General features: G+C 32.5%; 1 protein-coding gene across 2 annotated transcripts; it reads left to right on the plus strand.

Annotated features, from left to right (window-relative positions):
* The first annotated feature begins 8,520 nt into the window (after positions 1 to 8,520).
* On the plus strand, positions 8,521 to 107,595 carry LOC118193581 (uncharacterized). Of its 2 annotated transcripts, XM_085813091.1 has the most exons (19): positions 8,521 to 8,679; positions 22,245 to 22,445; positions 31,099 to 31,287; positions 34,216 to 34,410; positions 39,618 to 39,800; positions 47,249 to 47,467; positions 57,487 to 57,606; positions 60,562 to 60,717; positions 64,137 to 64,259; positions 68,029 to 68,154; positions 68,813 to 68,935; positions 85,398 to 85,637; positions 88,443 to 88,637; positions 90,638 to 90,886; positions 93,302 to 93,438; positions 97,262 to 97,364; positions 100,485 to 100,670; positions 103,140 to 103,220; positions 107,040 to 107,595. In XM_085813091.1, exons 1-19 carry the CDS (start codon positions 8,616 to 8,618, stop codon positions 107,138 to 107,140), a joined length of 2,991 nt encoding a protein of 996 aa, XP_085669217.1. In that variant the 5' UTR covers positions 8,521 to 8,615; the 3' UTR covers positions 107,141 to 107,595. The 2 variants fall into 2 exon arrangements, with proteins under 2 accessions (XP_085669217.1, XP_085669218.1); XM_085813092.1 differs by lacking the exon at positions 34,216 to 34,410.
* The last annotated feature ends 1,086 nt before the right edge of the window (positions 107,596 to 108,681 follow it).

Raw genomic sequence — 108,681 nt, forward strand, 5'->3', positions numbered from 1 at the left:
CGGCCCGTGGATCAGCTTTTGCCTTTCCCTGGTATAGAAAGAGGCATATAAATATACGTTTTGTGTCTAAGATAAAATTTTAACCTTAATTTGTCACAGCTACTAAAGCCTTTTTTGGATCTGGTTGTTTCCATCTTCAGGCCAAAAAAATAGTAAAATATTTGCATTTTATTTTTCTAAAGTTCGTCATTTCAAAATGAATGACTCTCGGGATTTTCCTATGCAATAGTGACTCAAATACGAAAGTGAAAGTAGAAGTTGAAATCCTACACCCAGAAATGTATACGAAACCTTTCACCAATCAGTTAAGTGATAATTAAGTTAGAATTTTTGAAGTACTGAGAAATAAAAGAAGTTTCTCTATTTTAAATCTATTCCCGAGTAACGTAATATCTCCCGTTTTCATTTTTCTGTTTACATGTATGTAGAACTTTTGATTCCAAATGCTTCTAAATAACCAATATGTCCGAAATGTGTCATTCTAAACTTAATGGCTGTCATATGTTTCTCCTGGAACTTAAGTGACTAAAATAGAACTTTAGTAACAGTAAAAGTGAAAGTAAAATCTTTCATGTCATAAGATTCATACAAAATGTTTAATAATCAGTAATAATTAAGCAATGTTATCATCTATATCGAAATCTATTTTAAATATATCATCTATTTTAAATATATCTCAGCAACATAAATATTTCCCTTTCTACATTCTTTTGATTACTTTGATAAACATTTACACCTATACACTTTTGGGCTCCAAAACGTTTTTGGTAGATATGGGGTTTATCATTCGTCATCTGTCTTTTTCTGCTTGTTTTACCATCGTGTTTAGAATTGGCAACATTATATATATACGTTTTCAGATACATATGAATAAAACACATGTATATGCAAAGCTTGTTAGGTTAAATTTTCTTGTTTCGCAGAGTCTTTTTTCGTTTTAGGAAAGCATAAATTAGAAGATTTAATTTTTTTGATTATTTAATTTGTGCTGTGTGTGTTGTGTTGTGACTTATCTCACTTATCTGATAGTAACATCAGAACAAGCCCGAGAAATTCATCTTGGCAAGGAGAACAATATTGCGCCTGTCGTTGGCAAGAGCTTTGAACACCATACAGGTGACAGTACTATTTTGCTGAGTTCCACTCCAATTTTGATGGAAAACAGCCCGGTGGACGGGTCTGAGGATGCCCCACTCCTCTCTCACCCCTACCACGAACTTCTCGAGAGGACTTTTTACAAACATCCATGCCTTCTCCGTGATTCGAACCCGGTCCCTTCGGTATTGCATTCACTAACCACTATACACACCGTCTGGGCGGTGATTATTGAATTTTTTTCTCACCTTGATAAACAGGCCAGATTCGTAAGCACAAAAATAAAAATTTATTGAGCGGTTAGTTACAAATTCATTGTTCCATGTTTTTGCAAGAAGATTACATTGTAAGCTGGATCTGTAATAAAAAAAATCATCAAGTTACGCTGTGAAAATTTGGCTCTTTACAGCAAGTGAGAACCTAATCATATACTTACCGGGGTTCGAAATACGGATCTGCCATTTTCTAACTGGGTATACTGTCTATGGATATATCAGGAAGCACGATACTTCCTTAGCAGAGGGAGCATCAGTACCGTTAATTTGATTGGTTTTGAAGAAAAAACGATTATTGGATGGAGAAAATTGTTTTTCCTTTTACCGATGTGTAAGCTTGTGCTTAGAGAACTACATAAAAATGATAAATTCAGAAATACTGTACTTTAGAAAGCTTAATTCTAAAATTGTTTCTGTGTTTAAAATTGGAAGAGGAATTTAATAAATTAATTTTTAAATATTACTTCTGGTAGTTAGTGAGGTTTAAAATGCTCTCTTACATATAGTGTTTTATGTTACATGTACACTTCCTAACCTATTGATCATTTAGTCCTCTCATTGGCAAGAACATTTTCTGTTCAACGCAAGGAGCGACTGATAACACGGCTGCGAAGACTAAAAAAGGAAAGCGACAAAAAAAATGCGGCCCCAACTAGTACTAAAATGGTTAATATTGCTGAATGCTGGGAGTAGTCCTGGATTAGCTCCCGGGCAAAATGCTTGGCTGCATGGCTGTTTTTGTTTTTTTCCTATGTGCTACCTAAATACGAGCCAAGGTTTCCTTAAAAAGTCTTCCACGAAGGCATCCTTTACCCCCAGACAGATAGCGCTTTTCCATATCGGAGTAACATAACCTATCCAACAGAAAAATAACTAAGCCTCAAGGCTGGCGTTGAGCATCATTTCTCATTCCGGATTTGTAATCCACCTTCGCTAAACAGTGTAAAGTTCAAAAAAGTGTTTAATCATGTGATTTATCTTTATCCAGAGTTAATTGACAGATCGTAAAAATGCGTAGACATAAAAATAACAAAAGAAGCAATGTGTAAACATAAGATTATAAAGTAAAATAGAAAGTAAAATATGGAACATTTAGAAATAAATAATAAGAAAACTTCTGATATGTGAAAATTGAAGTAAAAATAAATACCACTCAAGAATAAAGCAACAAATTTCACATTTCTTCCTAAATTAAAGTCCCAGTGATACAGTAATGTAAATAAAATTTTAAAAAAATCAATGAAATAATTAAATTATATATATATATATATATATATATATATATATATATATATCGTATATCATTCATATTAATCGATTATTGTGTTGGTGCTCAGAATTAATTCATATAAAACCAAAAAAATTATTTCATAAACAACATACAATGTTAAGGCATTTTCTGATTTTGCTGAAAATGCAATCCATGCAGAAGCAACAGCAATTCAAGCTGTTATGGTATGTTCATACGTTTCAAAATAGAAAGAAATTATTGCACTGGTACTTAATATGACTGCTGAAGATGAATTAGATATATGTAATAATATATTAGAAAAACACAAGGAATACATTAAAATTAATAATAATGCACATTCTATATCATGTTGTCTTTTGTATAGTATGCAGAAAAGGTTAATGATTTTAAAGTGTATGAAATGTATGATCGAAAAAATAGTGTTAAGGAAACATTAGCATTATTATGAAATATTATAATTTATAATTATGTTATATTTAATTGTGTAATATTAAAAAACACTAAATATTTTTATTGATTACAAAGTTTTATTACTTTTCGTTTGGTATCTATTCTTCCAAACTTTTTTTTAAATATTGCCGTTGTGTAGGTTAATTAGATTATCTCAATAAATGAATGTTGGAAATTAGGTTTTATTCTTTATTAAATTTAAGAATATTCTATTTTCTTCGCTTATTTTTATGTGCTTGTGTTAACAAAGAAATTCATAATAAAAGAAACAAAAAGTTTCATCGTGTGCTATTTAACGAAGAGCTCACTTTAACGTACTTAGATTACTATCGTATATTGTTTAAATTATTTCTATTCAGTAACAAAAGGAAACGTTATTGATTATATAAAGTGCATGAAATAATCATTGTAATCTACCACTATTCTAAAATGTAGAAACTAAAAGTAAGTAAATACATTACCATATGATCGAAAGAAATGGTGTTAAAAACATCAGCATTATTAGTAAATACTGCAATCCATAATTATTGCACTTTTAATTGCTTACTATTTAAAAAACACAAATAATTTTTTATTAATTGGAAATTTTAATTCTGTTACCTGCCTTCTGCTTATACTTTCAAACACTGCTAGTTCATGTTTTTTCTTAAATAGTGCTGTCATGCATGTTGTTTGTTAGGATATTATTTCATTTTAGATATGAATATGGGAAGTTTTTTTTTTGGTTATTAGATTTAGATATATTTTTGTATGAAATACTTTTGATCACATTTATTAACTACTTTATACAGTGTTTCATTTGGATATCTTGGAGATATAGAAGTTAATGGTTATATTTTTTAGTATAAAACGCGAATAAATTTATACTTGAATTCAGGTAAAATACTGTTTATGCTACCTTAAGAACCGTTTCCTAATTTATCATGACGGGGGCAATTTTCAATGTCTCTGAGGAATGCTTTTATAATCAGAAACGCTCTTTTTATTACCCACATATATATCTTTATTTTTATTTATATCTGATTGAGTTTTATTTACTTAAAACTTACTATTAATGTTATACATTTATAATGATCACTTTCATAATAATTATTTTCACTTACATTAAAGGATTAAGGGGAAAAAAATGATGAAATCTTAAATAATCGTGACTTGGAATTTAAGTTATTTAAAAATATATTTTAAAGTGCTGAAAATAATTAAAGCTACTATTAATTATGCATATTTATTTTAAAGAGAAAAATTGTATTATCTTCTGGTTTTCAGGAAATGATAAAATATTTAAGCTTTAGATAAATAGAAGGAATGCAAAATTTCAAAAAAGAAGAAAAATATATTAATTATTAAGCTTATTTTTCTGTATAAATCAATATGTAACACAAGTACATAATAACGACATTTTTATAACTGTTGCAAAAAGGTGGAATTTGGTGAACATCTAGGCGTCTTTAAGACGTCGTGATGCGATGCTTTCACAAAATATCAACTGCAAAAGACGTAATAATGACGTCTATGCGACAAAAACCTCATCTACAAAGACGTAATAAAGACGCCTTTGCAACGGTTGCAAAACAATGGATGTTCGCAGACATCTGGGCGTCTTAAAGACAACATATTGCAACGTTTTTGTAATGACATCCGCGACGAGTTTGCAACGTCGTTACGACGTTGCTGTGCTACTTGGGATGACTCTTTAAGGAGTACATATCTATAACGTTGTTAGTTATGCTTTCGATTTTGGCAGAACCACTCGCAAATATTGGGCCATATAAAAAGTCTCCGCGGTTTTTTTATACATTTTTGAACAAAAATGTTCTTTATTGAAAATTAGTTTTAATTTAATATATTGACCATTATTATCTGCGACCTTTTGCCATTTTTTGGGTAGCTTCACAATTCCATCGGTGTAGAACTTCTGTGGTTCATCGTCGAAAACCTTGGCCAAGTGATTTTCAGCGGAGTTTCGGTTGGCAATTTTTCACCATCCAGAGAGTTTTGCAAAGACAAAAACAAATGGTAGTCAGATGGTGCAAGATCCGAGCTATACGGTGGATTCATCAAAACTTCCCAACCAAGTACCGTCAATTTGGTCCGAATCATCAAAGATGTGTGTGACCCTGCATTGTCCTGATGGAACACCCTTTCTGTTGGTCGATTCTAGTCGCTCTGTCTAGATTGCTTCGTTAAAAACGGTCTAGTTGTGCCCAGTACAGGGTCGAATTGATAGTTTGACCAGTTTGAAGCAGCTCATAATGGACAGTTCCTCATGTGGCACCCAAACATCGAGCTTCGTTTTTGTAGCCTGCTCTTTTCAAATGATTCCAAACTGTCATGTGGTTGATGTTGAGTGCCTCCGCTATTTTCTGACAGCTTGAGTGCCGGTCTTGCTCCACCAGTTGTAAAATTTCATCGACGTTTTCAGTGACTGGCCGACCAGAGCGAAGTGCATCTTTGACATCGAAATTTGCGAAACGGAATTGAGCAAACCACTCCTGGCTCCTTCTTTCACTCACAGCATTCTCACCGTACACTTCACAAATTTTTCGGCATGTTTTTGCAGCGTTTTTACATTTTTTATAGTAAAAAAGCATCACATAGCGTATTTCTTCAGATATTTTACTCATTTTCAAATCAATATAACGTTTTACACGAGCAACGAATTAGAATACTATATTCACAAACAATGGAATCTGAATGTCACCTTTAAAGCACATGTTCGTTTGAGACAATCGGGTGAGTGTTTCCAGATATATAGGCATCAATAACATCTAGTGGCAAAAAACCGCGGAGACTTTTATATGACACAATAAAATAAGACATAATTTTTAATATAACTGGCTTAAATACGTAGCAAAATTACATATTACAAACAAGTTATAAAATGCAGAAGCACATGTTGGTTCCTTTATGCTGTACTCATAATATACAAAATCCAGGTAACAGCTCTGAGGACACAATACATTCCATACTACTCGTATTTTTGATTGATTTAATGCTAAAATCTCATTGTTGCACACATTTTGCTATGTTAAACTAAGCCTAGAAGTACACAATTTAATTTAAAATTAAGTTGACTCAGAAATTTTCATCGGCATGACAATTAAATGTTGGCAGTAATAACGCAAAGCTGAATAATTACAATCTTATCAGAGCTGATGAAACATAGTAACTTCGTCTCGAGAGGACGAAAAATGCTCTATCTTGCAATCTGAAACACTCGGCTTAAATATTCTCTACTAATTTACATTTCTGGTGAGGAAACGAAGAAAGAGACGGGAAAAGGCTAAAATTATAAAAAATGCAAAATTGTAGTAACCATACAATATCAACTAAGATATCACTAACGCGACTATTATTTACGGCTAGTAAAAGAGGCAATTTTTTAAGAACATTACATTTTAGTGGAAAATTAAGTTTTTGTGTTGTTAGCCAAAATTAGCCTCGTTAAAATAATTCTTAATTAAAGTGAGGAAGTAAAAGAAAGTTTACTACATTTGTTTTTATCTATAGGTACCTCTTTCATCTCTTATGGTTTTAGGATGACATACAGGTTTTGGGTAACTACACTTAAACATTGGTCTTCAGAGTGCAATGGTTTATTAATATGTCACATGCCTCCTTTTGGAAGCCAATACTGTAGCGATTATTCTTGAAAATGACCGATACGAGACTTTTTTAATCTTTAAAGAACATGTTTAGGCATTCCTCTTTTAAACCATAAGCGATTTCGTTCCATGATTTCAGAGGAAGAAAACATTTTGCAATTCAGTTTTCTGTCATACACGAAAGGAATGCCATGTTATTAATATTATGATATTGAGCAGAATGAGGAAGATAGTCAAGCTCTCATGTTCGTTTTCTTCAGATAATTTTGTCATCAATTTTTCGGTTGTGAGTATCTGCATTGACATCTTCACGCATAGTATGTCTTTCGGATGAAGTTTTCAAAAATTGGGTGAACTTATTACAGCGATAGTCCAAAAATAATGTGCCTATCAAGAATAAAAAAGTTTCCAGAGCATATACGGCAGGCACTATGGCCTCGAATATCAAGAAAACGTATCATGCCTACAGATGCAGCATTCTCAAAGCATCAATAATTTGTCTTTTTTCTAAGCTTCGATATAGTTACCGTTTTTGGAAATTAGATGTCTGAAATCAGTACCTTTAATACAGCTGAAAAATTCTAAATTCACACTATGCCGCTCTTGGTAAAATTCAAAATCATTTAAAGGAAGTGCATACAATGGTTAAAATTTGGAATGTTATATTCATCATATCTTTATTTTTATTACTGAGTCCTTGTAAATGCAGCGTACCATTTCTAAGACTTCCATATTAGTTTTAAATAACTTTGGCTTTGACGATGATTGTCTGAGAGAAATGGTGTCAAAAATTGATTTTTTAATTTTTCAGAAATACTGTTCACCTTTAGAAGTGGTAGAGTACAGTAGGTAATCACTAGACAGAGTTTGCTGCATATATATTAATGGATAAGTAAAATCGAATTTAGCCATAATTGCGCTAGAAACTGCAATATAATTTAGTTGAAATTTCGTATTTTAAAATTGTTTCAATATCACTTTCCAAGTTTCTCGTTTTTGCGCCATTTCATTTGTTCCATTCTCACATTTGCATCCAAATTTTAGCAGCATATCGATTTATAACGTAATCAAACATTCTTTTCATTTTTTTTCACACATCTGCATACATATGCATAAATATTCTACGACACATAATATTTATCATTTAAGGGAGAAGAATATCTTTTCGACTTTTATGAGTTTGCAGAGCGGAATTATTCCATATTTGCTTCTGAAATAACTAATCATTGTATAAATATGGTGTATTAAAGAATAAATTTCCTATTCACAAGGAAGAATTTCCCAATTGAATTCTAATTAGAATAAATCACATCAAGTACTTATCAAAATATAATCTTTTAAAAGAATAATAATTACCTGTTAGTCACCTAAAATTATTAACAATAATTAATTATCATTATTTAAAAATCTAACTGTTATTAATAAAACTCATAATCATACTTAATGAATATTATTAATCTTTAATTATTAATAATAAAAATTTATGATTATTAACTATTAAAATTAATAATTAACAAAAAGTTTTAATTACTTAAAAAATAATTCATTCCAATACATGATCACGAATTTATACTAAAAGTTTTTAAATGCATTTATCAAATGATAAAAATTAAGGCAGCCTAATAACCTAAAATATTTGTTTTTCCTTTACTCCCTTTTGCCAACTAAAATGAATATGCTTTTTTAAACCACTTGACAAAAAGGAAATTTCAGGGTTTCAAAATTTCGTAACGTAAGAGTTCCTGGTAAATCCGTGGTCATCGGGAAAGTGCATGTCAAAGGTGAGGGTTAACCCGATAATATTTAGCCAATCAGAACATTCTGGCAAGAAGGAAGAACTCCGGCCTTTCTGTGACTGTTAACGAACCTTTCCAAACCGGCTGAAATAAAAATTTTGGAAGAGGCAAATTTATGAACTGCTGATGGAAAGCCATTAAAATGCTTTTCGAAACAATACCAACTTGGTTCATTATTACTGCTTTCCTAGCAATCATAATTGGGGGTAAGTAAATTAAATAGCTTATCAATTGATAATATTTTTTGTATCTTATCAGTGTATAATATCCTGACGCAGAAAAATCATAATGTTTTGAAAGAGAATGTGTAATTTTATAATTGTAAAAGGAGTTCTTATAATTGATTTTCCTTAAATTTACATCCGCTCGTCTGTCTGAAGTTTCCCTTCAGACAGACGAGCGGATGTAAATAGGACAGGACGACCTCAGTTAACCTTTGTTTATACATTGTTTCTACTGATTTGTCTCTTTTGTCCTACGGTTAAGTGTAGAGAGGTGTAAATCAGACTGTAAGAAGGGAATACGAAACATGCTATTGTAATAAAAATATTATTTAAAAAGCAGAATATTTTTTCGAAAACTATAACCAGAAAAAATTATTTAGCAGTTACAAACTTTAGTGTGATATTTATTAAGCGGTTATAAGGCGTTATTAAGTGTTATTTAGCGTTATTAATCAGATCTAAATTTCAATTATAATTGAAATTTCAGTCTTAATGACCAAGTACCTAATCACCAGTTCACAATGAGATCATTAAAAACGTATGCATTTATTTTCCTTTTTGTTTTGCTGCTATAATAGCATTTAGAAATGTTTTGAGAAATGAAACGTATATTTTAACTTGATTCTTACTTTCTAAGATATTTCTGCATAAAAAGAATATAATAACAAATGAGCTTTGAAATTTAATATTATTATTATTGTGTGTGATCCCTATCTGTACGAAAAAATTTAGAAATCAATTATAATGTTGGAGCAGGAAGATTTGAATTTGAAATTGTGCTGTCACTCATTTGAACTTGAAATATAGATAAATATGTTACTTTTGAATATGTGTTTAGTAATTTATATGTACGTAATATATACACAGTGAACTCCAACGTGGTAATTGATTACCTTCTGTGCCTTGCCATTTCAACATAACTGATATGATTTCATACTTATGAAATTGTCTGCAAATTTTCTTTTCAAGCCTGTAGCTTAATTTAAAAAAAACCGGTGTTCATTGTGCTTCTATATGAATTTCATGTCTAGATATTGAAATAATTAATCAATTAACTTAATTATTTCATTTTATTATTATTTTGGGTCGGAAGGCTTCGCTTACATACTTATGAAAGAGATTGTTACACACGTACAGGTTCCTAATAGACTGAATGCACAACGATGATAGCTTGGTAAAATTTATTTTACCAAAAGAAACCCTTCAGGTCTGGAACGTTACCCGAAAATAGTCGTACAACTCTTCACAGTATCACAGGGTACAATCAGTAATTACACTTCAACCTAGAAATAACGTTAAACACAACGCAATGCAAAAATTATCTAAAGAGCGAAGCTATCCAGGACATACCTCAGTAGCCGAGCTCACACTGAACGAACAACTACAACTGAGAAACTGAGGTTCTTCTCGGTCTTATATAGTTTCCTTCAGGCCGCCGAGAAATTTCTAGTACTTTCTGCTTCTCGAAATAACTGGAAGGCATATAAGGGCCGAGGATGATTACATTTGCTTATATAGAGTAATTACAGTTATTTAATTGCAGTACCCTCTATAGTTATACAGAGACCGGACAACTGGCGACTCTTGGCAATTTGGCAAAAATTAGTCGCCAAAACCATCTCCAGCTTTGCAGTATCTCGCCAATTTAGCGAGATAGCCTAGGTTTTGTAAAATTGACTTGCCTCTGTAATCTTATTTCTCTGGCAGAGCATCGTCTCTTTTGATCTTCATGTTACGTTACACAGATTAAATACAACAATTTCACATATAATTTCACTAAAATTATTTATACATATACAAAATTCGTAACAATATGTGTAAATACAAAAAGTTTAAAATGCAAAAGCTTAATGAGTAAGATCTTTAAACGCAGTTTATATATGAAATCAAATTTTATTTTGCTTTCTCTATTGAAATTCTCTTAGATGGATATTGTACGAGGAAGGAGTTACAATCTTTTTTATACGTGATAACTGAGAGATACTATGTGCATATTGTAATAAGTAATTTCTAGTGCTAATAAACTCATTATTAGCTGGCTATATTCAGTTAAAATTACTTTTGACAAAAAATGTATTGCTAAAGTAAACATCTTGCAGGATTTATGTTTACTAATCCATTACCTTATTATTTTGCCTGTATTATCACTTTTACTTTTGTCGACTTCCAACAGGATGTAGATTAGTAATTTATATAGGAACAGGGTGTTTAGAGAGTACAGAGCTCTAGCAAGGACTTGAAAAGGCTTTAGTCTTTATTAACCGTGTTTACTAGCCTGAGTCAATGGCCTAAACCAGAATTAATAGGCACAGTTTGGCTTGAGAATTTTCACATTTTAAAAATACTTAAGTTGGAGTTTTTGTTCTGTTAATCCAAGTAGAGCCGGCCCTTTTGACATTACACGAGCAGTGTAAGCTCCTAAGCCGAAGATCAGATAAGAATGCTTCTTTTAACTCTTCTCTTAGCGTTATGTTACTTTTCTGAAGCAGCAATAAAGTGACTGGCTATCGAACATCATGGAGCCTAAATTCAGCTTCCTACATAATTAGGTTCCGTACAGTCTTAGAAGCGAAAGAGGACTTTGTTTTATCGTTTATTCAGTTTTAAAACAAGACTTGTAATTCCAGACTGGTTTACAAATTTCTTTCAGAAAGGAGATGGATATCTCCTAAAACTATTACTCTTCTTCGTAAGACATCTTTTCGTCAAAATATTTTTTTTTCTGGTATTCACTTAGAAAACATGTATTCAAGATGTAAGTAAATTTCAACATAGCAATTCTACAGTAAATTAGTAATATTCACCTTATTTTGTTGTCATAATTAAACAGAAATCCTACTGAATTAAAATTAAACATTTCCGGAACTGAGGCAAATGATGACGTTCTTGTTCTGCCATTTAGTACTGTAGGATTAAGATCACATTATTGTGAGCAGATTATTATCTGCTCACAATAATGTGATCTTAATTCTTAAACCAGGCATTTAATTTTTGATCTAGAGAAGATGGAACTAGTTCGAGATAAGCAGAATCTTCTCGTAAGTATGCGCTAAGCTAAGCGCTTATGGTCTTCAAGACGAGCCTGCTATTGGCTAAATGATGAGACCTTTGAAACTGGTAACTCGATATTGAGTATAATCGGTTAGAATAAGTGCATAGAGTTACCAATTCTCGCCCAAGATAAAACTTTGAAAAGATTTTGACTTCCATATTATCGACAAATGAATTTCCTATTTCCGATGAATTTCCTATTTCAGATAGAGAGACAATTGCTCTGTATTCTTTCTGTCAAATTACCATGGAACCGAGACACGTACTCTTCAAAGAACCCAAAAGGACGGTTTCAAATTCATTGTTGTAGCCCGTGCTAGTGAGAGACTATAACAGTCACATGGGTGGTGTTGGACAAGAGTGATATGTTGAAATCTTTGTAAAATAGAAATCAAAGGAAAAATGGTGTCACCGCATTTTTTTTTTTTTCTAAATTTTGGAAATCACCCTTCGTATACAGTGTATTGCGAATTGGTAGAGAAATTTCCATTGCTTCAGTACAAAAGAAAAGTGACACAAGGACTCTTTACAATGTTATCTTCTGTTACCAAGAAACAAGGAAGACCAAGTTCCTTCACCGAATCCTCTAAGATAGTATATCTACACCAAAACGCAGGAGTAGCAAGTTAAAGTCAAGTAATTAAAGTACGTTTAAAAATTATTTAAAGAGCAAATGAACCATTATAATGCAGTACTTTAACTTCGCAATGTAGCATTTACAATGTGAACAGTTTGGTAGCTATATAAGTAATCTTGTAATTTTGGGTTCATAGTTTTTTTTTTTAAATTCCATTTAATTTCATTTCGAATGGTTTTACTTAACTGATGTATCTCATGAAAGCCAAGTTTATTTTTTAATTAGAATTAATTACCTGACATTCGTAATTAATCATTCGTCCTTGCTTGTTTTTACTTCAATCGAATGCGCAAAGCACAAAAAGATTATCTTTGTAAAAGAGAGAATGCTTTTGTCTAGGACTTTCTAAAAGAATTGGCTAGTATTCATAAGAAAAAAATCTGATGTGTACACATAAGAAAACAATCTGGTGTGTGAGAAGTCGCCAGGCTCCTTAGAAAGATCAGTTTACTTTATGATAGTGCAGAGAATTAGATCTTACAGGGCTTGCTGTAAAAACTGTGATTTATCACTCTAGGTACCAGAATTCCAGCACTCAAAGAAAATTAAGCTTACTAGTTACGTTTATTTCAAAAGAACAGACGGCAGTATTTCCAGCAGCATCTCTTGCTCTGTATGTTACAATATGAACTCCGGGCGTCAAAGTTGCATCAGGTTCCTGAAAATGAAGATAAAACAAATACATTCTGTTTCTACGTAACAAAAATGCATATAATTTCGGATTCTATAAGTTAATTTTTTTAATTACTCCCTCTTAATAGCAAATGAAAACTTTAAATCATAAACGATTGTACGTTTATTTATTTTGTCGACAGCTGTAATAAAACTATAATAAAAATATTTCCATCAGCCTTTTATACGAAAATAATATTAAAAAAATCTGATGTGTACACCACATGACTTCCTTGTACGGAATATTAAATTATACGCATTTTTTCTTGCATTTCATTTAAACTTATTGGATTGAATTAAATCTACTTCGCCGACAGCGCATGAACCACAATATAATAAATGCATTCTTTAAAATTCACTCTAGTATTTGTTTACCATAGCGACACTCTGGCGTTAGATTCACTTAACAGTATTAATAATTATATAACAGTTAACTTATATAATAATTATATAACGGAAACTAAGTTAACTGTTATATAATCCAATAATTATATAACAGTTAATTTATATATTTCGTTCATATTATAACTCATAATGCACAAAATTTATATCATTTAAAGAATAGAATTTTCTAATCGTTGCCACATGTTCTATTCAAATACTATAATAAAGATAGAATGATGTATAAAAGAAATTAAGCAAACAAAACAAAAAAGAAACAGTTTTTCACAGACGATTGAGTATTTCTCATTTAATTAATTCAGTTCTCACTTCACGAGAAGGCAAAAATACATAAAAACTCAAAATATCTATATTAAAAATTACGAAGTAAATCTTAAACACTTATTTCCTCGAAAAAATTCCAGAAAGAATTAAGCATGATTTAATTGTCAATAATAAATGAATGCGTTATCTTTGTTGCTGCAAAGCTATGTTTCTCTAGAGTGGCAACAAATCCACTAGTCTCCTGTTTCAAATGTAAACATCAAAGGCCGCCATTAAAAACAGTTTTAGCGGCAATTAAACAACTTTAAAATTGCTGATAATTCTATAAATATTGCACACAGATTTACTAAAGGCATTAAATCCTTAGCCGGAAGATTAAAACAGCATAATTCAATCATTTTTAAAGCAAAAAAAAGTACAATTTACAAACATATAACAGTAAAGAAACTGAGATCACTGAGCCGGGTAACAGAGTGGATATATATATAAATATATTTATATACGTTTGGTGCGGCCGATTGCAACCAAAATACGAGGTGCACATCTACATGTTATAGCAGTCCTATATACAACATTTCAACGTTCTGATGCTACTCGTTTTTGAGTTATGCGAGATACGTACGTACGCGCGTACGTACATACGTTCGTACAGATGTCACGAAAAATTCTCTTCAGAATTAATTTTAAAGCAGTTTTATAATTTTTTTGAAGGAAAAGAATATTTTATTCTGTCCTTACGTACAGATATCACGCAAAAATATCGTTAAATTGCATTCGATAGCGGTCAAAATGGATATTTTCGTTGAAATATGCTGCCTGAAACTTTTCGCGATTACAATACTTCCTTTTTACTTCGTACAAGGAAGTAAAAACGCTAATCATTTTTTTCATTTTCTTTAAATATTATAATTATAATGTAAGGATTATGGTAATTGTATTAACAGTTAAATTTTGATTTCAACTTGCCATTTCCGGCCAGAACGTAGTTTTAGAATCACGTTTGGATGCAAGTCGAGGAAGAGCGGTATTTAACCACGAAATTCTACTACCTTAGAGAGAACCAGAAATTCTGGTTAGCACGCGTCCGCCTTTTTAGGCTATTCTCTCTTTAAGCAATTATTACACTCGGCCGTACTTTAGGCCCTTGATAGCTTCGCAGTCAATTAGCGTTAAGAGGCTAATTCAGTTAGAATCTTCATAGCTTCGGCTATATCTTTTTAGTTAAGTTTTAATTCTTAGTTTCCTAAGTTCAAGCCCGAGTGTCGGCTTTATTATAAAACTCCAAAGTCGGAGTTCTGTTAAATTTTAGTTGAAACGATAAAGGGTTATTTCACCCTTCTCACTTGTTGTGTTCTACCCCACGAACTTAAGCAATTATTCGCTTACTAGTTCTTAAGATTCTTCACATTCAACTGTAACTTAAAGTAAACAGTACAAAATCTTTATAATACTTTGAGTGTTTACAAAGTATAATTATAATATTAACATTCAAATTTTGAAACCAGAGCATATGAATAAGTGTTCGAGCAGATAATGTTTATCATTAGAGAAAGGTGACGATTAATATTTTTAATAAACTATATAATTTTCTATTTGTTTTTATGTTTTAATTTCTCATTTATATTGTTGTAACTTTGTGTTTAAAATAATTCATATTTATGATTAGACATCTACATTAATTGAAATCTGCATGCACTATCATAATCATTTTAGAAGAGATTTATTTTATACGATATATTTCAAGACAGCGCTCAGAATCGTATCAGAGGCGTCAAAGACTGATAATCATTGCAGTGAACTGTAGGATCATGGTACCTTTCAACTTGCTATTTTTTTATTTCCCATTTCTGAGAAGGTTTTGTAAGTTGTCAGTTATTTAATCAGTAAATATCAAAGGCTAGAGTGTGAGGATTTTCTCGAAGTGATAACTTGCGAAAACAGTTTTTTTTTAATTCATTCATGTCTTAAAGTATTTCGGATAAAAAGTAGGTGAAATAGTGACTTTCATAAAATTAATACCTGATTCATCATCTATAATGCTAAAGCTACTAACATCTTAAAACTAAACAAGTGACTGATATCTTACAATAAAAACGGAGCAAACACGTGATTTAAATTTATTAGAAAAAACATAGTACATCTTTTGTGCATCATTTCTTTCGTCTTCCTCATTTTTGTGTATACATTGTTTTGTAAGAGACGTCTCAAACGTTTTTTCAACCCGTCTCAAGACTTACCTAAGGCTTTCTTGAAATGTTTACTTCCAGCGATTCAAAAATTTCAGACATTGTAATTTCGAAGTTGTTTTCCAGAAATTTTCCAGAATCTCCAAATTTAGAAGTAAACTGTTTAATTCAGAAATATCTGCTTTAATAATGAAAAAACCCAAAAGAGGTAGAAAAATGGAAACGAAAAACATTTGTTTATATTTATATATGTTTTTTGATATTAATTCTTTTAATTATGTTCAAGAATATAAGCTTTGTCTACAGCTATTGAATAATATTGATTAAAATGGCTTTACAATACACAAAAATTGACTTATTCTTTGTTTGATAAATATTCGTTTTGTATTTGAAATTATTCAAAAATACTTTATTCCTTCAATTACAAATTCAGGTAATCCTTGATAATTTTAAATACTGGTCTTTAGCATCGAAATTTGGTATTTCTTCTCTTCATCATCAAAATATTCTCCCATCATTCGGTCCAAATTGTTCAATATCTTTCTAATACTTCAAAAGATCGAGAATTATTCTCATGTTACGAGTTTAGAGGACATATGCACATACTTTGGTAGGAATGGTAATATTCAAGCTTGTGAAAGATAAGAGTTTTTGATATTACAAATGTCTTCAGGCGAGTCTCTTTAAAGATTCTAGAATTTTTAATTACGCTATACTACCATTTCATTACACTAGACTGCAAAACAATTGCGGTGCTCTACATTGATCAATGGTCTCGGCATTCACCGTTGACCTTCTTTCATAGCCAACAGTATCCTTTAGCTTAATTTAATTTTAAGAGTTTGCCTAAATTTACTGCCCTGTTTCACACCAGTAACCTATTGTTTGAGCACCAGAACCCACAGGTCATCTTTGATCAGTCTTTAGATCTCCAGTGGCAAAACTGCTTTGATGAGCACAGGCTAACTTATTTATAATTTTCTTTAAAATGCTTATCTAAATTTACTGCCCTACTCAACGCCAGTTCAGGGTCGATTATTTGATCACGAATAAGTAGGTCACCTCTGACCAACAGCATTGAGGACGTTGCATCATTTAGTTTAATTTTATTTTATAATTAACTAAATTGAATTTTGAGCGCTACACCAGCGATTTATTAATTGAATGCCGTTGGAGGTCAATCTATAGATTGTTATTATAATTATTTTTAGTCTTGTCATTTTTTGCCATATGTAATATCACTTATTTTTTCTTAGTTTATTCGTATGTCTGTCCGGAGCGCTGCGACGTGTGTAAAATTATTGTTTTGCCTGTGTGCCAGGGCTAGCTTTGAACACAGATTATAACAAGCTACGTGATTAGCGTAGTGATTAATGTTGCTGACTGCCACATCGTTGATCTTTCAGAAGGAGAACTTTCATCTGATTGGTTGATCTCTACCCGGGACACAGCTGCAGCTGAAACATTTTTGGCGAGGTTTAAAAAACTCCCGTGTAGCCGGTACATCGTTTCCGTAACTAGGCGGAGTTTTTTTCTAGAAATCCTTCCGTTTAAACTAAGGCTACCAGATTCTCATTTCTCAGAAAAGTCTCGTCTAGCAGGGACCGTCGCTAGATGTGATAACCCCTTTATACTGCTTCTGATTCGCCTGCCGATGATCCTAGCATTGCCCTGCTCATGATTATCTTCTTTCCGATCAGCAGATTGAGCTACATGTGCCACCCGCTTCCAATTCTCGCCGATGTTTTCTGCTTTATGGAGGATTAAATGTCCTCACTTTATTAATTATTTCTGTGTCTTCTTTGGGAAATTCAGTTAAGGAACTTAGCTTTCGTCATGCCCTTTGGGGACTCTCTAAGGAGCTGGTAAGTGTTATTTTATAGCTATATGCTAGCATAACAACTAGTTCCAAGTTCCACCCGTCATGTTTTCGCCTACCTAACCGCTCTTCTGCAGTTTTTCGTCTATTGTCCTAAAAGTATAATTTCGTTTTTGTAAAATTATGGGGTTCAGATTGTAGCCATTGTGCCACGTGATTTCTGCATAATATGATTCCAAGGCATTGTTTACGTCTGAAAAATTAAATGCTGTTTTAACCATCAAATTAGCTGGAATCTTCCCTCCAGTCATCTACTACACAACAGTTTCCACCTGTCTTCTGATGTGTGAGAGTTTGCCCACTCTGGCCGAGAGTGGAAGATAACTGATGAATTTTCGATTAAATTCTTTCATCGTATGATTCCCAAAGTATTACATCTATATTAAAACCTAATTAATACATCAAAATCAAAACACTAGCAAATTCTAATATAATATTCAATTTGGAATAATGAATTAGCGTAAGAAAAATTCCTAATGCAGGTAACCTTTACAAAAAACAAACCATATTAGAGCTGTAAGAAAATCCCAGTAAAGCAGTGGAAAACAAATTTGTACACAAATTACCTCAAGAAGTATTAAAAAAAAAGCAAAAGAATTTTGCATCTCCTGGCACAAGAAAATTTAAAATTTAGCAATATACAATAAATGTGTATCCATCAGTCAAACCTCAAACGGCTGGAAACGAAATGGCACATTGCCCAAATTTAATTTTCTTATGTTAAAGTGATCAAATTGTTTTGAAACCAGAGCCGAATAAGATGCTTCTGTGACTGCATTTAAAAACGAGAAAGTAAGGAAAAATTACTTTGATTAAATTATAATTTTATCCTTTCTAACAGTTAATTCTCTCAGCCTTTTTTGGGTGTTTTCCTTGGAAAACACCCAAATAATTTAGGTTAGGAATAATTTAGGTTTGGGAAATTAGCTTATATCCATGTTACGCATAGGAAAAATTACTCAAACGTCCAACCCGTTCGTCAGGATTCGAACCCGCTTTAAACTACCAGTATTCAGCGACTTTACTGCTCGGCCTCTGGAAGTTCACCACATAAGCAGACTACCAAAGTTCCAAATGATTTCCATACTCCGTTGAGAAACGTGGTCTTAGAGAATATTGTTATCGGTGATTTGCATTGCCAATTTTTGTTTATATTGTTTATTTAAGTTTTCAGATGTGCTGTAGAATCATCTATCAATAAATTGATGAGATTTGCAGTGAATTGGCAGAGTTTCGAACTACTGACCTCCCGAATACACGTCGAGCGTGCTTCCAGTTACGCAACGAAGGCATGCGGAAAAAAGGGAGAAAATACCTTATATACTGTCCCTTTTAAAGGGCAACTGCAGATTTGGGGACCCAGTGCCAAATCCTAGTGGTGGCGTATTATCGTTCACTACCTTTTAGTTAGGGCGCCACTTGTAGAACCCTTTTAGAATTTTTCGAAGCTAGATTCTAAAAGGAAATCGAAGAAATCTGCAATGCCGTTCCAGGGATTCGAACTCCGAATACGCTTCGGGCATTCTTCCAGTTACACGGCGAAGGCATGCAGAAAGGGGGAAGAAAATTCCTTATACTACTATTCACATTTAGACGTGATCGCAATTGGAAAGGTCAATCAGTAGAGATATTATCGAAATAATGCCTTGTTTTTGCAAATCTTTCTTTAAAGTAGAATTCAGTTAACAATATTACAGATTTGAACGAAACATCGCTCTTGATGGAAAAATATCTCACTACATTTCGCTCAAATTTAATATCATACTCGAACAACTGTTTAAATCTTCGTATTGTATCATATTTTTTAAGTACGGTATTCCATTGAATAATTCGTTATTAGTAAATCGTTCTTCGTCAAAATACTTTCTTTCGGAAGTTACATTTCTACATCTCACAGTATTTTAAAAATGAGGTGATTTGTTTTAAATTCTTCAGATAATTTAATTCCACTCTCAATTTTCCAAAGCACTATCCGGGATACTTTTGAAAATCAGGAACATAGCTTAAAGGCGAGACAGTTTATTGAAATGAGGCTCTTACCACACAATTTGAGACGTCTGATCATTCTATGCTAAAAGGAATTTTTTTCTGAAAACATGCGAATCTATAACATACGCTTTTCTGTGTTTTAACCGCAAAGTATGCACTTTAAATATAATATTGTTTAACTGTTTAAGTTATTACTCTTCGTTGCGTAATTCTCTTAAAATGATCTGGCCCACCAGCGGCTAAGCAGTAATCGCTGAAAACTGTTCCAACCTGAGCTTAATTCCTGGCGAATGGGCTAACTGCATGGCGATTTCTTTACCCTATGTGTATCTATGTACTCTATGTGTTACTAGAAGACGTACTTACAGCTACCTTCCGAAAGTCAGCACCGAACACAACATTGCAATGGCTACTCTCACGCCTTATATTACGGGACACGGCCCATTCCCGACCTACTTCAATAGACATGGCATAACAATCACGGACAAATGCGTCTGCGGAGCCGATGGCTCTCCAGATCATTATGTTTTTGAATGCCATCTGACAGCAGGATATCACCTCCCTCTTCCCATCAACAACAGAGAAGCTTATCACCGTTTCCTTATAAAGCACAAAGCGGCAGTAAATACAATCTGTAAAGTTGTCAACAAGCTCAAGGGAATGGGCCAAGATTTATGCTCTCCTCATTAACCAAAATTCGCAAGGCATGATACACTAACTAAATCAGCACCTAGTTCCACATTCGTAGACACATAAGTCTACTCATAAAATTTACATAAATCCCTATTACAGACACTTATCAAATAATGTACAGTCAAATGTTTCCAGCATGTATTTAACGTTTCCTCTTCTGCATATGCATAATGTTTTTTAACCTATGAGCCTGTATTTTAATTCGATTATTTTGTAACTGTATTTTTCTATTTTTGTTTTAATTTGTATTTTTATTTGAATTTTATTATGAATATGCATAATTACCATAGCAAATAACAACAACAAATGTCAAAAGCGTAAAACAAATGCAATCCGCCCTTGTATGGCCATGTAAATGCTCTTGTTAACATCTAAAAAGCTTCCGAGGCGGCCTCTTGAGGCCTCAGGGAGTTGTTTCTGGTTAGTGGAGGGCGCGAGACACATGCCTGTCAACCCTACATGTATCGTGTATACGAACCACTTTCCCTTAGAAAATCCTCCACAAAGACATCGCTCCTCTTAGGGAGATAACCTTCGAGTGCTTTGCCGTAATCAAATAAACGAAATGAATCTTAAACTGATCTTATTGCACTAAAATTGTAATAATCGTAATCTGAGTATCATAAAGCTATTCCGAGACACTCAAAAATTTACATAAACAAAATAATGTACCTTATTACTAGAAATTAGATGAATCCTAAGTTTTCTCGAATCCATATCCTAAAAAGCTTCTAAATCTCTCGAATATTTCGTATCTCAAGCTCTTTGGATGCTTCATATAAAACTAATAATATCAAAAAGAATAAAAGTTTACTTAACATTAAAAGATTCTAATTAAATGAAAAATTTGAAATTTACATTACTGATGAACAAATTCAACAGATTGTTTTTAATATATGATTTGCATCAAGAAGATAAAATCAAATTTAACAACTGAAGTATTTCGCTAAAACCTTTCATCTAGAGTTCATTTTCTTATTTTTTAACTACAAAATGTATTTGAACAGCGGCCTAAATTTTTTTATCATTTTCTGTATTTTTTTCTAAATTAAAGTAAGTGTAGAGGGGAAGGATTATTTAAAGAGTTAACATAAATAAATAATAAATGTAAAATGCGATAGTCTGTTTAGACAAGGCCTACCATTGGCCCGTGGTGGCGAAGTCGCTAAACACTGATAGTGTGCTCCGAGTTCGAGTTTCGGTGACGGGTCGGCTGCATAGAAATTTTTATGGTTTTCCCCCATGAACGTGATACGAGCCAGTTTCCTTTAAAAAGTCTTCCACGAAGTCATTCCTCCTCGTAAGTAGGTAGTCCTCGAGTTGCTTTGCCTTAAGCAGTGAACCAAAATTTTAAAAACTCAAGTTTTTGTTTTCAGAATTCATTAATGCACATATGCAATGTGGCACGCAAAGCCACTACCCGTTTTATATTATGACGCAGATAACGCGATAGTAACATCAGTTGCGGTTATTTTTAAATATCGCTTCTTTTGTACTTCATGATTTTTAGATTTAAAATGTCCAACAATGTGTTTTATTAAGATTTGAAAGATTTGAACGACAACAAAACTGCGATGGCACGAGTTTTCAGGTGTGGAATCTTTTTCAAGATTTCAGAGATATGAAAATTGAAATTTCCCATCCATGCTTATTGAGAATATAGTACCATTTATTTTTATCTGTTTTCTTACGTCAATTGATATCTTCATTGTGATAAACTATAATCGCGTTTGTAGCAACAGTAACATGTCAAAATTTTTCTGTTTCTTTTCAGACAGCAATGCTGATCTTTCGACCGAATGTCCTGCTGTTGATCCTCCTGAAAATGGAAAACTACAATATGGTACATTTGAAGGCAGTGATATTTATATAGTAATTTGTAATGCCGGTTTCATTGTGAACGGTAGTTCTGTTGTAAAATGCGTTGAAGGAGAATGGGAAAATACGCCACCGAAATGTGAAGAGATTAAAGAATGTAAGTCAAATTCTTAAAATAGTTTCGTTTGAAAATATAGATTTAAGTCATTAGATTCGTATTGTTAAATATAAATATGAAGTTTTGGTATATATATAAATATATATAGAAGTTTATACAGATAATAATATTAATATTATTTCCTTACATTAAATCAAACAGGTAACGCTTGTAAATATTTAAATAGCTTTTGACAGGTTATGCAAACTCATGAATTAAATTTATGAAATAAATCAAATAAAATAGACTTTTAGGTTACATAGTTTTGATTATACGATAACCACTTTTAAAAATATATAAAATGTTCTACGAGAATCTTTACCAGGAAGGAAAGGAAACCGCACATTTAATTTACTGTATATATAAAGTATACTGGGAGGAAGAAGTTATTAAATTTGCAAGTGGTTTGCAGTACACAGGTGCTAAATTCAATATACAGAGCTGCCACTTCTATCAGCAACAACGGCTGGGCATCGGATTGAACTGAGCTTCGATGACAGAGCGAGTGGTGACGTGGCACTCTCTCGGCAACACATGAGCAGATGTTCTCCATGGATGAGAGATGTGAAAAACGTGCTGAGTAGGACAACAGACGAACATATATTGAGGAAAGTCAGGAGAACGCGGGCAAAAAAGGCTTGTGCATTGTTTTGTTGAAAATGGCGTCTCTCAGGCTTCGAGGATAAGGCATAGGCACGAGTCAAAAATGTAACGCCGACTATCCACATTACCGGCTATGATAATTAGTAACCAGAATGTATACCCAAAGGCATCCCACACCAGCACGCCTCATGCGGGCTCGTAATACGATGACGAATGCAAACCGGCGAAGATCGTTCATCTCGATGCCTTCCACGTACGGGTATGTCCTTCATGATGCTGTAAGCAGAACAGGGATTCATCTCAAAAACCAACGGGATACCACTCCTGCGTGCTGTCTTCCGTTGCACTGCTGTAAGCGCCTGTCTCTGCTGGCCCTCCTTGACTCATCGATGTCATAATCGCTTAACACTCATGAGAGCCCGATCAATACGAGCAGTAATGTCTCGGAACGATAAAACGTAACCCCGATAAGCCATTATTGTGCGACGGTCGAATTCCAAAACATGTTGGTAAGAGTTGAAGCATAACATGCCCTCTACCCATACAGCCAAAGTTAAAATGCGATCTCTAAATCCTCCAAGTTCCTCTTATTGCCGCGATTAGCATGTAATTTTTTACATACTGTGTTCCGGCAGTCATGAAATGGGGTGGCTACTAAGAGCGCTGGAGTTGTTGTAATGCTTCAACTGGGCGGTGAATGAAAGTTGAAGTGAAGAAGGGGGTATGACCAAGACACGTGAGCAACAAGATGATAATTTCTAAATCCTGTTGTTCAGTCTTCCCATTTATACCTAATGTAGACAGCGTTACTCGCACCTCCATCTGACGTTTTTTGCATGTTGCCTTCATGATATAGTAATTTTAAATGGGGAGTAGGGTGTATTTTGCATGAGGGAAGTTTCCGTTAAAGGAAAGCTCTCTTAATATAAAACTGTTGTCAGAATGACATGATTTATATTGTTTCTATCGAAATAGAAGATATTTATTTAAAAGTCGTGTAAGAACTAAGAAAACCATACTTTTGATTTATTTTTTATGGAACTTTAACCAGGTATTAAAAAGATACTCGTATTTAGCTGTATTGCCCCTTATAAAATCTCTTTACGTACGTATAGCAGTTTATCTGTCTACCTTTCCTTCTCTCTCTCTCTCTCCCTCCCGCTCTCTCTTTCTGTCTCACTATATTTATATATAATGAATATAAATTAAAATTAAATGTTCAATTTAAAGTGTAAAATTTTGTAGAAATTCCAAAAATGTTTGTTAAATTAATTATGCATTAAAGCAACAATAATCAAAATTTAAGTAATAAATATAAATTACGACTTTAAAAAAAGAAAATAAGCATAATAAATGTAGATTATGATATGGCAACATGTAAAACTGAAAGCTCTGACCTAAAATAAAAAAATATGATACTTTAAAAATGAAATTTAATAAAAATTATATTTAAGATGAAATTCAATTTAAATAAATATTTAAAAAATTTGTGGCGTTCCTCCCTTTTATCTAACAACTAAATGTGGAGGAACCTAGTGAACAGCTAAGAGAATAATTGCTTAAGTTCAGTAACAGAAACATAAAGCTCGAGAAGGGTTAATTAAGAAGGGCCCGTGATACGGCCGAGCTTAGAGAGATGTGGCCAAAACGCAAACGCGCGCTAGTCAGAAATTCTGATTCTCTCTCTCCCGAAGTCAGTGGAACGTCGACTGAAATATTACTCCTACTCATTTGCATTAAACGCGATTCTTCCGTGTATTTTGAATTCCCCCTTACTGCGCAGATACTATATACTTACAAACATCCGTGCCTTCTCCGGCATAAGAATACGGGCCCATCGGTCCGACAATCAATGTCACTTACCACTACACCGGGTTGAAGGCATGACGAACACCACAGCAATTTTTAGATATCATTCTGAGATTTCTGTGTATCGTTTGATTAGTTTGCAGCACACCATCACTTATTTTCGAGGATAATGGCTTTCCTTGCTGATCAGCATCATTCAAACCTAAGCAATAATGTGCCAATTGCTAGCACGGTATCCGCCGAAAAGTTCGCGAACAAAAACGTCGAGGAGAAAACAACGCAAGGCGAAAATGTCGGGGTACAAAACATCGTGGAAGAAAATAAAGCAAAGAGAAAACATCCCAGTTCTAAAACATCATGGTACAAAATATCGTCGTCGAAAATAAAGCACTTAAAAAAATTCGTAGTTTGAAAACATCGCTGTTGAAAATATTCAGGTAAAAAATAAAATATCTGTAAATCATCGTATAACGATAACATCGCAGGCAAGCGTTTTTAAGACATGCTTTAATAATTGTAAAAGGATACTCGCATAAGGATTTGTGAGCGCAAGATGGAAAGAAGGATAATTTTTACTTTGTTATTTTTTATTAACTAATAAATATTTGCTGAAAATGTAATATGGAAACGTAAGCATGGAAAATTAATGCAACTTATAGCACTTAACAGAATTTTAAACTCACATAGTTAACTAACAAAGCTCATTAATAATTTTTTATATGAAGTTTTACTGGTAATTTTTATGAAAAGTATAATCTAAAAAAGAATAGAAAAAGAAAGATAACTGCATGACCTTATCTAATGATAAGCTGCATAAGTTAATTATGAAATTATTTTCTTCACTTTTGTTAATCTGATACTCATATGGTGAAAATTATCTTTTTTTTTCTTTAATTTATTACTTAATATAAAATATAAAAGTAAAAATTATCCTTCTTTCCATCTTGCGCTCACAAATCATTATTCGAATATCCGTTTATTATTCAAATATCCGTTATTAAAGCATTAAAAACGCATGTCTGCGATGTTATCGTCATGCGATGATTTGTATGCACTTTATTTTTTACCACGATATTTTGGACGATGATGTTTTTAAACTGCTAAGTTTTTGAATCGCGTTATTTTCGACGACGATATTTTGTACCAAGATGTTTTAGAACTGCGATGTCTTCTCTTGCTTTCTTTTTTCCCACGACGTTTTCGCCGTGCGTTGTTTTCTTCGCGACGTTTTCGTCCGTGATATTTTTGCCGCGAACTTTTCGACTGTAACCGCTAGCACTGTATGATTTTGGATGGACGTTATAATGAATATGCTTCAGTTTCATTTGAACAGAATTAAAACGTGTTATCCACAAAAATCTCATATTCCTTATGTTTCAACCTCAAAAGAATTTCCAGCTAAAAAGCATGTTGCTTTTTTCAAAGAATGTCTTTCTTATATCTACTACAATTGCTTCCATAAGAAAACTGAAATAAGTTTTATTCTGAGCTTTCGCTGCTCTTGTTGCACAGTTCTTGATATAACTTACACTTTGAGCTACACTCGTGTTTATGTTTAGACCTAAATTTTATGCACACCTGCGCAAAATTTAGCCTACCTGCCGGTTTACTGGGTAGTGACGCTGATTGCTGTACCAATGGCTCAGGTTCGAATTGTAAGTGTAGTGTGTCTGTTCGACAAGGGGGTACTGAAAGTACACGGCGAACTTAAAGTCCTCTCTGGAGTTTGGTGCTAGAGGAAAAGGGGTGGGAGGCTTTCGGACTGCTTCCCTGAGTATTCTCCCAAGGAAGAACTGCAGTATTAGTGCGGCGGAATTACACCTGAACAACAACAGTGAATGTCTAGTGTCGCACTCTCTTGTACCTGTGCGTGTCCAAAATTAAAGATAAAGCGATAAAATTGAGTAGAAAGAAGAGTATTTATCGGAATTCATTAAAACTTTCAGAATTTATGGGGTGTAATAAAAAATACGCGTGTTAGGAAATGCAAAAGAAAAAAAAAACAATGAATAATTTAGCAATGAAAAATAGGCAAAAATCTAGGACTTTTGGTATCAAAAAAGATCACTGCTGGAGATAAGGAATGGGATTACTGCTGCTGGAAAAACGTACCCTACATCGTCAACTGAAACAAACATAAAATCGTCTATCATTTGGGATATTTACGTTGATTCCAGAAGACATGCTCTTGTAAAAATTCTGGTGAGAGTCATGGAGAAAAATTAAATGCTTTCCAAGTACGTTCCATGCATGCTCAAATGATCGCGTTGACCATTCTGTAAGAGGAAATATCTCCAATTCTATCTGCTTGATAAACTGGTTGAACATCTCACTTTTTATTGTCATAAAAGTGGCATTCAAACTTACTTCCTTACTTTACTTTACCCTCAACAGCGAAGCAACTGATCCACTGGGTCAATTAATATATCGGCCAAGTAGCTCCACTGATGGAACTAACCACAAAATTTCTTGCATTTCAAGTATCTAAGACTATTTCTTGTGAAGAGATTAATTAACTGATATGTTCTCAAATTTAAAAGCTTGTGAGAGCTCGTAGAGCATGCTAACTGCTGGGCGAGTAAGTAGCTCAAGTTTAATAAATGGCACAGCACGGATGAACCGTGAAGAAATCGGTTGCACTTTCATCATTTCACTTGGCTATACTAGCTATAGTGCATGATGATGTAAATGTCAGGATCAATTTGGCTATTATGTCCTGGAGAAAGGTAAAACTTTCTTTATGTGGGTTGCAGCTGTTTATTTGCCGGGCGGAATTCCCACAATGCAAAATAAACACGGTGCGATAACCCTCACCGCAAAGACCTAAGGCAGAAAAAGATGCGTGAACGTGTTGAATAAGAGGATATGATTCTTACACTGCACTGCATTTGCGTGGCACCATATGGAGTATAGTGAGGCCACCAATAGCAATGCCTGTTCAGTCTACTAAGCCCATGATACTACTAAGCCCATGTACAGACAGTTCAGTCTACTAAGCCCATGTACCTATATATCACACTGTTTATCAAAGGTGGCTCTCCATAAGGTGCACAGTACTCCATTGTATAGTTGAAGTGATTTCGATGCTAGTATAGATAGCCTCAAAGTTATCAATGGAAGACATTGATAACTTTATCTTCCATTGATAACTTTTTTGCAAAATTATCAATGGAAGACAAACCACTGTCTTCTATATACAACTTATTCTGTGTGTAGCCGTCGATAAGCGACTGGCAAAGATGCAGCTGTTTTTACACTGTCTGAATGACCAGAAGCAATTTGATGTACTGTGATTAATCTGCAGTATTGTGCTTGCAGACATAAAAAAGGGTCATCTTTAGCTGCTATGACTCCAAGCACTGGACTTCTACATATTCGTCTTAATGACACATTATTTCCATTTGCCACCAATTCTACATCGGGAAATCAACAAATTTAAGGTGCTGGAAACTTCTGAATATCTCTGGCTCCTTTTAAAATGCCGTGTTATATCTCATCACTTGATGTTATTCCTTTGTTTCATTCACTTTTAAAATTTGGCTATTTGGAATTTTTTTCAAAAGTGCACAACGCACAGGCATTGGCTGTGCATAAAACAGCCAGTTTTTTTTCCTAACAAGTTTCTTTATAAAAATTATTCATATACCAAAGTTTTTCTACAGATTAAGCATTTATTCGCCACATGCATTCGTCTAAGCATAGAATTTTTAAAACTATATGCAGTTTCTTTCTTTAAATATGATCATAATTTGTTTGCGCTTATTTCTGGACATTAACAAATTTTAAATCGATATCGTAAAAACTTCCTTTGGGGCAATAATTTAGAGAAGTTTTATTTTCAATTTTTTAATTTGTTTGCAGAAGTGTATGAAGCAATGGTTCCTGTAAGACAGAAGTTTACAGAAAAAAACGAACCATGTTATCTGAAGAATTTTTGAAAGCATCAAAATTTATTTTTGAAGAATGTTTCTCGTTTGCCTCAAAATATTTTGAACATTTTCATTAGAAATCAACACAAAGATGGTTAAATCTTATACAAATTATTAAAAATCAAGCTCATCTTTATTTCTTGAATTCATAATACTTTTACATTCATGTTTGGAGAAGATACAAAGTAAATCAAGTAATTCAATTGCCTTACTAAGGCTACTTTACAGCGATAGCGACCCCATAATTATTTAGACACTTATCAGGTTCTGTGTTGCTCCTTACTTGCTTAGGGAACATTAACTGTCCTGACTCGGAACAGGGAGCTTACTAAAGCTATGTTCAATAATTTTGGGAAGTAGACAATACACACAGGAAGGGTATACGAAACCCTTTATTTTTCTCTCTTTACAATGATTTCCGGACTTCGGAAAACAGAGACCAACCACTTGTGGTCTGAACGTAAGAATAGAAAAATATTAACTAAACTCTAACTAAACTAACTTTGGATTAATCAAACAAGTGCCTAACTCCAAGATTGGCCGTATATTAACAAAAAGCCGTATGTAGTACAGAGAACTGCTAACACTACGATAAGTTTGAAATTATCAAGAGGATTAAACCTCTGGCCTTGAAGGCAACCAGCAACCGAGTAAAACTACTATGGCAAGCGGCCTGCTTCTAGTAACTCCTTCCTCTCTCTTGCTTGGCAAAAAGCCACAACTTAAGTACTTGGCGTTCGCAAGACAAATTTGCATAAATAAATTAAAAGTTTTTAATTCTGGCCGGAAGTAGAAAATAAGAGGTGATAGTAAAGATTTAAAATAAAATAAACGTTAGTAAAACTTAGGATCCTTACACACTTAGGTCTTCCATTTGAAAAAACTCTATGCGCATAAAATTTATAATGTTCCTCGAAACTTCGTCTCGATATAAAGTCGAAGAACCTAGTGAACTAAGTAGCGAATTATCGCTGAGTTTCAGTAGTTACTACAGAAACGTTAGAAGAGTTAAAATACCCATTTATTCACTCAAAGAAATAATAACAGATGGCCCCTTCTCGGGCTTACAGGAAAGCCTCCACTTGGGCTTTTAAATCAAGAAAATAAGAAACTAATCTAATACTAAACTAAGTAGACTTAGCCAAAGCTAGACACAAATACCTAGCGTAGTTGGTATTTGTGTCTAGCATTGGCTTAAGTCAACCTAGCCGGCGATTATTAACAGGCACGTACAATACGGCCGAGGGTTATACATTCAAGAACGAAGTACCCAGAAGGCAAACATGCGCCACTAAGGACTCCAAAGCAATGTAAGTTGAACTTCCTTTAAATATAGGGTGGCCCAGAAGTCACTTTACATTTTGAAAATTCAATAACTTTTTCTTAAATAACTGTATTTAATGAATTCTTTTTTATTACAAAGCTTAGAGTGTGTAAGTTAGTTCTGACTTAGTGACGAAAGATAATGTCTCTTAAATAGCCTCCATTCTCGTCTTCACAAAGTCGAGCTCTTTCTAAACTATTCTCCATGACACTTCTTAACATCTGAGGTTGTTTGCCTTAAGTTCTTGAATAGTTCGAAGCTTATTTGCATACACTTTGTCTTTAAGATATCCCCAAAGCCAAAGTTCCGGAGCTGTCAAATCAGGAGAACGTGGAGGCCATTCAAAATCGGATTTAAGAGAGATTATCCGATCCTGAAACATTGCAGTTAACAACTGCATTGTGGCTCTAGCAGTATCTGCAGTTGCTCCATCTTGTTGCCACCAATACCCTGCCATGTTTACTAACTGAGGTTGAACAAAATTCGCTAGCATGTCTCGATATTTCTCAGCAGTAAAATTCAATTATTAAAAGTAAAATTCAATTATCTTCACTCGTTGTTCTGTTGTAAACTTATCCATGCCAAAAATTTCCAGGGATTATATTTAATTCTGAAAAGAGAAAAAGAAATGTATTAATAGAAAAAAAGTTATTTAATTTTCAAAATGTAAAGTGACTTCTGGGCCACCCTATACTTCTTCTAACTTATTTGCATTTAACGCGATTCTAAAAACTTATTCTGGTAGGGAGATTTAAGCGGGAAACAAGAATTGAAAGGAAATGGTATAAGGTATTTCTCTCAACTTCTTGGCGAGCCTTCGTGATGTAGTGGTTTGCACACTGGGCCGGTATTCCAGAGGCCCGCGGTTGTTACTTTTAATTAAAATAAGCCATACAAATTCTTATATATAGCATTTACCAATTTAATAGTTTTGAATGATAAAGAATGTTTTAATTTCTGCCTTTTATACCTCATTTTCTATTTATAGCACAGTATTGTGAAGAACCTCCTATTCCTACACATGGATCAAGGATATGCGGTGAAGCGATTTATCCTGTGGGCAAGAAATGCAAGTTTAAATGCAAAAAAACGCATTTTCTGAGAGGACCTAAAATAAGGACATGTCAAAAAAATCTTCTGTGGTCTGGTCGAAAACCTATTTGCGTTCTTAAACCAGGTACTTAATTATTTATTTTGTTAAAAATGTACTTATCGTTTAATTTTGTTCTAAATACTTTTGCACTCTGTTTAACATAAATGCACACCAGAAATATAACTCTTTAAAGAAAACTAAGAGGAAATGAAGCACTAATGTATATCAGTTCATTATTATTAGACATGTTGCACTTGTAAGACATATAACAGCTTAAACTACAAAAAGGCAGATTTCAACAAGATGTATCTATCCCTATTTCTTCAGACATATAGCGAGGTATGAAAGTTTAAGACAACAAATATTCATCTGTCTTCTCGTGATATTTTCGATTCTTCCTGTAGAGAGGTATATCGCTATTATGTGTGATTAAAAATAATTGACTTGATATTACTAACCCTCAGATTCAAAAGCATGTTCACAGAAGTCACGTATCACTTATACTCAAGAACAAGCTACACTATTCATATTTCAAGGTATATTATTTTAAACCAAACAAACCTTTTAGCAATTGAATAAAACGATATAACATTGATTTAACCATAAATCTCTAACATTTATCACCTAAATATTTTTCATTAATTATAAAAGTCAAGATTGCATGTGAATCTGCCACAGACTGGCCGTTATGTTTAGTAGTTAACATTTTCAAAAAGAAAACTAATTTGTATTTCCACAGATGAGTCATAATTATATTTAGTTTTACAGATCACTTCGCTTCTGCAATGCTTGTTATGCATTGCATCAGTAGTAAAACTCTTTACAGTAAAATTTTTAGTGTTTTGTTTTAGATAGAAACTACTAAATTTATTGTAATATCTCCCCATAATACCCAAAAGTAAATAGTCTAATGCAGGGGTAGGAAAAGCCCGCTCGCGTACCGAATGCGGTCCTTATAATTGCTTAATATGGCCGGTTATGAAATCCTGTGCAAAGATATTGTCATTTCTTTCGTATCTGATTTTATATGCAAACTACCAAAATGAACAGCACGAGTGCGTATCTGTTATTACAGTGTTATCACAGTATATATATATATATATATATGTAAGATAGAAAATACGTAAATCAAAATTATAATTTGAACGAGGGGTAACCCCGTAATTCTCCCTCTCTGTTCTAAAAATCGTAATAACTTTTCTGGACTACGTCGTTTCTAGATGAATTCCTCTTGCATGGCTTGCGTAACGCTGATGAAATAGCTAACTCAGAACCTGAACTCAAAATTTTAAGAACTGAAACCTTTTACGTCTAAAACAAAATCTTCTCTTGATCAGCCTCTGTATTGGATAACTGCCCGCTTTTAGCTTCAGCTCTCCTTCATTCAAGACGCTACTTCACTCAGTTTGTTTTGTCGTGCCACTATATCATCTAAAATGTGATACTCTATATAAAATTGTGGGGTGCGTATTGCGTCCATGATCCTGTGCAACGAAAAATATCTTTCCGATAATTAGTATCGAGCAATAAAAATTATGTTCAATTCGGTCACGTCTGTCTACCTGTCTCTCCTTCTAGTGTCATCTTTCTAAATATGCAGGAAGGTTTTCCTAGGATTATTAATGCAGAGAACCATCGTCAATCCTTTGCAGCTTTCTCCAAGTCATTTTATTATATATACAAGCATGACTATACAAGCAATCAAAATAATCTAAGAATATTGGATATGACAGAAAACATGTGCATCGGCAAAAGAATATAGTCCTATCATTTTTAGCAGCTTTAATTTAGAAATTTGTAGGGTTTATATTTGTTTTAACTAACATTTATTTTAAGTTTAAGCTATCTTTCCTTTCAAGCCTTTACTTTCCCCTAGAATTGCCAATGCCAGAGTATGTAAATCGTAGTAGAATGCATAGAGTATTCAAATTTTTAGCAGAAGTAAATTAAGCTTAAATAGAAGGGAAACGAGATTTTAAGTGTGCTTCTTGAATCGCGAGCGTGAAGGTTGCTAGGTAGAAATTTAAGAACCGCGCGTTTCGGCCTGTGTGCCTATTTCGGCAGTTCGTTGAATCTTTCAACTTCTTAATCAGTAAGTTTGCTGAATCTCAACTGTATCTGTTGGGGCCACGCAAGATTATAAATTAAACGATGAAATATGAATATTGTAGAGATAAAAAGAATGATCAGAAAAGGGACCTTAGAGAAAAAGCTTTTCATCCCTAAATATTTACTTGAAAATGAAACAGTATACATGTCTATTATTCGATGACCAGTAGGAATAATTCCCGTCTTCGGCTTACGTGTAATATTTTAAATATAATTTTTTACCTGTAATTACATTTTTTTACATAATTTCTATCAGACAGGGATGATTTAGTCCACCCTCCATCGAATTCTGCAAATAATAGAGACGCTGCAAAAGGTCGTCACGACCCTGCCCGCATGATGCTCTAGGCTCCGATAATTCGATTCTTCGAGACCTCATACTAAGGATGCTACCTTGCTTTATCTAATCAGTTATAGATTTCATCCTTAAACTTAAGACAGATATTGTACTTAAATTATTATTTCCTTCAATAAAGTGAACATCAAAATAAAATTAAACCAAATTTATAATAACATGCTTGATTACTGGAATCTAATAAAAGATTTTCCGAAATGAACATGATTCTTCGGCATGAAGATCACTATCCCTATAACTGGCAGCTATTTACATGTATTTCTGATTACTAAATTGGCAATGGTTTTCTATAGAATTTATTTAACGGCGAAATGTACGCAATGGCTTCTTTTTTTGAATGATACAGTCTAATGATTCTTCGTGGAAGCAGGAAATACGAAATTTTCGAAACATACTCTGTTTAATACGCGTGCATTCCTTGTAGCTTAGAATATCATTTTTGTCGCACTAGTATTAGTTACAGGATGAGAACCTTTTATCACATACTTTAACTGTAATTTCCATTTACCACATTAATTGAAATGTGAATCTTGGTTTCCTTCTTCCAGTGTGCCTCTCACTACATCCCCTAATCAATGGCACAGTAATTAACTGCTCACCAACAGATCCACCAAGAAGTGGGGATACGTGTTCATTTCGTTGCAATCCAGGTTTTGTACTAGAAGGTCCACAGTCACTTTTTTGCAAACCTAACGGAAGACTAGAGGATGAACTATTTCGAGAAACATATCCCATTTGCGTAGGTGAGATATATAATCTACTATTGATGCTGCCATTATTTACTCACTTAGAAAATAATAAAGAGCACGTTTTTACAATACAAGCAATAAAATTATTTCGAAGATATCCCGTGTTTTTTTAATTAAACTTATTTATATATTAATCCCAGTTTTCTATTCTTTACAACAGTCTGACAAAGAAGTGCTTTCCAATATTAAATAAGCTAAAATTAACTATCACGTATTCGAAAAGTAAATAAATAGATTCTATCTACATAATGAATGTAACCTTGTTCCTCTATATGTATATCATCATTAAAATAAAATAAGTAGTCTAGAACTGAATTGCTTCTATATGATAAATATCATGTAGAAGCATTTTATTACAACTAAGAAAAAACCCCAAGTAAGTCAGCAGCTTCTCTTAGATTATCAATCAACTTCCATATAGACTGAACGATTTTATGAAATTTTATGGAGGTATCTCCCCTGAATAGAATAATGTTTCGTTTATAACAAGTTGAGGCAGATTTTGCATTAGCTATTAAAGATTGCTGAAAGAGCTCCAAATCATGCTTGTTGCAACATTATTTAATTTTATTTAATGTTTGGTTTGTAGATATAAATCTTCGCTCAATAGTCTCATTGAATAATCCAGTAGGGAATAAATCCTAGAGGCATAGAATGCCTGGGTGTTATTAAATTCTAATGACTTTCCTTAGCACAGGTAGCACTGACATGCACAGGTAGACTGGCGTAAATGTATTTCTCGCTTAAATAAAGCTACTAGTACGTCGACAATTAAAGTGTGAAAATTAGATGCCTTGATTTTTTTTTAATGATGTCGATTTTTACCACGGATTTAATAATTTCTGAAAACATGAATGCATGATTCCTACATTGTCAGTTTTCTGGAATTTTGAAAATACTGAAATCACATTTTTTCTAACCACTTAGAGATAAACAAATCTTCCTTATCAATATATTCTTCTCCTTTAACATCCTTTGCTGGACCAGCGTACCGAATATAATTTCGAATGGTTGTTTTTGTAACAAGTTACGAAGATTTTTCTAGTTCTAGCATTCCATCAATAAATAAGTAATATTTTATAGTCTACAGGTTATTCCTGCTTGTCCAAAATGCTTAAAGTGAGCTTCTTTCTGTAATGGCACTTCAAAATTCTAATGAATCTTTGCTCCATAAGTTGCACGATTGAAGTTGTATTCGGAGAAATGAAAACGATCTTAGTTCTTCTCAGTTTTTCACGCCTCTGTGTACAAAACAGTTGTCAATTAAGATCTTTCGCTTTTGGACGGGAAGTTTTTCATTCCATTTTCGTAGTTCTTCTTCAAACAGTTTCTATGCATTCCCATTAGCAATAAGAAATCTGATGTGTACACCACATGACTTCCTTGTATTGGAATATTAAATTATACGCATTTTTTCTTGCATTTCATTTAAACTTTTGGATTGAATTAAATCTACTTCGCCGACAGCGCATAAACCACAATAGAATAAATGCATTCTTTAAAATTCACTCTAGTATTTGTTTACCATAGCGACACTCTGGCGTTAGATTCACTTAACAATATTAATAATTATATAACAACTAACTTATATAATAATTATATAACAACTAACTTATATAATAATTATATAACGGAAACTAAGTTAACTGTTATATAATCCAATAATTATACAACAGTTAACGTATATATTTCGTTCATATTATAACTCATAATGCACAACATTTATATCATTTAAAGTATAGAATTATCTAATCGTTGCCACATGTTCTATTCAAATACTATAATAAAGCTAGAATGATGTATAAAAGAAATTAAGCAAACAAAACAAAAAAGAAACTTTTCACAGACGATTGAGTAGTTCTCATTTAATTAATTCAGTTCTCACTTCGCGAGAAGGCAAAAGAAATAAAAACACAAAATATCTATATTAAAAATTACGAAGTAAATCTCAAACACTTATTTCCTCGAAAAAATTCCAGAAAGAATTAAGCATGATTTAATTGGCAATAATAAATGAATGAGTTATCTTTGTTGTTGCGAAGCTAAGTTTCTCTAGATTGGCAAAAAATCCACTAGTCTCCTGTTTCAAATGTAAGCATCAATGGCCGCCATTAAAAACAGGCTTAGCGGCAATTAAACAACTTTAAAATTGCTGATAATTCTAAAAATATTGCCCACAGGTTTACTAAAGGCATAAAATCCTTAACCGGAAGATAAAAACAACATAATTCAATCATTTTTAAAGCAAAAAATGTACAATTTACAAACATATAGGAGTATAAAGAAACTGAGATCACTGAGCCAGGTAACAGAGTGGATATATATATAAATATATTTATATACGTTTGGTACGGCCGATTGCAACCAAAATACGAGGTGCACATCTACATGTTATAGCAGTCCTATATACAAAATTTCAACGTACTGATGCTACTCGTTTTTGAGTTATGCAAGATACGTACGTACGCACGTACGTACATACGTTCGTACAGACGCCACGAAAAATTCTCTTCAGAATTAATTTTAAAGCAGTTTTATAATTTTTTTGAAGGAAAAGAGTATTTTATTCTGTCCTTACGTACAGATATCACGCAAAAACGTCGTTAAATTGCATTCGATAGCGGTCAAAATGGATATTTTCGTTTAAATATGCTGCCTGAAACTTTTCGCGATTACAATACTTCCTTTTTACTTCGTACAAGGAAGTAAAAACAGACACATTTTTAGATTTTTTAAGTATCTTGATTTTTGAGATCATCTGTTCACTGAAAACCCTACTATGCTTTATCGATAGGATATTAATTTTTTAAACTATCTTTGATTTTCCGAAAATATTTCCTGACAAAATGTTCCCGTTTTTGAACCTTTCCAACTAGGTATTCAAGAACAGAAAGACTGTTTCTCCAAAGTATTAGGCAAATTCATTATTGTCAGACTGTGGTTTCTAATAAATGGACAGCCATTTCAGCCTTGCTTCTTCAACATCGTAATGCTCAGTCTTTCTCAACTTGTTTTTTATACTCATGTTTTTTCTATGATCAGAGGCTCTGAGTTTGGATTTTTGCTCATGATAATGGGTATAGATATAGATAAATAATATTCCCGGCAGAAATCGATTTGGCTATATCCATGAATAATGCTCACCTTATCTTCGATGCAAAAAAGCATTACAACGCGCTATAAGGGTAAACGTTTGACCCAGAAGGTTTTTACCAACATTGAGTTCTCTCATCAAAGATAATGTGACGCTTTTTCCATCCTTAAAAGTTGGAAAAGAAAGATAATTTCGTCATTAGTCTCTTCTATGCAGTTGTAATACCTACTTATTTATCTTCTGATGGGACATTTGAAGTACGTGTAGAAATCACACAGGAGATGGGAAAAAGAAACCCTAAAAATTCACAATGCGTCGACATGACGCTAACACACTAAGCCTTACTTGGGCGGTAACTCAAAAGAGCCAAAATAAAAATTCGCAGACATTTAACAAGCAGTAGAATTACTCTTCAGGGGTCAGATAACCCTGTTACCTAAATCCACGTCGAAATCTAGTGGCAGCAATGTAATAGCTGTTACGCCACGTTAACTAGCAATAAATACAGAAACAGAAGCTCACGCTACAAAAGAACATCGCTTGCCCAAACTCTCTCACTTTCCCTTCTAAAACTCGGTACTTAAACCTTTTTTCCTCAAGGTAGAATTTGCATTACTTCACGCGCGCTACTAAGTTTAAATATCCTGGCAATGATAATTAGGAGAATGAAGGCTTTTAGGAAAGAATATATAACTTGAACTTTAACTAGTTAGAAAATAAATATAAATTCCTACACAGTGTCCAGTGAGAATACATTCATTTTCTTCCAAGCTATGTATGGCTGCAAAACAAAGGCGTAATAACCCTTATAATAAAGAATATCCTAAATCGTATAAAATAGTTAAGGAATATAAGACTCCATTAAGGACACATAACTTGGAAAGAGATTTAAATACTCTAAACTAAAACGGTAAGGGTAAAGAATTTCCATTTCCTAAAAGATGACTAACCTGTACAGCCCTAAGTTGACAGTAATTTTTCGCTCCTTTATTTTTTCCTGATCACCAAAAATTTTTTAATTTCCATCATAACAGCAGCTTTGAATAAATGTTTGCAGTTCAGTCAAAGAATTTCAGAGAATCCATTCACATTTCTTGACTCAGTGATCAACGCAAGGCACCGTATGGTCTACTATAATATGCTTACTCTACGTCCCATTTTTCCATGAATTGGGTGTCACGCTTGCCTTGCTCGGTCTTATAAAGAAGTTGGGGATGAAAATAAAGGAACAGATAGTAAAGATGTTTTTTCACTATCTTGGAAACCTAAGTATGAATAGTTTAAAAAATTAGTTCATTTTCAGTTGAAATTTGCTGAAATTCTGGGGAAAAGATATGGAAAATAGAAAGAAAAAAGTTTCATTCGAAAATATTTAAAGTTATAGATTTCTTTATATCCGATTTTCATACACTTGTAATAACCTTATAAAATAAGACTAGTGTGTACGGGAAATTGCATGGAACTAAAGATTTCGTTCTTTATACCCTGGGATTCATTATAAATCACATTCGCTATAACGAGGTGGGAATGTGATAAGATTTTCAAAACTTTTAGAAATGCATATTTAAAATATCTGATATACAAAGGAACTTTCTTTTTTTTTGAGAGAATAAGCAATCACCATGGTAAATATGGACATAAAATATTTTGGTGAACACATATTTTGATGCTGTTTGTGAAATTTTCATTTTCAGTCGAAACAATTAAAAATTGACTTTTGTTTTATAATAGCGCGAATTACTCAGATTATAGAGAAACAAAACATATGAAGCACATGATCTGTACTGGAGGTGAACGAGTACAGTCTCATGTCCATTTGTACCATTAACTATTATAGTATTTACAACAAGTTGGTATAATTTGCCTCATTACATCGAATTATTTTGGCATCATTTGGCATCGAATTTCTACAGTTTCCACACATAAAATTCACTAAGAAATAATTTATATTTCTGTACTACTAAATTTCTCTGATTGTGTACTGTAATATTTATTAAGTAATAATGATTTCTTTAGCATTCTTATTGTATTCTGTATGCATCACCAATGCAGATAAAATTTTTCTAGTCAGTCTGTATTTTAAACATTTGATGTATATATGTTTCAGCTGGAAGACCCATTTCTTCAATCGCTGACGCAGGGAAAAACCGCAACTTAAATTCTCTATTAAACCTATGCCGTAGTAAAGGCTGCAGTCATAAGTGTAACATCATAAATGGTATTGCAAAATGCCTTTGTCCCCCAGGGTATCAGCTTTTTGAAGACGGAAAAACTTGCCAAGATAAATCATGTAAGTACATAGTTTTGCGTTACTGGGCAGTTTCTGGAATGAAACATGTTCCTAGTTTATTATTAGTTTCTAATCTAACATTTAAAAAAATCTGCAGGCTTTCATATTTTATATTACACTCAAAGGGGCGCTTTTTTCATTTATACATACATACATGTTTCGAAAGCATTTTTGGGGTGAAAATATTTTAAAACAATATATCTTAAGAATTTTTGATAGCCAGTCATAGAAAACAGGAAATAGATGAGAAAACAAATTCGAAATTCAAGATTCGGGCTTCCAAGTACCCATATTCGGTTGAGCACTACGTTATTCAAAATTTGATGCCTCTGTATAGGTACCGTTGTTTTTTTACAATGCGAGAAACAGACATACATTCATGCAGAATCTTCATTATTTAATTTCTTTAACTATAATACAGGTTGATAATATTTGGTAGCAACAATTTGAAAAGTGATACAGCCATTTATAGTGATTCGATGCAAAATTCCGTTTCGAGACTAATAGCCCTTCTGTGGTAATGCATTTTGGGCTAAAAAATCTGATGTTTCCAACTCATGCCCTACCTTCAGTTGCTTGTCTTAACATGGTACTGGCGGAAGAGCAACCAGATTTGAGTAAACTGTGACTTCCGGTTCATCGTTTTTTAAATAAAATCTTATCCATGTATGAACTTTATAGCTGAATGTTAATTATAAAGACTACTCATTTGTTATTTTTTTATTCTTCTGTACAATGGACAAAGATAAAAATACGTGCTCATGTACACATGCATTCTTCTCCTTTGGTTTTAAAACATCGCATCGATCGTAGTATATCCTCTGGCCATATAGTGTTTCGGATTCACAAATCAATGACTTAACAATTATGAAATTTTTAAAGCCAGCATATTTTTAAATTCTTGATAGAGTATTAAGGTTGCCCAATTTTACTTAAAATCTTATCCGCTCTTTATATGGATGTAAGAACCTTAAATGCAGAAAATGTAAACTTGTGGAATTTCATATAAGAATTATCATAAATAAAAAATCTTCACACATATATACGCAGATAGAAAGGCATTATTCTAAAAATAGGAACACTTGCTGCGGGGACATTAATCAGTGCTTTTTCACTGACACCTCACTATCGAATTTTGGGACCGAAAACTTTACTTTCTTTGCCTATGTAAACAGGTTGGCGAGAGGTAAAAGAAGAAAAGAAAACTTTGAATTTGTAGAATTTATGCAAAATAATTTGCAAGCTCAGAAACCATCTTTATCTAAAATCTTTAAAAATAAACTAAATTACTATAATTCTAAATTACGGAATATATATTAATTTCTTTATACATTCCTAACGTTAGAAGGAAAAACAGCATGTCGATTTGGAGTTAAATTAGGGTAAAACGTCATATTAAATCTCACTTTTTTTTGCATGATGATGCTTATTTTAAAATTTTTCATTCCATGTAATACTAACCCACCTCCTCGAGAGATGGAAGTACTAGTTGCTAGAAGCACCTGGTAGACGTTTGGAACGCCATCTTGGATCCCGTGACAAAGGAAGTGGCGTAAACATGACAACCATTTTATTTTGTGCTGGTGAGAATATTCTTTCAAGGTTTGTTTTTATTTTTCCGGAATAAAGTGTTTTTTTTTTTTTTTTTTTTTTTTTCGTTTTTCTGGAAACGACGTCTTCAACTGTGTATCTGAAATGGCAATATTTGTTTAATTAATTCTCTTTTTTTATTTTAATTATTTAACCTGTAATTATTTTTAATTGATAGAAATATTTTTAACTGAGCCTTTCATCATTTATTCATCATTAATTGATTTCGCTTCTCATTTCAATAACAATATCTTTTTAAAGAATTTAAAGCTGGGATCGAGCCTGCAATCTTAAAATTGCCAAGAATGTATTTTAACCACAAATACATCAGTTTTTACGATGAAAATAGCTTATCGCGTTAAGCAGAAAAACACATGGACCTTATAAGAGACCATTTCTTATAAGCTCCATAGAAAAACAACGATGACATCACTGCTTGGGAAAACTTCAACCGTGCAACTTCGTATCTTTGTGGATATACGTTTTTTGAAGTAGTATGGGACATAGATTCTTAAATCATTACTTTAAATTTATTCTTCGCAATTCTGATTGTAAAATTGTCCCACATTTTTAATTTTTCTTTTTATTTTACAAGCATATTTTGTTCATTGTTTTCTTTTTTCTTCCCACTTCTTAGTAAATTTAATTGATTATTTTTTCATTCGATATTTCTTTATTTTGTAAACATTTGGAAATTTATTTTTTACATTTCTTTTCTTTTTGAATGAGACAAATCTGGACTTTACTTTAACCAGGTTTCATAAACTCTGCATGAAAAACAATGAAGTATTTTTAACCTTAATTTTGTCTATAACATATTACTTTTTTTTACATTTTTTTTTTCTTTTTCACTTTTTTATTTTATAAAAGATTTTTTTACTTTTTTATTTTTACAAAAGTAACGTTTAGTTTTATAAGCTTAATTTTTCCCTTACACTTTTTATTTTTAAAAAGTCGTTTATACATTTTTCTCTTTATTTACTTTATAAAAGCAATATTTATTTTCATAAATTTAATTTTTATTTTCACTTTTCTGTTTTCATAAATGAAAATTTTTATTTTTGCTTTTACTTTCTTATTATTTTTCCTTCTATATTTTACTTCGAAAATAAATTAAATTTTTTTCTTGTTTACTTTTTCGTTTTTACATATGTAAATTGTTTCTTGTCACATTCTTATTTTATACTTAACTTTCTTCTCTTATGTTAAGTACTTAATTGTGTTACATTTTTACATTTCCATTTTTCTCCAAAAATAAACTTAAATGTATTTCTTTATCTACTAAATTTAAATTAGAATTTACATGCATATCATTTCACTATGCAGACTTTCATGCATAATATTTCCTTTAAATTTAAACCAATACGCGTTCATTCCAGGCAATTTAATTGGAATATTCTATCTCTTATCTTTTTATGTTGCTAGCAATTAATAGGAGATGCATAGAACTCTCTCTTCTATATTGTACTAACTACTAATAATTCTAATGTATTATACAAACTACAAAATTTTTGAAAAATTGTGCAAAACAACCAGAATTATCTTTTTCTTATCTTATTTTGATTCAGAGGTTTTTAACTATGCTTATGCAAAACATAACAACTTCTGTTTTACACATCATTTTTTTATTCAAAAGATTGACTAAACTATGTTTATCAAACGTAATGTTTTACACTTTTAATTTTCTATTTACACATCTGCTTATATGTAACATTTATCCTGCTTTTTAAAACATATTCATGTTACATTTCTAATTCCTCTTCTTCAAACGTAAATGCAGCCTTACCACATGTTTCTTTATTGTAAGGTATTAAAACAAATCTTATAATTCAGAAATGATAACTTTTCCTTGCATAAAATCTACTTAAACCATTGCACGTGCACGTGAAATGCGCTACAGGCATATATGCGAATATACTCAAAGTGCTGTCTTTTATTCAACAGAAGGATTAATTTACATTACTAACACATATATTGTTAACTAACTTTACAAAAATGTCTTGGATTTTCTTGTACACATTCTATCCTAAATCACTAATTATACGCTGAAACTTTGTTTTCATCATGTGAAGACATCACACAGATTCTTAATACGATGCTAACCTCAGAGCCTCATTACCACTACTATATTCGAACATAAACAAAGCTTTGGCCTTCTTTGACGAGAAACATGGATATCGAATTACTTTTAACTACAGAGAAGAATATTCACACTGTAACGTATTAAATTCGAATTATAGCCAAATCCATGAGGAAGTACTTAAAAATAAGTTTAAAATATGCTGTAGAGAATATGCCTTTAACTAAAGGCAACTTGTGGCAAATCCTCATTAGACTGTAAGCGACTTATTGCTATGTCTAAGATGAAATAGAAACTTAAAAAGGGTGTAAAAGACCCTTTTATTTAAAACCAAGTAAGATGAACAGCAGGCACTCCTGATGTTTGCAAATCAGCTATAGAATTTTAAAATTAAACTAAATCTAAGCCTCTATTACCCTACGCAGAAAAATTTAAACGCGGAAATTGTTTCTTAAGCTTACACCGGCAACAGAGCTTTATCGGCAAGAATAACACAGTGCCGAAGAAAGAAACACTTATCTTAGAATAGCAACTAGTAATGTGGTCTTCAGCAAGCAGAACACGCTTTGTCTAAACAATCTCAAATGCTCATTGAAATTAGCAATTTAATTTGCATTCTGGAAGGAAAACGAAAGGAGAGAAGGGACAGTTCAGATTCAGAACATAAATTAATTGATTAATTAACATAAATAAGCCCTACAATACATAGAAATAATATTTAACCATGGAAATGAAGGTTTGTCTCTTTTCTTTAATTAATATTCAGCCATAGAAATGAAAGTTGACCTCTTTCCTTTAACTTGCAATATGAATTTTTAACCAATAGTATCATTATTTTTATAAGTCTCAAAGCCTTTTAACACATTCGTTCTACTTTAACCTAAAAATGCATTTCAGATTTTGAAAATAAACAACAGCAATTTTTTCCTGTATGAGAATAAGTGATATTCAATCTATCACAATTAGCAAATAAAATCCTGTATAAACGCCATAGGTAACAGGAAATATTTACATGAATTGTAAATAATGATCCAAAATAATAGTTAACTTAAAAGTTTCAATACATTCATTCTAGCTTAAGATATGCATTTCAAATTGACATTACTTCATTTAACACTGAAATTTTACAGCTCTTTGGGAATATCTGACTTTTAAAATCTCATGGCTAGCAAATAAGATCAAGCATAAACGTTATACAAAATAGCATAACACTAACATGAATGCTATTTATTGATCCAACATAGTAGGTAATTTAAAAACATTTTAGAGTGACTTCATAAAGAAAATCTGAAAGCTTTCATATTTTACATTACGCCCAAAGGGACTTTTTTAAGTCTTTTGTGTATTACCTTTATTTATTAAATATCATGTTTTTGTACTTAAACCATAAAATTCAATTCAACAGCAATATCTCAAAATAATTTTAAAATGAGCATATCTTTAGAATTCCAAATATATCTTATATATTTCCGATATATCTTATATTCCTCTTTAGAATTTTTCGAGTCTCAGCGCTGGAGATAAAAATCTTTTTTCTTCCGTACAGTGTTGCCATTGCTCGCTTTGAAATCGTTGAGTTCGTTAATAAAAAATTCGTTGAAGTGTTACAAAATATGAAATCGATCATAAAATAAATTTCAAATTCCAAATTAGGGCTTCCAGATGCCCATATTCGGTGGAAGATTATGTTATTCAAAATTTGACGGCTCTAGGTACCGTTGTTTTATCACAATGCGAGAAACTTGCATATATTTATGCAGATCTTTCACTATTTAATTTCTTTAAATGTAACACAGGGCGATAATATTTGGTGGCAACAATTTGAAAAGTGAATCGACATTTAAAGTTTTCAACGCAAAATGCCAAAACAAAATAAATAGACCTTCTGAGCTAACCCCCTTTGGGCTAAAAATATTTTAGACATTCAAACATTCAAAACATTCATTTCAAACGGGCATTTCAAAGAAGCATTATTTATTTCAACACTGGATCCATGCAATTTTTTGAACATGTATGACATTTAATTTCTCAGAACCACCATACACAATAAGTAAAAAATGCATTTCTCATAGTATGAAACACATTTTTCTCTTTTAACCGGCTGCATTCTTACTTCTTAAGAAAAACGGATGAAGAAGAGAATCGGTATGAGTGGCCCCCTGGAACAACTACTTGACGTTTATGTTTCTCATTTTCCACATATTGGTCAAAAGACACATGCAATTTAATTTTAGATAAATAAATTCAAATGCGGTTATTTAAACAAAACTACTTCAGAAATTTGAGAAAATACTAATTACTAATTAAGGCAAAGTATGTAAAGTACTAAGAAAAAATGCTTTCGTGGAAGAATTTTTTTAAGATAAACTTGCACATGGGCAGCATCCTTCATTTTAATTGCAGAAAACATTGAAAATAATTCATATCTATATAGATAGGGATTTTACACATATTAGTTTTTAGTTTAAATTATTAGAAGAGTTTTAGACGCATAGCAGAAGTATGTAATATATATCGAAAACACTTTTCCTCAAACTAAACAACGACAGTGAAATATAAAATGGAACAGGAAAATATCAAAATTTCGAACAAAATATAATCATACCCACGAAATTTACATATTTACATGTCGTGTTTTCACAAAAAAAACCTTTTGAGAATACGCTCTCAGTAACCTTTTAGATATTTATAAAATATCTTCTCTTTGTCATTGGTATTATCAGTGAATTTACATGACTTTTTTGTGAATATTCAGCTTACGATGTCTTAAAATACTTTAAAAATATATTTGCAGATCGTTTACCCTGATTATCTGGATAGATCTTTTGAGATTTTGGAAGAATAAGTATTTGTTTATGAGAATGAAATTGATGTTTTATTTAAATTTTCGTATTCTTATTGGTCAATTTATTACAAAATACCAGACTTTTTATCGATATTTAACATGCATTTGAACTTCAGTATTCGAAATCTTTCACGTAGTTGCAATTTTTCCTAATTAAAAAACGTGGGTGATATTTACAAGTATGTGAAAAAATATTTTGAAACTTTTTGGAATAACATATCATTTAAAATTTAAATTTACAAGTACAAAATAGTGAAGACAGCTATTCTAGAAAATCTCTACGATAATTACCCCAAATTGATTATATAGGAAATTAATTCCCAAAGAGAGGTTCTAACAGAGGAAATATGCCAGTAGTCTCCTTGAAACTATATATATATATATATATATATAAGTTACTAGTATAAATATTGAATAAAGAGATGCTCAATTAAAATCAGTTCTATCAATGAAAAATAACTGCAGATTAAACAATTATAAGTAATAAAAAACTAATTAAAAAGGTCTCATCTCAAACACATGTTTGAAGAGGTCTTTCTAAGAAAAATAATCGCTGTTGATACAATATAAAAACGAAGTTTTGAAACAAGATTGCCGTTGATACAAAAAGCTATCATTTCCGCCTGTCCCAGATGGCGTAGTGATACCAACTTCTGCCAACCAGGTGCCTTTGACTGCTACTATATCCTTCTCCCAGAGACGGTGGGTTATTACTCATTGTTTATTGCTAATATTTTCCTTATCTTATTTCATGTTAGCCTTCTTAAATGTTTATTCTGAAATTAAACATAAAGCTAGATAAATACCACAAAATTTCTTATTATTTATGTGTATGTCACGTGTACTATGTTTGTGTCACGTCTATCATTTGAAGTTTTCTCTAGAGGATTAATGCATATTATTCCTTTTAAAAAGATTCTTAACTATTTTTAGCATTGCCTAAACATAAGCATGAGAATCCTCCTACCAGAAAGCCTCAAGATAATTCTGATGAAACAAACAGCACAGAAAGCGCAATTCAAACATCGGCAGTCGATGCTTGCCAAATTAATAATGGCAACTGCAGTCATTTCTGTTCATTTGTATTTGGCTCTGCAAAATGTTCTTGTCCTGCTGGATACAGCTTACAAGAAGACAGAAAAACTTGTGAAGGTAAATATGAATTAATAAAATTTTCAGCGATTTCAGAAACTGAAACTTTCTTTCAATAATTTTGTTTTGATTTATTCGGCATGTTTGCCACGTTTAGAGGTAAAATAATTGTGATCTGTTTCAGTGTTTTAGAGCTTCAAAATGATAAAAACAAACCTTCATTTTCTGCAGGTAAAAAAAGGTTATAATGAATGGTCACAATAGCGAAAATACATTCGGAATATTGTTATCAGTTGGAAATATTTTATACCTCAACTAGAATGGAAGCATCATTCCTACGGAATAACCACTGACTATTAGATAATTATTTACACAAGATTTATTTTATTATGAAATTAATAGCTTTAAGCTTCTGTAATTTTTCATCTTCATCAACTAAAAAACAAGAAACAAGATTAAAGTGACAAAAATTACAGAAAATATTTATATAGGGGTATTCAAAAGAGCTTAGATGCATGAAAAGGTAAGTAAATCTAGTTTCGCGAACGCAACTGCGGCACATGTAGCGCTACAGTTGTCATATATTCGCATTTTGCTGTCTGCCCTTGCTGTAGAACAAGCGTTGTCAATTCTCTATGTTTTGCTTCAGCGGCTCGCATAGAATTATCTGTTAGGTCTATCAGTGCTAGCTGACAATCAACGCCCTATGATATTTTGTTCTTTTCATTTTACTTTCTGCATTATAAACCGTTGCCATGTTATTCTGAAGATCAGAGAAGAGAAAACTTTGAATGTTTGGATTTTAAAGCAGAATGGGGTGTTAATTATTTTATCATGGAATTAAATGACAAAGCATTACGTTTATTACACGACGACACCAAATTAAGTACTGGACACAATATTCAAAGTTCACTGAAAACGAACAATCGCTAAATTTGGAAAGTTTAAAACGGAATGCTTTATCATAGTGCAATTTATTCGTAAAAGTTAAAAATGATAATGAAGAAAGAAATAAAATCAGCTTGCGAAAAACTCATTTATTAGCTACTTAAGGGAAGCCATTTACAGATAGTGAATTAATTAAATCATGTTTACCTGTGACAGCCGAAGAAATGTGTCCAGAGAAATTGGATTTGTTCCTATCTGTCAGTCTTTCAGCCAGAACACATAATAGAAACTTTGAGGACATCAAGAGCGACATCAAAAGTCAATTAAAAAACGAGGCAAAAAATTTCGGTTGATCTTTACATTATGGTAACTTGGCGTTTTTTTGGCGACCAACTCTCCTACAGCAACCCTCTATTTTTTTTTCCCGCCGCCATTTTGTCTTCACGAAGTAAAGACATGTTTCTTTTCTTTTTATCTACTGAACACTTCTTCCAACAATCTACTAGCCGAATTACACTTATGCTAGAAATTTTATCTAACAAAACTGCTTAATCATGACAAATATTCACTGCAAAATTGGGAAAAAGTGCACAATACCATACTCCTTACGCGTTTTTCAAAATAACACATACACATAAACCATGTACACGCCGACTTATTTTTACTTAAAAAAACATCCCAGAATTGCACAAAAAGGGCATTGCGCACACTCTTCACTATATCCATGTACACTGCTTTTTTCTCATAAATTAGAAAAATTTCACGAAAATACATGACAATTTTCTCAATCTTTAAACCCGGTAAAAAGAACATATATGAAATTACCTGATCGCGAAAAAGTAATGAACATTTCCACATATAAAATAAATAAAATATCCAAAACTTTTACCTCTAAATCATCTATTACATTATACACGTCACCAACGAATTCATACCGCAACCATTACAAATACTTAGTGTCAGGTATTTAAATTATTTCCATGCACGTTTACTTCAACTAAAACGTATACCAAATTCCTACAAACATAAAATTCACAAAATAACTATATTTAATTAAAATATAATTAAATTCAAAAACACTACTTAAAATATAAATGAGCACATACATTAAATTAATACATACATAAATACCCATTTCGAATTCACTTTAGTTACGGCCATGGGATCCAAAAACTCACGAACACTGTTTCACACAACACAGAATAAAGCCAAATACAAAATTTCCAGATTTTTTCCCGATTTCCCCCTTTTCCGATTAAAGAACCGTAATTCGTCCATTAATATCACATGACATATCCCATGATCTCTCATTTCCCTCACACAAAATAATGCGTAATCGGAACTGAGTACTGCTCACATTATTACCAAAGTCCCAGGTAGTAACCTTTATCGCCTCCAAAATGTCGCCAAACTACCAGTTACCATATTGTAAAGATCAACCAAAATTTCATTCGATTTTCTTTCGCTGTTTATAAATCAACAGACAGTATTGATGCTGCCCAACTGCTGCTATTTATTCGAGTGATCAATATTGAGTTTGAGGTGACTGAAGAATTAGTAGTCTGTTGAACAGTCTGCGTGGAACAAGTAAAGGCGAAAATATCTTTACGAAAGTTGAGCAAACGCTAACATAGTGTCATTTTCAGTGGCATCCTTTAAAACGCGTCAGAACTGATGATGGTAAAAATATGTACAGAACATGATATGATTAGATGGACAAATTTATACGGCTTATGAAAGAAGGCTATGTGCTCAACAAAATAATAATTCACTGTATTATTCATTAATAATACAGAACCCTGCAAAAAGCGCTTCAATCTGCTATATGTTATTGAATCAGTAGTGTCAGCGATATTCGCTCTGCTGGGGCTTAACCATTGTCAGTTTCGTAATTTTTTACTAGAGTTTGAAGCCAAAGATTCTGACTTGTTCCTGACATGCAGCAGTTTGATTGTATCAGCAACAGAAAACTTTATTCCGATTCTTGATCTCAAATATAATAGAAATTTTTCTAAATGAGAAAAACTACCCTTACTTATATCATCGAACATTTTATAGCAATGGAAGTTAGTATTTGCTACATACATCGTAGGATATATCAACAAATTCAACTTAAAGTTACAGAAACGAAACTGTGCTTATGTGTAAAACAAAGTCTACTGTAAAGTCTTATCCCTGAAATTTTGCATTGTTTGAAACACAAATCATGTTACGATACAGCACATTTGCAAACTGACAAGATACTTAGGTAAGATTATATCGAAAACATTGGAACAATAACTACGATTCAAATAAACTACCAAGTTTTGTATAATTCGCACGAGTAGTTTTTAAAAAAATTAGCTCTCAAAATTTTAGCTCCTTAGTGTTAATTGTGTTTGGTATATATTTATTAATCTCCCCTTTTTTTACTAAACTTATTTGATTCTTCCTTTCACATTTCGAAATTCAGGTTCATTCCAAATAAAACTCACTGATTTTTTATGATTTATTTTAAAAATTTGTATTTTAAAATAATTTTTATAAATTTTTCAAAATGTTTTTGAATTATAATCTATAAAATTTTACAATCATCTTAAAGTATGTGTATTTCTAAGCATACCTACAAAAATTTACAGTTTTTTATTCAAAATTTCTGAAGGTATACTTGAATTTATATATTGGCGCGTTTAAAAATTTAGCATATTTGTTGAAAGCGATAAAACATCTAATGTGATTTAGACACTTTGCTAAATTTATTTGAAAGTAGGAACTACATGACTTTTTTCCGCACTTGCAAACCAATGTAAAAAGATAGGAATGATGTGCATTTTTCTCCGCTCCGTCATAATGGAAGGGAAAGGAAAATTGGTTGCCATATATTAAAAAGTTCGTTAAGTGAATTATTCATGGCGCAAACTGAAAAAATTACGCCAAGATAAATTTTTTAATTTCTCCGTAAATTTCGCACCACATTTTACAAAATTTAGTGTCTAGGCATAATTTGAGTCGTAGAATCAAAATATGGGAAAAAAAGGTATGTTTTTTCAGAAAAGTCCGATTTTGTGTCAAAATACCTATGTTAGAACAATGCTATTAATATATATCCTAAGTCGCTCTTTTGAGACATGAAAAACGCAATTTGAATTTTGTCAATCGGCCCAGTAGAACGGGTGATATAAGAACTGTCCCATTTTTTTTCACTCAGTGTACTTCGTAATCGAATGAAATTAATGGATCAGAATTTGAGCTCCGGTGTCGAATTTGTGATATACTCTGACATTTTAAACGAAAACAGATTACTATATACATACGGAGAACAACAGTGCAAGAGAAAAATTACGTAAGGATTTCTTCAGAAAAATAAGAGTTTTATTATGGATGTTTCTTGCATTTTAATTTTATTGAGTCATCGGTTTTTTACGAAATTCTTATTGCATCAACTGTTTCAAAATGTCTATTTCTTTTCGCGTATTAGCTTGGAAAACAATTAGTGGCCAACGAGTTGGCATGTTTTCGAAGGTAGGTGAGGATAATCAGAAATGTACCCTGAAGTCTAACTTGCTTGTTTTAAGCTTCAGTCAAAAAAAGTATATTTTTTTCCTTTATTCCTCTTCAAGCTAAAAAGAACTCTTTCTGTTTAAGAGAGTTTAATTCTATTACTTTCGTTATAAACGAAACTTATTGAAATATCCCTATATACTGTACTTAATTATTGTATAATATTTGTCTATTAATTGAAATTTATGTAAATTTGACTCAAAGAAATTGAAGTCTCATTCAGTTCCCATATTCTGTCTTGTAATAACAAACTGATGAGCTCATATAGTAGCATTTTTAAGATTTGAAAGATGAAACATAAGCTAGTTCTTTCATGAGCTACTAATTGATTTTTCTTCTTTGTTATCAAAATTTCTCCATATTATATATAATGCGGCTTTTGCATTTTTAATTTTTCAAATTCTCATTCTAGTTAACGCTTTGTTACACTTCTTAAAAACACATTATAGCTGTAGATATGGATTTTACTTCAAAGTGTACCGAGGAAATAATGTGATATGTAAAATCTTTCGTCGTGTTAAAAAGTGTTAATAAATCCTGCGTAAAATGAAAAACTATGTAATTGCTTTTAATTTTGCTCTAAGTAAGTATTGTGTGTAAATGAGTAAACGAAATACGCTACTGTAAAGTTTAAAATTAAGTGAAAATATATTTTTAGAGTGTCTAAGATTTTGAGTGTAAATTCGAGGGCGTTATCACTTTGAATCGCGTAATTTTTTCCACATGTATCTGTCGCTTTTTCCACTTTTACAAAAACATTTTGCTCGTAAAAATGAGGACACTTGTTGTTTCCTTTGGAGTATATAGATTTGTTCAAAGTCTATATGAATAGTCTAAAGTTACTTTTCGAAACCTAATTTTAAATTAGTGTTGTGCATTATTTAAAATTTCAAAATTCAGTTGGTGGAATATATTAGCGATTAAAGTTGACTAATCTAGGAATAACTCTTTATTAGCTTGAAGAGCAACAAAACTGTTGTAAAGAAAATCACTTATGTGACTAACCTCTATTCTTTTATGAAAAAAAAGTTCAGCATAAGTCATGTAATAAGCTGCTATTTTAGTGTAAGGACATTTCAAAATTGGAGCTTATTTCGGAAAGGGATATTTCAATAACTGGTTGATATTTCATCGAATATGTGTTCCTCAAAGAGATTTTCATCTGATAAAATTTAATGGCTGAGCGATGTAATTCTGTCTAGATTTACAGTGATATGATGAGGTTGAACTCTAAAGAAAAGTGATTAGTTGATGATCATTACTGATTAAGCGTCTGTGACTGCGATAGTTGACATTAGCTTCTACAATGAATGAGCAGGGAAAATCCATCCAGTAGCTGAAAATAAAGGCTCATTTAACTTGAATTTCAGGAAAGAAGCAATATTCTTACCTCTACATTTTGATATATAATCTTTTTAAGTCTGCAGAACGATTGGCACCTTTGTATAGATGCTTGAGTTTTTTTTAGAACTCATATTTTGAAACACCTTTTAAGTCTTATACGAGATCTGTTTACTATTCTTAGATTGCTGTTTACTTATTCTCTGCAATGTTGTTAAAGTTACGCTTCTTGAGAAGAAACTTCATTTTAGATAAGATAACGTAATCTGCAGGCAAAAATCTGGAGATTAAGGGGTTTGGTGCAAAACTGAGAAATTTTTCTTTGCTAAAAATTGCTCGTGGACAGTGAAAGCGAGTGAATGCGCAATATGATGTAACAGAAACTAATTATTTGGTCGAACGTTTGAGCCTTAATGTGCTGCATTCATTTCAGAAGACTGTTTATTTCATATTTTTAAAATGTGAAGTTCACCATTTATCTCTAATAAATGCAGACGACTGTTATAAGCATAACACCAGATTTCATCTCCAGTTACAATTTATTTGAAACACTTCTCAATTTTTCGGCTTTTAAAAGCAGTACTTTATTATTGTTCTTAAGATCTCGTATCTGTGACATCGAATATTAATTAGATCGTAGAATTAATTAACTGCATTGAAAATACTGTCCAGAAAGCAGACGATATTATGAGAAAAGTATATTGAGATGTCGCAGTAATAAATGTTGTTGATTATCATTTGGCAGGTTTTCTGGAACTTGTTAAAAACATTTAGTCCTAAAACTTTGTAGATGCACTATTTATTTACGATGTAAATCTCTTAATTCATAAAATTTAAAATATGTTGTATGGAAACACACCATATTCCAAAAATAGCAAATAATTAGTTGCTATTGATAGAAACTTGATTTTATTAAAATTAAATTCAAATTTTAAAAATATATTAAAGTCCTGAGTATGGCAAAATGTCTTTTTTTATATTTGTATTTTTTAAATAACTTCAGTAGTGAAATTTTTCCTGTTTTAGTAAACTGGAAAGAAAACGTAATGTATTCTAATTATAATTCTTCACAACAGGTTACAATTTTAATGCAGTATATTACACTCATGTCCAAAATTATCTTTATATGTATGAAATCACGTATTTATCAGAAACTGTGAACTATAACTTTGTGGAATTTTGGGAATAATACATAGCATTATAGCACATACATAATATTATAAATACATAACATTGGAAATAAGAAAAATAATAAAATAAAATAAATAAAAAATTTTTAAAATCTGAAATCTGAATCTTTTAAATTACGTTCAAACGAGCTTTTTTAACATTTTGTGTGCTACCTTTACGTATTAAATATCCTGTCCTTCACACTTAAACCATAAAATTCAGTTCAAGAGCAATATCGCAAAATAATTTTAAAATTGGGCATATCTTTAGAATTTTCGATACACAGTCTCACGCGCTGGAGATAAAAATGTTTTTTCTGCACAGCGTTGCCATGGATTGCTTTGAAATCCTTAAGTTTGTTAATCAAAAATTAGTTAAAGTATGAAATCGATAATAAAACAAATTTCAAATTTGGTCTTCCACATGCCCATATTAGCAGGAGGATTACGTTATTCCAACCTAGATGGCTCCGTAGTTTTATCACAATGCGAGAAACATACATACATTTATGCAGCTTCTCCATTATTTAATTTCTTTAAATATAATACAAGGCGATAATATTTGGTGTCAACAATTTGAAAAGTGAAACAACGCTTGTAGTGAATTGACGCAAAATGCCGAAACGAAATTAATAGTCCTTCTGGGCAAATTGCCCCTTTGGACTAAAAAGAAGAACATTGCATATGATATAAAACTGGATCATGAAACAATAAAAATGATAATACTAGAATAACTAAAAAAAATTAAGATTTATGAATTTAATAAGAAATATGATCTTCCCTTACTTCTATACCCATGTCCTAACGTATTTTTCATGCTGGCAATAGTATTATTAATCACAGACTGGGGAATTAAGTTCCACTCCTTCAGCAGTGCGGTCTTCAGGGATAAGAGGAGGATTATCTTCGCAATATTTTTCTCGCTATTCAAAATGTGTACTAGCATATATCCTTCGATCATTATTCCTCTATTAGCGTTCACTCTAATCAGTTCTGATTGTACTTTGATCACTTTGGTGATTATGACCATTTGGCACCAGTTAAAGCGATTTCTCTTTTATTGTACAGACAGTGAAAAACATTCAAACGAATAAACTCCGTTTTCTGCTATAAAGACCTTTTTCATTAAGCCTTCTGCATACAGTTTACAGCAGCACATCATTTCATGTGGCGGCGGCAAGTTTTGAACTTACCTGCCGAGCAACGGACTTCCAGTTACGGCGAGAAGTTAATGCCAAATATCGATCTTGAGAAGCAGTTGTTATTCGTTTAAGACCTAATCCAAGCCTCCTTACATTATTTCCAGAGTTCTGAAATTGTTTTCATAACTTAACGACTGTCTGTTTTGAAATATTCACTCATCCCTTTGCTTGCATGATTGTCTGTCTTTCTTCTAAATGGAGTCGAAAGTTCACAAATTCTTCCAAATGACACTTCGGAGCTATAACAGTCTGTTTTGAGTTCTTATACATACTGAATCAAACAACTTACTTATTGCAGCCCATTCACTCAGATATTCAATTTGCGCAAAGCGCTTGACTCACTGTCAGATGCCGAAACGCCTTGATTTGCATATCAGAAACTCTTTGATCACTTGTGGTTAGATAATGCTAATTAGACTAGTCTTTCACATATTCCTTGCAAAAATGCATTATATCAATTGGATATTTAACAGAATGTTATTATTTCTGTGAATGTAAAGATAAATAAATAAAAAAAAGAGTATAGTGTAGGGACAATAAAAAAAAATAGTTTACATATACAGGGGTTGGACAAAAATATGGAAACACCTTTAAAAAAACATGTTTCTTTGATTAATATGGTGTAGGAAACCCGTTGGCATCCAAAACAGCTTGCAGTCTTCTCGGAAGGGATAAATACAGTTCCTGTATGTTTGCCAAGGGAATATTATACCATTCTTCCTGTAAAACGGTGGCAAGTTCAGATAACGATGTTGGCAGTGGATAACGAGAACGCACTTTCCGTTCCAATGTAGACCACAAAGGTTCGATAATATTCAGGTCTGGTGACTGTGGTGGCCAGGGGAGATGGGACAACTCATCCTCGTGCTCAGAAAACCAGTCCTGGACAATGTGAGCTGTGTGAACAGGGGCTTTGTCGTCTTGAAAGACACCATCACCATCGGGGAACAAAGTTTGTACCATGGGATGAATTTGATCGGCCAAAATGTTCACATAAGTCTTGGCAGTCATGTGCCCTGACACAGTTATCATGGGGCTAGCAGAGAACCACGATATGGCTGCCCAAACCATAACAGAATCCCCGCCATGTTTCACTCTTGGCAACAAGCAGTCTGTATTATAGGCTTGAGATGGCGTTCTCCAGACGTAAACTCGGCCAGAAGTGGGAAACAATGTGAAAGAAGACTCGTCAGACCATATTACTTGCTTCCACTGCTCTATAGTCCAGGCTTTATAACTTAAACATCACCTTTTCCTGTTACGGGCATTAGCATCACTGATGAGTGGCTTCTCAATCGCAGCACGGCCAGCAATTCCCTGTTTATGAAGCTCCCTTCTAATTGTTTTGGTACTCACAGGGTTCGGTAACACAACATTCATTTCAGCAGTAACTTTTGCAGCTGTGGTCTTCTTATTTTTCGTCACAATTGCCCTTAATGATCGTCTGTCAAGATCACTCAGGACACACTTTCGTCCGCGCTGTGATGTAGCACATGATGTTTTTCCGCGTTTCAAATATGCAGAATAAATCTTCGATACAGTACCTCTTGAAACACTAAACACCTCGGCTACCTTGCTTACGGAAGCACCTACCATACGTGCTCCAACAATTTGCCCACGTTCGAAGTCTGTTAACTGTGACATAATGCAATGACAACTTCACATAACAGTACTCCGACAAACAACTGAACTGTTTAGCACATTTACGAAGTTGTATAGGTGGCGTCAGTAGTCAAAAACGCCAGCGCCACCTACATATTTCATTAAAATCAATCTTTCTTTTCAAACATGCATTTCACAAGGTGTTTCCATATTTTTGTCCATCCACTGTATATTGTAATGTAATTTATATATTTTTAAATACTTTACTGATAATCAGCATATGTGCATAAATAACAGTAACAGTGCTTTCATTTTAATTATGCTCCTTATTTTCTAGACATAGACGAGTGTGCTGAAGGAAAACATAAATGCAGTCACCAGTGTCACAACAATTTGGGAAAATATACGTGTTCATGTCCTCCAGGTTATTTATTAATTGATGATCTGAAATGTGAAGGTATTTTTAATTCGAATTTATTGTTAATCACTTACTTTAATACATAAGTTTAAATGAGAATCAAATAAAGTATATTGATACTATCTGAAACTTTTTTAAGTTATCTGGAAATTTGCTATTAAAACATTATTCGCGATATGTTTGATGGAAAACATTCGGTATTATTTTATAGAACCTATTAAAATCTTCAGATTTGAAAATTCTAGTTTAAATTATGTGATATAGTTTGCACTAAAAGAATACTAAATATTTCCTATGCTTACAATTGGAGCATTTTTAAAAATATAAATGTATTCAAAATAGAAGAAACTGTAGTTAAGGTTCTCAGATTATTAATGTTGAGATGATGAAAAACTTGTGCGCTGAAAGAATCCAAAATTATTTTGCAATGATGAATATTTCTTGTTATTGAATTCTACTATGATTTAAAATAGTGTTACAAATTTATATAAATATTGATTTACAATTTGTTTACATTTATTTTTATTTATTTCTATTTTATAGAAACATTTACATTTGTTTTTTAAATTAGTCACATTTGTTTTTTAACTAATTCACATTATTGTGCATATTTCGTTTTATTATATACTAACTGAAGTACCCGACGCCAGTTAAATTAGATTGAGAGTAATATATCTAACAACAGCGAGAACGATACTGCTGTTATCCTTCTCTAATAAACGATTCATAGTCATACATTTTTCCGTCTGATGCGATATGGAACCCACACAAAAAAGTTCGGTTGAAGAATTAATTAATTCTCTCTCATTATATCAGCAACAATGGCGCACATTTTGTAATGATTTTCGTCTTTCTAATCAAATGGCTATAAGAGCTCAATTTCCATCCAATATTTCACCTACATTCAGTTTTAGTCGATTAAATGTGGCAAACAATTGATCAAAATTGATCAGAAATCAATAACATGAAAAAAACACACAATCAGGCAATAATTTTTATATAGATAGATTTTGTAAAATTTACAAATTTTTGATTAACAAACTCTACGATTTGAAAGCGACCAGTATCAACCAAGGAGGTTAGAATAGCTATTCTAACCTCCTTGATATCAACACTTTTCGAAATAAAGAATTTTTATTTCTAACACGCGAAACTGTTGCCACTCGAAAAAATGAGAGCGAAAATTAGTGTTTTCAGAGTTTTTTCTTTTTTAGAAGTCGTACGAAGATGGGAACATTCGAAATGGCTTCCCACGATTTTTTGGTATCGGGAATAATGTATTTAATGTTTGGCCATGCTATTTTTATTTCATTGTAAAACTTAGAAATTTTTTATTAACAAACTCTGCGATTTGAAAGCGAGCAGTGGCAACACTTCTCGAAATAAAGCAGATTTTTTATCTCCAGCATGCGAGAGACTGTTGCCGCTCGGGAAAATGAAGGAGAAAATTAGCGTTTTCAGAATTTATAATTAATATTTTTGATTTTAGACTTTTTTTTTTTTTTTTTTTTTTTTTTGAAAAAAGTGAACGTCGACCTTTTCCAGGATCCAGAAAAGAATTGTAGAAAGTTTGGTGACGATAGCTATAGTAGAGACTGAATAAATCGCCAACAAACACACAGACATTCTTTTTATATATGGATACAGATATAGATTATTTGTTTTGGGTTAACAATAATTTTATTGCAGATTTTTGTAAATTTTTTACGTATTTAGTACAATTTCTAATTTCGACATAATTGCTATAGTATATGTGTAATTAGCTTATGTTACTATAGCTTGTTAATTTGTGAGTAAGTTATCTATAAATTTTGTAATATAGCAAGCATAACCAGAGCTATGATTTATCAGTCTTTCAGGTTTAGCAATAATTTGCAATGAAACTGGCAACACATTTCATTTTTAGGGTTAATTAAAAGACGAATTTTTATCAAAATACAGTATTTTAAAGCGACATTTTTAATTTTAGTACTCATCATCTTATTTGCTCTGCCCATAGAAAAATTTTATAAGACTATGCAGCAGAAGCCTTAAATACATAAATAAGAGAATTTTAAAAAAATGTTTGCTAGGTGATTTGGTTTCAATCTTTTTTTTTTTTTTGTTTTTTTTTGTTTTTGTTTTGTTTTGTTTTGTTTTTTGTTCATGTCGTATCATGGGCGCAAAACTTTAATACCAAAATTTAACCACCAGTTACATAAAATAAGCCATATAATAATGCTGTTTGTAGAAGATTACAGAAGATTAAACCATAAAGCAATATTACATAACAATTGTATCAAATGGGATTCAGTAAAGCGAAAAAAATATAAAACAAAACTGAATATGTTTAACATCATCTTGGGTTTAAAGAAAAATATGGCTAAAAGATATAGATCTAAAAATAGATGAAATTACAAGTAATCCAGAAATCAATTCAGTTATTTAATCTGATATTTTTATTGTTTTAAGTTTATCGACTTATTTTTAAATGGTTATTGCCATGATCTGCTGTACACCACGCATGCGCACTTTAGCCGAACGGAGCGCGTTTTCGTCTCTCTTTCCATGACTCTGAGTCGAGATTATAGAATAAGATGAGAATTTCTCAATAAGATACATTCCGCTGTACGCCAGCAAAATGTTACGATAAAACTTTGTGTAAATTATATATCTGTTTATTTCGTTCGTATTATAATAAAGTGTTCGGCCTATATAGACTCTGTATGATTATGTAAATGCTCACATACCCTAGTTCTACATTAAGTATATCCAGAACCCACCTCACAACGGATATATCACAATTATTATTATTTTAATAAATCCACTTAGTCTTAATCTTATTTTTATTTTACGTTTATAAGAGTTTAGAAAGCTTTTTGAAATATTTGTTTTCACTTATTTTTTTTTGTTACACATTTACATGCGCCGCGTATATGGGTGCATAAAATGAGCATAAAATTTGTCATATTAAAGGAACTGCAGAAAATTTCATTAATTCATTCACTGTCGTAGGTTGTAGAATTAATTCATACAAATCGGAGAATGAAGACGTATGCTTGGAATGTCCAGTTAATTCATACACGAAATCGGAAGGCAAAACATCCATTGCTGACTGTCTCTGCTATTCTGGATTTACAGGAGACCCTGCTCATAATATCCCATGTGAAGGTATGATACAGTGCATTTGCAGTGCATCCAGAAATTTTGTATTAAATCATGAATTATAACATATCCGTATTTAATCATCGTTCATAGCATAACTATTTGCATAAAAACAACAAAGAGGTTTGCTTTAATGTTTAGAAAATAGTTTAATTCTTATCCTAATTTCTCAACTAAGGCGAATATCTAACTCCATTCCTCCTTGCCAAGCTTTTATAGTATACCTCAATAGAACCTTGTTATTTCCGCAAATTCATGCCAAGGGTATTTATCAAAATGACTTTTAAACAGCATCTTTTACTTAGACTGTCATATTTTACTTGGAAAGTGTTGTCCATCTTGTCTGAAATAATATTTTTGGGTTAAAAATATTCTGACTCATTTTGAGGGATTAACTTAAGACTTTACATTCTAATTTATTTATAGCATTTAACAGTTCTTGTAAAAAAATTTTTGCAATATTTTCACATAGAGAAAAATATTCAGTGATTATTGGCTGATGCTGAAATCTCTTGGACTGATATTTGGTTTCTAATGAATCCCCTGTTCTAGATACAAAGGTGTGTTTATGGGATAGCGCCAAGTCCAAATCACGAGAGATCTTTATCATTAATCTAGTTTTAAAAACTGTGTTTAAGATATAGAGTCCAAAAACTTCAGGGAAAATGCGCACCTTCTTCGTAGTTCTGACTCTATTTTAGTTATTCATTTTCCGAAAAGAATAAAAAATATTTTTAAAAAAAGTTTAAGAAGGTTTTTATTTAAAACTTATAAAATAATCAATAAGCAAAAGGAGAAAAATATTATCATAATGGGAGAAATAGATTAAAAAATATCCTTAAAGAATTCATTTACAGTTTTATATGTCTAACAAAAGAGCGAGGTGCCGTTGATAAATATGTAAAAATATTTGATTGTACTTTGATCATGCAATTAATAGATTTCATTATTTAAGCGCCAATCTGTTTATGGTTTGTGATATAAAACTGTTATCAATCAAATTATTCACCTTTTTTTAGTAATGACTAATACCTCTTTCTCTTTCAATAATTTTGTTATGGGAAACGATTTAAAATATGCAGTGATTTTGTAGAGACATTAGGATTTTTTTGTAAGCAGGCAAGACGGAAAATATACAACGCCTTCACTGTGAATCGAACCACGGATCTCTGAAATACGCTCCCAGCGTGCAGACCACCACACCACGAAGGCATGCCAAGAAGGCGAGATAAATAACTTATATACTCCCTCCTTTTAAAGGGCGACTGGCGTTTTTAGGGGACTCAATCGCCAAATCCTGCGTGAGAGAATCATCATCCACAACCCTTTTATTACCTGTAGAGATATTAGGTATTTTTTGGAAGCAGGCAAGATGAAGAATAAGCAACCGCCTTCGCCGGGAATCGAACCGCCCACCTCTGGAATACGCGCCCAGCGTACAGACCACCACACCACGAAAGCTTGCCAAGAAAGCGGGAGAAATACCTTACAATTTTACCGAAAAATCACAAATGTCGCAAAACCTCTAATGTCAACATAAATAACTATAAAACAAATGAAAAAGGAAATGTCTAAAAATTCTGTCTTTGTAGTTTAGTTTAGTCTGTTGTTTCAAAAGTAAACAGTACATTTTATACAAAAAAAAAAAAAAAAAAAAAAAAAAAAAAAAAGAAAGAAAGAAAGAAAGAACTAATTGTTTTTCATAACTTTCTAACAAAAAGCTTAATTTTGTTTATAATCCGTACACATGAAAATGACCTGTAATTTGTTTTCATTCATTATTTGATAGACCATATTTTTCCTTTTCAAAATAAGTTTGTTTTCTTCTCTGCCTTAGTTATAAGAGAAGATACTGACGATCTTATGAAATAGTAATAAGTGGAAACAGCGTTTAAATCTCGGAAACTGGCCTTTGAAAAGGCTGGAGATCTGTCTTTTTAATTAATTTTCAATAAGCTTTTGAGATAATAATAGTTATTTTAAAAAATACGTTTAATCAGATATGAATACATTGAGGCCCTTCAGAAGCGTTTGGATTCTAAGTCTGAAAAAAGTCGAAGAAAATTAATTAGTCTGTATTGATTAGCTGCAAAATTACTATATTTTCAATTCGGAGCAATTGTCAATAAATTTTCAAAATGTATTAGGTTCAAAAATTGCAGAAATTTTCACTAATCAGTGCCCTGTCAGCCTCAGCCTCGACAGCTAATGCAAATTTCAACAAGCTGAAGCATCTGAAACGAAAAGCTGTAATACGACCAAAACAAGATCAAGTACATAAACATACGTTAATGAAATTCCCGTTGTCAAAATTTATTGCGAGAATGGAAACAAGAGGTTAAAGGTATTCAATGGAAATTCATTTTGAAAGTATTTCTGTTGAAGAATTAATCCTGTATTTAGGAATATAGTGGCAGTCTTAGAATTTAATAGAAGTTTAAAGGATTTTTAGATATTCTTAAGATTGTAGATGTTCATTCTGATACTTACACATTAAAAGCAGTTTTTAGAGTTCTATGAAGAACGACTTCTCTAATCTGTATATCTTTCACTAATTAAGATAAAAATTCTCAGGAAAAAGAATAGATTGGTTAAAAGAAAGCTGAAAAAAATCGATTGTTCGTCAAACAAAATGCTCGTAAGCCGAAACAATTTTTCCCTTAGGAATTAATATAAAACGTATTAATTAGTTGGATGACTATTAATTTAAAATTTATATACTTTAAATTTATACTCAAGTGTATAGCCTAAAACCAAATGAATACATATGAAACAAAACTGACAAACACAGCATTAAATAGATTAAACAAGCGAAAACTTACAGTACCTGTAAGAAGAAGAATTAACAACAATATAAGTAGAAAATTATGAGAAAGATGTTGTTGTTTGAATCCCTTGCAAAATTCTCTCCCGTAAAAATGAAAATAGCAAATTATCTATAGAAAGCACTTTCTAGCTTTTCTTTGTCTGTAAGTGCCATTTTGAGTGTTTCGTTCTACTCAAAATTTGAACAGTGTGATTTGTTGTCGTTGCGTTTTAAAATGTTTCTAAAGTAAGGAATGACATTGTCTTTGAAAATACTTGTGCTATAGCTGTCTACTGCTTTATCAAGATGATACCACTTGCTTCTATAAAACTATCTGATAAGTTATTTTTCTGCTTTTAGTTCACTGATTATTTTTTGAGTAAATAAAATCTTATTTTAAAACTCTTTTAAATTACGTTTAATATTTTAAATTATATTAATTAATAGAAGTTTCAAATCAAATGTCAAATAAATTGATTGGAACAATCTACACCACTGCTCACCTGAGAATAAATTATTTTCCATTTGTAAAAGAACATGTATGCTCAAAACTTCTAGGTTTTTCTGTTGCCTAATTACCGATTTATTGTTGAAAGAATCGTATCTTGCTTGCTTTTAGATATCAACGAATGTGAATCAGAGAATTTTGGTTGTTCGCATACTTGTATGAATATGCCAGGAAGTGCGCAATGCCTCTGTCCTTTGGGATATGAACTTCAACAAGATAACAAGACATGTATTGGTAAATGAGAATTATCTTTATACTATATTAATATTGATTACTTTTAGTCCTTTCTCAGATTTTGTATTTTTATTTAATCAAATTATTCATTAAGAAATATTTTTAATCTACGCGGATTTATTTTCTGTTTATGCTCACTTATTCCCTGAATATATCGTTATATAAGACGTGATGCCATGTATCATTATTTTTTCATACTCAATAAATAACTCAGCTAACAATTTAATATAAAAATAGGAATGTTAATAAAATACGTTTTACGCCTTCTAATTTTCTTTTACTTAGATAATTAATATGAAATTATTAAAAGTTATTTAGACAATATAACTGTTCAAATCGAATTTTCATAGGAAAAATTTTTGTAAATCTTTCAGCTTATATGAATGTGTAATTATTGTTTTTCAAAATAAATGTAATGCTAAAAGCAGATACAAACATTTGTCGGGCAGATGATCAGATAATTTATCTTTAAAAAATTCAAAAATAAGTGTGATAAGCAGTGATCCCACAATTTTTCTTATCTGAATTATTAAGAAACATATTTTGTACTGTCTTGAGAAATAAAATTTAAATCTGAAGTTTTGTGAGGAGCTGCACGTCAAAATAAAATTTGTTAGTTAATTTTTACTTTATAAGAAATTCAGCAGTACTTTCTGACTATCCGCACTTTCGCCGAAAAGTCGCAAAATGTATTCATGAGACAAAGCTATATGTAGCCAAAATAGTGTGCAGCGATCCACTAAAATGTATTTAGGTGGCAGCTTAGGTATGCGCGTAATGCATATCTGTTTTGACCGTTACACAATGTACAGTTTATACGGATGACAAACTTCTGCAATTCTGGGGTGTTTTTTTAAGCGAAAACAGATCGCTGTGCACATGGGTGAGAAACATCGGAAAAAAAGAAGGATTGCTCGGAAAGGTAAGCGTTTTGTTAGCAGTCTTGCTTTTTTAGGTTTATGAGTGTCTGCTCTCATAGAAATTCTTCGTACGCCGATCATCAGAAAATTAGAAGGAAAACCACAAAAGTTACGCTATCTCGCTCTGTTTTTCCTATCCCCTAAAGTTCCAAATATAATTTGATGTAAAAGTTTAATAGACTTTGTAGGACCAGTTCCTAAAGAATTATAAATTCTAGGAATGGAATTTAGAGAAGTCATCTTGATTAACAATACAGTAGAATACTATTCTTAGAAGTAACACTATGAACATAATCGAAACAAACTTAATCGTTTTCTCTTGTAATTTCCATCGCGATTCTTTCTAGGCTCATCGCGGTCTGAGCGCCCATAATCTATGGGATCGGTACTTACTATCTTAATTACTGTGAATTTACTTCAGATATGGCTGTCTAGGGGCTAATAAACTAGTCCGATTTATAGATAATTTTAACATTTAATGAAAACATGAATAGTTACTTCGCAGTATGAAATGATTACATTCGTAGATATAAATAGATGAGATTATTTACAGATATAGAAAAACTAACGTCTTGTTCGCAGAACACAGTCTTACATCTTAATGGAGTCATCATCTTAATGGCGGGATCATCTGAATTCTATCAGCAGAAAAAAAAAAAAAAAAAGTTCTTTCACAGAGCTTGCAGAACCATCTTATTGTTGTGGACGATGCCGTCCTACAGTTATATATATTCTTAGGACATACTTAGTACTTTAAGGAACATATTATTGAGTACGGGTTCGTGATAGATGGAATGCACAACTCCGATAAAAAGTTAACAAAATTTATTCTTATCACAAGAAATAAAATAAAATGCTGAAATTTTTCCTCACAGATATTCGTACAGTATCACAATATCACATAGTAGTTATATTTTAAACTAATAAACCGTTAAATAGAACACAATTAAAACGCAGAGAAAGCTAATCCGATCTCACCGCGAATTCGCTACAGTCAGGTCAGCAACAGCAAATAAGTAAGTGGTGTATAGGTGTATTTAATTATGGCAAAGCACACTAGGGCCATCTGCCTAAGGGGAGGGATGCCTTCCTTGAGGACTTTCTAAGGGAAACCGGCTCGTATACACGTTACACATGGGGAAAACCACGAAAACACCCATGCAGCCAGCCCGTTCGCGGGATTCGAACCTCGGACCGAACTAGCAGTGTTCAGCGACTTTACCGCTCGGCCGCTGGTGGGTCACAAATAAGTAAGCAACTAAATTGAGATTATTTCTCCGACTTTTTTAAAGCTTTTTAATCATGCACGAGAACATTTTGCTAATTTTTATTTTCTCTAGGTTTCTGAAAAGCAAAAGAGTAGAATTACAGTTACAGCTAACACACAATTGCATTTATTCAATCTGAATATAAATTACGAGATATCTGTTTATTAAATATTATATGCTCGTGCTCCTGTATTTTTACTTTAACGGCGTAGCTTTCTTTTAAAACTCCTCACGCGCTGCATTGCACGGGGAAATTAAACAATTTCAATTACAATTCTACTAGAAATAGCAAAATAAATACAAAATCCGTTACGATATTTATTTGTGCATTATACAGCAGAATCTTTCTAAACCCGCAACAAAGGAACTTCACTGAAGCCAAATATTTATAAGATAAATTACAAAATTTATAAGATTTTTCCGGGATAATTGAAGATTTATTTCTCTAATTTAACATGTTGATGTTTTGTATACATGTTCATTGCAGCATGTGAAATCCATTCGTCATTATTTTTCGACCTATCGGCCACTATTAAATAAATAAATATCGAAAATCAGGTAGTTTAGTTAAAATTTTAAAATTTTTTATTAAAGTTTATTTAAAATTCGCTAAGTAATTTGCTCGATGTCAAAAAATTCGCTAAATAATATAATGAATCTTCATAACATCACGTGCCGATATGAATGAACACTGCTTAATCTTATAAAAATCTGCAATCATTCCTCAGCTTCTTACTACATAACTCTCGTATTCTGCGTGTCGTCATCCTCCCCTTCCTCAAAGTCAGCCTTTTTCTCTTTTCTTATTATACATGTTAAATTATTTTGCCATCACCTTAAGAGAGTGTGATGGGAACAGAATTATGTACATTCATACAAGCTTGCACCTTCTCTTCATTAAATTTAATCTCCTCTGAAAATGTAATTAAAATCAAAATGTCGGAATCTAGCGCAAATGTGTTTTACAGCCAAGAGAATCATCGTTACTCGACTCGTCATCAACGAACAATATCATAGACCACAATTTACACCAACGTAAAGTAACGTTCTTTACATCTTTCCAAGCAAGAGCTAAAATAAATATGACGTCTATCAGGTTGAATTGTTTCTGAAAGGCATGTACGTTGCCTTCAAAATTCACACATCGACGCATAAAAGGGAATCGGTAGTTCTATTTTTATATTCTCGGGTAAATAATTCATTTGTTGAATAAGGCGACAGAAACATAATACAAATGTTTTCCGCGTGTAAATCTTCAGATGTTAACCCGTTACATACTTTTTATCTTAGGCCTAAATTTCGGATTTCAATTTAAGACCTTCAAAGGTGCCGTTAATTTGATATTACCGGTTAACTGGTTGCCGGTTTAAGAGGTTTTACTATTCCATAATGTGAAAATTATTATTTATGTGTGTTATATTTCTAATGAGGATGACTGCTTTTCATTTAATGAAAAAACGTATTTCCTAGGCTAATTTTCACAGAAATTTCCTTCAGAAAACTATGTGCTTTTATTGGATATATTGTAAATAGTTATGTAATATAAATTTTGATTATCAAAGAAGAATTTTTTTATTCTAGATATAGATGAATGTAGCATTAAAAATGGTGGATGCGAAGGAACGTGCCATAATAGTCCCGGAAGTTTTAGCTGCAGTTGTGGAACCGGCTATACTTCATCACAAAAAGATCGTTTTTCATGTGATGGTAAATCATAATCCTAGTAATAATATTTATTCCTCGCATTATTAGTAAATATTTTAATTATTAATAAATAAAGGAACTATTTTAATAAGTTTTATGATGTTTTCTGTGTCATTGACCTGATTATGTCTCAGTTTGCAAAATTTATTAAAGTGCACCATACAGACATTTAATGATGTACAATGATTCTAAATATCAGAGATGGATCCATGCGAGTGAGTCACACGCAAATTCTTCATTCCCCTTACGTAGTCATGTAGTCCATTTTTCTTCCCATATTTTCCACATTTCCTTTATCTAATTTTTCTATTTGCATAATTTTTAATCAATTTTTTTAATTCAAATTTATACAAGGAGTAAATTTACACTTACATTCTATACAGAGAGAATAACAAAAATGTCAATGAATAGATTAATCAAAAATAAACAGGCATATATAAATAATGCTAAAGATTTATCTAAATGTTTAGAATAGTGTAAATAAGAGCAAAAGTGATATTCTTCAATGTAAAATCTAGAAATAATAAACAAATGAAGAATTTTTAAATCAATTTAGTATAAAAATCCAGTTACACATTCAGCATTTCGAAATTCTCGGAAAAGCCTTAAAATGCCAATTCAGTTAAATAATTAATTTTTCATTCTTTTTGTTTTCTAAAAGATGTGGACGAATGTGAAGTGGATAATGGCGGTTGTGAGCAAAAGTGCATAAATTATGCCGGAAGTTTCTATTGCTCGTGCGAAGACGGTTACCGCTTAGCTGCTGATCAAAAAACATGCATAGGTAAGACAACATTTATATTCTACTTTCGTATATTTCATTAAAAATACGAATTTCCTACGAATAGCTAGTTTACGAAGAGAGCATAGAATAGATTTTTATTTATTTATTTATGTTTTAAGAATTAATATACGAAAAAAAATCAGCAGGAAGAAATATTCTTGAAGAAGTTTCCTTGTATAGTGTTTCAAGGGCATAATTTCAAAAATATAAACACCGAAATATTGCGGAACTGTTGTCGACAAAAATCGAGACATCCACTTTTAGGTATGTAAAAAATACAAGTTGGTTTATAGTTATTATTTCAAAACCAACTTCTTGCCCAATATGGAGCATAAGCAACAATAAAGCAGTCATATGAGGTCTTTAGAAGCAGTTCTTTTTATATGACTTGCTGGTTTTATTCTGACAAAGCACTTCAGAGCTTTTCTTACAGAAGACGCCTTTAAATTTAGACCTTCGCTAAAGGAAAGCTTTTGAAGATTGCAGCCTACGCAGCTTATATTTAGTTTTAACGTCAATTTGAAATGTATTGTTCTTAATATTCTTCTGTTTTCCATCTCTAATTGGATTCAAATCTCAGCAAACTGCCTAGTTTCATAGACGTTTTCATGTTTTTCGCTATACAAATTCAGGTCATTTTCCTTTAGTACAGTAACAAAGTCTTCCACGAAAGCATTCATTCTCTTAACGCAGACAGCCTATTCCTACTTTGCCTTAATCAATCAACCAGTCATCTTCTATGGCTTTTCCCGTTCTTTAATACATTACTTTGTTTTGACTAATTGTAACAGTTTTTTCTTTAGATTTATAAAAGTATAATTTTTCTCAAACTGATGCAAACAAACCAGACATTGGAAATTCAGTAGCTTCTAATATCGGCTTGATTTGTTTTGCTAAATTAATAATTCTAATTGAAGAATATCATATAGTAGAAAAATGTTTTTAAATACCCTTGTTTTTATTAAAAATGCAGAAGGGTTCTGCAAACTCTACTCTCGATATTCCGTAAAATTCATCATTCTAAATTTAAATATAAATAGATAAGTAAATAAATACACCAAAGGCTTCCTGTTTTCCGTATTTTTATTTCCACTGTTTCGAAATGCTTTTTTTAGAACAATCAGTTTCTTTCTCCAACTAATTTTCCCATTTCTTGAAAGGACAGCGTTAATTGTTTCTTTATTATTATTTAATTTTTCTCTTATTCTTTTGTCCTAATTTCTCCCATCTAAATTCTTGAAGACGTTCAGAAAATGAATTCCAAAAGTATCTAGGGAAAAGAAAATGGAAAATTCTGAACTAATATATTTAACAAAGAGGATCTTAGACTGCGAAAAGCTACGAAGATATTGACGAGTGGATCAAGTAAAATGAAACTGATCACTTCCTAGTTAGTTGATAGCGAAATTATTGTTTTTGGAAAAGTAAACTGAACAGCTAGCACACGAGGAAGCGGAAAACGATGTAAAAATCAAGGAAAGAATGCACTTTGAATAAGTGAAGATTATTAAGAAAACCTGAACTATTCTTAGGAAAAAAAGGTCTTCCGTAATGAACATTTTATTGCTGTGCTGTTTATGAGAAGCAACGCGAAGAAGATATGAATGTAACAGACAAATAAGCATTACTATATTTTCTTAGAAAAGAGTAATTATTTTCTCCGTAGGAGTTTAATTTTGTATAACATATTTCTTTTATAGTACATAAAGTTGGGATTCAAACTTTTCGTGTTTTATTTTTAATAATGAGTACAAAATTTGCCTAATATAAGTAGAGGGACAGAAGGAACGTATAAAATGTTAGTTTTCGTAACTTTTACAAAATGTATTTCTTTAAATTTAAAAATACAAGAACATGAATCTTTGCGTCATTTATAACATCTTGTAATTGGAGGTATGTGTCTACGACCAACGTTTGCGAAATTAAAGGCCGGGTAAATGAGTAGTTTTGTGTATTTGGTGTACAGAAGTAACAAATGGCTCGCATTTGTTTTCAGACACTTGTGTTTTTTAGTTTTACTTGCAAATAACAGGTGCTAAACGCAAACGAAATTACTTTATTTTCCTTTCACATACGCTATTGATCATCGTTTTTAAAACCTGTGTGTTTGGAAAAGTTTTTCAAAACGTTATAGACTTTGATATCCTTTGGTAGCATAAACTAATGTCAAACCCTAACAGACTTGGAGCGAATAATCGCTTGGTCCTTTGAAGTAATAACAGTCTTGAAAAGGTTTAGAACAACCTTATTAAATAAGAGCTAAAATGTAAAATGCATTTCTCGTGCTTAAACATAATATGCGACGAAAAGAAAAATTAGTAATGAAGAGTAGTTTATAGTGCCAACAAAGTCCATAGTTCAAAGTCTATATTCAAAATCCACAGTTCAAAGTCTATAATCCATAATCTATAGATATAGTACAAAATCTATAGCTCAAAGTCGGTAAATAAAGTATTATGTTTATGTGATTCATTTATATACACTCATGTCCATAAATTAAGGATAATTCGGAGTCACGCGGAAATCGAACTCTAAAATAAATATATCACCTGTAAAATCGCTATACACATCTTCAAGACTCATATGCAAATTTCAAGAAGTAACCAGATGACACCGATGGTACGTCACAATGTCGAGAGTGTAAGAGAGTGATATATAAGGAATACTGGCAAAGAAGTAAAATTGTTCGCAGGCGCTTTATAAGCATTTCAGTGCAATAACCGAATAGTTATGACACAAAGGACGCATTTGGATGATTTTTTACGTTGTAGAATTATCGGCCGTTTGGAATGTGGGCGTACCCAACTGGATGTATCAGACGAACTTGGAATTTCCCAAAGTGTCATCTCCAGGCTTTGGCAACGATTCTAAGATGATGGTAATGTAAGTAGACGTTACAGCACAGGTCGCCCCAGAGTTACAACGCCGAATGAGGACAGGTATTTGGAAGTTACTGCCAAAAGCAACAGGCGGAGCACAGCCTCATACCTGTCTCGTCAGCTCTCTTCAGCCACTGGTACGACAATTTCAAGGCAGACTGTGTACAGACGCGTAGGGCAGATTGGTCTATATGCTCGTAGACCTGTCAGATGCGTTCCACTTACTGCAACTCACTGTCGCCTGCGGTTAGCCTGGAGTAGAGAGCATGCATTGTGGACAACGCAACAGTGGGTTTGTGTGATGTTTTCCGACGAGTCCAGGTCTGATTCTCGCCGGACTTTCATATGGAGAGCTCCAGGTACCCGTTACCACCAAGAAAACATTATTGAACGACACCGTTACGGTGGTGCAGGAGTGCTCGTTTGGGGTGGAATTATTCTGGGTTCCAGAACTGACCTGCATGTTCAAATTGGAACCATGACAATCCAAATCTATCGGGACGTCATTTTGGAACAACATGTACGTTTGTTTCGGGGTGCATGGGCGCACAATTTGTGTTTATGGATGACAACGCCCGTCTTCACCGTGCAAACATCGTAAGCCAATGCTGCCTTCAATCGGAGGATATCACCCGTATGGACTGGCCAGCATTCTCACCGGACTTGAATCCAGTAGAGCACTTGTGGGACATGCTTGGCCGACGAGTTGCAGCCTGTCAACCTCCTCCTACATGTCTATCGGAACTTCAGAGAGCATTGCTTTTTGAGTGGTGTAATATCCCTCAAGATCAGATAGATAATTTGATGCTCAGCATGCCTAGGCGTTATACGGACTGTATTGCATCGTCTGAGAGACATACAATGTATTAACAATCATACCAACCATGTAATATTGTTTTTTTGTAAATAGGTTTTTTTTTTTTTGTTTTTTTTTGTTTTTTTTTTTTTTTTTTTTTTTTGTAATTTGCTCCAGGGAGAAAAAATCGCTAATTTTTTTAATAATATCAAATATATAGCATCTTTTTTTGCTCTTTACCTTTTGTTTAATAAATAAGCTTTACAAATAAGTCAAATTTGTTTTGCTTCTAACTCTACCTTTGCCTGATTTTGCATTATCCTTAATTTATGGACATGAGTGTATATATAGTTCAAATTTGCAGATTTTGAAAATATACAGTTCAAATAGTTCATGTGTAAATATAGGTCATATTTCAAAATGTTCATGTATATAGTTCAAATAGTTCCATGAAATCACTTGGAATATTTGTAGAATTTTAAAATCAAGATAATGTAGTAGTGCTGTGTTATGCTTGAGCATCCAGCACTTGATTAAAGATCACACCACTCCTGTATTCAATATTACGATCATAAAGTTATCATAAGATATTATGTTTGACAGAGGTCTAAACCAAGGTCGAACAACTTTTGCATAATTTTGGAAACTGAATTTGCAAGGTGTTTTTGGCGGATCATGAATTTGCAGAAAGCTTGAGTATTGAAATTTGGAATTGGGATGTGGGAGTTTTCAGTTAGTGGACAAGCAGCAATGTAGTATTCTGGAGTACCTATTTAACCACAGCAGCAATGGTCAGTATGAGAAATGCCATGCTTTGCGAAGTAAACAGGAAATGGGCCATGTCCAGAAATGTAACGAACCAAATGTGGATTGACTATTAGGCGACTACTATTGACATAAGAGAGGTGATAGTATGTTCTTCGGCCAGTGCTATTATCATCCCATTTTTCTTGCCATATGCTGTGCACTTTTAATTGGAGTTGTCGTTTTAGATATGATATTGACCAAGGTATGTGGAGAATATCGGCATTAATATTTCGGGCAGCGTCCTTAGGAAGAGAATCAGCCGATTCATTGCCAGTGTTTCTAGAGTGTGCTTTTATCCATAAGAGTTGGGTACATAGTTGTTTATTATTTTGGAGAATTGTATGTATGCATTTAATGATGGGAGACTTATGGAGAGGTTCCAATATGCCATGGAGTGTCGATAAGCTATCTGTTTTTATAATGTTGAGTTTCAGGCTATTGGGCTCGATATGGAGAAGTGCATGTTTTATTGCGGAAGCTTCGCCACGAAAAACATTGCTGGGGTGTAGATGTCCTTTCCATTCATGGAAACGAAGATTATTGTGGAGAACAACGTATGCACAACCAACATTTTCATCGAGTTTGGAGCCATCTGTGTAAATAGTAATGTTATATATGCTTTCAGGTATTTCTGTAAGATTTATGGAGATGCCAATACTCTGGAGTGCGATATGTGTATCATATGGATTGATTTTTTTCTTCAAAGTTAGCTGGAGGAAAGCCATTATCATGAAATGTTGCTGGCATACGTAGGAGTGAAATAATTAGTGCTATTGCTTCTTGTTCCACTTTTATGTAGAGTGGTAGTAAGCCTGCAAGGACTTGGAGAGAGCTGTTGGAGGTAGTGCAATAGGCTTTGGTTATATTTAGAATGAATGGTCTTTGAATACTTTGGAGATGCTTGATTTTACATCTTTGCATAGGGTGAGTCCAAATAGCTGCAGCATATGTGACTATTTTTTCCTCGACTGTGGCATAAAGGATTTTTTGAAAGTATGGATTGATGCCCCAGTTTCGTCCTTGCATAGATTTTTAGACTTTTAGCTGTTATATATGCGCGTTTTTTAAGATCCAGAATGTGGTTAATCCAGTTTAAGTTATTGTCAAAAATTACTCCAAGGTATTTTAAGATTTTGACTATTTTAATACGATTTCCGTTAATGGTTAATGGTTCCGAGGTTGTCGTGTAAGGGATCCGCCTTTCTTAGGAATCAATAAGATTTGAGATTTGTGATGGGCTATTTCAAGTTTGAGCTTAGAACATCGTTGGTATAGAAGGTGACAAACTTCATTTGAGTTTCGTTGTAATTCTTCACGCGTATTTCCTGACACAATGAGAGCTACATCATCTGCATATACTAGAATTTTTGTATGACTGGGGCAGGAAGCTTTGAGTATATTGTTGAAAGTGATGTTCCATAATAAGGGTCCCACACAGGAACCCTGCGATCAGCTTTTTCCTTGTTTTTTGTAAATAGTTCCATTATTATGCAGAAGAAGAAGGTGACAATCTGAGAGGTAATTTTTGAATATATTGTATAAATTGATAAGACACTTTGCTTTCTTAAGACCTTGGATAATAGCCGGCCACCATAAGCTATCAAATGCACCCTTGAGGTTGTAAGGATCTTAAGTTTTACTAACGTTTATTTTATTTTAAATCTTTACTATCACTTCTTATTTTCTACTTCCGGCCAGAATTATAAGCGTGAAGGAGTTTATGCAAAGTTGTCTGGCGAACGCCAAGTATTTAAGTGTGGCCTTTTTGCCAAGCAGGAGAGAGGAAGCCGTGAGTTCGAAGCAGGCCGCTTACCTTAGAAGTTACGCAGTTGCTACTTTGCCTTCCAGGCCAGAGGTTTTAATCCTCTTGATAAATTAAACGTATTGTAGTGTTCACAGTCTCTGTGCTACATACGCTTCCTGTTATTATAAGGCCAATCTTATTCTAAAGTTAAATTAGAGTTTAGTTTTATTTTGATATCTTTTAAGTTAGACCCCGAGTGGAGGGTCATTGTATTCCGAAGTACGGAAGTCATTGTATATAAAGAAAAAAAATAAAGGGTTTTGTATACCCTTCGTCTGTATCCTGTCTACTTACTACAATTAGTGAACATAGCTTTAGTAAGCTCTCTGTTCTAGTCAGGTCATTGTATGTTTCCGAAGAAGGTAAGAAGAAACATTGAACCTGATAGTGGCGCCCGACGAAGAATAACCATGGCCGAGTTTCAAGAAGAACCTGTGCTGCCTGCAGAAACAGCTCAGAATCCAGAAATGCCAGCTGCCGCCCTGGAAGGATTTGGGTATATTGTCCAGACCATGCGCGCTTCGATGAAACCAGAAGCAACGTTTAATGGAAACTCACAGGTAACCAGTTTTTTGGAAAAATTGGATGACCACTTCATGCTCTACCCCGTGCACGAGTTTCAAAAAGTTACCTTAGCTACCAGCGCTTTGAGGGGCCAAGCGCTTAACTGGTTCAAATGTATCGGCAGAAGTCTCTTGGGTCAAGCAGGAAGTCCCACCTATACCTACGAAAATTTCAAGACTGCCCTACTAAAAGCCTTCCCTGTTGTAAGGGATCGTGCGAAATTAGAAACAGAACTTTTCAGTATATATCAACAAAGAATGGAAAACCTCTCCAGGTTTATTTTAAGAAAAATTCACGTTTTCAAGCTCTTGTATGGAAACCGTCCGGATCCTGAAATAATTCAAGTGATTTTGCCGAGGTTACTACCCCAAGTGCAAGACTTTATTGAATTGAGAAATCCGACTACACTGGAAAAATTATTTGAGCTAGCAATCCAGTTTGAACGTAGAAGAACGGCGGACGTCGAAAGAAGACGCCAATATCAACAGCGAAACCAATTTGGTACGCCAAGACTACAGCAAACTCAAGCACGTGGCTACGGAGAAAAAGCGAATCAGTGGGCAAGGAAACCCGAGCATTCAAAAACAGCCGGCGAACGTCGACAGTTCAATAGCAACCCAGAAAAAAAGTCTCAAGGCCAGTGGAGAAAGAAGGAAAGCACCGAAAGAAAAAATAATTTAAACTAAAACGGATTTCTGCTGACGAGAGGGTGCGGAAATCCGAAGGCCACGAAAACCCCTCTTCCTACAAGTTAAATACAGTAATGGTGAAAAATTTAACTCTTCCGAAGATTGAAGTCTTGGTAAATAATATCCCGGCCACCGCACTCCTGGATACCGGCGCGCAGTGTTCCTGTGTGGCAGAAGTCTTTTTTAGAAAGTATTTTCGCAAATACCGCATATATAATGCGGATAATACAACAGTATTAGCGGCGCAAGGAGAACAATGTAAGTGCGTAGGTAAAGTACCTTTGTACATCCGTATCAAGGACGAACAAGTAAAGGTGATGTTTTTTATAGTAAAGAATTTGCAAGCACACTTAATACTAGGAATAGACTTTCTTTCAGACGCACAAGCTACACTGGATTTTAATGAAGCGTCTCTTAAGCTGACGATGCAACCAGTGTGTGTAGAAAAGGTTGAACCGCCAAGGGTAAATCTCGACCACCTGCCTAATGACGAGCAAGATAGAATCCGACAAGTGGTAAGTGAATTTGCTTCCTTATTTAGTGATATTCCAGGATTTACCCAGGTTACTAACCATAGTATTGACACCGGAGATGCATTGCCGGTTCGTCAAAAACCATACCGGTATGATAAGAATAAGGAAAAAATTATAGAATGGCATATTACCGATATGCTACGTAAAAAGATCGTAACGCCTATCTCAAGTAGTTATGCTAGTCCGGTGGTTTTATGTAAGAAAAATAATGATTATCCTTTGGAGCATCCAAAAAGGTGGAGATTCGCTATTGATTACCGTAAATTAAATTCCATAACGAAATATCCGGTATATCCGTTACCGATTATAGAAGAAATTTTAAGGAACATAAAATCAACCAAATTTATGACAACTTTAGACTTAACGAATGGTTATTTTCAAATAGGGATCAGGCCTGAGGACGTGCCTAAGACTGCTTTTATAACCAAGTCTGGCACTTATGCATTTTTGCGAATGCCGTTTGGCCTTTCAGGCGCCCCAGCAACATTTCAGCGATGCATGGACATTGTGTTAAGACCTGTTCTCGGAAAGTCCACATTTATCTATTTAGACGATATCATTATTACTAGTGATAATCTAGACCAACATGTACAGGATTTAAGACAGGTGTTTTCTTTATTAAATGAGGCCGGTCTAAAAGTTAATGTCGAAAAATGCAAATTTGCAGCCCCTGAATTAAAATATTTAGGTTACAAAATATCGCAAAAAGGGATCGAGACAGATGAATCAAAAATAATCGCTGTACAAAAGTATCCGACTCCAAACACGGCAAAGAAGCTCTCTTCTTTTCTAGGACTTTGTTCATATTATAGGTCCTTTATAAAAGATTTTGCGGCTATCGCTGAGCCATTGTTAAAATTAAAAAGGAAAAAGGCAAGATTCTCGTGGACGGCCGAAGCCAATAGTGCTTTCGAAAAATTAAAACAAGCATTAACGCAAGCCCCTGTGTTGAAATTTCCTGAAAAGGATGAAAATTTAGAAATTTCAGCGGATGCTTCGGATTATGCGGTAGGAGCGGTACTTTCGCAAAATCAGCAGCCAGTAGCATTTTTTAGCCGAACTTTAAATCAAACACAAAGAAACTATTCCGCGACCGAGAGAGAGGCACTTGCAGTTCTGTTAGCAGTGCAAAAGTTCCGAGTCTATTTTGGAAAGGCGCCGATAACAGTATATTCTGATCATGCGGCGGTAACTAGATTGTACTCTGGAAAAAATTTATCCCCAAGGTTAATAAGATGGGCACTCAAGCTGCAAGAATATAATCTGGTAATCAAGCATACCCCCGGAAAGGAAAATATCGTAGCAGATGCCCTGTCACGAATTAAATTAGACGAACAGGGTAATACCGTAAAAGTTGCAATGCTGACAGCGTGTACAATAAATTCCCGAGAAACTGTAATAACCGAACTGGGTAAGGATCCTGAGTTTGGAAGTATTTATGAGTATTTGAAGGATCCTGAAAATTTTAGCCACCAAGATATTGTGGCGATAAGAAATAGGGCGGCCCATTACGAACTAATAGATGGTCTATTATTTTATACAAAAACTACGAATTCCAACAACGAATTTCGACCTGTTATCCCAGCTAGTCTTAGATTAAATATCCTGCAAGAGCTCCATGACAGCCCTTTAGCTTCTCATGCTGGTATTCGAAAAACTACTCAACGCGTACGCGAGGCAGTCTACTTTCCTGAACTGCAAAAGTTAACAAGGGCGTATGTCCAGTCCTGCCCAACATGTCAAGCCGTTAATTATATTAATTTCCGTCCGGCCGGGTTTCTAAATAGTATTAAATCCGAATTTCCAAATGAAATAATCGGCATCGATTTATTGGGCCCTTTCCCAAAAAGTCAGTTAAACAAAAGTCGCTATCTAATTGTTATAGTTGATCATTTTAGTAAATGGACCGAAATTGTTCCCTTAAAACGAGCCTCCGCGAAATTAGTTACCGATTCTATTTTAAATAAATATATTTTAAAATACGGGGCGCCCCTAAAAGTTATATCGGATAATGGTCCTCAATTTGTAAGTAATATATTTGAAGACATGTGCCAAAAACTGGGCATACGTCATTTAAAAATGGTCCCGTATCGGCCGCAATCAAATATAGCGGAACGGGTCAACAGAAATATAGTGAAAATTATCCGTAGTTATGTTAAAAATTTTCATAAAAGCTGGGATAACTATGTCAATGAATTTGCTTTCGCCCTTAGGACCGCAAAACATGATACAACGGGAAAAACTCCTGCTGAGTTATTTCTAGGCAGAAAGATTATAACACCGTTAGATAAACTATTTTATGTGCAACAAAGAGCCCCAGAATTTAAAATGGGTGATATAGAAAAACTAATAAAAGAAGCAAAAAAGAATACAGAAGTAGCACAGAGAAAACAGAAACTCTATTATGACTTGAAACGACGGGGAGTAACTTATAAAGTAGGGGATGAAGTTTTAAAAATTAAGCATTCACTTTCTTCAGCACCAGAAGATAAAACTGCCAAATTTTTCCCACGCTTTGAAGGACCATATGTTATAGAAAAAATAACTCACGCTGTTGTAGTATTAAAGGCAAGAAATGGTGAAACCTGTTCCGCAAACATTGACCAGATAAAACCATTCTATGACCGTAATAAAATGCAAATCTTTTCAGATCTTTTGCAGGATCCGGTACGGCAGACACCGCAGGTACAAGTTCCAGAGGTGGGAAAACGACAAGTACAAGGGCAAGCCAATGAGAGACAGAAGCAAGTAAAAAGAAAATTGCCCCGCGGAAAAATTGAAGGTACAAAGAAAAAGAAGCCGTTCCACCGTCCAAAAAACAGAGTTCACGAACACCCCCAGAATGAAGAAGGGAGAAGGCCGACGTATGTGGAAAAGACCGGGAGAAAGAACGGCAACTATAACCCGGCTGTGAAACGGAAGATTGACTCATCCGACAGAACTCTCCGCAGCAAAAGTCGCCGAACTGCGGAAGGGCCATCAGCGGCGGAGGAAAAAGTACAAGAAAAATTTGAACGGCCAACAACGAGGTCCAAGCAGGATCACGACAGAAGTTTCCCGGTTCCACCAAGACCAGCTGCCTTCAAACGGCCAAGACCACAAGCAGAGGACAGAAGGAAGATGTTCAAGGGTGGCCGTAGTGGTGAAAAACGGAAGCTTCCAGAGGAAAGCACTGAAGGGCGAGCCCGTACAAGAAGGAGGATCAACCAAGCAACGGTCTGCAGCACCTTTAAAGACTGGGCCCAGAAAAGGATGTCTGAATATTACAAAGATAAGTAAAATTTTGTGTTACTTTACAAACTTAAGTTAATCTTTCATTCTTACTGCAAGTGGCAGATTTGAAGAAGTTTTACCTCATGCGAGGTCTACCTTTATCGCAAAAAGGGCGAGAAATGAGTTGTGACCGATTTTCTTATTATGTTTTTCAATTACTCGCGCGTAAAACTAAAGTTGATGTATAATAGCGTTGTATAAAGACTTAAATATTGTAAAAAGTTATTGTATAAATTTTATTTAAAACATTCTAACAAGAAAGAAGTTTTAGTCTGAAAGACTTTTTGAAATGTAGTATTATTTCAATGTAGAAAGAATTGGCACTTGCTTTGAAAAGAATAGAAGTTAACAATGTACTACTAATGTATGTTTTCAAATGTGTAAAATTAACGGCATCTTGATATGTTCTTGTATACATGTGAACTGTTATTTTGAATGTTTAGAAATACCGTGATATGGTAAAAGTGAAAATAATGTTAAAAAATTTGTTATTCGTGTGACTGTAAAGATTAAATCATGGTGAATATGTGTTAAAGGTTGAATGATGTAGTTAGGCTCTCTGACGCTACACTTTAGAGTTAGCCACTTTCAGAATAGTACCTCAGGGTCTAGAGTTGAAATTAGGGTGTGTTAAGAGGTCTCGTATGTTGAATTTTAACACGTTAGTGTTTTGATTGTAGGAGGAAGTGTTGAACACATAGACAGAAACACATTCGTGTTTGGTGTTTTTACAACACATGTCAGAGAGCACGGGGAGAGATAATTAAAATAGTCATGAATGAAATAAGAATGTTAAGAAAAGTATATTCTATATGTTATTTGCAATGTCATTCTGTAACATTTCATTAAACTAGTTTTCCTTCCAGATCTCTGGAAGGAACCAGAATTGAATAAAGCTCCTGTTTTGATGCAGTACAGATGAAAAAGAAAAAAGATTGTTGTATATTCCGGGAGCTGCTATTGTAACAAATTTCTTTCTTTTAAAATTTTCTAGTTTCTAGCTAAGTTATGTTTGTAAAAGTTTGGCCTCGCGTTAGTTTCTAGAGCTAAAAGTTTTCAACAAGGTCGTTTTAGACCTCAGTTTCAAACTAATTAACTCTGGCGGGAAGTATGTAAGGATCTTAAGTTTTACTAACGTTTATTTTATTTTAAATCTTTACTATCACTTCTTATTTTCTACTTCCGGCCAGAATTATAAGCGTGAAGGAGTTTATGCAAAGTTGTCTGGCGAACGCCAAGTATTTAAGTGTGGCCTTTTTGCCAAGCAGGAGAGAGGAAGCCGTGAGTTCGAAGCAGGCCGCTTACCTTAGAAGTTACGCAGTTGCTACTTTGCCTTCCAGGCCAGAGGTTTTAATCCTCTTGATAAATTAAACGTATTGTAGTGTTCACAGTCTCTGTGCTACATACGCTTCCTGTTATTATAAGGCCAATCTTATTCTAAAGTTAAATTAGAGTTTAGTTTTATTTTGATATCTTTTAAGTTAGACCCCGAGTGGAGGGTCATTGTATTCCGAAGTACGGAAGTCATTGTATATAAAGAAAAAAAATAAAGGGTTTTGTATACCCTTCGTCTGTATCCTGTCTACTTACTACAATTAGTGAACATAGCTTTAGTAAGCTCTCTGTTCTAGTCAGGTCATTGTATGTTTCCGAAGAAGGTAAGAAGAAACATTGAACCTGATAAGGTCTACACTGATAAATGCTGTATGTTGGCCGTTCATTCTATTGGTTAATAAAGTTTCCTTAATATTAGATAATGCATACAGTGTTGATATTCCTGTTTGAAAGCTATATTGCTGGGAGCTGATAAAATTAGTTCTATGGAGATGGTGTTTGAACGGTTGACTAATAATTTTTTTCAAAAATTTTGCCGAGAGAAGAGAGAAGATAGATAGGACGGTATGAATCTAATAATGTTGGGTCTCGATCCTTTTTCTGAAAGAGAATAACTTGACATATTTTAAATGCTTGAGGAAAAGTGCCAGTCAGTTTATTGAAATATAGTTTAAAGAATTGTAGATTTGATTGTATTGAAGCTTTGAAAATATTATAGTCGATGCCGTCTGGCACTGGAGCATTTTTCTTCAGGAGGTGATGAAGAATATTTTTAATTTCTGGTGTCGTAAATTGTTGGTCTGCCGAAGTATGTATGCTTGTAGATGCAAATCTGATTTTATGTTGTTCAGAAGTATCATCGAGTGGGTTATCATGTCCAAAAATGGTGTTAAAAACTTGCTGTAATAAATTATTTATATCACTTGGTTGGTGGTCCGGTCCAGTTTGTAGGTACAGTTGAGGTAGTTTATATAGGTGGTTAGTAGCTATTTTATGATGAATGCCATATATTTCATTATTTTCGGTGCAATATTTTCGCCATGATGTTATTTTCGCTTGACCAATCATACGTTTGTATATGTTTGTATTTGGCTCTTTCGCGTTGATAAATTCCCAAGATTTGTATATGTATACCAAGTCGTCGATTTTGTTTAAGTTTTCGACGGAGTGATCTACATTTGACTTGTTGGATACGTAAATCTTTGTTCCACCAGTTATTCGTTTTTTTTTTTTTTTTTTTTTTTTTTTTTTTTTTTTTTTTTTTTTTTGGTATAACATTGTGGAAGATGTATTTTGCAAGTATCGTCATAAGTTGGTAAGAGGCTACTTAGCTACTTACAGAAACACGCTTTGTCTTACAAAATTCTCGACTTAAATACTCTGAAACTGATTTGCATTCTGGTGAGGAAACGTAAAGGAAAAGTTATAGTAAAGATCTAAATCATACTAACTGGTTAACTAAAACGATAAGAACCTTGCAACCTTTTGTTAAAATAATAATAATAATTTATTCAAAATATTTCGAAGATGAACTCACATAAGTATTCAGACACTTTGAACAAACACCTTATATTTAATAAAAATATGAAAATATCAGAACATTTAGTATCTCATTGGATATCCTTTAGCTAAAATTAACTTTTCATGCGCTTTTCTAATAATTCAGTTAATGTTTTCGGATAAGAATATGCTATTTTGTTCCATTCTCCCTAAAAATTGCTTATAGTAGTGAAGAAATACCGTTTTCTTATTCCTTTCTGAACTCATTTCATACATGTTCGACAGCACTTAATTCTGAAGAATACCGTGGAGTTTGATGTTTTCAAGAACAGCCACAAGCGAATATTTAGGGCTGCATATTTAGTATCTTTATCGTGATAGAACTTGAACGTAGTTTGCATTCCGAGCCTTCTTGCAGATGCTTTTAGGTTTTTGTTAAAAGTTTTATATATTTACATCCAGCCACATTTTCTATAAAAAACTAAGTTTCTCAGAGGCAGCTAAAAAGCATTCCCAAACCATTATATCTTCACTCTCGCACTTAACAGTAGGCAGCAAGTTTCTGGATTTAACTCTTCATTCGGCTTTCGTCACACAACAGTTCGTCTATCGGATTCAAATACATTAAACTTTGTCTTTTCTGCAAACATGCATTGTTCCGATATGATAAAATTTTGTCTACCATCAATTCTGTGAACGTAACAAAGGCGTATTTGCATATTCTTCTTGATGACGAACAATTCCCTTTTTGCTGATCGCTTATAGCATCCATGTAACTTTATGGTTCTTCTAACAGTTTCGGAGTTAAATTTTATTGCAAAGTATTTTTTTTAAATCCGCTACAAGTTTCAGAGACTTTAAGTCTTATTTGATTTTTCGTAGGACAAATCTCCAATTCCTTAGTGTTAGCTTGGAAAGTACGCCACAATTCAACACATTTTCAACAATTACAAACACTTTCTATTTTTCCACAGCAGCAAAGATGCTTGAATACTTTACAAAAAAGATTTTTTTTGGATATTTTAATATCTTTAAAATAATAAAAATTTATTTTCTAACAGAACTTGTCGTTAATTTATAGTATCTTTCCATGTTCACGTCAGATATGAACTGCTAATATGGAACTACTAAACAAGTCAATATTTCCAAACGCAGATGAAATTTCTTGTCATAAGTTTTCATTTTGACGAGAAATATAGTTTGCAAAAACATCTCAACGAAATTTACGAATGTCCGAATTATTATTATAGGGGCTACTGATTAACACTTCTTGAATATATCATTTTACTGCATATAATGTTTTGATGTTACTTATTCTGAAACAAACAGAGCTTAAAATATAGAAAAAATACTTTGTTAATACTTTTCGAAGTCTATCTTCTAATATTTTACTGAAAATCTATGCAAATAAATCTCAAAACTATAAGTGTTTGAAAGCAAATGTGAGCCACTGCAACTCTGTCTAACTTAAAATTCTCCTTCCTTCTATATGAATTTGCTTTTTACACATCAAAATGATAATGTAACTGACTACAAGCAAAATATAATTTAAATCACAGAAGTAAGCCTAATGTTTTTTCACAGCAATAATAGGAAACAACATCATTATACTCGCGTTCTTCTACTAGAGCTTAATATTCGTAATTCAGGAATAGACCAGTATCATGAAAGTAGATAACAAAATAACTAAAAAAAGCTAGATATTAAAAAAAGGAAGTTTAATAGCATTTGTAGTTCATACTTTGTTAGTGAAATGAATAAAACTTACATGATTTTCATCGCATTTAAGAAACAGAAAAGGCAGTTAATAAATGAAAAAAAAAATATTTTTTTTAAATTTTATTTTTATTTACTGCCAGTTTTGTCTCTATTTTCAGGCATAAAACTTTAAATTCGGCAAGAATTCCTTGAATGCATTTATCTTACGTACTTTATTCATGAAAATAACATTCCTATAACATTAATAATTTTTAAACACTAATATGTTTATACATATAACTTCGTAACAATAATGAGATTTTGTATTATTTTCATGTAAAATATATTTAATGCAGTTTCTCCTTGTCTGAGTAGTTAAGCATTCGGTGGACAGTGAAATTTTCATGAATTTTGCCAAGGGATAATGTCCTTTTTTGATGAATGATTCATCAATTCTTTTTGTATTTTAATACACTTACGATGAGAAGTACAAAATTTTTATTGTATATATACTGATGCCACTGAGAAGATTGAAAAAAATTTAAATGATTTCTGTGGTTTAAGTAAAATGTTTCTGTTCACAGCTGCCAGTTGTCCTCGTGAACCAGTCCCAAACCACCTAAGAATGCAGTGTTTTGCGAAAAATGGCACGCGTCTCTCTTCAAGTTCAGACAGCGAGAATAAACCACACTCAGAACTTAATGATTATCCAATTGGCACAAAATGTCAATTTAAATGTGACAATGGTTTCAAGTTGACTACAGAAGGCAAAATCACATGCAAAAACGACGGCACATGGAGTGGATCAGTACCCGAGTGCAAAGGTAATTAAAACCATTTTTATTTTTCCCCCTAGTAGTCAGGATATAAAGTCAGGCAGGGCCTACCGGGTTACGGCTGTGGTAATTCTTAGTCTTTGAATATAATCATGAACGGTGAATCGTGAAATCTAACGGTGTTTTGATAATGTTGTATTTTTAAATATTTTAACTTTAATCATAATTATTTTCATTTATAAGATATATAACAACTGCAGTTTTGTGATGTTTAAAGTTTTTCTTCATCCATTCTAAAATGTGTAAGAAAAATTAGAAGTAAATAATAATTAATAAATAAAATTAAATTAAGCGTTTATCAAAATAATAACATAGAAATATAAAAATATATCAAATAGGCATATCCTAATTTTTGATGTAATTATTTATATAAAAACTTGTAAAAAGTAAGAAAAGCAGGGGCAAATAGATTTTTATCTTGAAAAAGGTACAGTGACGTCTTTGAAATGTTTTAATTACAGAGACTTTACACATTTTTATTTAGGGTATATATTTTTATTTTTTACAGGATTGTTTAATTAAGTTTAAAATATAGGGAATATATTTTTAAATGTTTGAACTGATAGCCTTATTTTTTGGACTATAAGTATGTGTCGTTATTTTCATGAGAGAAAGGCTTTTAATAAAATTTTCAAGACTATTTAACCCTATTCCTCTTCCACTGTTTTCCGGGATTCTATCAATCGTATTCGGTTTGCGCTTAGAAAGAGCTCCTTTCAAGAGACCAAAGGCACAATAGTCCGCAGGCGAAACATTAGGGCAAAGAACGTCTATGAACAATACATATTCTTTGATTAGGGGACTTCACAGAAACATGTTGGTATAGAATAGTATAGGTTGAAAAAGGTATATATATGTATATACAATACCTATCTCAGTCTTCAAGGAATGCAGTGATACTTTTCAAAGTATGATTTATTGCTTTGGCTTTGTTTAGATAAAATTACACTTGAAATTCTTCTGTAAATATCGGACGTAAAACTTTCTTTTAATAGTACATTAAGAAAATATTTAAAAAATTTCCCGCTCTTCTTATTTTTAATTTCTGATTGTAAGACAATCCTGCAAAAATCACAAACCCTTTATTAAAACTTTCGTTGCATTGACGGAACCTTTTTTTCTTCGTTTCCGATAAAAAAAATAGACCCATTTTTTTTTCCAGTCTTTTAGGTAAATCCATGCTTCATCAATGGTCACATTATATTTTCACTTATCTCCAGCTAAATAGTATACATACAGGGTTACACAAACTGCTCTGCATTTAGCTACAAGCATCAAAAATATGTTTTTCTAATATGTAAATCTTGGTTTATTATATTATTAGTTGTTGCTACAGATGTATTTAAAGACCTTGCAACTGATTTCTGCGTCGTCGGACATTCTCTTATTATCAATAATTTAACTTTGGAAACAATAGTAACAGTACGTACCTTTTTCGGGTGCTTGTTTGGAGTCTTCTTTCCATGTAGAAACAATGATCGACGATTTTTCCCTTTCCAGTTTATAAATGTTGGCCATTTTGTACTTAGAAATTTTAATACCATGCATTTCACAATATTTTCTAATTATGAAATAGGAATATTTCTCTTCGAAAAACACAAAAACATATCCTTCAATCTACAATTTGTTTATTTGCGACATTTTGAAAGATTGATGAATTAGTAGCAGACGATATTTCTCATTTGAAATAATAAGCTTTTGCCAGAAATTATTATTCCAAAACATTTTGGGGGGAATTCTTTATCGAAATAGTTCTAAAAGTGGCAAACAACATTCTGTATTGATTATTCGATTATTAAATTTAAATGTATATAAAAGTGTGCAAACAACCTCTCAATTGATTGTTCCAATATTAAATTAAAACATTAAAAATATATATTATCAAATAATTGTAATTATGCTCTTCATAAAACTCTTTTGTCAAAACTGTTGATATTTTTATAAATAATAAGTTTTTTGAGGCCATAAATATGCTTGGTTTTTGCTACTTGAAAGCCATTTTTCCTATTCACTCTTAGATTTTTATTCTAAGAAACTAACCCTTATTGTTTTGTGAACGTAACTACTATTAGTTTCTTTCAGGATAATTTACACCTTGGCAAGATGCTTATGGGACTTTTTTTCATACATAGACTGACAGTAGTTTAGAGAACTCGGGATTAATGGATGTGAATACTGAACGGACTTCTCAAGTGCACTTTCTAAGCGTAATAAAAGAACAAAAGCAATTTTTATACAAATTTTATCCAGGTGTACCAAGTGTTTTACTATTACAAATATCAAACATGTTAAAATCAGCGTTTTCAAAATATAAAAATAAAATTTATAAAGCTGAAAATGTCAGGAGAATATAGAAAACCGAAAATATTTTCAAAAACTTCTAAATATGAAACTAAAACATTTACATTCTCAGAAGTACCATAGACTTATGCATGCTCGGCATATCAGTTAAGTTTGGTTTTGGTTTATTAGATTACGGCAAAGCACTCGAGGGCTATCTGCCTTAAGGGAGGGATGCCTTCGTGGAGGACTTTTTAAGAGAAACTGGCTCGTATACACTTTACACATGGGGAAAACCACGAAAACACCCAGCCCGTTCGCGGGATTCGAACCTCAGACCGAACTACCAGTGTTCAGCGACGCATATCAGATAAGAATTAAAAATATAAGCAATTACCATAGGACACAGCAATCAAAACAATGAAATTAGGCAAATAATTTTAAAAAACAAAGTTACTACATTGATATTTTCAGTTATGTCTTAAGTAACAAAATAGTATGTGCATTTCACAGGGTTACATTGTCCTGCTTTGGAAGCTCCAGAGTATGGAGAAGTGCGTCCGCCAGCTTGTACATTAGGAAATGTGTCAGTGAAAAAGAAGTGCTATTTTACATGTCAGCCAGGTTATAAACTTCAAGGTCCTCCTGTCATGCTGTGCAAGAATAACAGATCTTGGAACAAACCTGAACCTCCAGTTTGTAAACCAGGTAAATAATTATAATACCTACTTTACAAGAATACTTTTTTGTGTCATGCTTCATGGTTTCAAAAATGTCGATATGCTAGTAGTCTTATCTTAGTATTAATTTAGATATTAGAAAATATTATCTGCATACTATTTATACTATATACATGAGTTATATTATATTATTATTATTATTATTATTATTATATTACATTATATATATTACATTATTATTATATTATATTACATTTTACATATTACATTATTATTATTATATTATATTACATTATTATTATATCACATTTATACATGACTACATGTGTTTTAAATTCTTAAATTCTTAGAGAGTAACAGATATATATTTCATATCTGATTGCTAAGAATCCCTGTTTCTTTTGTAAAAGCTTTAAAGTACTTTGCTTACTATCGAGATATTTGTAAAAGCTCATTGTATAATTAAAAGTATTTATTTATTTAATTAATTTAAAAGCATACGCATTCATTTTCTAAGTTCTTGAACGTATGACACAAATCTGTGTCAAAAAGAATAATTATTTTTCAACCGTAGAAAGTTACACTGAAGGCTTTCTGCACCTTCTGGACCATAACGTTATGCTTCCATGTTATTTATTGTCGAGGTGAGCTGGTTCTTGTTACCACTGCGTGAGAAATAAAAGATCTTTAATTTATCTTTTACTGTTCAGACACCTCATCATGTGCCCCTTTACCTGATTCTGGGCATTTTTAATCCCTAGCATTCGATACTTTGTTAACTTTACTGAACGTCGCCAGTTCCTTTGTCAGTAGTCTGAGCTTGTGGTATTTCATATATAAAACATGGTTCAGTTACACTTCAGTATGCTGCGCGTATTTTATCAGAAATCGGCAACCATTTTTTATTTACAGTGACGAAGATTAACACAGTGGCTTTATGAAAACATTCGCCATTTTTACTGCAATACCTTTCTCTCATACTGAGATCAACATCACAGTGGGGCCAGTTTTACACTAGGCGAACCTAGGCAGTCTCAGAGGCGCAAAGATATGGCGGTGAGTAGGCACTAAGAAAGAAATGTAGATAGTTAAATCTTTTTAATTTTTTTTATCCTAGACAAAATATTATTTAAATTAATATTAATTAAATGTAGTTTGGATAATATAACTGAATATGCTTAGTTATAGAGTGGAACCTGTTTTGGGAACCGCCCTTCATAGATGAAGGCAAAACTGTCCGTCTTAGGAAAAAAAAAAACTGTGTAACATCGGGTACACCACTATAGTGTACAAAGTCAACACACATGTTCGTTATACAGGAAGAAAACTAATTCGCTTATTAAAATAAAACGGTATGTCATCTTTCCAATATAACAACTTTTATATTTAACAAGAATAAGTTACGAGGATGCACGACTGTACTACTCATTAAGATGCACATACGGTTACAATGTTACAGTTACAATCATACAGTTTCTTTAAAGTTACAGTTTTTAGGTACATGAAATAATGTAATCATACGCAAGCATAGATGTGCATGTATCATGTTATGTTTGTGTAATCATAGTATTCAAGTATGTTTTGATAATTATGTTGCTATATTAAACTAAAATAACTTATTTTATGCTACATATCAAATTTTTTTTTCTGAAAGTTCTAATATTTAGAATAGAAATTTTGCCTATTGACCAAAATAGTTTTCGTTTCGTTTATCTTCATTCTCTTCGGAATAGAGATAATTTATACAGAAAAGGAAAAAGAACTGAAAATCTAAAAGGTGAATAATCCTACCTTTACTCTCTATTTTAAAAAGCTATTTTTGAAAACAAACGTATCCGTATGACCCATACATGTTTCTATTAATATATTGTTTTATATTAAAATCTATATGTACATGATGGAAATAAACTTTTGTTATTACGTATATATGATCAGCACTTGTTCTAAAAATTAGATTCCGAATATTGTGTACATTCCTTAAGAACGTTATGTCATAATAAAAACCTGATTACTTTTTTTATCTTTCAGTGTCAGTCAATCCTTCATTATCGTGTCCGGAAGACATATCAGTTGATCTTTCTCTTGGTCAAAATTACACTACTGTTGTCATTCCACGTCCACAAACGAACACGGAAGACTTCTCCATCACTCCCAAATGGGTGCTTACAGAAACTCCCTTGAGCTTCCCAGCCGGCAGGACAGACATTATATTTACTGTTGTTAGCTCGAATCCGAAAAAACAAAATAAAACTTGCACAATGACAGTTAATGTCGTAGGTGAGTTTATGTGATCTTATTCAAATTATTTATGCAGTTCTTACCAGACTGCATCACAAATTTCGCACTTATGAAACTTCCATTTCAAAGTGCAAATTGAATTTTAAATTAGCTAATAAGATAACAATTAATTTGCCTGAAAAATGTTAAATGGAAAATCATTACAAATTTTGCAGATAGTATTTGACGTAATATTTATCTGTAAGAATACCGTCGTCAAATTAGGAAATTTTATCACTTTTAGGGTAATGAAAGTGAGACTAATATTGACATATGGGTGTGATGTACCTACTCGCCTGCTTTTTACCTTAAAATAGATTCTTCAAAGCCGTTGCCAGCCCCCTCCATTTTCGATCGTAACTCGTGTCATCGTAACCTTGTAGCATTTATTTTTTCAACGTCATGTGTGACTGTAGTTCAAGTTAGTATTCATTCGCACGCTCTGGCAGACTTTTTCATGTGTAGTTGAAAATTGATTTAGATCACACAGTCTATGTTACAAGCTTAATTACTTACAGTTTGGGAAATAGAATTAATTTTTAATTTTATCTTATTAATTTGATCTTTTTTAATTTGATCTTGATTTGTATTAACAGAATTATTGTTTAAAGTTACCTCTGAAAATTAAATAAATTAGTTTTTCCAGTATTAATTAAACGCATATTTAATACATAGAAACATATTATTAAGCAAAAGCAAATTACGTAAATTTATAATTCGGTAAATAGTTTAGTGCGTAATCGAAACATGCTAAAAGGAAATGAAGTGGAAAAAAAATAAATGGCTCAACCTTTTATCCGCAGCTGTTGTTCCCATGTGTACGAGTCAAATCAAGAGGATTGAAATAACCTTGAAGTTCCCGTTTTCCAATTGGTAGCTTTGAAATAAGTTTAAAAAAAGAACATATATATTTTTATGTAATTTAATTTGTTCAAACTGAACTTTAATTTAATGCGGAAAATTCTTGTTCAGCCAGTAGGATATGTACGAGGCGTATTCGGAAACTAAGTACCGTTTTGAAAAAAAAAATAGTAAAACAATTTTTTCGAATCCAATTTTATTTTTACATGAAAATACATGTCTTAAACTATTTTTCAACATACGTATCTTATGCTATTAATTCATAGTGCTTAGAATATCTGTCTTGTAGTTTAATCTTTTTACATATATTTTTAATGAAATAACACTGCATATTTGTAAAAAGAATAAGGTTTCTTTAGCACAAATAAAGGGGTTTATGTTTCCTCAAATGTTTGTTAATCTAAGGTCACTTTAATCATAAGGATCCTCTAAGTGACTATTTTGCTTTTAACGATATTTCCTAATCTACGAAATACTTTCATGCAGCTTTTTTTAAACATGCGGAAATGTTCGCCCTTTAACATACATGTTTGTAATTATTGATTTTTTAAGGTTGAGGTTATGAGACCTCATAAGTCCTTAAGAGTCTCAGATCAATAAACTGATTAAATTTTAATTGACGAAAATGATTTTTAGAATTTGAGTGAACAACTTTGCGATACTTACTGTATGCATTAATATAAAAGGTGTGCTACAAATACCAAAGCATAACTTGAAAAATACCTTTCGTTATAGAGTTCAGTGTCCAATCTTTATTAGCTCTAAAATCATAACATAGAAAATATAATTTCATTGTTAAATTGTAATTAAAACAACATTAGTCGATAGTTTGTACTTCAAGTTTTAGAACTGGAAGCAGGGAGGCAGCAGTAATTCATAGAAAACACAAAGGCAATAAATGGAATTCCAAGCTATATACAGGCATGAAAGGTATAAGAAAAAGCTTTGAATGTTTCCTTATTTCGAATATTGATCGAAAGGCTTCACTGTGTGGGGATTGTAAGCAGATTTTAGAAAGAAACCTATATCGTGACTTAAGATCGATTATATGGGGGGGGGGAATATTTTAATTGGACCTAGTTACGTAATTACGATGATATTTTTAGGATGAGGAGTTTATCGCTTATTGAGGTGAACGCTTTTTCAGTGCTTCGGGCAGCATATTTCAAAAGCTTTTCAAGATACTTTCATAAAATTTTTATCATAGTACCGTCATGTACTTCAGATATTTTCAACTAAAATTGTAATACTTTATTGGTAAATTTCTAAAAACATTCTTCTAAATTCTTCTGAAAGTATTAAATTGTGTTAATTTTTTCTCAGCTGGAGTATTTTCGCCACTTTCTCTCCAACCGTTACCAAGTTTCCATAGTAACAATTTTCAGATGTTGTTATCAAAATGTGTTATAGAACATTTGCATAATAAATAAATTCAATCTTGAACTGATTTCAAATGCTAACTTAAAATATTAACTAAGGAAATCTAATCCTTCGGATTTTTTCTAATCTGTTTTCATTGTTAATTACTTTTATATTTCATTTTTTTCTTTTTAGACAGAGAACCTCCCATATTTCTTAACTGCCCAGAATCCTTCGATGTTGAAGCAACAAGTATGCAAGGTACTTCGGTGAAGTGGGAAGAACCCAAAGCAGTCGATAACGTTGGCATCGAAAGTGTCTCCAAGAATTTGGTAACGTAGACATTGGAGTATTATTCATCATATTAGTTTTTGGTCGCTTTCAGTTATTTCAATAAACGATTACAGAATCAGAGTATCTCATTTTAGAACTGGATAGGTAACATAGCAGCATCCCATTATAAATCTTTACCTGCCATTATAATCTATTTACCATTTACCATTATAAGACTATATGAAAGGCATATATGCATATGCCATTCATGGCATATGCAGTCTTATGATCTGTTTCACGTGGAATAACGTAATATTACCTGTTTCTATTATTCTTTAATATTTTTTTCATATTTTGGAATAAACATGGTACGAGAGAGAATAAAACTTAGCATTAATCGGAGCATTATACTTAGCATTAAAGAAACATTAGACTTTCGTAACAGGGAACACGAAAATTAACTATGTACTCGGGATTCTAACCAAGAATCTTCTAACTGCTAGCCGAGTGGTGCTAGATATTTTCACCACGAGAACACCACCCATTTCGTATGATGAAATATCGTAATTCTTTATAGCTTTACACTGTACTAATTTTTCAAAAAAATGGAAAATTTTAAGGACTCGCAAAAATACAAAGAACAGTCTTGTGGCGAAAAAATCACGTTGACAACCATCTGTTAAATATTTCTAAGAACATCCGACGATCCAGGGCTCTGGCTCCCTTCTGAGACTTGGTCTATTTTGCTGCTTGCTTGTGTAGCAATCTATTAGCATAAATGGAAAGGGCGGCTTTACGAGTTTCTGATCTTTGAAGATGGTAAATGACATTGGGTCCGATCGTGGATATCTTACGTTTCAGTTGCGATCAAAAGCGATCGACGGTTTTAAATTAATTTTGTACTTAACGTATTAACGTAATCACCCGGGAAAAATTTCATGCAAGAAAAAGAATACATTGTAAATAACTATTCATTAAATACATGTATATTATTAATCACGGTGTCCCATAAATAAGTAAGGCAAGTCAAAAAAATTAGTATTGCATAGAAATCCATGACAGAAAACATAATAGAAAACTGGTATCAGAGATACAGGAACAACACACAAGACAGAGATTACCAGAAGTATTTATGAATCATTATATTATATTACAGTAGATTATATCGTTTCAGAATATTACAAAAGATACGCAATGTATTCCACCATTACAAGATATGAACGCGTTACACCGGCGGACCATGGAATGGCGGGCATTATCAAAAACACCTGGATTTCCTTGGATATCTGCAGCACTGGATTTGGTTGCAAAATCATCTGCAGCATTGCAGATGATTCTGCAACCAAATACGGTTCAGACTCGACAGGTGTTTCACACATAACACCTTTACGTGCTCTCCAAAGAAAGAACTCCAGACTGCTCAAATCCAGAGAACGTGGGAGCCAAGCAACCGATCTATCATTGACCAAATGGCACATTCATTGAATGATGTTAAGTTTGAGATCCTACTTCACGCACCTCCTCCGTAATCTGAAGCACAACACCTAATTTTGATTCTGCTTCATATTTCATTTGTTTTACTACACCTACCCATAGATTTTTATGCTACCCATGCATTTCTTCTGTACCAATAACTTGGCATCTTCAAGGGCCATATCACACAGTACTCGAAAATTGGAATATGCTAGGGTCTATATTTTTACTTACACGAAGTCCAACGTGGAGGCCCCACGCAGAGAATTTTATATGCGAGTTCTTCCCTAATCGGGATACCTTTAAGGTTCTTGTAATAGCAACACACATAAATATACTAGCTTGCAATAGCAGCTTGTAGTGCTTTCAATAGCAACACACGCTTGTAGTAGCACACATAAAATGAATCAAATTATCATTCCTTTTTGTACTGTAGATCCCTTCCTAATTCAAGTTAAGAAATACGTAAAGGAGATTATAATCTACCACTCAGAGTAAGCATAATCCTCTATGAATGTGTCGCTGAACTGATAGATTGTAGAGTTTTAGTTTGCACAGATAATATAAAATCCTTTTAATCTCATTAGTAATCAAATTTACGTTCTAAATGAATTTCCGTATTAAAGCTGAACTGATCTGTATTAAATATCTGATTATCAATTAGTGTCAAGTCTTTTATGAAAATATCTGAAACATTCAAAAAAAGCAAATGTTTTTTCCTGAATATAGATATATTCAGTTATATGAATGCGTAAAAACGTTTTTCTTTATTTTCCAGCTCACAATGGGAAATTTATGTTTACATTTAATCAACCAAATTCAGGATGCATGAAACAACCTACTAATACATATTTAAAATCTGCAGATATATATTCAAATTCAAGATGATGGAACAATTTAAACCGCTGTACAAATTTAAAGACTGTGAATAACTTGCATATGCATTTTGTGAGGAAACATTTTCTGAAACTCTTTTTCCAGTAATGTATATGCTGCAAATGTTTCATCTATCTAACTCTATATTAGACCCATAGCAAGATGCATTTTCTTTTCTTTAGTATTATACTATGCCAGAATTATGCTGTCTTTTCTTTATAATCTCGTAACATACAATCGAGAGAGTTTTTTATTTATTTATTTATTTATTATTAGATGAAACATCTGTAAATTCAACTTTCGGTAAATTATAAGTTATTTCTCTCGCCTTCTTAGCGTGCCTTCGCGGTCTGCACGCTGGGCGCGTATTCCAGAGGTCCGTGGTTCGATTCCCAGCGAGGGCGTTGCTCATTTTTCACATCTCCTGCTTCCAAAAAAAATGCCTAATGTCTCTACAAAATCTTGTATATTTTTTTTCTCGTTATAAGGGAAAAATTTTCTAGAACCGGATGAGAAAAAAGGAAGGTATCATTGTTCGCGACGGCAATATTTATACTACGTAGGTGCATATGTAAAGCTAAGCCGTGATTGATTAATTGAATTTTAAGTTACCTTTTTTCAAAAGGTTTTATGTAATTTGGAAATATCTCGAATTATGGAGAAAGGATAAGCTTAGGAGGAGCACATAAAATCTAGAACAGTCAATTTTGATGTTACCAATTATTTCTTAAAATAATCATCGTATTTTATTATATCTTACATATATATGTGATTTAAATATACATATGATTTAAAAAGTAATACAGGATTTAAAAATTCTGTTATGTTTTTAAATCTGAATCCTCTCGAACTTATTTTTTCCTTTACTTTATTCTAATTTATTGAATTGCTCCATAAATTTATTTATGATATGAGTGCTGTTTCCTAATAAAAATTTTCAAATTATAAAATACCAATATTGACTGCTTTGAATAAATGATGAATTATGACAATTTAAAATTTCTTCGGATAATGTTTCAAAAAGTTTAGATGTAATATGCATTTACATTAACTTCCACAAACATTTCTCCGGAATCCCTCTCAGCATGAACTAGACTTATTTTTTTTTCTATTTTATTTTTATGCTTCATTACCCTTTATTATGAAAATATTTAATTTGTTATTAACGATCGTTTATTTAATATGCCCAAAATATATACTTTATATCTGAAAAATATTATCAGTTGTAAAACAAATTTTGGAAAAATACAATAAGTTAAAACAAAGGAAATGAAATAAATTGCTTTTCTACGGAATTTTTGAAAAACATTCTTTTTTTAATACTATTTTCGTATAAAAGGCTGATGGAAATATTTTTATTATAGTTTTATTACAGCTGTCGACAAAATAAATAAACGTACAATCGTTTATGATTTAAAGTTTTCATTTGCTATTAAGAGGGAGTAATTAAAAAAATTTAACTTAAAGAATCCGAAATTATATGCATTTTTGTTACATAGAAACAGAATGTATTTGTTTTATCTTCATTTTCAGGAACCTGATGCAACTTTGACGCCCGGAGTTCATATTGTAACATACAGAGCAAGAGATGCTGCTGGAAATACTGCCGTCTGTTCTTTTGAAATAAACATAACTAGTAAGCTTAATTTTCTTTGAGAACTGGAATTCTGATACCTAGAGTAATAAATCACAGATTTTACAGCAAGCTCTGTAAGATCTAATTCTCTGCACTATCATAAAGTAAACTGATCTTTCTAAGGAGCTTGGCGACTTCTCGCACAAGCGTGAATGATACCAGCACAGAAGAAGGGTAAAATAAACCCTTTATTTTTCATCAAACTCTTAACGCAAATGCATGTATTAATTTAGAAATCGAACAAAAAAATCAGTGTTATATTTCCAAATTTTCACAGGACTAGTTTCGATGGTTTTACCGAACCATCATCCCCAGCTGCAAAAGCGCAAATGAACGAGATAAGATATAGTGATTAGATAAGATAAGAAAGACTGGACAGAAGTTAAACTATTGACGCCATCTGTTGATGAAAGGAGAACTAAAACATAATTATCTTAAAGGCTGGGGGCAAAGATATATTGAAATTAGGGTCGTTAACTAGAACAGAAAGTTTTTTTAATGTGAAATGCTTCTAGAAAATCTAGAGCAGAAAGATTGGTGAAATGCCTCTAGAAAATCTAATTCACCAATTGGGAATTAGATTTTCTAAAGGCATTTCACAAAAAAAAAAAAAAAAAAAAAAATCTTTCTGTTCTAGTTTGCGACCCTAAGTCCAATCCATCTTTGCCTTCAGCTTTAAGGAAATTATGTTTTAACTCTCGTTTCATCAACAGATGGCGCCAGTAGCTTAATTCCAGTCTTTCTTGTCTTATCTTATCTAATCGCTATATCTTATTTCGTTCATTTGCGCTTTTGCAGCTGAGGATGATGGTTCGGTTAAACCATCGAAACTAGTCCTGTGAAAATTTGAAAAATATAACGCTGATTTTTGTTTTTTGACTTTTAAATACTTGTACGGGGTGCTATTGTATCTCAACAAATGCATGTACTTCGCGCTTACAATAACACCGATGACTTATGGTGGAACTTAAGAATACTATCACAATAAATTCAAAGATAAATTGTGCTGGAATAACAATTTAAATTTAAGGCTAACTAGGCTGATTTGACAACCTACCCGGAGATATATTATTAAATGGCCAAAAAGGCTTTTTCAGCAATTCAGCAAGGACAAAGAAGTAATGTGAGCTGACTAGCGAAATCACGCTCTTCATAAACTCGAATCGGATCGAAGCAGAATATTCTCCGAATATCGCGCATAACGCAACCTGTCCGGATGAATGACAAATAATGTCATAAAGGCGCATAACATAATTGCAATCACGCTACATAAGCTTCGTCTGTATTCATCCTCTTTTCTCTTGACTTCAAATTTGCATAATGACGGGAAATGCGAAAGAAAAACAAGAGATTCAGGAAAGTTACCAAACTTAAAATAATTTTTAAGAAAACTGAGGGAAATCCTACAACTCTAGCACTCTTTTGCTTTGTTAGGTTTGACACATACCTTCTCTAAAATAATATGTTATCATAAGGATATGTCATATTTCAATCAAAAGCGTTCAACGCTTTGTTATCCAAACTGCACTTGCAGAACTCATGCGACCTTCAAAACCATTGATGCAGACGGCATTGCTGTATCATGCGGCCGAAATGTTCAAAATGTGAAACACACATGACTTAGCTCGTTAAATCAAACGGTGGATTTTTGTGGTTAATATTTTTAATAAACAGCAAGAGAAAATATGATTATAATGAACCAGATGCGAATTGTTAACATTTTTCATGAGGCTGAACATATATTCCGAATCTTGAACAATATCGCTAAGGAATTCAGATTGACCTCTCATTTAGTATAAGATGTAAAGGTTGTTCAATTCCTTGTTTATCCTACGAACTCTGAGTTAGCAGAGGAAAATTATGAAAGCTAAGCTATCCAAACCATTAATTATTCTCTTTTAATTACTATTTTTAAGGAGATTGAGGACTTTTAATAATGAATGAGAAACTCTAGTACCTAATATAGATCTGCAGTATTAATTCCTTCGTAATTTTTATAAATTTAAATATATGGTAATGATGGTTGTTTACTATTTTCACATCCTCTTCTGCAGTATATTGAAGTATATCATTACGTAAAGAATAGTTTCATTCAACTATTCAAGAGAATAATAAGTTTAGCCTGACATGTAATGTTTATTAAGGAATGACCTTATTAATCTGTAGGACGCATCTTATATAAAATAGTCATTTAAATATAATATAATTCGTATAGAATGTAATTCAGAAACACATGCGTATCAGGAAATGGTAATGAATGATTCATGACGATATAAGTGACTGATTTAGCAGCAGAACTATTTTTAGCTGCATTTTTCGTAACTAGCAGATCCTAGAACATGCGTAAGAAAATTTGCGTACTAAGAAAGAGAATTTTATTTCGTAAAAGACATTGTTTAATCAAATTAATTCAGTTGATTTTTATAGATACTTTTATACCTACAAAAATTGTCTGACATTTTATCAAAAATGATCTATAAAATGAAATCTATTACTAATATACATCTTTAATAAAATTCTTGACTTGTATTTGTGAAAAAAAGGCAGAACATCAAAGGCCATTAATTACTTAGTCCTCCGTAAAATGTGGGTTTCTCCCTCAATAGCCGAGTACTCACATAAAACCATTTCTTCGGGAATGACTGAACTCGTATGTTTTTAGCACTTACTCAAACGAAAAGATTACTCAGGACTTGAATCAATATCAGGAAGGAGAAAGGACAACGTGCAATTAAAACAGTACCAAAGCATGAACGATTATTTTTATCTGATATTATATCGTAAATGTGCGCACACTGATGAAAGTTTTAGGGAAAATGTTTCATAAATTTTATATTTTAAAATCTCCTTTTATATCAGAATTAAAATTGTATTTATGATATCCTATATATTTTTACAATTTTTATTAATTATTTAAAAGCTATTATTTCGTGCTAAAGTTTATTTCTAATCCTTCGTGGTTATCAAACCATATTGCCTAAAATTGTCAATTTTAGGCTTTATTGCCTAAAATTGACTGTTTTAGTGAAATTTGTTTTGCAGAAAAATCTTTCAAATCTTTTTGCAGAAATTGGATTTTTACACATTTTATACTTGTTTTTCTATAACTGAATCATTAAGGTACTCAATGCAATGACCTGGAAGACCCTGCCAATGGTGAAGCAAACTGTGTTGATTGGATATACGGCAAGCTCTGTCAGCCGTTTTGCGATGCTGGTTATACCAGGAATCCAGATGAATATCCTTACTACACTTGTGACGAATCAGGAGAATGGTCTCCGGTAGATGTTATATCTGACTGCTTAAGTATGACTTCTATATATTTCTATATATATTACACTCTTATATTATATTATATATGTACTTTTTTTTTGTACAATGGTATATACGTATGTGTGTACGTGTATTATTAAAAGGACAAATTTTATTTTGGTATTTTCTTGGATATGATAAATTGCTCTTAAAACAAATGAAATTTTATCTTTATTTCTATCGCGACTTTTATATAAATATTTTTTTAACTTTCGTATTGTGTATAGAGCATACGTTTCCCAATCATAGTATAGTTTATTAAAGTTATACAACAAGATGTTTTTTAACTGCTAGCTTGCCAGTGCAAATGATCATTCTTCCTTTGTACATCGGTATTTAAGCTATAATTTCCATTTTTAAGAGACAAATCGCCTCGAAAGTTTCTCATGCGAAGTAAATAGTTTCCGAAGCGTATGAAAAATATTGATTAAAAAAAAGGTGGAGAGTACAAATGCAGATCTTCATCCAGAATAGTTTAGTACTAAAGTGCACAAGGGCTATCTGTCTATGACGAAATATGCCTTCGGTGAGGATTGATTTTCCAAAAGAAACTGCCTTATATCCACGCTGTACGAAGGAAAAACCACGAAAACATCTGTGCAGTAAGACCGTTTGCAGAGATTCGAACGCTGATCGAACTACCACTGTTAAATTTTATTCATTCGACCACTTTATTCATTCACCTGTATCTCCTTTCTTCTATGTTCCGTAAGAAACATACTGATTTAACATCAATCCACTCTAATCGAGATCTTGAACTCAAACATATTATGCATGATTTAGACCGTTATATTTTCTAGGCTACGTTCTTGTCAGCAAAGCGTTTTTTTTACCAAAAAAACTGATCTGCAAAAATAATTTTCGGTCTCATGTTACTCTCATCCTGCACAACAACTTGCTGCGGTGGTTATATAGTTTCAGATTTTGACCATGGGTTTCAGTACAATCCAGTGATGTAGGCCATATTTCACCCAAAGTTTATCTTTGAGTTTTAGTACGGAATAAGTGCATTTCTTAATCAGCTGGCAGCAGAATTGTGTGACGTGAGGGCGCACAAAACGTGTCTCTGGTAAGGCATCCATGGCATCGCTAAGGTGTTTAAACCTTAGCGATGCCATGGATGCCCATGTGGAATAATATCTTAAAGCATTACTTTCAAAATAAAGAAATAAAATTTAAAAAATCTCAATTAACTATTTTTATGATAATTATTATTTTTACCATTAATAAACAATTAATACTTTCTGGGATGCAGTTGGTATGATCAAATTTCTTTTATGTTTTTCTTTTTTCCTTTATTTTACATTTTCGAGCAACAGAGAATAAAAAAGAGAACCTCTTTTTTAGTTTACAAACTAAAAGTTTACTATCTCTTGTTTACAGACGTTGAAAAATGTGATTAAACATCCCCCCCCCCCAAAAAAACTGCAGTTAGTTGATTAATGCAGTATCAACTATTGTATGATGATAGCAGTATCAACTATTGTACCAAATGCCAGATTTTAATCTATGTGGTACTTTAAGAAAGTGTTATCGATTCCACTGCTGGATTATATATGGGATAACTTGTAATTTTAATCATAGTTATTCAAGACGGCTTAAAAAGAAAAAAATGTTAAAATGTATCTTATGGAAATTCTAACTGTTCACCTATAAAGAAAGAAATTACAGGTGTTGAAAATAAGTAAGAAAGCTTTATTTATTAATTATTTCAAAATTCTTAAATTTAAAATATTTTTCAAAAAGCATGTGACACACAATGCATTTTCCACAGAGGAAAAGAACGCTTTTAAAATTAATAAAAATGTTGTTTCAGCTTTGTAGGTGAAATGAAAATATGCAAATGATAGAATCGCTAAGATATTTACTAAGATAATTCAATCTAAATCTTCATTTTTAAGATAATCAAAAATTTGATCCATGGTTAAATTCTATCAAATACTTTGAATGCTAATTTGATCTGTGATAGGATTTGAAAAATTCGAAAAAAGTAATATATAAAAGTGATTTATGTATAGACAGTTCTGAGTTACTTCGAAAATATACATTGAAATTTATTAATATCGAACTTAAATAAGACAAAAATAAATTCCATATATCAAAAACGTTATTTAATTAATGCTGTGGCGAAAGTATATGAAATCTTCAAGTTTCATTTCGATGATTTAAATGGAAGATTACTTAAAACTTCAGCCTCATATTTAAATTACAAATGGAAAAGATCCATGGAAATTTTATGCATTCTTTCTATCTTGCTCTGAATATAAAATCCAACTACTTCTATAAAAATTTAATAATTCTCCTTTACACTCTATTTTAAGAGGTGACAGGTGGCGTCTTCTAAAGAACATATACTTTGAAATATTAAAAAGGAAATGTTTCTACAAATAAACAAACTAAATTTTAAAATGACATTTAAATCTTAATTTTATTTTTATTTTATTTTATTTTTACTTTGTTTAGAATATCTCCCAGCATCTTCAAAAAGTTGCCCTGAAGGATATGAGTATCGGAAGATAAACGAGACGAATGAAGAAATATGCTGTAAGTACAGTTCTTTATTTAGGTTAACTGAAGATAGAAGATTCTTATAATATTGTATTATTGTGACTTAGCTCACTTGTCGGCTCAAGCAGACTCGAAGAGTTTCGCAAAAACGGGTACCTGCGTGAAATCGCTATCCCGGCGTAATGCTTCTGACTTTCGAATTTTTGTAGTTTCGAATAGTTTATGGTACATGTCGATGCAAATGAAAGTTCAAAGCAGTGATAAAAACTGGGAGAGTACGTAAAAGAGTCCAACGGAAACACCCCTGCGGTGCAGGACGTGACGAAGGTAAGTGCGCATGATAAGCAATTGGCATGGAGAGAAGAAAAACCAAAAAGTGCCTAAAACTCGCTGAATATGAGAGTCCTCGTGTGTGTAGCTAACATAATAATAGTAAGTAACGTAAAGTAACATTGAATATAAAGCATAGTGAAAAGTAAACTAAAATATATACAATATATACAGATTCAAACATTTACAGCAAAGACAGCAACACCAGAAAACAATCAGTATGAGATAGTGTATAGATATATTTAATTTGTGACAATTAGGTGAATGCATAAATTAAAAAGATAGTTACTGATCGAGGTACTTGAGGACCGAAAGCGGTCGTTTTCTATTTCTTTCAGTATTATAATCGTAGTTAAGCACTGGAATAGTGCTGTTGTTGACATTTGGAATATTTTTGTAGAATTTTTCAGCAAGGTTAGCAAAATGAACATATAACGTTGGCATCTCAAGCTCTTGGTTGAACTGCCGAGTTTCTGATGAACCATAGACAGTTCGCCGCTTGTCAAGTAAAATATTTTGCAGTGTTTGAAGTTTCTTAACATTTGTAATATTAGCGTATCCCCAAACAGGACAGGCATATGAGAGTATTGGACGCAAAAGGGTCTTGTAAATGAGCAATTTGTTATCAATAGAGAGAACTGAGTTCCGGCCAATTAAGGGGGTAAGTGTTCGTTTACGGGCACGGAACTTAGCAATAATCTGTGTAATGTGTGGGGTCCAAGGTGAGTCGCCTATCCAAAGTAATTCCAAGGTGTCGGGCATGCTTAGTCCACTCGAATTTTTGTGTCACATTCACATACATGTGAATGCAGTCTTCGTTGTCGATGGCAGTCCTTTTGGTGAACCAGATGACCTCAGATTTGTCGACGTTGATCTTAACATTCCAGGCGTTGAGCCAGGACTCAAGTGTATGCATGTGTGTTTGGAGTGTTTGTATAACCGGGCCAGGAGATGCATTTTTTGAGAGAATTGCCGTATCCTCGGCGTACATTGCCAGGGTAATGTGGGGTGATTGTGGGATATCGTTCGTGTAGATATTATAGTAAATGGGCTCAAGGAGGCTACCTTGCGAGACGCAGCCTTGTCTAACAGTAACGTCAGAACAAGCCCATGAAATTCGTCGCGACAAGGAGAGTAAGATTGCGCCTGTCGTTGGTTAGAGCCTTGAACACTATACAGGTGACAGTACGACTTCGCTCAGTTCCGCCCCAATTTTGATGGTGAGTACCTCAGAGGGGGGAACGAGTCCGACAGTCTCCCACCCCTCTTCCTCTACTACTAACCTCTCGATAGTACATATAATATTAAAAGCCATATGTAAAATAAAAAATAAGATCAAGCGCATATTTAAGCTATTTTAACTTTTGAATATCTAAAATCAGTTCCTGACGGAAAATATTTTGAAAGGAGATTTAAACGATAATTTGAAATGTTATACAATTTGAAAAATTCAAAAAAATTATTATATAAAAGTGTGTAGACTATTCAGAATTACTGCACCTTTGAAAGGAACATTTTAGTTTCCTTTAACTTCTGAAATACATAGAAATTCTTGTTCTTTGGGCGATTAAATGCGCTAGTTTTTAAGATCATAGTAACCAAAAGAGTATTTAGCTGAGGTTCTTCATTGAATTTTCTGTTTCTGGGGCTGGAAATGCTAAATCAAATATGTTTTAGACGTCCTTGGAAGATTACCGTAATCATTTCACAATGCATTAATATAAGAAATACATAACATTAAAACAAAAGTCAAAAAGTCATTCACTTATGTATATTTTATTATTACTAGTCTGAATACAAAAAATGAAACCTAAATTAGTGAGTGATCATAACTGTTATCCATATGAGATCAAAAGATTTATTGTAGTTAAATCACATAATAAATAAATATTACATATGCAAAATCGACAATGACAGGTCCGCACAGAATCTTTTATTATTATTATTATTATCATTTAAATGAAACAGAGGATTACCGCTCTTATGTTTTCATTTTAATAGTATTGCAGTTTATAAATATCTTTATAATGCAAACCATGTTATTACTGGAATTATTTATAAACCGTGATACTGTCCTACTTTAAATTTGAGATATTTATGTATTAATAGGTTTAGTTTCATTTAGAATAATCAATGACCCAATCTGTAATACGTTATAGTTGCATTCCTCGAGCTTCGTTTCTTAATTCACCCTTTCAAGATGATTTTTGAATTGCTGGGTGATTATTCTCTGACGTATCTGCAGCATTGTAATTACCAATTCAAATGTAGAGCTACTGATTACATGTTTACTTAAATTTTATCGTGATTCGTATTATGTAATATTAATATATCAATACTTAAATAAGAACCACGTAGCTAACGAAGAATAATTATTAGTAGCAAAAGGAAAAGACGGTGACTAGAATCATAAACGTGAAAAAAGAAATTTTAGTCAAATTCAAATATGGTGTTCATGTCTCTCATTGCTTAGTTCAATATGACAAAATCAATAATCTTCAATATTCTAAAAAATAAAGGTACAACCAAATAAGTCGACATTGCAAGAACAGTGATAGACAATTGAAAAATACGAAACAAAGATCACAGATGATTGAAGAATGTGGGAAAATTGCTGCTCATTTGAACACATGAACAAATGTTAACTGGTAGAAATGCTTCTGAAGCCATCATTTGTGATACAACAAGGCGACTGCATGATGGTTTGATAAAAATTAGCCCAGGTACTAATACTTGCTGATACTGATGTTTCAGAGCTTAAATTGCGTCGGATCCTACCGGAGCTCACCGGAGCCCTAAATAAAATAGCTCCGGCACTTTTTTTATGTAACAGGGTTTCAGCGGGAAAAAAATTTATTTCAAAAATAAATATGCCTTAAAACTTGATTATAACTTTCGAAAGCATACCTGTTTTTCTCTGGAGAAAAAAACGGACGGAGGTGTTAAAACTTTTAAAAAAAGAAAATCTTCCATCCGCATGTCAAGGTTTATTTAGGAATGAGAATTTAAAATTTCTTTCCATGCTCTCATATTGTTTCTGTCATTCTCTCTGTTCTCATTAGTGCCGCTTTAATGGTTTTATTTTCTTTCCTTGGTGTGCTGGGGAAAGAATAGTTTTTGTTTCTCTCATCTATCCCTAGAAATAGTATGTTATACCGTTTATTCAGGGTTTGAATTCAGCCGGATGCCAGCTAAGCTATTGCATAGCTTTCTGAATGAAATTTAAGTCCAGCCGGAGCTCAAAATTCGATGAGGCCGATATTTTATTTCTTTTATTTAACTATTTATCATGAATTTAATAATTTATTAGCTTAAAGGAACAATTTGTCCACAAGGATTATTAATTTCGTTTTGGCATTTTGCATTGATTCACTATAAATGTCGATTTATAAAGAGTATATGTATATTCAAAACATATTTTTATTTTCCCTTATAGAGATAGCTTTAAAAAAATTAAGTACAATAACATTTCTTTGCATTTAGTTGTATTACCTAAAGTGCTAAAAGTTAAAAATTATATTTCAGTGGAATGTCCTACTGGAACAATATGGTTACCTTCGTCTCGAACATGTGAAGAAGCCAGCATAGAAGAAGAATATGACATTGATGAAGACACAGAATCGTAAACTTAAATGACAGTAAGAAGAAAATGAAGATATAAAATCAAAAATTCAGTGGAATATGCAATAGAAGAAAGCACATTTTCATTCAAGCTTTTTCATAAATTTCAATCGTGATATAAATTTTAATTTATTCAATACCAAAAATAAAGAATGTTTGTTCAAAATGAATCAATATTTTTAACACTTCTTTATATGAGAATTTGTAACACCAAATCCATGAAAATCATATTTTATTTTAATATAATTCTGTTTTTATCCATTAAGTTCTTTCTAGGCATCATAAAACAATTGAACTTTTAAATATGAAATCATATATTCTTTTATGAATAAATATAGTCATACAAATTCTAACATAAATCCTTTTTTTATTCCAACTAGTATTATTTAGATGAAGAAATGAAATTTGTTTAAATTAGCAATTACCTCTAATGTACTAAAATAAAATTTCGTAAAATATTTGTAGTTGTTTTTCTTTGAGTTTGTTTTACATTCTTACAGATAAGAATAGAAGCTGCAAAGGAAATAAACGGTTGAAGCAACAAATGTTTCAAAACTGTAGAAAAGGATGACATATGTAATTATTTGACATTACAATTTAATAATTTAAATTTTAAAAAAAATTATATAATTAAGCCTATCTGCAGATACTTTCAAAACAGTTTCCGATTCAGGACTCCATGAGTATTTCCCATGGGCTGTCTAGCTGCTTCAATAAATAATTAATTAATGCAATTAAAGTATATGAAACAAAAAGTAAAATAAAAAATTTTAAAAAATAGAAATTTGTAGAGACATTAGGATTTTTTGGAAGCCGGAAAGATGAAAAATGAGCAACGCCTTCCCCGGCAATCGAACCACGGACCTCTGGAATACTCGCCCAGCGTTCACACTTCCACACTAAAAAGACATGCTAAGAAGGCGGGAGAAATACCTTATAAACTCCCCATTTAAAGGGCGACTCCGATTTTAGGGCACCCAATCGCCAAATCGAAATATTCGCGAACAACTGATAGACAGCTCACTTAAATTCTACTTTAAAGGTTTTGGAAAGATTTACATTCTTCTCAAAACGAACATAACCCTATCTAACGGTTTTAGGAAGAACTGATAGCACGAGCAGACCAACGGCGAAGTGAACCCTAAAATGAGTAAATTTGTTTCAAAATTACAAAGGTGCAGAAATATTAATATTCATTTTCTGAAAAAAAAAATAACTTGCTGTATGGCAACCACTGATAGCGGGAATACAACAGCGGCGACATGGACCTAAGCTGGGTGTTGTGAGTGCCCTATTCTAACATACACGTTCAGTGGTGGTCTAATATAAACACTCATGGGGTGTTTTTCCGAAATCTTATGTAGACAGTGACCTTCCTCTTGTTTTGAAAGTCATATGGGCAAATTTTCGTCAAGATAAGAATAAAACTTTAGATTTGTGTGAATTACACCCGCAAAAACCGAAAAAAAAAAAAGAAAAAAAAAAAAAAAGCACTCTTTATTTTATATATGCAAAGTGAGATATAGATGATTTAAATGAATTCAAC

Source organism: Stegodyphus dumicola, chromosome 3, assembly GCF_044657685.1.
Source record: "Stegodyphus dumicola isolate Sdum_Otavi_A_Nest chromosome 3, ASM4465768v1".
Lineage (NCBI taxonomy): Eukaryota > Metazoa > Arthropoda > Arachnida > Araneae > Eresidae > Stegodyphus > Stegodyphus dumicola.

Coding starts and splice junctions, on each gene's coding strand:
- LOC118193581 (XM_085813091.1), top strand. CDS start 8,616: ATGCTTTTCGAAACAATACCAACTTGGTTCATTATTACTGCTTTCCTA. Junction 34,411..39,617: donor AACATATCCCATTTGCGTAG/GTGAGATATATA, acceptor TATATGTTTCAG/CTGGAAGACCCATTTCTTCA. Junction 47,468..57,486: donor AGACAGAAAAACTTGTGAAG/GTAAATATGAAT, acceptor CTTATTTTCTAG/ACATAGACGAGTGTGCTGAA.